We start from the raw sequence: 119,302 nt of genomic DNA on the forward strand, positions 1-119,302 counted from the left end.
CCATACTTCTAAGCTCATGTCTTGTCATCTTTGGAGGGTCGCTCGTGACACTTTCCGGTTTTTTTTTTTTTCGATCTAGTACACTTAGACTATTAAGTAAATCTGTACGACTATACATTTTTCTGTTGTTATCTTTTATTTTAACTGCTTACATACAATGAATAATAATTAAAAATTATTAAATTAACAAATTATTGAATTAACAATTATTGTTATTGATCAATTTCTTAAATTATTCGTTAAACCTCTGTGTAGAGTTGTCTTGTATTAATTAACAAATTCGACGCTGAAGATCATTAATTTTAACTCGTCGTATTTGCTTCTTTCTTTTGAATCCTTTGTTACATCTGTTGAAGCAAATTTAAAATGTTCACAAAGAGCCGAAAAATTATTTATGACAGCACTTATAGTAGCCTTCACCACTAGAATTTGAATAATGAATGCATGTACATATTTTAAGTGTAGTTTCCACCGACGGAAATGTAGAACATATATTTTATTTTATTAATGCTCCTAATAAGTGTGAAAATAATTGTTTTGACTTTCTGGCATACATGAAACCATTTGTTTAAATTGTACTGATTCTACAATAAATTAAATTCCTAATTAATTTTCATATATACCTTTTCATATATACCAATTTATATATATAACATCTAAGCTCAGTTTGATCTATCTTCTAAATTAAAAAAAAAAAAAAATCAAGTTTTTCATTTAATTCATTGTACGTTTTTTTTTTTTTTTTGCTATTATTTTAATTACTAATTGAAGCATCAATGATACAAAAAATGTTTTAACTTTCATGTTTTCTTTTTCTGAAAACGCTATCTTCCGAAACTCCTTCATCGAAAAATACAGTTTTTTTTTTCGTCCTCTTGACTCATTGGGAAACAAATCCATTTTACAAATACTTATAGCTTCATTTAATATAGTTTTAAAGCTATTATTTAATTCACAAATATATAATTCAAGTTCGAGTTATAGGTATAATTTTACCATAGATAATAAATCTATATTAATTGATTGCAAACTTTTGTTGGTCATGTTCAATCTCAGTCTTACTTATCATTATCATAAATGTTTAAAAATAAACGGCTAACAATGACAATAATAACAATATATTACCTATTTAGAAATAAAACAAAACATTCTAATATTACTCATATCAGTTAGAAAATATTTAGTCATAATCGGTAATAATATGCAAATAAGGAGAAAGGTTTTTTTTTTTTTATCACCTGCTGTGGTCTTGCTAATCTATTTGATACCAACTGTATTATATTATGCATAGACATATAATAATAATAATAATAATATTTTATATATATATGTAAAAATATCTAATAATAGATAGGTATATATTAAATGTCTGTAATATTTTGTATGATTCTGAAACAGACCTCATAATACGAATAGATTATTTAATAAATCCATTTTTAACTTTGTAATTCGTAATATTACCAATTATAAATATTTAGAATATAATAAGTATTTATAATTAATGATAATATACATTAGTCAGTAGTCAGTACAGACAGTGGTTGATAAAATTATAACGGATTTTATAGGGATTTTCGATGAGAAAGGCTAGATTTATTTTATCATCGTTCATCACGGTGTCATTTTTTTATTATTTATAAAATTATAATAATTGGTTTTCGGGACCATAGGTGGTAGCATATTAAAGTCTAGAACGTTTTGGCTCTACATTTTTAAAAATTTGTGCATTTGCAAATAAATATGGGACACGCGATTGTACTAAATAGTTTAACAATTTGAATTGTTAAAAGACATTAAAATTAGTATCTTAATAACAATAACAGTGTTGAAGTTTATTATTTTACATTATTAGTTATTGTATAGTTATCTAATATGTCATAATAACTATATAATAATTTAAAAAATATTCCTATTATTGCGAGTATTTTTAATAAAAAATAAATATTTTTTCAAGTCTAAAATAAAAAAAATAGGTCTCACAATTTTGAAAAATCTGTTATATTCTCTCAGCCACCAAAGTCTGAACATGCTTATGATAGGAATTTACAATCATCAATGTTAAACACATTTAGTTTTTAAAAGTACTGACTATTCTTATTTAACATCTGAACACTACTGGGTATTCAGGTATGTAAGTAATTTTTTTACTTACCATTTGAAATTTCTTAATTGTAACTATGATAATAGCCGACTAATAATTTTCAATTATAAGATCATATTATTACACTCTAGTCTGTTTGTTATTATTATTGTTTATTTGTTTGTAATTAAACCATACAAAGTATGGCGATACACAATACAATATATACAATCAATTAATGTGCTGTTATTATTTTTCAATAAAACTATAGGTAAAATTCTATTATTTGAAAATAATTATAAATAATATTTGAACACTTAACAGTATGTCTTAATGATTATTGTACATAAATAATAAAAAAATAAATATTTATTCATGATTAATAATTGGTAATCATTTTTATATTATCATTCATTATAGATGAATTAAAAATAAATTTTTTAATTAAATATTCATGTATATATATTATACCTCAAGTTGCAGTGAAAACTGTTTGTGACATATTATTTGAAAAAGTAAATTTCTTAATGAAACCAAGAACTAAAATTATATTATGTTTCTGTTGTTAAGTTTTAGTTCATATAAAAATTCAAAAAAATATAATTGGTGGTGGGGGGATAGTAACTTATTTCAATTGTGGGACAAATCAATTAACATTTTATCATAATATATTAATTAAAAGATTTTTCTCAATATTATTATACATAGTAGGATCAAAAAGTACCCAGAATTTTATTTCATTTTTTTATATATATAATTTAAACTTAAATTAACTAAATCTCCTTTTTATATTTGGAAATAGACACACTTTAACAAATTTGCAACTGCTCGAAACATCTTTGACATCCCTTTATTGGTATGATTCTGAGATTAGCCATCACATTAGTTTTAATGACTTCAATCATCGCAAAATGTTCACCTTTGAGTCCGAGTTTTAATTTAGAAAATAGTCAGATGTTACATAGTACATATCTGGTGAATACTTAAATAATTTTGAGAATTTTGTTATCAGTGCACTTTCGTGGTGCAAAAATCACTCATTTTTCCATTTCTCCGAATCAATTTTTTTAAACGTTTTAAACTTCAATAAAAAAATTAGTCAATTTGGAACAAACTCCTAGTGAATTACTCCTTCTCCAGCAGTTTAAAACAAAATTTAATGTTGAATTTGCGAATGTTCAAATTGCGCCATTTTAACAAAAAGCGTAAAATATTTTTCGTAAGGAATTGATAACGGTTTACATGAATCTAATGTAGTTTTAACAATTATACCTATAAATAGGATATACCGAGTATTTTTAATTCCAATAATCATTTTTATGATAAGTAAAATAGTTTCTTTTCTATAAATAAATTCTGGGAATATTTTGATCGTACTATGTATATTGACATTTACAATTCAACCTTACTGTAATTTAAATAACTAAGTCTTTAACAATTTTCACTGTATATATTGCACATCTGATATTAATAATTAACTAAAACAAATCAAACATTCTATAAAATTAAACAATTTAAAATATAAAGGTATAAAGCAAAATACATGGCAAAATAAACTTTTCCTAAGAGATTAAATTAATATGATATTTTTCAAGAACAAAATTAGGATAGTAAAATATATAAAATTACAGATAAATCTCAATAAAAAAAAAATATTAAGACTAGACCTTATTAGGTTTGAATACCATAGCATATTGTAATTCGTTATGTGCTACAGAATTCAGAGACTCATTATTTGAGCGACTCTCTTCTATAGAGTTTTTTTTATTAATTGTACCATACCCATAATGTGAATCATCTGCTTTCCGGGCAGGCATCATTACAGTATCCGCTTTTATATAGGGTTTATGTTTAGTGGTTAATGCAATGGGGTGAATTTGTCTGTATCCAGGAGCTGTTTTAGATATGAAACCAAAATGTTGAAGACGATCATAATTTTCAGTACCATCATCAGGTATCACATTATTACTAGCGTAAGGCATTTCACAATGATTTGAATTATCCAAACCCATTGTCCTCCAGGCATCATTTCTTACTTGGACATCTTCATATGCTGCATCAGGCGATTCCATTTCTTTGGTTTCACAGTAAGGTTCATTTATTAATGGAGTAGGCAACTTTTTGGATAAAATTGTTTTTGGTTTTGGTTTTAATGGTGGAGGTGGAGGAGACTTTGACGGAGGTAATGATAATAATGGTAGAGGCATAAGAGGTTTAGATGAACAAGTAAAACTGTTCAAGTCACTGTCTAAAATTAATGGAGTGGTACTAGTAGGCGATGGTGGCAAAGGGCTTCGAGAGCGAGCCATCATAGATAATGCTGCTTGAAATTGATTATCACCACACATAATAGATGACACACCACCTTCGCCATTTAATAATTTTTTCATGCTTTTCATTTTTGATGAAATGCATCGAAATATCTCTTGTTGGTTTGAATGTTCCAAATGAAATACTCCTTCACCACTAGCACATTTTCGACCAGCTTCAAATGTAAATCTACCTGCCCTATAACCATATTTTCGTATGAAACGATATGGCCATGTTAATAGAAGTGTATCGTTTTCATCAGATTCTCGTAACTGTAGAGCAACAGGAGTAATCACTAAAGTATATGATTGTTCTTTTAAACCACAACGTTCACTGGCATCAGATGATATTAATTTCACACTAAAAACACCAGCTGTTAAAAAAAAAAAAATCAAATATTTCTAATTGGTTTCATATTGTATAAATCATGTTATATCATTGATGGTTAAAATATTAAAATTATTATACAAATGTATTATACATTAATGATTTGGTTAGTTAAAACTAATTAAGAGTAATCTAAGAGAAAAATGTATTAACTTACCATCTCCAGATGAACAATATAAATCATTGTCTTCTTCAATTGTTTGCCTTGAAACATTATCTTTAAAAGCTACAGTTTGCAAAGCACATATCCAGTCAGTCATTTCATGTTCAGAGTTTGCAGAAAAATGATGAACTCCAGTTTTGGTCCAAACCTGTCAATAATAATCGATATATAAAAGTTAATTTATGGTAAAATAATTAATTTAATATTTTAAATAAATAGGAAGTTAATGATAGGTTTAAATAAAATTTATTTTTAAATAAATTTTTTATTTAAAATAATTTGATAAAAGCAGACTTGAGTGAAATACTTTTTAAGAATATTTTAAATAAGAACTCAAATACTTATGAAAAATAATATTCAAAACCATTATTAAGAATACTATAGAAATATTCTAAATACTATTCAAATATTTTTTTTCAAGATGTACCTACATGCTACATGTATATTTTATTGACATAATCATTTTATTGTCATTGCTGGATAAGCTAATCTGGTTCTTGAGCCATTTCTACAAAATTGGAAAATAACTATACTTTCCCACCAAAAATATTAGAAAACATAATAATATAATAACTAAAAAATATTATGTATTAGTAGCTTCTTATAAATGAGTAAAAAAAAAAAAAAAAAAATGAAATTATTAATAAAAAATTGATTAAAAATTATTCAGAATATTTTTAAAAAATATATATAAACAGTATTTTAAATACTACATAAGTCTAGAAAACATTTTACATCACTTCAATAATATTTTTTCAACATAACATTAATAATGTACAACATTAACGATATAAATAAACATATTTTAAATGAATATTATTAAATTTTAAAATATGTTTATTCTAATCTTAATATACCTCAATAATGCAAATTAATTAGGTAATTAATTAAACACAAAACTATATATTATAGTAGCAAATTAAAAATGTTTTAAATTAATTATTTTTTAACTGACACTCATTAATATTTTTATATCAAAAACATATAAAGTATTTATATATATATATATATATATATATATATGAGCTTTATCACATTTGAGATGCCAGAAATTGTAGGGTTAAGCAGACATTTTAAAGATTTCACCTTTTCAATTTTTTTTTGTTACGTCAGCTCTACATTTTCTTTTAAGTACTTAGTCAAAATTGTTAAAGCAACAACTGTAAAGAGATTATCAAAAGCAAATGTGACAATATTAATATAGCATTTTAAAAATAATGATTACAGTTGTAGTCTATATAAAGACATCAGAATATTAAACATATTAAGATCATTCGAATATACACTTAGTTTTCCAGTTAAATATCAATAAAAGTATTAATGTATTTTATAAAAAACTAAATAAAGATGAAATATATTTTTTCCTGATAAATAATGTATTGATTATAAATTAAAATTAATTGTATAAGATCAGGAATTATCTTTATTGCTTTATATATCATTTTACAATTTACATAAAATGAAATGGAGTTATTTTTCTTATTTCTTTAAAGTTTAAATTATAGTTTTATTATTATTTTGTTTTAATAAGTATGCATTTTTCAGATTATAGAAAGTAGATAAATAAGGTTATTTAAGACATAAAAATGTTATTACAAAATAATCACAATAAAAATTGATTACAAAGTAATAATAAATTCTCCTTTAGAATAAAATATAATTTTCATTGTGTTCAATAAAAATATATAAAGCCATTTAAATAGTCAATAAAAGATTAATGTAAAGTATTTATGAAAACAACAAATTTGTCATAGTAAATTTCTTAATTAATCAAAATTATTTAAAAATATTTTTTTTTGTAAAATGAAAAGCTAGCAGTCCAAAAAAAATCAAACAAAATATTTATAATATTATAATCTAATACATGATTTATTTATAATTTATAATATTTTGTTCTAATACTATTTTTATTACATAAATAATAATGCAGTGTAATGTTAAATAAAATTGTATTGAAAGTATTCATTAAATTCAATAATGATATCAAGTACCTATGTATTGATCCATTTAATTTAACTAATATATGTATAATAAATTCTGTGTTATATATACATAAAAATCTTAGTATTTTTTTAATCCTACTAAGTTTAAAATTATTTTTATGTACACTCATTAATTTTTATTACATTTATACCAATTATACATAATTTTTTTAATTTTACCATTTTTTTTTTTTTTGCTTTATTTTGAGGTCTGCATTTAATTTTTAATTTTGTATTCTTAATGCATAATGATTTTACTTTTAACTGAGTAATCTATACCAAATATTAATAATAGTATAATATACTAGGTTATAAAATATTATATAAATTGTAAAATAATGTTTTTATTTAAACTTAATTTTTTTTTGTTATTAAGTACATTTTTATTGGTAAAAAATACAATCACTTACTGCAAACACATTAGGTTGATGTTTTTGTGCATCTTGAGTAATTTTTACACAACTTTCCAATGGTATAATAGAAACAATAGTTGATAACTTTTGTTCTTCAATTCCATCAAATACTTCTAAACGGTCTATACCATGTTTACTCCATTTGTATAGTCTACAATAACGTTTCTGCCAAGATTTCTGAAAAATGATTTTGAAATCTAATTGCCTATGATACACATTGGTTATTTCAAATGCTTTTTTATTATTCCATACATGAATTGGTTTTCATATTGTTGCAAAAAAATAAATAAATTGTTTTACAAGTATATTGAATAAATGTATGAATGTCATACTAGTAGATGATAACTAAATTAAATCACACTATATAAAGTTGTTAAAACGCGATTTTTGTTAACTGTTATCTTATTGATATTCAGATTTATATTTTATTTACTAATCCCAAATAATTTTTTTTTATTAAAATTCATAAATCTCTTATTACAATTTATTATTTCTATAATAACTATTGATAATGAATATAGAACATTTATAAACTGGAATTCAAGACAGGGATTCACAGGAATAACAATCTTAACAGTAAAAGTGAAAGCGATCAGCAATAGACTGTAGGTATAACGGATAATGAAACAGATAAAAACAATTGTACGAGGCGAAAGGATTTCTTAACTGATACGTCTACTTGTTATTGATAAACATATACGTTGAACGTCGCACAGAAGTTTTAATTAGTTACCTTTAACTGCGATAGTACTCCATGAGGTGGAAACCATAGGTACCCTTCTTTGTACGGCTCGTCGGATCTCTCCATCAGCTTGGATCGATGTCGACGGGCACCAGCAGCAGCGTACCTAAGAGAGGACTGAGTCCGAGTTGTCGTGATGTCCTTTATTGCGCGATCGTTGTCTCACTGGTAGTCATCGCCGACCTACGTGCGATGAACTGTGTCTACCACGTCGGACTACGAGGGAAAAGCCGTCGACGAGACGATTGCGGAAGGCATTCCGCGCCCTCGAGCGGTGAAGAAGGGTGGTCGGGAAAAATCGTAGGCCGGCAACGAGGCGAGAAACTGTGCGCGAGGAGCGGTGAAAAAGAGTGCACGATTAATAATAATTGTGATTAATGACGTCGACGCGCGGAGCCAACCAGTTGTTGTTGCCGATTGTCGTCGGGCCGCTGCTGGCAACCTTATCAAAACCATGTGCCGCCGCCCCGAGGCCGTCGTGCACGTTCACGAACGCACGTACGCGCCAACACTGCTGGTGGGTACCCGGATAGGCGGGCACGCGCCGGCGACGGACGACGAACTCGGCGGTACGGGGCGGCGGGCGAGTGGCGGTGCGCGTGCAACGTTCGCGCTCGACAAACCGTCGGCCGTCTCGTCCGACTGCGGCCGACACTCGCCGCCGCCGACGTTGATCGACGGGATTCGAGCCGGTTGCGAGACGGTTGCGGTGCCGGGCGGCGGCGGAGGGGTGTTCAGGTGCAACTCGTTCGTCCGTCGTCGCTCCGCCGCCGGACCGCGTTCGTTTTCACGAACAAAAAAACCGCTCGCCGCGGCGGGGCGAATCCGTAATACAATTACGTCGTAATGGTTTCACCGAAAACGTGTCGCGTTTAAATGTCGGTTGAGCCGCGCGTCCCGGTTTTTTTTATTTTTTTTTTTTTGCTAAAACGAACCGGACTTACATCGTGCGAGCGCGTAACGCTGCTCGTCGACGTTCTATCGCGTTGCGTAAGGCTGGCGCGCGTCCTACGGACATACCGTTCTCGACCGAAGCATTATTGTGTTCCGTATCCGTTTCGATTCGCGCGGACAGCTGTCGGTCTGATGACCAATGGCGCGACTGGGATATTGGGGCTCCGACGGTTAGGTTATTCTAGGGCCCTATAACCATAGGCGCAAATAGGGTTTTTAGCACCCCTGTGTTCAAACGTAACACTCCTGTTTTTTTTTTCCAGATCTATATAACCCATAGTAATTACAGTTAAATACCATTTTATTTTATTTTCAGCAATTTCAGTACCCCCATTATTTGGGCTCTAGTTGCGTGCATGTCTATAACCACAGAATACTATAAGAAATATATATTATTTTTTTGTTTCATATATTCTGTGCTATAATTATCTAAGTATGCATAGTATTTTTTTTTCCAAAACAGACCATTTACAATTTACTTATCATTAAACGTGCCACTCAATACGTTAACGTTAAAAATACGCAACAAGTTTAACATCCCGGTTGTTGAGGCACCGCTGATAATCTGCGTGACGCCGTTGACCCGCACTCCGTTCAAGATGCAGTCTCCGCACGCGTGCCGTTCAGGGGCGGATTTTGAGAGGGGTGGCTTTGGAATGTCGACTGACCCGTGTTAAATATTTGTTGACAAAGTCGGCCTCTTGTAGACTTCTTATGTTTTTTAGAAGCGCGTCGACTGTACGAGGTTGAAGTTAATACTAGACTAGGGCAAATACCCCATTTGCCATCCCTGGCGCGGTTCCGGGGGGAGGGCAAGGAAGCCACGGAACGTGTATTGTGGCATCATTACCAGTAAGCTTCGCTACTGCGGAAAAAAGTATAATAATTTAATACGATAATTCCATACGTATGCCTGCTCAAAAAAAATAAATTGAAATACATAGTAGGTAATGTTTAAAGAACTTAACCCAAACTTAATAAAACTAAAAAGAAAATTACTAACCTTACTAGTTGTTAGTCAATGTAGACAGTGACAAATACGTACATTGCATATAAGGTGTATACTGTCTATATTATAAGATAGTGTCTATCCTCTATCATAATTTAATATTTATACTATTTATAGTTATTCTATTCTGTTTATATTTATTCTAAATAATAGTCGATATCACTATCACTTTAATTTTAGAGCTATGGGTAATAACCGCTCGGGGATCATCTATAATTAGACACAGCGTCAATTAAATTAACCCATGGTGTACATTACCTACCATTTTTGCTTATCGTTGTACCTAAATATAATTTCTCCGACATTTTTTCCACTTATTCAAATTAACCAAGAAAATAAATTTCATGTAATATTGTAATATTATAATAAGTATTGTATATTCAATGTTGTATTTTAGTGACCATTAAGCGTCCACCCGGACTTTTGGCGACTTAAATTAAATTGGACGCATAAACTTTAACCACTGTATGTGTATGGGATCGTGATCCTGTGGATATTCACCAATTATTGACCACCAGGCCTTTTGGATACTACCTTTTGGATGAATACGAGGGAAGATTTAGGTGTTAGGATCTCCTTGTTCCCCCTTGCGAACCGTATTTTCCAAAACTATTTCAACTTACAATTGATGGTATTATAATCAATCGCGGAATGCCCTCATTATCATATTATATTGTAATCGTATATGCAGCATATTTAATGTATACGCAATACACAAATATTGTAGCCACGGTATATATTATATTACATTTTGTATAATATCAATATTAGTATAAATGTTATAAACCATATCCTTTTCCATATTGACGGGAATAATATCGATTCGGTGTATAATATCATATTACACAAATCACAAGTGAGGACAAATTTGCGTAGTAATTATTTGTTTGTATTTGACTATAATGACTTGTAATTTTCATAATTTAAAACGCCCTATTTATGCTTTTACAATACTTACATCGTTCCATCATACAGTAAAATACTAATAATGTTCCTATAGTTGATGTTATATATATTGTGCTGCTGGCAATGTGCAATTTATTCGTGTGCAATCTAATCAATTTAGACGTAAAACACGAATGTTTATCGTAATACAAATAATGAAAAGACCAGCGGACGCGACCATATGTCATCCGACGGTGCCGGTCGCGCGACCAAAAGTGAAGTGAGGAAAACGTTTGAAGCGTGCGGACGCGTGTGGAAACAAATTGTTGGTTGGTTAAACTAAAATTACAATTACTTTGCACAAAAAATTACACTTATTTACGGCGTAACTGGACGATTAGTTGCATTTACCAAAATCGGTGAAATCAACTTTCAACCGGACAACCCTTTAATGTGTAATGCAGCGTATAATGTCAACATTTCTAGTTGAACGCACTATACCGAACGACAGTTTTTGATTCCTTTCGTACGCGTTTACGCACGCATGTGAACAGTATGGTACCGCGAGTGTAATTTTGGTATACATGTATAAGTTATAACTATATAACTGTTGTTATGCAGTTGTTGCGTAACAGTACGGATACGACATTATTTTTAAGTAGGACGTAACGGAATAAATTATATACATATCTAATAAACTATATCGCAACAGCTGGCATATAGGAGGATATCCGTCTCTTCGGTTCCCCGCGACCTACAATAACCATTTTTCATAACGCTCGGCTTATGTCTGCAGCTAATTTCGTACTGCGACTTCATTTTTTTTTTTTTTTTAGTTTAATTTCATATTTTTTCTAATTTTTCTGGCGCCATTGTGATGTATAGAATGGTCTACACACTCGTGCAAATATATATATATATATACACGTTTAAGTTTACAAGTAAAACTATTAAATACATGCGTATGTAGTATGGGTACATATTTGCATTGTGTATTTCATATGAATAATTAATGACCTGTCTATTAGTAGTGTACTGGAGCGGTATCTATGGTATTGTTATCTGGTCAATAGATCGTGGTCTTCAACCAGTACAAATAATATACCTTGTCGAGCATGAATATTACCCGACGCGTCGCTTTAAAAAAAAGTTAAAATTGCTCGATCAATTGTCTCCGGAATAAGGGCGGGGACCCGCATTATTGAGTTAAACTTTTTTTTTTGCTAAAAAGCGAAAGTTTGTATTCATTTTTTGAATGCTTGAACTTAATTTAAGTCAAATGAAGAGCATTATTTTAGATAGTGTAATGTTTTTTTTAATAAGTATATTGCTTAATTTCAGTTTTCGTTTCAGTTTATGTGTTATGTACCCAAATCGGCTATAGATATTTATATTTATACGGTGCTGGATCAAAGGAGGTAGGGGAAAAAGAATATGCTTGCCCCAGGCGCTATTGGTATAAAAGTGCTCTTAAGCTTATGAAAAATAAAAAAAGGAAATTTAAAAGTGTGCAGCAGTTTTTCCGGTTTTCACAATTTTTTATTTGATTAGATAATATTGATTTGAATTCATTTATATTGATTTACGGTTTATAATTATAATAAACTTTACTCAACTTTCCAAGACTAGAAGGTTGTCTTATATTGTATTACTTATAACTAGTGTTCGGGACTTATAGCAGTTAAAAACACAATAATAAGCACTAAAATATGCATAAAAAATTTAAAAAGATACATTTCATTTATTTATTATTAATAATTAGTACAACATTAAAAATTAAAAAAAAACAAATAATCGTTAAGCTGTTTCTTGAAATAGGTAACTTCCCTGTTTTTAAATTTTATTCGTCAATTACATAATGATAGGAAAAATTAAAATTATAATTTCCATTTACCTCAATAAATAAACAATTTTATATTTATGTATCCTATCTTTGTTGCAACACTGAATAATTACATTTTTTTAAAGTTTTCAAATATAAATGCTTTTCGATTGCAAAATAAGCACTTTGCTGTAAAATCTATAAAATATATATCATAGCATCATAGCATCCAGAAATGAATCTATTTTGCACTCTGCTATATTTTACAATAAATAAGAAAATTATACAAATGCTATACGTCCCGAATCCTGCTTAAAACTAATTATTAATAAATACCAAAAAAAAATGTTTGCTATCTAATCATATGTGCACTATTAGGTTCATTATTTTAAAATATTTTGGTATGTGGAAAAAGTTGTGCAGTATTAAAATGCGCAAATTTTAAACATTGCATGTATATTATTTTATATTATATAGATAGTGACGAATAATGAATATTTTTTATATTTATGAATTTTTTTTTAGTTTACCTTTGTTAATATATTTATGAGTTGAAACCGAAATCATAATTGAATATCTGGATTTTTTTTTTTTTTAGTTATTAATTCATAGTTTTTTACGATCTTTTTGAGCGTTCAACAATTTAATGTTTACCGTCGAAGTTTCGTATCATATAATTATACTAATAAAATCATTAATATATACACATTATTTATTATTAGCTAATTAAATTATTCAATTGGGACAAACACGGCCTAGTCTTTAATTATGCATGTCACACATCACACATGGTACATAGAGCGGCAATTTTTAATTTTATACTACAAACACAAGCTTATTAATTAATTAATATATTGATTAAACAACCAATAATGATTATTTGTTCTTTGTCGCTTTAGAGTATAGATAATGGTCTAATATTATAATTATTGCGCAGTAATAATTATACGTTTATAGATAACTAGCTGAATTACCCGTCACTGCCGAGTTACAGTAAAAAAAAAAAAAAAAATAAGATTGTTGAATAATTTTATATAATACGTATATATAAAGATGGACATAATTCTCGATAGCTTGTAAAGTATTTTTCCATCCAAATCTAACTACAAATCATTCACTTATCTTTTATCTTTTATGTATTATCTCAAACTGTTATAGAAAAATTAATGTTATCATTGAATGTAAATAAAAATAATAAGTATTTAAAAAATATTCAACAATAAAAAGATGAAAAAATAAAATAAAAAATTAATAAATGGTTAATACTCATAAATTAATTTATAAATAAATAAAAAGTTTATTAAAAAGTTTATGTATAGAAATAAATAAATAAAAACTTAGTCTGGAGTATTATTATATTTTTAAAGTATGACCAGTTTCGAATTAAAATATCATCATCAGATATAAACAAAGTTAATAAAATTGCGACTAAATATAAAAATAAAAAATCGCAAGTATATACTTATATACTATATAATTAATTTTTTCATACTCAGTGGCAATTTAATAAACTTTGTTTATATTTGATGATGAATTTTTAATTCGAAAAAACCGGTCGTAATTTACAAGTATAATAATGCTCTAGGCTAAGTTTTTATTTATTTCTGTTTATAAACTATTTGTTTATTTATTTATATGTTAAAAAATATTCAACCAAAATTTTTTTCGATGCGTTTGATTCATTGGTATAAATTATTTGAATTAAGTATATACCAACTAGTAAAGTAAATACTATAGTAGGAAAACGCATGTGTTATACATATCTATAAGTGTATATATATTATTGCGCTTATTATTTGCTTTAGTTTTCTCAACACATTCTTATCACTCGAGGTCAAATTTTTATGATTTTACATATTTGTTTCTAGTGTATGCTATTAAATAAGAGTAAGATATCTTAACGATTCATGAAATACAAAATCCAGAAAAATGTTATTTTTTTTTAATTACACGGTCAATTGCCCTTTCGTATACATACTCTATTTGTACAGTATTTAATAATACAAGTTTTGAACTTATTTATATACTGATATATATTATGGATTTGATTTTGTATAAAAAAGTATATTTTAGGGGTTAGGAAATATTCAATACGTTAAAGAATATTTGACAATATTTTATAAATATTTTTATATTGCTGCCAACCGGCACTGACTGTTGGCTGTAAAGAAAAAAAATAGTCTTAGTAAATATTTTTTTCGAAGAAAATATTTAATAATTATACTATCTATTATTTTTCTGCACGTCCATGTACGTATTACATACATCGACATTTTGATAATATTGATCAATAAATACAGTATTCAGAATAAAAGTTATATTTAAATTTTATATTTACAACGAAAAATGCATGTTTAAGCTATTTCATTAATATAAAGTTATTTTGAGTTACAACATATAATACCTACATTTTCAAGGATCTTAGTACATTTGCTAAATTCTATTTTAGAAGCATCCAAAATTATCTATTCAAAGTACAAATCGTATGTATACACAATAGTGTAACAGAAAATAAATAATGCAAAAATACATTATTTAAATCTACACGATATGTTTTATAAAAGTAACGTTACTAATTGCCAAAAAAAAAAAAATTAAAAAAAAAAAAACAATAAATAAATAATTATACAGTGTGCATTGTATTTAGATTCTGCTTGGGTCCCATTTTGAATCTAAAATACTCGCGGTGAGTTTTAACAGTATAAAAATATTACTAAAGTATAATGTTATTTCAATCAAACGTTATAATTTTAGAAGGCAGTATATATATATTAATTTTTTTTTTAAACCCTAGTTTATGTTAGCAATACATTTAAAAATATAATAAATACTTAGGAATAGACAATAGGCAATACTAGCTACAGTAAAATATCAGTACAATTTATCAATATATAAAAATAAAATGTTCAACGAATCAAAAATATAGATAAATAACCATTAATTACAAATTAATTATAAACTTAATGAAGTATGGTGGTATGCGTTAATAAACAAGCGATAATATAGTCACAGATAAAGTCTTTAATTAATAAATTAACTATGATAAATATGGCTATAAAAACGAATATACATTTTTAAGTAGGCCGAAATGATTAAGTTAAATAATGTTTATCTTTACAAACATAAAAAAAAAATTGAATCTTATGAAATTGATGTTAAATTGTTATACAATATTATATTGTTGATTTTTTTAGAATTTAATTTATTAATTAATTAATATAAATAATCTGAATATACTTCTTAATATTTTACTGATCATTCTGTACTTGTAATTACTATTTATTTTTCAGTTCTACATAACTGCATAAAAGGACACTAATGTTATAATTATTCTATTCTTTAAAATTGAACACATTTTGGATCCTAAAAGAAATGATGAATACTCGTATTTACTGTAATTTGTGTATCGTTTTATTAACTAAATAACTTTTTTTAATTATTATGTTTTAAAAATCGAGGACATTTAACCAATCTAAGGATTGAAAAAAAAAATGTTTTAAAATACTTAACTTTGGAATTTTACTTTCTATGTTTGACGTACATATATCAAAAGATATTTTTCATTATATGTTCCACTTGACTTGATATTGTGATTTAAACTAAATAAAAATGATTTTCATTTTTTGATTCATTAAAAGAAAATGCTATTTGGTTAATTTTTCTTATTTAACATAAGTAAATTTTAGATATCTAGATATCATTGGTTATATCTTACTATTTACATTATTATATTTATAATCAATATAGATATTCATACCATCAATACTTGTTTTCATAATGTTATCGACGTAGTATGAATACCTAATGTTGAAGATATAGAAACATTTAATCTCGATTATTATTTGTGCATATATATGAAATATAAAATAAAATAAAATATATATAAAATTTGCATATTTTATAAAATATTGAAATAATTTCGCACCCATGACAACGTTGCTTGATGTAAAAAAATAAAAGATAATTTTCGACGAGTAAAAAATATGTTTAACATGTTTAATTAAATTCGAAAGACATTATTTTTCAGTAGGAAAACAAATGAAAATACAGCAAACTTAATTTTATAAAAGAGTATAATTAGTACCTATGTTAGAAGAGTTTATGAAAGAGTTTAATTACCTAGTACGGTGAAGATGATAAGTTTATAAAATACTCATATTATTATAATATATAATCCAGTATGTTAGTATACAGTTGTACAGTATACAGAACACGAATTACTAGTAAGTGAAGAAATATTGGCGTTATCGAAAATTCGAAATAAATTAACAATAGAAAATACATTTGAAGGGAGTGGACCTAAAATGTAATTTGATAAATTCAAGCTATCGTAAAATTCGACTGTATATATTTATAATACATTTGAATTTGATTAAACTAAAAATATTTGTCAATCTTTTTTATTTCTTGCTCTTGAAATGAAATTATCACTCGTGTTATGTGTAGTGTATAGATAAAATAGCCATTAATGCATTTATTATACGTTGTCGACGTGAGCACAATTGTTCGAGTGTTGTCAAAGCCTAAAGGATTGCAGGTAACCAGATATGACAGGTCGAACTTGATTATTATTTAACTTACAGTAGTATCTTATACATCGTGTTCAAAATATAGAACGCATTAAAATACGACCAAGGAATAATTATCTATGACAGTGGCGCCTGAATAATCATTACTTTACGAGTATACTTAAGTGCCGTTTATTCCTGAACTCATTTTGGTTTATTTATGTGCTTTTACTGCTTGTATGTACACTTTTAGTTTCCAAAATCATTTTTTAGTCCGGCATAAGATTAAGTTCAGTAAATTTCGCACGAAACAGACTATTTTCTATTGTTATTGTTATTTTCGAGAAAACCGTAATAGTACAATTTGGTGAACAAGTATAAAAAAACAATAATCAGCGCATTTTTAAATATATATTTATATATATTGATGATTACATAGTAATAAAATGTAGAAGAATTTTGTTTTATCGGTTTTTTTTTAATAAAATAATTATTGCGTTCAATTACAAATGCATAATTCTCCAAATATAATAATTACACATGCATCACCATCCGTCACTATTTTACATTTCAAAACTATATTTTCCGTCGTTGTGAGCGTTGTTTAAATAGTTTTTCAATTTTGAACACATTATTATTGAAATAATATAAACTTATAAATTTTATTAACACGTTAAGAAACTAAGGAGTAAATGGCGTTTATATTTCTTTGTAGTTTTATATTCATAATTTATTTCTATTCTCAAATTAAATGTTAATTAAACAATTTATCACGATTATTTGTAGATACTTATACGCATTTATAATGTTAAGCTGAGCTCTACGGAGCTCAAAATTAGCCAACCTAAATGGTCTGCATTCATTAGTTTTTTGATAATTTGAAAGTTTATAAAATATAAGACGAGAAAATATGTTATTTTGATTATTTTCACTATCATTCAATGTATAACCTATCACCTAATGTAATGTAAGAGTACACAGAACTAACAATTTTACTCTTGAAGGGTTTGTAATGTGTCCTTAGTATTCGCGCACTTATGCGTTACTCTTGTTTGTGTTGTTTATTCGTAATATTCATAATATTCATAAATACGTGTTAATGTAATAAGTGTAAAAAGATAAGTACTGAGGTTTTACACTACAATATCGTTTGAACGCGTTATCCATTAAAACTATTTTATTTCTAGTTACGTGTTTGTACACTGTTTATATTCAGTCATTTGGTATCGATAAGAAATTAATGAGTCAATAATCTAGTAACTAATTTTTAAATGGTATATTGTTCATTAAATCACGTTATTATTAAAATTATATAACAAAAGCTAATAAAAGAGTACAATAGTATAGTAGTAAGTAGGTATAATGTAGAATTTCCGTTCGCATATTCGCTATAATGTATAAGAATTTAGTAGTTTACGAAAAAGCGGGTTTTTTCAATATTTATAGTATATTTTTTGTATTTTTTTTCCATTGCGATGTATACCTATTCCACACCCGAGCAGTGTTTCGTGGCTCAGTACGAAGAAACTTTAATATCCGTTTCGATATCCTGGTGAAAATCTTATATACTGCAGTTAGCACGGGCTACTCGTTGGTGTTTTATTGCTGAATTTTATCGGTTTCATTACTCGGTGTTACAATATTATCGAGTTCGTAGGTTTAAACGTTTCTAGTAATTAAGTCACGGAAATAATTGGTCCAGGGCTAGGATTTTATGCGTTACAAAATGTTGAAATACTCGAATACACATTAGAATCCTTGACTTGAACGATCCTGGAGCAGGGCTCACGGTACAAATGTCGACAATAAGAATTACGCCAAGGGTATTAATATTTAAAAAACAGTCGGAGATTATAAGGGTATAATTTAATATTAAGCGTCGTGTCGTTGGTAATCTAGACACGGGATTATAGTACAGAAATGGAATTATCGACGAACGGCGGTTTTTGAACAAATATTGAAACGCGATACAGAGCATTATATTGTTACGACGCATTAATTAATGTGTTTGAACAGCACTCGAATGGATTCTGATAAAAAAAAAGTCGAAGTAATGTTCGAGAACGTATAGTGCAAATTCCTCTCGTCATCACGTTCTGAAATCGATTGCAACGAACCCAATAGACGTTGCGCAACAATATTGCTACTACTGATCGATGCGTATGGTACGAAACGGATTGTCGCGCGATGTCCCGTCAACTCGTAACAGTACGATTGTGTATCCCGGGAAATCATATTGATGGTGTACGGAAAAACGGAGACTTGTCAACGCAAACGAAAAAAAAAAAGATCACCGGCAGCGCAGAGGCGTATTTAGACTTACTTCTAGGGAGAGGGGGAGCGACTCAATTTTTTTCTTTAATTCAGGTACAAAATTTACAAGTAAAATTTTTGATAATATTAAAATCAAGTGAATCCTTAATATTTGTAATTTTAATTTGAATCTAATGCCAGATCCACTTCGAATCGACTTTTGTGTAGTTCTTTTTTATTATCTGTCTGTGTTTTGAAAGTTATGTTTGTGTTTTATTTGATTTTTCACTAAGTATGAATCCAACAAAAAGCCCAATTCAGTATTCACAGCCACGCGCAATTTGATTTCGTTATAAAATGATCTAAATTAAAAATATTTGAAATGTGTATCTCACATATAATCAATTCCTTAAATACGGATTCAGGGGGAGGAGGGCGATCACCCCTTCGCTCACCCCCTAAAATACGCCCATGCGGCAGCGACTACATATCATCCAAGGTTTATAGATTATAATATTATAATCTACAAACCTTGTGGATCATCTCGTCGTCGCGTATTGTTCCGCGATAGTACAGCGCCGTGATCAAGATAGCGGGTTGCCATGACGTGTACGTTCAGCGCTATCTCGGCGACGGCGGGCGAACGATACGGGTCGCGGTCCATCGACGTCGACGCGCAGACCACACGGCGGCGGTTGCCGATCGTACGTGTGACGTCGCGGTCTCAGTGATTATCAGTCTTCACGTGCCGCCACGCCGAGGACGGCAACCCGCCGACCGCTGCCGCCGCTCTATCAAAACGATTTGTTTTCGTTCAATTTCTCCACTTTCTCTCCTGTAGCGCTAGTTCGGTTTTTAATTTTTTTTTTTATTATCTTTTATCTCATTAGCTCGCCGATGCAATTCGTCAATTCGTCTGTTATTCCAACGCGACCATCTCATTAAGCCCGTCGTGCGATTTCTGTCATGTCATCCGTCCGCTCTCCGTTGGCTATCGATCGTTGACTGGCCGGCACCCCATCACCCTTTACTATACCGTTTGTTTTCCCGCACTCGGTAACCACTATGTCACCGTGTCGCTGAACCCTCCGGCCGGCGGTTCCAAGCGAACGGACACGCACGCGTACGTACGAACGCAGTCACTCTTACTCCACATATCGACGACGGTCGCATCGTTACCGCTCGCACCATGTCTTATCAGCTGTACCGCAACACCACCCTGGGTAACACCCTCCAGGAGAGCATCGACGAAATGATTCAGGTAACGTACCCGGAACACCGATATCATCATGCGTCACCTGTCCCTAACTCTAGCCACGATGACCAACGTCCTTCGGTACCAGTTGATACTGACCGATTTAATTTTTTTTTCGTCCCATTGCAGTATGGTCAGATAACACCGGCCCTGGGCATGAAAATCCTACTGCAGTTTGACAAGGCTGTGAACAACTCTTTGGCCAATCGTGTAAAGTCCAAAATCACGTTTAAGGTATAAACTATATTATTGTCTAGTCCATGTCTTGTATGGGTATTAAAATATTAGATATGGTGTCTATTTGGGCAGCATTCAGGGTTCATGGTGTTTTACGTGAGTGTCTATGCGTTGATAAAATATCAGTTTAATACAGTTTAGTATGCGTTATTCGTGCATAATATTACTACAGTTAAAGTTATTGATAGATTTGAATGAAAAGTAATTAATGATTTATATTTTATCAAAAATTAAACATTTAAATTGTTTTTTTTAAGTATATTTTCTTTACCTAAGTCTATTAGCAATTATTATGCATCATCTTTACTGGTTTGAATTACATAGAAATAAAAAATTATTCTTTGAAAGCAATATTATTATCACAGTTCACTATTAATATCAATAAAAAGCAAGCATTATTTTCTATTTATTTTTCTTGTTAAAAAATACTTATGTACTCAGTCATTTGCATGTTATTTTGGCAAACTTAAAGGTTTTGTTGAATAAGATTAACAATTGACTGTTTTTAATTCATACATTAAATAAGGGTTATCAAAGAAATTATGACTAACTAGAATACTAATATTGATAGGCACGTAGCCAGGGAGCTGTTACAGGTGTAGTAACATTCCTCCTCCTTTATGCGTGTTATACTTATAAAGGTAAAAATTTATCATAAACTGTGATGAAAACATATTTATCATAATGAAATACATACATAACAATAATGTAAAGCAAGGATCCGGCTTTTTATTCCACCGTATTGTATATACCAAAGCCGTGGTTTGGTGTCATCATGTGCAATTTAAAATGGGTACATAAGACAAATATGTACATTAGAAATTTTAATAAAATATTTAAATACTATTGTGTTTGTATGCTTGTAGAATAACACATACGGAAAGTTATTATTTTGTAGTGTATAATTTTGAATAACACTCCCCTTTTGAAATACCTAGCTACGCACCTGAATCTTGATACTAGTAACTATTATGACTGAAATCCGCAAATAAAATGTTAGTTGTACTTAAGGATTTTAAATATAAATGTATTCATAGATCATTTTCTGGTTTGAGTTAAGCATTTTTAAGATTTTAAATTAGATTTTATTACATTAGTATTTTTTTTTTTTTATTAAGTAATTTTGCCTAAGTTCTAGCAAAAATGTTTTAATAAAACCATGAAAATTTAGCATAAAAATGGTATTTATACATTTCTTAAATTGTATTCATTATTTTTTAGGCAGGGAAAATGGATACTTATAGATTTTGTGATAATGTCTGGACCTTTATGTTAAGTGATGTTGAATTTAAAGAAACACAGGAAATGGCCAAAGTTGAGAAGCTTAAAATTGTTGCATGTGATGGAAAAAGTAATTATTTTACTGAAGGTAGTATTTTACAATACTAATAAAATTGTTTAATTTTTTTTAGGTGTCACTGAAGAGAATTCAAAGAAAAATTAAAGTTTTGACTGTATCTGAGTTACTATTATTATTAATTTATATGCTCATAGTATATAATTGATGTACTTATCAAACATTGTACTTATTTTTGTATATTGTTCACAATATCAAAATGAATTTAAGTAGCCAAAAGGCTACAAAACCTTTTGTATACATACTTGTAAATGGCATTTAGTATTTAAAAAACATTTTGAGGTTATTAGATTAAATTTACCAATTTTTACTAGCTTATTAAAATTAATTAATCTTTAGTTCTTATACAACAATAAATATTTTTAAACAAAACTATATTAATATTTTAATTTATCAATTTGTCAAATTCGATAATGTAATTTAAATTATTTGATGACAGTAAATATTAGGGATGAGCCGATACCACTTTTTACCAATATAAAACAGATACTCGATATTATAATTACAAGTAAAAACTAAGTTGATTTTTAATATATTACATAAAAAATCAACTTTTTCAGCAAAACCATAAACCAATACTAAAATTAATCTGATACCACAAACCGATACCCGATATTATAATCACAAATAGTTTTTACGGTATCTGTTCAAATATCAAGTTTAGGTTTTTGAAAATAAACCGATACCGATATTTCCGATACTACCAATATCGGCCGATACCAAGTATCGGTTCTAGGATTGGCTCACCCCTAGTAAATATTGAATCCAGTTATATATTTTACAGACACAGTGGCGGATCCAGGATTTTCCTTGGGAGGGGGGGTTGAAAAATGTTTTCCCTTACAATACTTTTTTTTAAAAAATAAGATAGAGTATATAAATATAATATTATATACTATAGATTACTAGAGACTAGCAAATTATTAGCAAACAGAATAGAAATAACAAATACTTGGAAAATTATATGACTGAGTACATTAATGAGAAGATTACAAGAATTTAATATTTAAAGAAAGTTAGATTCAAATTTGCAAATCAGTGATTTTGAATTGTATTTATTACATTTTATAATTTGTATTTTGTACACCTAAGTGATAACTAATTGGCTTTTAAATCAACAATTTAAAATTTTAAATGTTTTATCATTTTTTTTTTAACACTCATAAAAGCACATTGTTAACCAAGCTTACTTTAAAGTTTACAGCCTGTAAAATTGAGAAGGAAAATGTGCGTAATTAAACGAGTACCAATTCAGCTATACCTAATAAAATACCTTTTTCAGATGGGAACCAATTTGGCACATGGGATTGGAGCTCGGTAACCAATTCGGTACCAGCCTCTCTCTCCCCCCCCCCCTATGGATCTGCCACTGTACAGACATATAAGCAATCGTCTGTCATAAACCTTAAATTGCCTTAGATGGCAAAATAATATTAATAGCAGCTGTTGAAAAAAATAAAATTATATCTACATAGTAGAAAAAATACCGTAGTGTAATAAATATTATTTACCATTCTTACAAAATTAAATTGGTCAGATGATATTCTAATAACCAGAGCTGAGAACTTATAGTACTTAAGAATCTCAAAATATGTATGCACTTAAATGCATTTAAAAATATACTCTAAAAAATGTAATGTATAATATATGATATTTTAATTATATTATGCAAATAAAAAATAATGTTTTAACTAACTAATAAAAACTTAATAAATTAAACGTATTTGTCTTCTTCATATCCTTCACCAACATCTTAAAATAATAAAAATGTATTTTGTAAATAATTTTAGCGTATGATTAGGTACTAATATGTAACTAAATGTTTTATCATCTTAACTATTGCATTGGATGACAAGATATTTCTTTAAATTTTAAAACTGAAAATTGTGTTTGTCCTCTGCTAATAATGTATACATATTAATTATATAATTTATACATTATTATGTTATATAGTTAAAAAATAAATGTAATTCATTAAACAAAAACTAAAATAATCGTCATAAAAAAAAAAAAATATAAGTATTGATATAAATTTGTCAGTAATTAAATACTCTTCCTAGCTTTTTCATTCGCAGTCTTCTATAATATTTTCATAATCTTAACTTGATAGTAGTTCATGTTCAATACTCATTAAAGATAAGGAGTTTAACCGTTTCTGGCTCATGGTCATTCAAAGCTCTTTAATTAAATTTAACTTAGAAAATGAACGTTCCCCACTACAGTTGGTAATCATCATTGATAAAAAAATTCGGAAAGAAATTATTATGTTTGGAAATGTTTCTTCTGGTCTATTTGATTTTAAACATTTGTATGTAGTAGAAATACTAAATTCAGAAATATCAAGTTCCGATAGATACGCTTTTAAGTGTATACATTCATTCTAATATCAATTCATTTTTATTAATATCTATATGATAAAATTCCGCAAATGTTTTACAATGGACTTGTATTTCTTTTGTATTTAATTTTTTTAAATTAGAGAAAAATCCAAACAGATTATTTATTGATTAGTATGATTTACCACTAATTTTTAACCTAGTTAGTTATTAATGTGTCTATTATTGGAAATTAAGTTTCTATTTTGAATTTTTCACTACTTGAAAACTGAATACTTTCGTTAGTCTGTTCACCGGGGAACGTTAAATATATACTCCCCTTCTTAGTTCGTTGATGTAAACCTTTATAGTCAGAATCTGGAAATTTTTCTCTAGCGACAGCTTAATACTTCACACAATACTTCTAGGTAAAACAAATCGAAATAACGATAACACAGTGCATGTCAAAATTATATACGTGTGTACTAGAAATAAATCAAATTGTGTTATTTAGTATTTTGATACAAAGCTAATTTTAATATTTTTTCGTTCGAGTCTACGAGATAAATATTAAAAACATTTTAAGAAAAACAAAATGTAAAATTATGATATATTGTAAATAATGTAATGTATGTGAATTTGAGGCCCTTAAAATTTCGGGGGCCCGGGCCCTACGAGCCCATGCCTTAAAACGGCACTGGTCACCGTTCACTGCAATACGATTGTTGATAATTCACCACGACTACATATCGTTATAACATCGATTATGGAATACATTTATTCTATAATCAATGGTTATATTCATATCGATCGACGGAACGTACGGCGCGTGTATCGTAATAACACGACTGATGGGCCAAGGGTTCGTCGATATTCTAAACGTTCCGATATCAATGTAGATTGTCGTGTTGAACCCAGTGGCGTATTTGAAGGAGGTCGACGGGGGAAATCGCCCCCCCTCCGAAATTTTTTATATAAGTAATCGGTAGCCCCCCTCTAGAAGTAAGTGTAAATACGCCCCTGACCGCCGCGCCAGTATATAATAGAAAAACCACGTTTTATTTGTTGTAATTGTAGTAGGCCGTACTATTTATAACATAATTATAATTATATTATAATTTGTTATTTGCTATTTCTAAAATAGTTTCTAAAACATATAAACCGAAATTAAGAAAAAGGAGAAATTATTTAGAAAAAAAACCACAAATACAATGTGTATGCTGAATTTATTAGTGCTCTTATAAACATTTACGATCCACTAAAAAATGCGTTATCTCATAAATTACAGATAGAATTAGTTTGTTCTGCGTGCCATAATAAGAAAATACAAATAACTCAAAACTATATTGTTCAACTTAACGTACCTAATGAAAATGAAACGGTAACTTTAATACAACGTTAGATTATTTATCCAAAGAAGTTTTAATAGAAGGCGTTAATTGCAGTGCCTGTAATACCATTACATATCATACGTAGATAACAAATATAGTAAATACTAATGAATATTTGTACTTTCAAATACAACTTTGGAATAATGTCAGTACCAAAATATCAAACCTAACCATTAATGCATTACCCATTACAATAATTGAAGTTGATGGTAAATCGTATGGTTTAAAATCTGTCATCTGTCATCATGATCTATGAATGAAGCCCATTATACAAGCATAAGTTCACATCAAAATAAATGGCTACGATGTAATGACAATGCAATACATTTTGAACGATGGTCTCGAGGGGGTAAAAATGTATATAATATATACAATTATAATATTATTATAATAATGAAAAAAAAAATTGAATATGATTTAAAAAAAAAAACATATACAGTATATATAAAATATATATTAAATAAACAAACATCATAATAAAATAAATTAATAAAAACATAAAAAATTTTATTACATGTCAGTACATAAAAATATGTTAAAAAAAACTACTGATATCCCAACAAAAACACTTCGTCGAACTCCGTGTAAAAAATTGCTAAGTAAAAAAAACTAGTCATCTATAAGACTTCAGCATTATAAAGATGTGATATCATGAATAAATTCTAAGTAAATTAAATTTTCAGTAAATTTATTCTATCTCAATCATTTATTTACTTGGCGAGAATTTATTTATTTCGACAAATAAACATGTCTGTTTATAACTGGACTATTTAACAAATTTCCATGACAAATGTTACTAAATTTATTTTATAAAAAGTCTTAATTATTAATTTATAAAGAAAATAAATTCTCGCAAAGTAAATAAATGATTGAGATAGAATAAATTTATTGAAAATTTAATTTACTTAGCATTTATTCATGATATCACATCTTTATAATACTGAAGTCTTATAGATGACTAGTTTTTTTTTTACTTAGTAATTTTTTACACGGAGTTCGACGAAGTGTTTTTGTTGGGATAATAATATTCCCAAGTATTTAGGTTACTTCACAAAAAACTATTCTAAATATTTTTCGAATACTTTTTTTTAGTAAATTTACTTCTAAGTGCTTTAATAAATTGGAACTAGTCCTTGTGTCTGCTGTTAATACTTTAAACGAAGCACAATATTTACACCGAACATTAAATTGTTGATAACTTTCAAAATCTTCTTTTAATCCAATGATTTTAAAAATATTGTCATATTTTGACCAAGGTAAGCGATAGGTTTTACCAATAGTGTTCGTAGATTGACCGTCGTCCATTTCATTCAAATCAAATTAATTAAAAAAAAAAAAAATTAAGATGTAATGTCGAATAATACGGCGGTTCAGTGCGGAAAGTTGCATACGTACACACGACTATACTATCGCAAAAAATATTAAGGCACACCAGAGAAATTATAAACACGAAACATTTTATATGCAATCGGTTTCAGAAACTAGTTTCACGTTGATCTGTATATTGAAGAAACTTAAACAATGAAACTATAGAATAAATGAAATATGATTAGTTTTCAAAATATCGTCTGACGAGGACGACGTGATTTTGCTTTGGTGGTAGGCACGTCAAAAAAAAATTTCAAAAAAACGTCGTTATTGGGTACATCCGATAAATGTATCTGATACATGTTCTAGTATTAGTGTTGTTGCAAATTAATTACATAGCGATCCAGATAAATTTAAAACATTTTACCGCATGAGCAAAAGTAATTTTGATGATTTAGTACATATAGTTGGGCCAAAAATTGATTAGTTTAAAAAATATGTTTCTATCAACTTACTTTAATTCAATACGTGAAAAAATTCGAAAAAAATATTGTTTTTTAAACTAGCGCTAGTATTCTAAGTATTAATACATTAATAATAAATATTAATATTAATATAAAAATATTGAATAGTAAATAGTAAATAAGTTTATAAATCAAATTATATGATACAAATTATATAGAGCATAATTTATTCACTCAGTAAAAACTAAAAACGTGCATGACTGTGTGAAAACGTTCATGAAACTGAAACAATGAAACCAGAATAACAAATTTCGTGTTATCAGTTTCGTAAACTATAAATAAAAATAGTTGCATGAAACTCGGTGTGTTTTTCCCTATGCAAATATATCGGCTGGTTTCATGCAATTATAGTTTTGTGTTTCATGTTACAAGTTTCGTGTTTATAATTTCTCTGGTGTGCGGCCCGCCTAATATATATAAATATAATAGGCGTACAGGCATCCATTAATTTATTATTCATTAGTTATTATCGGGAAATCCCTAAGTCATAACAATATCTTATCGTCTTCCCTGGCTCGTTGCTACGAAATTATTTATAATACAAAACAAAATAATATATTTATATACAGTCGACACTCAATAATTCAAACATTCAGTAATTCGAAATTAAACGTTGGGAAAACTTACAATTAACACGTGACATTTCGAAGTATAATCCGTTCAACACTCGGCAATTCCATGTATATTCAGCAAATTTATTTTATCTTTATTCTTATAATCTTTTTGTTAATAATTTACTGTACAATCGTGTAGAAATTTAGCGTAGATATTATTTTCGATAATTATAGAATTAATATTGTAAGAACTTTATTGTTTTATTTCTTCATCGTCACTAATCGTAATTATCTCTTCGATAGCCGTCAGCCGAATGTAATTTTATTTTAGTTTCGTTTGGTCAGTTGTATAGTTCTTGTGATGAGTGGGTCAAATTAAAAAATACTTTTGAAAAAAACAATCTAAATTCAATGAACCATAACAGATTTCTTCAAAAAATAATAATTTTTTATAATAATAATTTAATTTACATAGTATATTATAAAGGTAGTTAAAATTAACATTTAAAAAATAATAAATAACTAATACTACCTAATTTGCTGAAATAATTAATAATTATGTACAATAATAAAAAACAAAATTTTTCTCTCAGTTATTTGAATTTTTTTTTCCATTCGTTTTTTCGAATTTTCAGTACTTGAAATTTTTCAACAGTCCCGTCAACTTCGAATTATGGAGAGTCGACTGTATTACAATAAAATATTTTGTACAGAAATATACATTTATTTATATAAAAGCAATTTCTATGACGGAAAAAGAAAGAAATTATTTTTTAAAATGTGATTGGACGTTAAAAAAGTATTCAAAATACAGTATTGAATACTATAAAAAAGAGTATTTAAAAAATATTCGGAATACTAAGGGCGTATCCAAGGTGGAGGTTTTTGGGTTCGGCCTCCCCCATTGAAATTTCTACATACTCAACGATTTAATAGTAAATAGTATAATAATAGTATATAATGTATTTTAATTTCCCATTATCAGATAAAATAAAAATGTTGAACCCCCCCATAAAAATTTCCTAGGTACGCTCACGGACTGCAGACAATGACGCGTACAAACTTCAGCTACTATCTCTTCGCTGGCGATTTGCTTGTTTACAAACGATTCCGATAAGAATGTGATAATAGCGTTTTTATCACGTTTTAACAACAAAACAAAACGTAAAATACTTAACGTTTTCCGAAAAATTCAAACGCTCCAAGATTTTACAGTTCGACTCAGAAGTAAAAGCTATTGGTATTATGTCGGAAAAAGGTGAGCGAAACGACGGAATTGCTTTACAATAAATTACAGTCGTAGAGGACGTGTTAAGGGTTAGGTACGCTTTCGGTGATTGTGTAAAACCAAGCTGAACAATTGTTGCTACTCATAATCGAGTAGAATTTTAGCATATAATAATACGTTCCGTCACCGTGTTCTCTTCTACTCTTCAGCGTGTACTGCGAAACTGTTTGTAATTTTAACTGTACTCATTGTTATTTTCAGAGGTTAAGAAAAAGAAGATTTTATCACAAAAAGACTATTTGAAAAAATATCTGTCTGGCGGAAAGAAAAAAAAGGAGAAGACAAAAATTGTAAAAAGGTATCTCTACCAATATATTGAAATAACAACATTGTCTATAGCAATGTTGTAAAGAAATACTTTTAAAATTATATTTAAATACAGATACAAATACATCCATTCAGAATGTATTTAAAATACATTTCAAATACTTTCAGGAAAAAGTATTTAAGAACAAATACAAATTCCTATTATATATTTAAATAGTTTCTAAATACTTTTTTATCTTTCTTTTCTACTAGTCGGTAAGCCAAATTAATTTTGTAATAACTAATTTTAAAATACTATCATGTTACATTCAACTAAGTATTTTTAAAAGTTTTTTGTACCACTTTCTTAAATATATTATACTGAAAAATGAAAATAAATAAAACTTGTTTTATAATTACTATCCATAGTAATTCTTTAATATAAAGTAATAAAATAATTGTTGATGAAGATATACAGAGCATTTAAAACAAATCATTCTCAAAAATGTTTGTTGCACTTTAGTAACATAGTTTTTTTCAAAGTGTTCATCATTCATTTTCCTCTTTCTCTTGATAAAATAGCTCCCCCAACGCTAAATATTCAACTGGAGCACTAGACGGCAGTGGAGTACTTTCTTCAATATGGAAGTCAAATGAAGAGTTTCAGCTATAGGGGTTCTCAACATTAATGAGTGAAAAAATATAAAATAGTATAATAATTTAAAAAAAAAAAAATATGATGACTGACAACTGAAGTTTCAAAAGTATTTGTATAAAAGTATTTGATTTTCAAATACATTTACTCAAATACTTTACAAGACTGGTCTATAGTTATTTGATTTTCATTCAGTAGATATTGTTGCATTTTAAAATTTTATGGTTTATAAATTTTACAGAGTACAAATCATCGATGACAATATTGATTGTGTTGAAAATAACACCTTTGATATTGGTATGGATGGAATTAATCCAGCTGATGAATTTGCTCCTCAAATAGTTGGTGTTGTTGATGAAAGACCTAAAGATGTTAAAACTTTGGATATGTACAAAAATAAAAACCGATGGAAAAGAGTTGGTAATGATAGTGATCTTGAAGAGGAGGATATTACTAGTATCAATGTTGATCAAGTTAAACAATATGTTGAACAAATTAATAAATCTACTTTGAATGATTTATTAAAAGAGGTAACAATCATTGTCTTAATTACAGTATATAGCATTTGGAATATTTTTCTTTCCATGTTTTAAACACTTAGCTCCATTAAAGACAAATTTAAATTCAAGTCACTGCAAAACTTCACAGAAATTTAAAAATTAGTATTATAACATTTTATGTGCTTAAAACTTATAAATGTATAACAGTACACAATTTTATCTTATTCAACTATTTTCTTTGTAAATTATATTGAATTTTTATAAATTAAATATAGTTGTATATTTGAGACTTCATCAACTCAATAACTCAAATGCTTTGTAATTTCTGTTTAAAGAATGAATATATTTTTTTTATGTTATTAACATTTGAATAAAGTACATTCCACTTAATGTAGGCATGTTGGGATCACCTCTGTTTGCCCACATTAAACGGTTGCTTATGATTACCAAAATTAGTTCAAAATACAAAAATTTAGAATATCAAAAAAAAAAAATTTTTTATTTTAAACGCGTTCACACAATTTAAAAAAAAAAATTAAATTACTACACTGTCTAATATCACCAATAGGTGATTTCTTAATTAAAAAAAAAAAAAATCATATTGTTATTTTATAATATTATATATGCTTATTATACTACATTGTATATATTATGTATACCTAATTATAAAATATAAAATTAAAAAATAAAAATTACTACATAAATAACACTAAATTAAATTACTATTTGGGCGTGGAAGGTGTACAAAATATAATTGTTCGTTTTCTAAGCTGCTTAGTGTGAATAAGTTTTTGATTGCCAGTTTGATTAATTTTAAGTTTAAGTTTTGTTTTGAAATTTAAAGGTTATAAAGTGCCTGGAGGAAGAGACTTCACTTAAATAAAATCGTAATTTTTTTTCTTTTAGGAAGAGATTTTTTTGAGGCATAATGTCACTTTGAAATTTATGTTAAAACTGAAATGATTGTTATCGAGTTATAGAAGAGCTTGTGTTGTCTATTGCTTTATTATATCACTTCTCTTTTATCTAGTTAACAAAATCCCATCAAGGTTTAAATGGTTATGCTTTTTATTACTTTTGATTAACACAATCTCATAGATACAACAATACTCAATTATACTAGTCATTTTTAAATACATATGTGTTTATGATTAAATAAATATTGCCCATATAAACCGAACTAACTGCCCATATTATGCGGAATTTTTTAATCTTGTTAGTATACATTGGATTTGAGACCAGACTATTTTGGCCATATTACACAGATGCCCATATTCACCGGTATTTACATTAAAAGTAACCCACTGTAATAAATTTGTATTAAATATATAATAATTAAAGTTACATTTCTACTTTATCTAATTAAATAAAAATACAATTTTAATTTTTATAATTATCATTTTAAACATGAAATATTAATATTGGTGTCATTTGTTTTATAGACCAAAGAAGAATTATTGGAAAATGGTATACCTATAAGACGTGACCGAAAAACAGGTAAAAAGCGAGATCTCAAACAAGAAAAAAAAGACAAAGAAGAAGAGGAAGAAGTACTAAGAAAACATAAAGAAAAATATGCTGTATGGGGAAAAGGGTATGCATACATAATTGCTAGTATTATATCATATTAGTAAACATAATAGATATTTATTATTTGTTAAATTTTTATTTGTAACAGTTACACATTAATTTGTTTGTAGTTGAGTCAATAACTTTGTTGTGGTTATAACTAAAATAAAAGATAATTATCAATTTATGTTTTAAATTTAATGAATTCATTATTTGAGTTTTAAAATAATGTTAGCTAGACGCTGATTTAAGTGAAGCAAATTATCATTCTCTGTTATACAAAGTATACAATTTTGTTTGATTTTTTTAGAATAAAACAGGTTAAAGATGCTCAAGATCAGTATGAGTCAGATTTACATGAAATGCAAAAACCATTAGCTAGATATGCTGATGATCAAGATTTAGAAAATTTGTTGAAATCTAAAATAAGAGATGGTGATCCAATGCTTGAGTATATTACAAAAAATAAAAGTGAAGGTAGTGAGTCTCCTGATGGTGTAAGACATGGTGAGTTTGTATTTTATTTTTATTCTTAAACTTATATTTTGAAAAAATGAACTTCATGTAATATTTTAATCAAATCAATTTTTCTTTTGATTTAAATTTATGAAATTGTTATTTTTAAATTATTTTGTTTTGATCACTAAGTATTTGCAATTCTCATTAAATTAATTCACTAATTTATGCATTGTCATATAATATTATATTATATAATCTAGTAAATGGTAAAAGTAGATTAAATATAAAATTCTTTAATTTTGTTAGTTTTTATAAATTTAATTTCAAATTTAATAAGATTTTTTTTTTTACTTTTTAGAAGTTAGAGAGTTTCGAGGATTTTGTCCACCAAATAGATTTGGTATTCGCCCTGGATCAAGATGGGATGGAGTGAATAGATCAAATGGTTATGAAGAAAAATGGCTTTTGCAGCAAAATTCTCAAAAAGCTCTGGAGGACGAAGCATACAAGTGGAGCTGTTCTGATATGTGAATATTTCTGTTCAAAATTTAAAATAACCAATTAAAGCAAATAAACATTTATTATTATACTTTTATTTCATTAAAAAAATGTATAACTTTGTAAATATAGATATATTGTGATGAATTGCACAAATAATAAAAATAAGTAAAAGTATTTTTGCAGTAAATAGTTTTTAATTATTAATCCTAAACCACAAAATTATTATTCATAAAATCAATAATTGAACTATGGCTTGATTATAAAAAAATACTATGTGTACCAAGGATATAGAAATTTTCCAATATATTTGAATACAATTTCACTATTCTATACATGGAGGATTCATTTACCTAATTTTGAAAACTGTTTGAAATTTCCTGATTTTTCAGATAAATACTTGAAATATTCATTGATTATTATGAAAATTGATGATTATAATTTACATTTGAGTAAATAAAAATAATAATTTGTTTTGATACTTCTAAGGTAATTAATTAATCGTCAGACTGACAATGTTAAATACACATTTTTTTAATTTAAATAAAACAACAAAATTAAAATTAAAATTAGTAAACAATCAGATGAAATACAAATTAAATGGACATAATATAAAATAATAGTAGAGTAAACTTAATTTTATATTCAATGTTAAAATAGGAAATAATAAGTAATTACAATAAGTTACAATAAATTACAATATAGTTATAATAACTTACAATAAGTTCTTTCCATTTTGACTTTTATAATAGTTATATTCCATAATATACAAACCATAATATTTCATGTAGGTAGTAGCTTTTTTGAGATGATGGAAGAATAGTTCCACCAAATAGACAAAGCAGGCTCAATAGAAAATTATGGCAATAAAATAATATTAAAATATTTAATATTCTGATTTTAAAACGGTAAATCTTTTTCATATTCTAATCTCAATAACTGGGCAAGAGATTTTATTTCAGTATCACTATTTGCATCTTCATCGTCACTATCGATTTTATACCATTCTGGTAAAGCATCATCATTTTTTTTTTCAGAAGATAATAAAGATTCATATTTTTCATAAGACCATCGTTTGTTTTTTTGTCCACGATTATTAAAATAATTGTGTTCCCTTAACACATTCCAACTTGATTCCATACTCATTGCATTTTTAATAACAGTTTCTGGTTTTTTTTTCCTCTGAGTCTCAGAAATTGGAGTATCAATTTGTAGTTGGGATTTATGGGATCCAACCTCGGTTTTGTTAACATTCTTTTGAACATCAAGATTTTTCTTTTCAACATCATTGCAATGAAAATCATTATGAAGCTGACTAATTACAATATTGGGAACACTATTTTTAATTTTGTCAGCAATTTTTTCAAAGACATTTTTAGGGATAGCAATAAATTTCCTTCGATTTTTATAACCCTTGTTACCATGCTTCGCAAATGATGAAGGACATTTATCAATTTTATTTGAATCAGACATGTTTAATTTTCTTTTGTTTTTGTTAACAGCAAGGGTTTGGGTAGAGCAAGGGGGATTCTTTGTAGTTGTAATTTTTTTTTTATTTTTATTTACTTCATGTTCCTGTACATTTTTAGTTGAAGGGCATACTTGCTTATTGCCATCATTCAATTCAGTATTCAATACAGGAATAGCATGTGGTTGAAGTCTATTTTGAAGATCATTCAAAAACATATTTTTCTCAAAATGTTCACCACAAACCCTGTAATGTTTATTTAAAACAACATCGAGTGGAATTGATAGACCACAGCTCTCAATCCATTTTGCACATTTGATTGGATCTTGTACAGGAAATGAAAAATAACTTATACTACGATTTTCTGACATTTTGTTCTTACACGTTTTTAAAACACATTTAACACCATATCGAACACGAGTATAATTGTTCCGATTCATCATGACGTGATGGTCTACGGTATGCTTAATAAATTCTGTAGAGGTAATTTACGGTTTTGCAAATTTAATCGCCACTATAAAAAAAAATTGAATTAAATTAAAAAAAAAAAATTAGTAAAAATATAGTACCTACATTCTACTTAGATAATATCGTTGGTGCACAAGAACTGTGATACAACTCAAAAAAGTAAATTTTCTAGTACAGCGGTTTAAAGATTTCTTGTTTCTTGTATAACACATCACAAGCTTGGGTTGTTTAAATAAGTTTTTTTTTTTTTTGTTTACCTTGCATCGCAATAATATAAAGTTTATTTTAATAGCAAAAAAAAGAATAAGAAATTAAACTAGATCTGTGCTTAGAGTAATTACTTTATGGATTTGAGCCACTATTCATGATTACAGATAAGCGATTATGCGATAAGAATAAGATAACGACACTACAGTAATCTAGCGGCGATTTTTGAAAATAATAAAAATGTCATCTTGCATAGAAAAATATTGGTAATTTGCCATGCATTTTCATACAAATCTTGAAAATTTCAATTTTTGAGTTATGTCACTATTTAAGTGCATCGACGATATGTCAAAATTAAAATTAAAAAAATTGAATTCTTATAAAAAAAAAAAAACCTGTTATCAATGATAACATTTTGTTTATTACATAAATAAATAAATACATTTTTTTGTTTATAACAATTTATTAGTTGGATCATAGTCTATAATACTTATATTCTATTTAACCCAGTATTAATTTGATCCATCACTCGATTGCTGGGAGCTCTTGGATACTTCCAACATTGAGCACCCATAATCAATACAGAAAATTAGAAAAATAATTATATGCACTTAAATAAATAGCTTTCATGCAATTAAAAAAAGAAAAAATATTTCACTCAAGTTGTATGATTTTATCTGATACAATTAATAGACAGTTGTTATTTTATGTTGTAAAACAAAATTAAGTTTTAAAAAATTACTGTACCAGAAGCCCGATCATGAGTTGGTTAGGCACTAGTGATGAGTAGGGCCCAGGCCTTTAAATGAACTTAAAACCATACAAATATGCTTTAAAAAAAATAACAAAAAATGTCCTTAAAAAATGCATTTTACCACAAAAATTATATTAAAAATTAAAAAATTATATAATTTTTTTTTTATTTTGGGCATAAATTAATACACTATTTAATACATTAAAATCACAAACACACGTAATACGAGTAACATCTGTGATATAATGCAGACTGACGGATTATTTGTTATTTTATCGAATACTGGTAACGTTCCATAGTCAATAATACATTAAGATAAGATAAAAAGTGAATCAAAAAATAAAGATTGACAATGTGTATAGAAAAACCTGATAAACCTACTTAAATATCAAGAAAATAATTTGTCTTTTGATTTTATTTTGAATAGGCTAAATTTGTTTAGTATACTGAAAAAATATGCATTAAAAACCAACAAAATAATTCAATAATACTAAAAATGGTCTAAAAATAAAAAAAATGTCGAAAAATGCAAAAAAAATGCAAAATAAAATTTATAGTTTTGAAACAAATTATGTTCTTAGGAAACATTGGGTATGATCAACCAAAAAAATATGCACTTTGCATTGAAATCCGGGCCCTAGTGATGAGATAAAATAGCAATAGCAGTGATTTTTCACAAGTGATTTTAAAGTAACAATCACAGTCTGCTACTCCAGTCTGAAAATAAAAGTGACTGCTACTTTTGTTTCTATTATAAATTATTAGTTGGTAACATTTTAAATATAATACATATTTTCTGTTATTGCTACTTATTTTAACTGCTACTGCTACTATATCGGTTATCAGTATCGACCCAGCTCTAGATATTATCATTGATTATAAAATAGATTTTTTCTCACCCCAAATTATACACAATAAGTACATTAAGACTATTATTATTAAAAAAGTAGCACCCACAATAAAAAAATTCTATATCTATATAACTGCTTATAGTAATTTTATTAGTTTAATTTATGCGTCATATGGTAGCATTCACAATTTTTCAGTAGGAGTTACTTGAAACAACAATATCTGAAAAGTAAGTTATTTAGAATAACAATACCTGACAAGTAGCAGTTATTTAAAATAACAATATCTGACAAGTAGCAGTTATTTAATATAGTGATTCTAAAATAAAAATTATTGATAAATAGCAGTCACTGATACTTTCACTGTTATTTTTTCAGTAGCTGTAGCATCTGCTACTGTTACCATAGATCATATGAATATATTATATATTATATTCATATAATCTGTGGTGCTACTGAAAAAAAAATTACAGTTTACCATAACTATCAGATATTGATTTGACTGTTTTTGGACATAGAATAATAGCTGTTTATATAGAAAAAAATTAACTGTACCTATTTACGTGTTGGTCCACTTTTAATTTTGTTTCTAAGTAATTGAAGTTTGTTGATACCGATTACGTTTTATATATTAATACGAATAATTTATTGTACATTTGTTTTCGTGTTAATATTCTTTACGGTTACCCCGACACTGAAACGATTTTTTTCTTTTTTATTCAACCGGACGACGCTTGAACTGTAAGTGAGGTAAGTGTTTGATGAAATGCAGTAACATTGACGTAAAATGATTTAATTGAATCTACGAACGTCTTCGTCCATCGATTATCCGCATCAAACCATCTCAACAATTCGGACACACGAACGTCGATTTCGTGTTTTCTTGTATCATTAATTTCACTCGTCTTATCAGTTGCTCTTATATCAGAGCGGCGATTTATCAAACAGTTGTCGGCGAACTACAACGTACGGTAAAAACTGTCGTCGAGATTTCTGAAGTCTACTATTTTATCGTTTCATTTTACGTTCAAGTCGTTCAGCGTGCACTATGTTCATTACAAGAGTGAAAAATGACAATGAGAATAAAGTGCGTTTGAAATGTAAAACGTACGCAGAACTGCAGGAGTTGTTAGTGCGGCAAAACAAACTTCTTAACAACAAGTATGTATTTTCTAATTTCTTATGAGAAGTGTTGGTCGCTGAAATTTAACTATCCATTTGACGTTGACAGTGTGATATTAACATTAACCAACTTTTATTTAGTCGATTCGTTGAAGCATTGCCTGACAAAGGTGAAAAGTTAAAAAGTTTCCAGTCTCAAATAAAAGAAGAGCTGAACAAACGTGTAAATGCTGAACAGTTGTGTGAAGACATGGTGGCCTTGAATATTGGAATAAATCAGTTGGATACTCTTGAATGGACTGGTAAACATGTTCCAAGTGAGACGTCGAATTACAGTCAGCCTGATGTCAATGATGAAGATAAAGATATACTGAAAATGTTTGTTTCACATTCAGGAGTCAATCAGGATAAAATTATTATCAAGTATACATTTTAACCTTTTTACCTTTTTTTACAAGTTTCTAATTTGATTTTTTATAGAGAGAAACCTGAAGAACCATTAATCAAACCGTCAGATTTAATTGAAGTGAAATCACCCGCTAAAGATATACAAGAATACAATTTTAATGAATTCCTTGAGCGCAATGTAGAACGTTATGCTAATAATTTATGTAATCGTATTGACAAATATAGTTTTCCTACAAGTAGAATGTTAAGCTATAAAGAGTCTTTTATGTTGGAATTTATGCATGAAAATAAATTGAAGGTATATTTTGTAATAATTAAATCAGTTTTGTATTTTGTTTAAATATATTTGTAAATTTTAAGGAATTAAACAAAGCACGAACAAATTTAAAATTCAACACGAGTAGTTATCGAGATACAAAAGTATATGACGAAGATGGTGTTGATGATGATGATGATGATATTCTAAGTGATGATGAAAAATACATTTAATGTTATGAGGTTCCTGGTTGTAAATAGAACATGTGAATAATTAGAAATATTATTGAATATTTTTAAATTTAAATAAACTATATTGTTTTCTGTAATTTAAGAATGAAATTTTTTTATACTACTAATTAGGTTAAAAATGTAATTTTGTACATAAGTGGAAAGCTTTACATTTAAATATAGATACAAAATAAAGACTAAATATCCTTAAGTTCAGTGAATTTCAACATTTATGCTAAGGTGGCCCAAAAATGTCCATTGTGTTGTGTAGATAATCTTCAAAAAAAAAAAAAAAATCTAGTACACTTTACACTTAAATGCAAGCCTGGGCATTAACGTGTTAATAAGTTAAAAGTTAAGTTGATTTAACTTAGTAACTTAAAATTATTTTATTACTGATAAATTAACTTAACTCATTACCTTACAAATTAACTTAAAATTAATTTATTATTTCTTCGTTTAATCCAGTTAAGTTAATTTTGATTTTTAAGACCAGAAAAATATTTTTGTAAAATACCGCATTCAATAACAAATTCATGAAATTTAGAATAATATAAAAATAAAAATTTCGCAGAATTTTTAGATGAGACCATAATATTTATCTCAGTATTAACTATTAATTGAGGTCCCACTGGTCTCGGGAAAAGTACTCAACCATCTTCAGAAAAAAATTAGAGTAAAATTAGCCATACCACCCATGAATTACATTATCATTGTCATGAAAAATGGCTATAATTCTATATTATAAAAATGGATACATATTATTATTGACTAAATAATTCTTAATAATAATTGTACTCTATTATTATTAGAATTATTCCATAATCTATGATATTATTAAATATTATTGAATAAGAAAAGAAATGTAATAGCTGATCAACATTTTGAGATGACTTTTATTGAGATTCAATTGGTATTTTGATTAACCTGTCTATTGTATTGTTTTATTTATTTAGATTTTATTAAAATTAAATAATATTATATATTTATTTTAATGTTTTGTATTAACTGTATAGATTTATTGCTGTATAGTTTTATAGTTACACTTTCAGCTGCAGTAATTATTTTTAGTTTTCATACTTTTATTGATCATTAAAAAGAATGTTTTTGGAAATTATATTTATCATATGTGATTTGTATGAAAAATGAATAAAAACAAACAATACATAAATTACCATAAATTTGACTTATAAGTGTCTAAAATCAATCCCAATAAAGAAATGTATATTTTTCTACTATAATTCGAGTCTAATAAGATTTTTTTGTGTTTTCATTATCGTTAATGTTAAATAAGAACTGTTGTAAATTGTTACTATATATATATATATATCTTATATCAGTGCTTAATTTAAATATTTACTTATTAATTTAAGTTAAGTTAAGGATATTTTTTAACTTAATTTTTAATTTAATTGAAAATAAACTCAAATAACTTAATTTAACTGAGTTAAAAAATATTATTAACTTGCTCAGCCTTGCTTAAATGTAATAAGACTAACCATTTTATTATAAGGAATTTTATCATATATTTTAATATAATACAGTAAAACTTAATTCTGGTTAATATAATTATATTTTGATAACTAAGTTATTTTTCTTGTCAACAGTTTATGAACAACTATGTATCAAAAATATTTTGCCACCCGATGTTGGCAACTCATAGATTGGGCAACGCTGCTCTATTTAGTTAAAATGTAGGCAATATATATTTAAACATTATTACTTTAAAAAATCTGAAACGAGTCAATTTAAACATTTAAATCTAAAGATTGTATTATTGTTTATTGTTAAGCTATCTTTATAAAACATACTATTTTTTTAAAATTGATTTTTAAAAAAATAATTGTTTCAATTTAAACACAAATTTTGTAACCAAAAACAAAGTATGAGACATGACAACTCGTGAATTCAATCAACAGGCATAATACGTTGACAAGCAATATAATATATTTTGGTGTGCTCAACAGCAAGGTATAATATGCCCCTTTTTCTAATAAATAAAGAAATATAAGTCATAATAAATATATTTCTATATTTAATATTAATTGATTATTTATAATTATAATTGATTTATTTGTCAATAACAACAAAATTTATAGGATAATTTTACAAAATACTACAGATGATACCTCCCCAATAAGTTATGTTTTGTGACAGGGGATAGTAAGTATAAAATTATTCATATCATAAATAAGTTATTAAAATAAAAACAGAAAACAAAATTTAAAAATTATGAACAAACAATACGAGTAAATTTATAATTTTTTAAAATAAAATATGTTAAACATATAAACAAAAAAGATAAAAAACATGTAAAAATAAAGTGAAAGTAAAGATTAGAAATAAAATTTCAAATTAATTTATTAATTAATCGTAAGTTTATTTTGTTATAATATTTGACTAGATACTAGGTACCTAATATCTATATATTCAGTTTAAATGGTATTTTTACAGCACAATTTTTTAATGATTATAATAAATATTAATAAGTAAAATTGACTGCGACATAAATAACCCATATGGGTGGTACAAAATAATACGAATAAAACAACAGCGAAAAGAAAAAATTTTAATGCGATGTAGCTACGAATACATGATTATGTACATTTACAAAAGTTTGAACCTTTTGATCTGGCCTGTAGTACCTGTTATCCTAGAATTCATCTTACTCGCGTTAATATACTCCAAAATTCCAGTACCATTTAGTTCGATCCAAGTACCGGATGGCCTTTTGTGACTTGGAATACGTATAGAATAATGTTACGACTGCTTTATGCGAACACTAACATTTCTCCGATTTTCAGTCAAATCGACTCGTATGTCGAGCAAGGGCACCCATAGGAAAATTCTCAAGGGGGGGGGACAACATTTTAATTTATCAATCTATTCATAAATAGGAATGACCCACGATATAGGAAGAGGTTTACAATTTTACATTATACTATTACATTGTATATGTCAAACTGGAAGACTATAAAATAATAATTATTTAACCAATTTACAATAAAAGTAATTTATTGAAATTTTTATTTAATTAATTATATAAATTGGACACTTAAAACATTAGTTATATTTATTAAAATATTAATTTACAAATATATTATAAATATTATGGTTGTGTATACACACACATATACATACCGTATTTCTGGAAATACACAATATTTTAAGAATTGATAATTGTCCATAGAATAAAAATGAAAAAGCGTATTGTTATTTATAGCTGATAACCTGATTTTTCAAATTCAATAAATATTTTTTTATCATATTAAACAATTTTCCAAGATTTTTTACATTTTTCCAGAGGGAGGGACATGTTCCTCCCTTGCCCCCCCCATATGGGCGCCTTGATGTCGAGTATATTATTGTACGACGGGGTATATAGCTGACGATGTCAACGGTTAATTATAACGCGTATATAGACAGTGCCGTATTTAGACATTTTTCGCTCCAAAAAAAAAAATTGGCACCCTTCTGAGAGGCCTGCCGACGGAAAATATAGGAGATAGATCCTCATGAACCTTTTAGATGTTCTAAGATCAATGCTATTTTTTTGTAGTAGGTGTTACATAGGCATGCCACCGTACGCCACACGCGATACCATAATACACCGTATTATTATAAATAACTTATGTTTATTGACATTATCATAACAAATTTGGGAACTAATATTAGGTATATTAATAATATTCTGGATCGCTGATAGCTATATTGCTATAAATACATTAATAATATATATTAATAAATTAAATACATTAAAATTAATTTATGATACTGTTATTAAAAACAAAAAAATAATAATTTCAAAATAATTTTAATGTTTAATAATTCACAAGTGAGCAAATTTCCCACCACAACATTTTGGCACCCGGGCAGTTGTAACCAGTGCCCCCTTTTTAAATACCGCCCTGCGTACAACAACAGTTGACAAATTACCATTTTAGCGCTAGTAACTTATATTCCGAACAATATCGAGTACGTCATGCACGGTATCTCCGCCTGTTGTCCGGACCATCATTACTCAACGCTGTGGTCCAATAATCAGGTGTATACGTTTAATTCACTATATTTAAGTAATAAACATCATTGTGTTTCTCATTTGATTTTACTAGATTGACAAGCCCTCGGAGTCCCGCAATAGGGTGCTGTAAATATTTACCAGGGAACTTTGGAGTATCTAGTTCAAAGATAGTCTAGATCAGTGCTTCTCCAACTTTTTTGTTCACGAAAAAATTTGCGGAGTCTCGAAAATCAGGAATTTATATTCAAAACAACAATAATTAACAATATTTCGTAATAAGAAAAACACAGCCAAAAATTTAATTTTTTTTTTTTTAGTAGTTCGGATTTTGTCATTTGTTGTAAAAACTGTGGTCATTTTACGTTGTACTGATAAATTTAATTTAAAATTTTATTTTGTGAAAATACCGGACAAGTATTGAAGTCAGAATAACCAAATTTTATCAGAAGTCCGAGTTGTAAATTAAATGGGTGTCACTAAAACATACAACCCGTTGCGTAATTTAAGTAATCATACCAGTGTCATTCCTCGATAACTAAGAAATACAATAATATTTAAATCTAATAAATTTAGATATGCCCACTGAGAGGCAAATGTAATTTCCTACACGAGAGTAGCAGGTACAAAAAATACATACGTTAGTTCCCATACGATAGAAAAAGGTACGTATGTTAGTTCTTGCACGGCGGAAAAAAGTACATATGAATATATACACTGTGTGTAGTTATAACTAGTGAGCGGATCTTTAGGTTTTTACACATTTTTATTGGCTTTATGCAGATTTACTAGGGTGAAAAATGTGGACGATTTATCCATCATAGAGTTCGTAGGAAAACATTTATTTTGTATATTTTAGCATATTTTGGACATGAGAGAATATTTAGCCTATTTTTCATATTTTTGAATATTATTATATATATTATTATTTTGAATATTATTTCAATTATTATTCATAAAAAAGCATATTTTATTAATTTCTCGAGTTGTGATTTTTTTAGGAAAAAAAAATTTGATTATTATATTTATATTCCTATGTATGGAACTGTTATCCATTTTTCCATTTAAATAATTTATCTTTTGCCAAGGAATGGTGCATACAAGTTGTTTTTATTTAACTATTTTGTTTTTTATATATAATTTTGTTATATTTATTCTCCTATGTATAAACTGTATTAAATTTTTATATCTATTTAAATAATTTAACAAAAAATTAACAAGTTTAAGGAACATTTAGAGATTATTTTAGGGTTTTTTTTAAAACCTATTAGCATCATATTTTAAGCTTTTAAGAACTTAAAAATCCGCTTTTTAGTTATAACTAATTATAAGGTTATCAAATTAAAATCAAGTTCTATATCATTTTTATCCGTAATGAAAAGTCGTAAATATTTTGTATGTCAAACAATATAGATACCTAATAAGATATTTTATCTTTCGCTCTACGTCGAGCCAGGATACTATTATCAGCTTATATAGCTTGTCGTATTTTTTCCCGTAATTTCGTATACGTTTTGCTTTAAATTATATTAATTTGAATGTATATTAGTTAGCCAATATACATTATATATTGATATATAATCTATATATTATATAAAAATCGTTTTGATGAAATTTCTACGCGCTATTACTTAACCTTACATGCGCTATATATGCGATTTTAATCATCATATTATATTTATTTGTGAAAATGCGCGTTACGATTTTTATTATACTTTTTAATCAACATATATTTATTTTTGAAAATTAAAATACATTTATTGTGTAAATTTATTTTATACATATGTACCTTTTTCCGCCGTGTAGGAACTAACATACGTATCTGATTTTTACCATATAGAAACTTACAAATTTCCGTGTAGGGCAGGGGTCTTCAACCTTTTTATGCAGAGGGCCACATATTATTTTTTTTTAAATCTTGCGGGTTGCATTCGTTGTAAAAACATGTATTATATATAAAAATTCCGTTTTATTCTTACAATTTTTAAAATTAGGTAGGTACATTTAAAATTACAAATTAGTAAATTTAATAATTTAAAAAAATTGCTATTGGATCATTTTTCTTGAAAAATGTGTTTTTCATCCGAGATTTTACGTTTTTTACTCACCGACATATTGTATAAATATTACGAAGAAAAAGTATGAAATTGAAATTTTTACACATAAAGGAGAATATTGTGCTCGTTCCACAATCGATTACGAACCAACAGACAATAATAATTATATATTGGTAGGTAATTAAATTTATATTATTACATATTTCTGATAGCGATAGCTTAACTGTTATAATTTTATTGAACTAGAAAATGTAAATGCTAAATTTAAAATGTGATTGCGGGCCGCATATCTTGACAAGACGGGCCGGGGGTTGAAGACCCCTGGTGTAGGGACTTATGTATGTTATTGTTTACCTGCTATTCTCGTGTAGGAGCTTTACGACTGCCCTACACGGAGCCCCTACACTTCTCTCAGTTTGATAACCGTTGGTATAGATAGTCCAGCTATACCGTAGAGAATTCTGGCTGTAGCCCAGAGGCCCGGGGCCTGACCAAGTTCACTACGTCTCGGTCATGGTGTCGAGCTACTTATGGATCATCAACATGAATCGTGCTGATGACCTACCCAAATTATTATAGCGTATGTTGTATAACGAGTCTACAACAAAGTGAAAACACAACAATATTGATCTAAAACGTAGACAAATAACATTTTCAAGAAAGACCCATAGGCTATAAATAATTATTTTCATTTAGTCCGTGGAATAACCATGACATTATCTCTTTGGTGTACACATTTTAAAAGAAGACACTGGATGTCAGCGGCCAAGTTTAATACCTCGTGCGAGAATGATCTGGATTAATTGTTTGTCCCCCCCCCAGGGGGGCAGGGGCTTGATTTCTCTCCGCTGCCCTTCGAATGGGTATCGAACCGTCACGTTAAGAATGCGGTTATTCACGTCGAAGTAAATACAAACATTTACATCGGTATATACGTGTGTTACAATATTAATTTCGAACACAGCCGGTGCGCAGTCCGCGGACGTATGCACTATTTCCACGGCGGTTTGTTGAACATCCATTCTTCGTGGTTTTCGATGACGTGGCTGCTCGAAATCGGCTCGACGGCGGGCACGGTGACCACAGCGCCGTTGCGCGTGTGCGTGATCCTGTTCTTGACGAACTCGCGTCTCAACACGTGTGCCTTGTTAATCTTGAACCGGCAGCTCGAGGAACTGCCGCGGAACGGAACGGCGGCACGCGCCTCCGGCCACGTCCCGCCACCGACCGGATCGCGCGTCGCCGGCACCTGGTAAGGAGTGTGGCCGGCGGCCGCGACGTCCGGACCGCGCGTCGACGGCACCAGGTAAGGAGCGTGGTTGGCGGCCGCTACACTGGCCGCCCGGCAGTTGCTTCTGATCAAACGTCCGCGTTCGTTCGTCACGCACCGGAACTCTCTCAACTGCGCGTTCGTTGTGATTCACAACAACAACAATAATAAAAATACGAATTATTCCGTTCTTTACACCGTTCTTACGTTTGTCTTATGAAAACCGACGGCCCCGCCGGGTTCACGTGAACACCCAAACAGTCGTCGGTCTACGTGCCCAACGGGGCGAGTAGTGGGCGCGGTGACAAGATTGTTTGCAAGGGGCGGATATGCGGTTTATTTGGTACCCTATTAGAGCCCTGTATGAACCGGGCTGGTACAGCCGTGGCTTGAGCCGGGCAGGGCAGCATTTTTATCATGAGTGTATCGGGTCAGAGTGGGCTTTGATTTTTAAATTAATTTTATAGATGAACTCGGTTTTCGAAGACTAAAATAGTGTTGAACTTCAATGGCATTTTATATCAGGATACGGGATCAGATGCAATCATTCGTCTGGCGCATACAGTTCATCGCGATCGACATGCGTCGAAATGACTGATTTGAGATTCGATCATTAAACGAAAGGACAACATTGTTTCGATATTCGAAAACTGGCGGCGAAAAACGGTCGCATGGTGGAGGTCGATCGACATAGGCGCAATTAGGGGAGGGGGTGGAGGGGCTAAGCCCCCTTAAAAACATTCAAAGCCCCCCAAAAAATATACAGAACTTTATATTATTATATTGATAAATAAAAAATATATGTGATTACTACTGAAAAAACGAATAAAATACATTTTTGTTATTCTTTTTTTAGTAACAATATTATAATCATGGTCTTAAATAATATGTCTTTTATTTCTAGAGTCTAGACCGTGTTTATTATAGCGCACCTCAGAATATAATTATGTTTTGAAAAATATGATAAAAGGAGTTCCTAACTATTTAACCATCAAAGAAAAAATATCTAAAGATACGTTTCCAAATCTTTTTAAAATTATTTAATTGGCTATCACTCTTCCGGTCAGTTCGGCTACTTGCGAACGGTCATTTTCTGCAATAAGAAGAATTAATAATTATCTCAGGTCTACAATGTCACAGGAACGGTTTTCGAAATTTGCAATACTTAATAATGAGAGAGATATTATTGTTGACACCGAAATTATTTTAAATACATTTGCTAAAAAAAAAAATAGAAAAATAAGAATATAAATGTAAAAAACTATATTAAATGTGTTATCTATACTTAAAAGCGAATTATTGTTTTATTATTTATTTTTAAATTTTACTTACTTTTCAATAAACACATTTTTTATAGAGGGTAAAAGGTGGAAAAAAAGCTTCTGAGAGGCAGTGATTGAAAAATTTATGTGAGGGATTAAAGCCCTCCCAATTTTTTTACTCTAATTGCGCCTATGTTGATCGACGTATATTTATTTTGGAAATGGAATTTCTTTTAACTCGTGTTAACTGTACCCACGATCCGTGGTGAAGTGGCGAGTAACGAGTGGCGAGGCACACGGCCCAGTGACGAGTATTTATCTACGTACACGAGTCTTGGGAACTGATTGGCTTGATTATAATACGCGATGTACCTGCCTCTACTGTAGAAAAATGTCGACGTGCTAAAATCGAGTTCAACACTTTTATATTTATAAATGCGGGGGAAAAAAACAATTTCTTCAAAAAATGGGTTTTATTCATAGCCTACCATGATTTTCGATGATAATTTTTTGTACAATTATTCGCGCAAAGTGCATCGACCCAGTGCGCTGATCATACACAGCCGAGTCTCGGCGATAACGCGTACAATTACACTCCAGGCCCATTTTAATTTTATGTCATTTTATTTAAATACAATCAACTCGAATATTTTTTCTTGATTTCGACTCTAGTAATTGGAATTCGACTGAATTAAACCGTATACATTGTTAATCGGTGGCACCGAACTCTAAACGTTTCGGTGGAGCGAAAACTAAGGTTATAATAATATATAAGTTAACTCTAACTATACCTAACTTAAAAACTTTAAATGATCCTCTAGGTACTACACACTTTCTGGATACCCATTCCATGTATGGTATACCATATACCCTTATGTAAAAGATAAAGCTGCCTACTCCACTTGATGCATTTATCGGTTTGGCGCTATCGGAGTGGTATGGTACCGTTGTAAAGTTCTACATTTTTACTTGCAGATAAATGTATTATTATCAGTACATACTATCAAATGTGTTTTAAGAAAACTTAATTTAGAAACATGTACCTGTTCGCTGCTCACGTCAAGTGCTTCGGTAAATACAATCCACTGTGATATACCAAAGTCGCCGTTGAGTTTTATTGCTTTGCCCAAATACGTGAAATATTCTCCTGGTTGGTTGCCAACCAACCGACTCAACGGAATGGCTGGTATTTCTACACTTTTTCGATATGCTTGTATTTTTTTCAAATTCAACGTTATGCAGTCAATGCCAAAGTGGTGTTGTTCATTCGGTGTTATCTGTCAAACATTTTATAAATTACACGCGTACTAAAAATTAGCGACTATCTGAGCACTTGCATTTTTTTATGTTAATAGTGATACTAATTACTATTTCTATCTCATTATGTTTTGTAAAAATCAAGTTATCATAAATTAAATTCTGTATGCTAATTCAGTTTAGCACGTCGAAAAATTGTAGCAGCATATTATCCAATCATATACAAAACATTTGATGGTAAATATAATGTTATTCAACGGTTCTAAATATCTATACCTATAGCATACATAGGTTTTGCAAGCTATATTCAAACAGGGGTGCCTGGAGAGGGGGGTCAGTTGGGGCTTTGACTCCTCTGATATTTTCCATATCAGTTACAACATTTTTTACAAATTGTATTCAGTGTATAAATTAATAATTAACAATAACGTTTTTACTATTTTTTAACACTTTACGTCATTTAAAGTCATGGATTAGAAATAGGATGGGAAACGAACGACTGAGTAGTCGGTATTCGGCAATTGCGCTGAATTTGGGACACTACCTATGCAGTATACATTTATTGAGCCGGTATAAAAAAAAGAGTATATTTAAATGTATACATCTATTGCGTTGGTATAACAACCTATACAGTACAAGAAAAAATCATAATGGCTAAAAAACAAAAATTAAAATTAAAATCAAACTTATCATTCTATATACTTGATATTTACACTAATAGTATATAATAATATATATATATATATGTATTTACATTAATTCTACACATTTTGAAAAGTTCTTTGTCTAATATTAAAATTAGTTTTGTCTATTTTACTGTTTATTTTTTTTGTCATAAATTTAGAGTTTGGTCTATTTGTGATAATAAAGAGAACACGTATTATGATTGTTGCGTTACATTATTTTTAAAACTTCATAAAAAACAAGAATATTTGGATGGGGTGAATAAAAATATTTCCGAAACGCCGAGTGTCATTTGTTGTTCTTTCACCTGATATGTTACACGATGACCAAAGATACGGGGGAAAAGTTGCATTTTCATCAATATATGTATCCATGAGGTAATCGCAAAATGTATTAACTTGAATATCGATCGGCGCAATAGATGTATACCTATAAATTATACCCTTTTTATATCGGTGCAATAGATGTATACCTTTTTTTCTATCCCATGATTTTTCCTTCTTTACCTGTGATTTTCAGCGCAATTGATATAAAGCCTAAGTAGTATGGGGTTAATTAATATTCACCGCCGAAGGTATGATGATAAAAATATTTTTAATATGATGATTCAATCAATTTATTTACTTCTAACAAAAGGAGATTGTTATTACATTATTAATAAAATAATTATATATGATGAAAATTTGATTAAATAAAATTGTTTTTTGTTTAAACTTTATTATGTTTCTTCTTATAAATATTTGAACTGATAATGTAATTTTATATTAAATTAATTTAAATTTTTAAAACATAATTAATGATAGTATTTTTAGTTAATACAAAATACGAGCATATGAAAGTTGTAGTGGTAAATCTTCCCGTAGTTAATATTTACTTACAATTTGTTTTGCCCCCTCCTGGGCTACATTTCTGCGGGCGTCCCTGTATCCACAGCAAAACCGAATACAATAAAAAAAAAATTTTTCGAAATTATTAAATATATGTAAAGGTACCTTTACATAATGCAATAAAATACAAGCTCATGGTTTTGCACATGTAAACAGTATTTTTAGCTACTTAAAAAATTAATTAATTCTATGTTTAATTGGTTTTTCCACAAACCATTATTATATTGCTATATTATTCGTTGAGTTATAAATCATATATTAAATCATAGTTTGTTGAACGTGTGTAAGATAGTAATTATATGATATTATATCATTGTACAATAATAGTGAATAGAATCAATTTGCAATTCACGTAATTTCCATGTTTTCATATAAAACCATAAAAACATTATTTATTTTATATACGTAATCCATTAGTTGCTTTATATATTATTTGAAAGGTAAATTAATTTATAATATTTATATTATTTAGTTCAACCGTACATTCCAGGTAGTACGTATCTAACCCACAAAGATAATCAGCTACTTTACCGAATATCTCCACTGTAAATTTATTAGTATCTTTGCAGTCTTTGCTGTAATTACTTATGTCTGTGTTTTAATGCACGAGTATATGAAGATTTTTAAAAATCATACATTTTCTTATTTATTCGTCACGTCATAGCATTCGAAAAACGATTATGACTGTATTACCATAGGAATTATATTGTGTATTTATTATGCGAATAAACTATGTAGAATTGTAACTAGAATTTATTGTCTAGTAAAATAATATTAGTAATTAGTAGTTATATAATTTGAGCCTGAATTTTAATAAGTTTTGCGTAATTATTTGGAACTTCATAGATGGTGCACTCCTATAGTTTAAAATGTATTTCAACAATAGATAGGTACGATTCCGCAGAACTAATTTTTATTTTGTAATTTTTTGGTTTTTATGTAAATTTTGTGTTTAAAGACATTTAAAAATAATAATTTTGTTTCAATTTAGATAAAAATCATGAGTAGGTATATAATTTGTAATTTTTATGTTACTGTTATGAAAAATAATCAATACAAGATTTTAAAACGATTTTCTAGATTAAAGCCAATTTTGAAATTTAAACTTAATTCAAATTACAGATATTTACAAACTGCAATTATTAATTTAAAAATCAATTAATAATTTTATTAACTTTTTTAAGTATAAAGGTCATTAACAAATAAAATTTTTTAAAGCATCAACATCCGAGCCCTACTTTATAATAGTAAATATTTGATAATTGTATACAAATATGTTATAATTAACTAATTATAACTAACCTCATGATTGTCTCACTTAAAGATAAAAAATAAAAATAATTCGGGTTTACCGAAGGTAAAACTTTTAAAAGTTAAAAAGTTTAAAAGTTTTCAATAAAAAATGATTGACTTAAAATGCTTTGATGTTTCGATAATATAGGTCAGTTTTGTATTTTTAATTCTTTCCCGATAAGGATCTTACGGTTAAAATACTGTTTTGGTATCTATAACAATTGTATCTAATTTCCTATTTAAAAAAACACACACATATATATATATATATTTCGTATGACAGAGTAAAGCAACATGTAAATATCAACAGAAACATATACTATACTAAAAAAAAAAAAATAATAATAATAATATTAATATGAGAAATGGTAACTTTTATAGCTGAGATATATTTGTAAAAATAGGCTATAAATTAATGTCCAGATTTCGTATCCAATCAACAACATCCTTGTTAGCTTTATGGATATTATTTAAAGTGCCTTTGAATTAATGGATTGGGCTATATGGTAGATTGTTTGCTTATTATTCCCACAGTCGCATGAAGAAGTAGTACCTATGTAATTTCCATTTGAACATCTTGTGATTACATCTTCCATGGCCGGTTCTAATATGATTTAGGGTCACCCAAATTTGTCTTGGTAGATCGAAGCCTGGTTGTTAAGAAGTTGGATTGGTAACAATGTTTTGTACATCAGGGTTTTCCGCCATCCAATCCTTAAGCCATTTGGTATTTCCCCCGGTATTTTTCAGTAATAGCATTTCTGCGGTTTTCCAGGGTGGTTTGCGTGACTTAAATCGCAGTCTATCCATATTTAATCTTACATCTGCGTGTATCGGAAGGCTCAAAGGTACAAAGGGGTATAAAGGGGTACCTCAAAGGGGTACAAAGGTAAATCGCTTCCACATAGTGTACTCCGGGCAACGGGCAACGGCTAAAGATTTATCAAAACCGACTGCTGTCTTTATGATTTCACAGCAAGTATGAGTAACAACACCAATATTAATACTAACAGCAATTTATTACATGAAAAAGTGTAAAAGAACTACCAGAAAAATATTTATAGACAAAAAAAATGTAACACTAATGCGGCGATATAATTTCCATCAATATCTATGAATAGCAAATATTTGGTATGCACTAACTAATCGATTTTAAAATATTATTATTTTCGTTTGAATAAAATTAAAACGATGGATTATGTAAATTGTATTATCACTTTTATAACTTACGTTGAAAACATATGCTAATGTCACATAACCATTTTGTTGCGATTCGGCTTCAAAAATTGTCTTGCATGATCTTTTAAAGAATATCAAATGCATTTCCATTGCATGACTATAAAATAAAAATATATTTAATGAGGTATCTGTTATAAGCAATTCCGTCCTAGCAATTTTCCACGAAAATTTTTACATGGGCCTCCAAGAATCTAGTTTCGCCATTGTGTACGACCGGTTTCGAATTTAAAAGTTATTATCAGGTATTTACAAAGTCAATGAAATCGCGACTTAATTATTTTGTTAAATTATATATTATGCACCTAACTTTGTTCAAATTTCAGTAATTATTGCTTTGAATTATGCAAACACTATGTAAATGGTTATATTTATATTAATTTTGTCCAATTATTACCAAATTAACAATATATTACCGTGATGACTATAATACTGCGCATGATAAAAATGGGTTTTATCTCAGTAGACATTTATCATTTACACGAATAATGTATTTTTTCAGCATAAATACGGATATTTCAATATCTTCCGTCGAAAAGTCATAGGTATTTTATGGTTAAATCGTAATATTTTAATACAACCACCGTTGCTTACCATTTGCCGTTGATGGTGTGTTCGCTTCCTAAGTTGTTGTTTTCCGTCCAGTGAAAGTGCAAATGAGAAAAACAGTACCTGTCGATCAAACTGGAACCTGAGATGGACGGTCGTTTATCAGATGACCAAATTCCATTCATCGTTACTATAGACACAATATTATTATTTCGCTAACATTTAACTACCATAATATTTCACAGATTAAACGAAACATTTATATTATAATCTGTGATATTATATTATAGTGAACACATTTATTTTTGGTTCGTTGTATTGTCATCGGTACACGCAACACGTTTAAAGTGTCACTGATGATAGGCGTGAACTGGGGGGATTGCTTCCCCCCCTAAAAAATTAGGAGGGGCAGTGACCCTTCTGGAATTTAACATACCTTGTTTTAAAATATGTACAAAACAGCTGGTTATAGCTATTACTATAACATTTTTTTTTAAATCTTAGATTTTCGCTTATCTAACATAATGTTAGAAAATGAATAATTTTATACAATAATATGAAGGTAGTAAAGCGGCATTTAACCTCGGTTTAGATGTTAGATATGTAATTATATTTTTGCCCTCCCCCCTAATAAATTTTCAAGTTACGCCTATGTCACTGATCACATTTTAAGATAATATAATAAATATTATTTCACTCGAATGATATTGTATTGAAAAATTATATTGAGGTGTACAGAGATACAGTTTATTTTAATAAGGCGTTTCGCAGTTGAAGTACACAATTCGAAAAAAATCGACCTTTATCGACATTTATTCTATCTATCACATCAAAATTATGTTTTTTTTTTACTGGACTGTTTTAATTTCATACAGTTATACGTCTTAGAAAGATAAATATTGTACTGTTATTTTACTGATAAACCTATTTCGACAAGGCCGCCAATGTGGACTATGTACATAATACAAACACGTACGAGAAATAGGTATAATTTTATTGGCACTACCTACGTAATTATGTAGGGATATAGTTTATGAGGGCGAAAGGTATATAGTTTATTATATATATATATATATATATATATATATATATCATTAGATAGTTGGTGCGTTTTAATTTTCAAGGGAATACGGGACGGGCATAGTCGCGCAAAGAAGACTTTTAAATCGTTTTATTAGCGATTTTTCGTACGTCGATATGTACGCGCGGATAACATTAGACATTCGTACCCGTCCGACCGTTGTTGTACAACGTCGTTTTCACGGGCAACGCGTCAAAGTCGTGGAACTCGAGCGACGGTAACGTTATGACACACATGTGATCGGTGTTGACGGCCAGCGGTGACGACGGTATGACGTCCAAGTCGGTATTGCCCATGTCGTCCCACACCAATCGTAACGATTCGTCTGCAAAATAAAAAACCGTAAGCACCAGGGCCGGTAGGGTTAGAGCGGGGCAAAACGGGGCAGTTCGAAGTTTTTTTCTGTATGATGTGCAGCGATATCGTATCATATTTGATCAACATTATCGTTATTCATATTACACGAAAAAGGGCAAGCAAAAATGGGCAGTTCCAAAAATGAGTTAGGTCTGATATTAAGCAGTGCCGTTCCTAGGTTCTGCAAGGCCCTGGGCATTATTAGAATTCGAGGTCCTACAATATTGTATCGAAATTCATAAGTACACCAGAATAGCAGTCCTCGATTCATATATTTATAATCTATTTATACATGGTATGTTGTATGTTGTAACTATATATATATATATATATATATATATATTATTGTATAAACGTGAGGCCCTTGGAGGCACGAGGCCCTGGGCAAGTGCCCCGTTTGCCCTGCCCTCGGGACGGCATTGATATTAAGTACCTATTGTAGTTGTTGTTTTATCAAGTAACTTATTGTTATTAGATTATCTACAGTCATACAGGTAAAATATCGGCGGTCATCAAAACCGTACATATTTATTCTATTGTTAAAAAGGGAAATTTGAAAGGTCGGTAATTAAAAACCGCATACATTTAGTTAACAGTTCCTTTCTCTCTGCACTCTTTGCATGTACAGTTCACGTTGCCGGTTTCATATGAGTTCCACAAAAAATCTTTTTTTTTATATTGGGATTTACTTGGAGTGATGTTACATAGCAAATCGGGGGATATTTTCGTTTTTAACTGTCCGAGCGAATGAGTGACCCCGCTCGGTCTTGAGGTGCACTCATGTTATTTTAAATAAATGTATACGTAATTGATATATATATAAATTTGTGCGGTATTGAACGGTTTAATTTGGCGAAAATATGTGAGATTAAGATATAAAAGTGTGCGGTTATGAACGACGCCCTAAAATATAATCACTGTAGAAATATTATATCCACGTGGAACGAAATGTAATTTTTGATTTCTTAAAATTACATACCTTCATTATTAACGTGTCGCACGTCATTCATGGTTTTAATCTATCAACTATGCGTATTCAGAAGACCACGATTATCCAATTGGTTAGAACTATGAATATAGTAAATTAAAAAAGTTAATCATTTATATTTTACATTACTATGGCATCCATTATTCAACATAAAATTCGTCATGATAAAAAAAAATCTTTGTTATTAGTGACAACTCACCTACCTGTATTTTTAGTCAGCTAATAAAATAATAAATTCATTGATTAATGTACCAAGACACATGGGTATCCCCAGGGGGGAAAGACAGGGCACTTACTCCTCCTTAGAATTTTAAATTTGTTTTCCAAGGCATTATCTGTAACGTGCCAATTTAGTAAACATAGATTACTTTAATAAAACATATTTATATCTATATCTATACTTCTATACTACTACTCGTATGTAAAACGAAGTCGCTTTTTTTTGTTCCGCGCCCGCAGGGGGGGGAGGCAAAAGAGGCCATTCCTCCTACTGGGAATTTTTGTTTTAAAACTATTGTTAATTTAATACCACGCATATTAATTATAATTGAAGACCGGATTTATATTCTCTTAAAATACCTTAAATATGATGCTAATATTCTCTAAAAAAAACCTTCAAATATTCTTATTATATTCCCTTAAAAATTTTAAAATATGTAAAAATATTCGAAATTATTCAAAAATAATCAACATCAATATAAGGTTTAATATGCATTTTTAAATTTTTTTTTTTTTATAACATTCTTTTAATAATGAGGTATATACGTAATTGCGTATTATAATAGAACACTATTGTACTTCAGTAAGAGTAGGAATATAATAAAAATATTACAGTATAGTCTATAGCAGGGGTCACCAACGTTTTCAAACAAGTGAGCTTCATTTAACATTTAAGTCCCTAGCGATTGACATCCAGGAAAATGTAGGTCTTTAATCTTTAAATCTAATATTCCCATTATCCAATTAATCTGATTATATTACGCGATCGACTGATTGAATTAAATTTTACAACGATCGACTGATTGGCGATCCCTGGTCTACAGTATTAAAATTTAAAAACAATATTCCTTTGGTATATTTTAATTAAATGTTGTATTAACACTATTGTCACAATATTAAAAATAACGAATAATCATATATATTAAAATATAATAAAACAAAAAAAAAAATTGGTTAACAAAAGGTAATCCTTAAATAATAATAATTTAATACAAGATATAAAATAACAATATAGGTATGTATATATATATATATATATATGTAAAAAAAAACAAAATTTATTTGGTGCGTACAATGGTAAATATTTACTTTTTGAAGAATAAAAAAGGAACTTGAAATACTATTTAAATTTTATTATATGAATTAACAATAATATATTTTACATATTATCTGTACTAATGTTAGTTCTTCTATCTAAAATTTGTTATAGAGACTAAATGAACGTTCAATATCAACAGATATTAGAGGTGCAAACTTCATGTCAACAACTACATTAGGTGTAAAATATTCTGGGAGATCTTCATTGTTTCCACATAAAATGTTCCCAACTTTTGCTAACATTTGGTAACCTTTATTTTTTTTAACTTAATTGAGACACTTTAGTATTTTTATTATGTTACCCGTTTCACCAGGTATATTGGTTAGTTTGCAGATAACAGTTTGTATAATCTCCAACTATGAAAAAAAAAATCAAATATTCTAAAATATGCTAAATGGGCTAAATATTCTCTAACCTATGATATATTCTAAAATATGCAAAAAAAATTAGATATTAGAATATGCAAAAAATCATTCTACAAACTTAGAATAGAATGAATCGTCCATATTTTTTACTCTCATACAACTGCATAGACCAAGTAACGATATGTAAAAACATATAAATGCGGTCTTTAATTATAACATAATTTTATTGAGAACCATTTATGAACTTTAGTAAAATTTATTATATTATTAGATAATTTAAAATGTATAATCTTGAACATATTTATTAGTTTACAATGTTTACATATGATTGCATATCGCTTAAAACTATAAATTCTCCCGAGTACCGATTTCTATGGTATTTGATTTTGTTCTCATCTATTTTTAGGAACACGTTTTATTTATTTATTTATTTTTTATTCTATGCACTCCTTGTACATTTTCGAAAATCTCACGCCTCTCCCTTAAAAATTACCTTATTATAAAATATAAATCAACTTATTAATATTTTTTTTTACATTTTTATACAAATATTACAATTAAAAAATGCAATAAGTAATTTGGGATTGTTTTTTTTTTTACCAAGTCCATAATCCGTGGGAATGTTTTTGACAATGCATATTATTTTTTCAGATCCGATTTCGTTTGATTTTTATTTATAAAAGTGGAAAAATAAGATTTAATAAGATAAGTAAATACAGTTGAAATTAATGCATATCGAGGTTTTTTTTTTATTATTTTAGGATACAAGGTAATCTAACTTGTGAAGAGATCAATCATTATAAAATATTCGTAAAATTGTTATCGAGGCGATCCCCTGAAATTTTTTTTTTTTCAATTTTATTGGCTGTAGAATGGTGTAATAATTTTAACGACAAAACTCTTATTGTTTTATCATCACTATAACCCCCCTCACCCCCCGTAAAGTATCTAAATTCACCTCTTTAGAGGAAGAAATTCTCACCGGTTCGGAACCACTGGTAAAACTAAGATAAATTAATAAAAATCAACTTAAGTCCTGCTATTTATTTTTCAGTACATCATTACTAGTGCTGGGATTTAATGCTCTAGAAAATAGCAAAAATGCTTTAAGAATTATACAATATACACTATAAAAATGTATTTATTATAGTTTATAAACGATTTTATAAAAATCATGTTACCAAACATATTTAATTATATTTATCTATACATAAATAAATGGAGCCAAAAATGTATAACATTTCATCAATTGAGAACGGTTGGGCCGATTTGGCTCAAATTTTTTTAATTGTTTGTAATTGCCAAGAGAAGGTTTTTACGAAAAAAAATGTTGGAAAAGTGCTATTGTTTAATAAATCGTAGTTTAATTTAATAATTTTTGATCAGGTCGACAACTGCGCAATTAAAAATTAATTATTAAATGAAACTATTTAAAAACTATTAATTTTATTTTTGGTATTAAATGACGGGTATTGCATTAATATTAAACAACAAGATCCCGTGACAGGTGCCAAAACAAACAAGAATGTTAGTTCGAAGGATTATTATGCATATCGGTTGATGATTAGACGCGATCAGGACAACGTTATTCTACGATGTCGTGAGCTTTGTCAAAAATTCATGGTCGTCATGTATGTAAAGATAGAGAGCGAACGATTTCGATACTTACTATCCAATCAAAAAAAGCTGCGTGCGGAAGATTCTCAAAACAATTGTTAGATATCGGTGATGGGAAAGTTACTACAGATAAAAGTCATACAAATCTTTTGATAAAATATACATTGCTATTGAAGCTGTAAATTATCTAATAGTTTTTAAACTAGGCAAGCCACCGCATAATTTACAACTGAAGGTTGGGTCTCTGGTTATTTAGCTTCGTAATTTAAACCCACCACGGTTGTGCAACGACACGCGATTAGTCATTAAAAAATTAATGAAAAATGTTATCGAAGCCATAATTTTAAATGGCAAATTTCGAGGTGAAAATATATTATTACCGCGAATCCCTATTATACCCACAGATGTGTCAATACATTTTAAACACCTTCAATTTCCAATTAGATTGGCATTTGCAATGACATCAATAAGTCTCAAGGCCAAACGATGTCTGTCTGTGGCTTAGATTTAAGCGCATCATGTTTTTCACACGGACAATTATACGTGGCGTGCTCTCGAACCATTTAATTTGTTTGTATTGGCGAAAGATGTGATAACAAAAAATATTGTACACGCTGTTACATTAAGGGAATGATATTGTTTTTTACTAATATTTTCATAATTAGCGATATATATATATATATATATAATTTTAGAGGATTAATTTTAATAAATTATTAAAACAATAAATGTTTGATGTTTTTTCATTTTTATACTCCATACTTCTTCCACTTATATGCCACATCCTTACACATTTATATTAAATTAGTTATTTTTTTCTAGCAAAATATTCTCTAGAAATAATTTATATGACAAAACAACGTTTGTCGGGTCAGCTAGTTATACATGAAAATAATAAAATGCAGTGGCGTAGCCAGGAACTTTTTATGGAGGGAGGTTCAGCATATTTATATATATATTTAATCTTATCACTATCATTTTGACTAATATTTGTATTGATCTCGGTATTTTTAAGTCTGGTTGACATTAGTTTTTTTGATTCAGGTAAAAAAAAAAATTAATTTTCTAGTCTGCTTATTTGTTAGAGAATTTGGCTATAATAATAAATAATAATAATAATAACAATTTAGGAACTAGGAACTAATATAGGAACATAAATATTAGATATTAGAATATTAAAATATCCAATCACTTAGGTATACTAAAAATTAAATTTTAAAAATATCTTACCATAATGGAATGTTTAGACGTCATAGAATGATGTCAAAATAAAATAAACCAAACATAATGGAATACAAATGTTAACTATAAGCGAATAAACGAGTAGTAATTAAAACAGTGAGACACCAACGGGCAATGACCAGCGGCGGATCTAGAATATTTTGACAGGAGGAGGGGCACAATAATCATTCTTGTAAAATTTATTTTTAAATTATAACGATCGGAAAAAAAGTGACAACATCGGCAGTCCGACGCATGGTGATATGCTGGGAGTTCCGGAGTCCGACAATAGAAAAATACGATATTAAAAGTAACTAGTAAAGACCGTAGAGTTATACATATTAAGATATTTACTAATGTCAAGTTCAAATTATTTAAATTGTAGTGTACATAAAAAAAAATTATTCAAATAAAACATTTATGAAAGCTATAAAAATATAAAAATTTTCCCCGTAATTATTTTTAGATCCCACTTGACAGGAGGGGCACGTGCCCCCCCCCCTGGATCCGCCACTGGCAACGACTATTAACTAATAACTATTAGTTTTACACAATAAAGTGCTTGTGATAAATGATCAGCGAGCCGCGAATGCAATAGGAATACCCAAAATAAACTTTAAATACAGACAATGATATCACTTTTATATCAGTTATGGGGCCCAGACGACCGATTTAGAATAAACCGTTGTAGAAAACCTAAATAATTTGTTCCCAAGCAAAAATTATCAAAGTAGTAATAAAGTATTTAAATATGATCATAATATTATAACGTTTGTGTGTGTGTGTGTGTGCATCGTGTGTATATGTTTATAGTGTTTATACAAACTATTAATATGATTTCCAAGTCAAAATTATAAAATATATAAATGTTAAAGAAAAAACCGTGTTTCATGTAAAAGTTAATTTACCATCTCAGGTTCATGGGGGGGTTCGGACCCCCAAGCCCTCCCTAATGGATATGCCACTGATTAAATAGGTAGCTATAAGTTTAATATTTACATTTTATTTATTTAAATTTTATCGTTGTTAGCAACGATGTTCTCTTGCAAATGGAAAAATTTCTTTCGGCTATTTTAATTATATTCTACTTTTAATAAAATATGTACATGGGCCGATATGCTCGTATTTATTAGTTTACTAATCAAGTAGATTACATACTAAAAGTGCAAGTTTTAAGTGAACAAATACTGAAACGCGTGATCAAATATCCTAATATTTAAGAATTAATCGATAAGTTCTGAAAAATTATTTAAAAACTTGAAAAATGCCATAAAAACAGCAAAATATGCCCTAAAAATGCATATAAAGTTTAATTTGTTATAAAATGTAAAATAAAAACTACATTAAATCACTTGAAACAAATTTTCTGCTTACAGACCTACGTATTGGGACATTAGAAAAAAAAAAGATAAATTTGCATCAAAATCCCAACCTTAATCATTATATTGTAAATTGACTGTTTCCATTTAAAGGGTAGAAGACAACTTCTTAGTATCATAACTAAACTCAGTTTGAAAAATATTTATTTCTTCAGATAAAACGTAGACAGGAAATTGTATTTTACATTTTTTATCAAATGTATCACAAGTAAAAAATTGTTAAAAAAAAACTTCTTTGAAATTTGTTTCAAATAAAATAATTTTTTTGTTTATACAAAAATTTGAATATCGCTAATAATAAGCATAAAATAAAAATCAAGCACTATTTATACAATAATAATAATAATAATAATAATTCATTTAGTAAAAATAATACAAATAATGATAAAAAACTAACTTCAATACTTAAAATATTAAGGAATTTTAATTGATATATATATATATGATATTAAATATAAATTATAAATAATATAATATATCAAATAAATATTAAACATGGATATTATCTATGGCTACTTAGCACTTATTTTTTTTTAAGCAAATACAATTTAGTGGTTAATGTAACTGCTGAATCCATAACAAATTAAAGCCTCAAATTTTATGTTAATAACATATAAAATAAAATTTTAGATCAATGTTCCTTAATTTATGAATAGTAGTTTGACTTAGCTTTTTTTTTAATCTTTAAAAAATATAGTCAATGTTAGAACTCCCTAACCCTAATACTAAGTATAAAATAAAAATTAAGCACTGTTTATATAATAATAATAATAATAATAATAATTAATTTAAAAAAAAAACAATACAAATAATGATAAAAAACTAATTTTAATAGTTAAAACATAATGGCATTTCAGTTGATATAAATTCTAATATATTGATCGATACAAATAACTTTATTTTAGTAATATTAAAGTCTCCATTAGGCCAGAGGTCTGGCAATATATATGTCTTTCCTACCATTTATAATTTCGCCATCTTGAAACAATTTTAAACCACGTTCATTGACCAGATGTAGAAGGCTTACATAGGCAACACCAACAGAGAGGTCTTGCCTATCTTCTGTAATTTTTTGTAATAATGTTGAAAATAGTAACCGGCTACTCCATTCATTATCTGACTCAATTTTCTATGTATATATAAAAAATAAATAAATAATTGTTATAGAAATAATACACTAAATATTATATAAATACTTACAATACATTCTGTATTAATAATGTCAAACATTTTCTTTTTTAGATCTGCTATATCTATAGTGGTTTCTCTTTTAAAGTCTTGTAAATTAAAATTATCTTCAGACTAAGGAAATAAAACTAGTTAAAGTTGTTCTCAAAATTATTAATCACTTATGTTTTATAAATATTTTATATTCCTTATAGTAATTTTAACAATAATACTCCTACATGAATACTCAAAAATAATATTTTTTTAACCAAATAAGTGATATGACACGTACAGTTATATATATACAGGGGCGGATCTAGGTGGGGGGAGGTTCAGAGGGTCAGTTGACCCATCGGATTTACTTGAAAAATGAATGCCATGTATATTCAAAATTTAGAATGTATAATTCATAATTTATATTTTAAATTATATCGTTTTAGTAGAAAGTAAATCATATTTTATTCCGAACGTTTGTTGCGCTGATAAAATTAGATTATATTTATTAATCGTAAATAAGTCATTATAGGTGGTACCACTAATTCTAAAATGTTATATAAATATACTTATAAACTTTTATGAGCATATTGTGTTTTTTATTTTACAAGGTATTAATTTCTAATTCAGTTTCATCCCTAATAAATGGCCTCTTGAAATGGCTTAACCCACAGTTCCCCTACTCTGGATCCACCCCTGTATATATATATATATGTTAATTGTTTGAAAATATTTTTATTTTATAATAACAATCGAAAAAAAAATAATGATCATATTAAATAATTGAATAAAACAGAGTCCAATATTTTTAAGATTTAAATACTTTAGGTGAGTCGTCCTGTCACTCGCAAATTGACAAATCGAATCCGGACCAATTTCATTTTTTTTGTACCCCCTTTCCATTTGTTGTAAAATTGAAATTTAGTTCCGGGTGCTGTAACAATGTCCTGGCACTCGGATGAATTAAAAGTCGATCGATCGTATCCGGACCAATTTTATTTTTTGTATACCTTTTACTTGATTGTATCCCTTTCCATTTGTCTTAAAGGACATTGAATCTGCCCATATGAACAATTCCAAATAATAAATATTTATATTATATAAAATAATAATAAATATAGGCCTATATAAACCTTCTGCTCAAGTCAGTTGTTTCACAAAAGTAATGAGTAATGACTACTCGTATAGTAGCTCTTCTATAGGAATTATTTTGTACCTATATTAATTAATATTATGTTATACTATACTATTATTATGGATGTATAAAGAGATAATGTATATCGGAACCATGTAAGTAGTAGGTACATATAATATTTCGTGCTGTTTATCAGTGATTGTTTTTAGAAACTGTTCAGTACTGAACAGTGGCGTAGACATGATTTCTGAAAGGGGGGGGGATCAAAAAAAGAAAACGACATAACTAAATGGGATGGAAAAATTGAAAAAATCTCCCATCCTCTCAATTTTTTTTTACTATTTTATAATTTTTTAAAAAATTTTAGATAGTAAAATATTTAACAATAGGAACAATCTGACGTCTGACGGCACTGCTATTTTTGTAAATGCGGGTACAATTATGAACTATGTTTCTCCACGAATCCATGATAGGTTCAATAAATTATCAATTATCCCGTGAATTTCTTTTTTTTTTTTTAAATTTCAAATAAATAAATAGAATGTACTATGTATACGCGGTGAACTAAATCCGTAACGATAATGATCTCATTCTCTTTTCTCATAACAACGATAGTATCCGATAATATTTTAAAGCCCAGGTTACATACATATTGTTATATACATAGTATTGTCTTTATAAATTATAAGATAAGCTATAATAAAGTATAATCATAGTCGTCATTGGCATTTCGACTAAAATACCAAATAAACATTACTTTGCTATAAATAAACGAAAATAAAATTATAATGGTTTTCAGTGTTGACTAAATTGTCAAAATTCAATAGCTCGATAGATTTTTATCACAAAATATTTTTTTATAGTGCATACTATATAATATAATGAAAAACAAAAAATAATTAAATAATAAAAAGATAATGGGGGGGGGGATTTGACCCCCACGTCACCCCCTTGTATACGCCACTGGTACTGAACATAAAAACACTGTTTAATGTGTGTGAATGGAGATACACCAACTGGTTTGCATCGTTGTAAATCGTATGTAAAAACGCATTACACATTTTTGGTTGCTCATTACCAGCAGATCAGACAGAAGAAGGTTATGGAGAATCTTCAGTGGTTAAAGTAGGGGGATGGAATCATCCTTCTTATTTAAGGTAAGATTATGCATCCTCTTTAATTTAAATAGCAAAAAGTCCGGGTGGATACTTAATGGCATTGGTCGCTAAAATACAATATTGAATATAAAATACTCATAGGCATACACACGGGGCGAGCCGAGGCTTGACCGGAATTTTTTTGGAGGCATAGTAAAATTTAAACTAACCATAGTAAAATGTCTAAATATATTTTCGTGGAAATCAATTAATTGTATTTATATAATTTGATTTTAAAGAATTTAAAATTTTACTTTTAACTTCAAAAATATATGTCTAGAAATTAGCAATATAATACTTGATTCTATGTATAAATATAAATATTACATTTTAATTTACAACAGAATTTACTATGTTGAAGTGTTAGAAAAAAATTAGGGGTATTGTCTAAGTATTGGGGCACTAATTGTATTTAGGCTCGACCGGAAGTTGAAGTCTGCGCACACCTATGACAATACTTATTATAATATTAAAATATTACATGAAATTTATTTTCTTGATTAATTTAAACAAGTGGAAAAAATTTTGAAGAAATAATATGTAGATATAACAATAAGCAAAAATGGTAGATAATGTATACCATGTGTTAATTTAGTTGACGCTGTGTCTAATCAGGCCCGGATTAAGGGGGGGGGCAGAGGGGTCGCATCTCCAGGGACCACAATGTTATGGGGCTTTCCAGACAAAAATTAAGAATTCTAAAAATCATTATCACAAAATATTAAATTATAAAAAAAATTAATAAAATGAAATCCTATAATATTAAATAATTAAGTTTGTTTTTGTGGTATGTACAGTATTTCACTATTACCACAAAATAAAGAAATTATAGATATTACAGTGTCTATTTCTATTCTCGATGGTTAAGTTTGATTAGCGATAAGATATATCAATAGTTTTGTTATTAATTTATTATGAATTCGAGTTATTGTATATAATCTATTTTGTTGAGCCTTGTAGCCCGTGTGGGAAATGCCACTATAGTGATTACTCTGTCTGACAGAATAATGCATGATAACTAATAATAATACTTATTGTGTTATTATTTTAAATCGTGATAATTTGTACGTGTTACGAGTGATGTATTTTTGTTGTATATTTGTCAGTTGTTTTATCAAACGACAAGAGTAGGTACGCATATCTCATAGATATTAGACACATCAACATTTAACTATCTGTACGGGTTACACAAACTATTTTATTTTAAATTTTTAATTTGTATTATTTCACAATAAATGAAAAAAAAAATACATGAGTGGATATCAAAAAAGGAAACTAAAAGAAAAAAAAAGGAATTGACTGCTGCATTGCCAAAGATTACTGGATATTTTAATAGTAATAATTGTGATTTATTACCAAGTAATAATTTAAATTTTTAAGCAATATCTATAATATAATATTAATATCAAGTATTAATGTATAATATAGTACAGTGTTATAGTACATTATAAGTCCATTTTTTTTACATATATATAACTGAACTATTTATAGTTTAAATAACTTTCAGTTTATAATAAAATTGATTCAACTGTTACAAATGAAGCAGAATTACAAGTAACTGAAAAATGTGATCCTACTCCTGAAAGTGTTGAATTGAATGATTATAATGTAAATTCATCCTCATATATTGATCCATATTACTGGCCAAGTAAAGTTCATAATAAATTCCTACAATTTTGTATAAAGGACCAGAAATCTTCCAAAATAAAAATAATAATTTTAACCAATTTACCCGTTGTGATTGTAAATTATAATGTAACTTCATTATACAAATAATACCTAGTTAAATACAGAAAATACATTTAATTTACAGATAAAAATCACACAAGACATCTAACCAATGGAATATTTGTAAGAACACTGTCTAATGGTGAAAAATGTCAACGGCAATGAATGTTATATTCTCCCAGTCAAGGAAGTATTTTTTGTTTCATGTGCAAATTATTAGGAAGTTGTCGATCAAAAGACAATCCATTTGTCTGCAGTGGATTTGATAAGTGGAAAAAAAGTGAAAGAGTTACTCAACACGAAAATAGTTTAGATCACAGAAATGCCACTACAAAATGGTTAGTAAATTCAACTATTTTAATTAATAAAGAAATGCGTAGACAAATCTCTGAGGAAACTGAATATTGGCAAGAACTATTAAAGCGTGTAATTTCTGTAATCAAGTTTCTTGCGTCAAGAGGCTTATATTTATATTAGAGGCGATAAAGAAGTTTTCGGTGGAAATAATAATGATAATTATTTGGGTATTTTAGAACTTATTTCAGAACATGATCCTTTTTTAAGAAATCATATTGAAATGCATGGTAACTAAGGTAGTGGACATCCATCATACCTTTCAAAAACTATTTGCAACAAACTAATTACTTAAATTAATACAGATCTCACTAATCTTATTATAACACAAATAAAAAAAGCCAAGTATTATTCAATCATAATGGACTCCACACCTGATTTATCCAAAACTGATCAAATGACCATAGTTCTAAGATATTGTACACCAACTAGTGTCAACGAACGACTAGTTAAGTTATGTCCATTTGATAACCATAAAGGTCAGTCATTATATTTTATATTAGAAAAATACTTAAAGAGTGTTGGACTAAATATTGAAGACTATAGGGCCAGTCTTACAACAATGCTGCTAATATGAGCGGCAAGTATGAAGGTTTACAAAGTTCTGTGAAAAATAAAAGTAATTTAGCTGTCTATATTCCATGTACTGCCCACTCATTAAATTTAATTGGTATGCATAGTGTAGATTGTTGCATTGAAGCTAAGAGTTTTTTTGGATTTGTTCAAATGTTATACAATTTTTTTTAATGGTTCTAAACATCGTTGAAAATATTAACAGAAAAATTAGAAAAAAATAGTAAAAATCAACTAAGTGTATTAATGTTGTTAGGTAATACACAATGGTCTAGTCACTTTGATGCTTATAATGTTTTGATAAAAAATTATAATACCATTATAATGTATTGGAATTCATTTGTGATAGTAATATTGAAAATGGTGATACTAGAAGAGATGTAAAAATTTTATTAAAATCTATATTAAAAAAAGAAATTGGATATTTGGCTATTTTATGGAATGATATATTAGAACGGACCAATAAAACATCTGTTGAACTTCAAAGTAAAATTATTGATCCATTAAAATCATTTAATCTACTTATATCTTTGAAAAATTATGTGGGTAGTCTAAGAAATTGTATAACACTTATGAAAATCAAACTACAAAACTAAGTTTAAAACTAAAAAAACATTTTAAAAATAAAGATAATGAAAGACAAATTAAAAGAAAGTGTACAAGTGGATCTCAAAATTCAACTCAATTAAAAGGTATTGAAAAATTTAGAGTAAAAACACATATTATGATTTTAGATAAGTTTGTAACATAATTAGATAAAAGAATAATCGTATATAACTATGTATCTTAGCATTTTTTATTTATCACTAAGTTAAATATCCAGCCAGATAATGATATTAACTTAAGCTTGGATAATTTCATTTTTATATATAAAGATGACATAGAATTTACATACAATAGAACCTTCTATAAAAAATGAGTTGGTTCAATTTAGAGAGTATTGGAATCTCAGTAAACCACTATTTGATGCTTAAAATGTGCATAAAATATTAGAATGGTTTGAAGAAATAAAAATAAAAGATATATTTCCTAATATTTTAATTGCAATTTGATTATACTTAACAATTCCTGTTGCACATTTTTCTGCTGAATGGGCATTTTCAAAGTTAGCATGTATAAAAAATAAGTTTAGAACTAGTCAGACTCAAGAATTCTTAAAATCATTTATAATATTATCTTCTGAACATGATTTGTTATCATCAATTGATTTTCAAGACACTATACAGACTTGCTCATGAAAAATCAAGAAAAAAAATGTTTTAAATAAGAGTACTTAATAATTATTTTGGTTAAATATAAAAATAACTTATGGATATTTCAAATACCTATTATGTGTAATAATTACAATTATTATTTTTAAATGTTTTTCATCTATAATATCTATACAATTTAAAAATATTTTAAGTTATTTATTGTGCTATATTTTTGGTGCCTTAATGGGTCCATTTTAACTATTAGCCCCAGGGCCCATTATTCTATAAATCCTGGCCTGTGTCTAATTATAGATAATCCCCGAGTGGTTATTACACATAGCTCTAAAATTAAATTGATAGTGATATCAACTATTATTTAGAAAAAATAAAAACAGAATAGAATGTGCAATGTACATATTTGTTACCTACTGTCTACGTTGACCAACATCTAGCAAGGTTAGTAATTGTTTATTTTTAGTTTTGTTAAGTTTAAGATAAGTTTTTTAAACATTATCTATTTCAATTTATTTTTACTGAGTAGACATATATATAGAATTATTTTTCTTTGGGGGAAATTTGTTTTTACACCCTATGAAAATAAAGTTTTTATGAACATATATGTGTAACAGAAGAGGCTTAGATCTCATGGATTTCCTAAAAAAGGTTGGTAAGATTTAAAATTAGGTAGGGGAACGCTCTTCAATTTTTGATGAATATAGTCCTCCCACTTTAATCACTGAGAAGCTCGAATTTGCTTGAAATGTAACGGCATGCATAAATCAGTTGTTTTGGAAAATAAATCTACAGAAAACTGGAATGGTCATTGAACACCAAAGGTTTCACAGTTGAAATAATGTTCAACTAAATCATACCTCAACAAACAGCCAAAATTTGAGCATATTATTTTAAATAAAAAAGGACTTTTTAAACCAATTACACACATAAAAATTAATGTTGAGTAATACTTGTGCAGCTGACTCAATTTTATCGATTTTAGCATGCTTGGCTGCTGATAGCAAAGGCTATATAAAAATATTGATTTGTGCTTTAACTCAGAGAAGTTATTTGAAGAATTTCCATCTTATTTTTGGGTAAATAAGTGTAAAATTTGTCTTTGTGGTTATTTTATAGTTTTAAACTATTTTATTAGTATTTAACTATTTTATATTTTAAACTAGTTCAACAATTGTATCTTTGAATGCATTTGACGGAAATATTAATTTAGAAAAAGAAATTTTTAATTTTTATTCATCGACATCTGAAGTTAGTACTATTCCTAAATATGGCAAAAAACAGAGATATTGTGGTAAAACCAATCAGTCATATATTTATTGAATTAGCATCTGTTCCCCTAAGTAAATAAATGTTAAATATTTTGTTTTAAAATATATGCTATTAAATATTTTAATATAATAGGACTTTTAATTTTTTTTTCTAAGCTAAAAAAAAGATGCAAATAACTATACTATACTACAAGAAATTCACTAACATTATGTCATAAAATATTAAACATTATTTATATATATTAAATATACTATATATACATAAACCGGGCTAATAGGGGAAGGAGAAAATACCCCCTTATCCTCCCATTGGATACGGCACTAAGTTATTACGTTTACTTAAAAAGCACCAACAATGTATTCATTCAGGAAGCAGGGTGTCAAGACAACGCCTGCGTCATAACAGCACCCGGAACTAAAATTCAATTTTACAACAAATGGAAAGGGATACAACATTTTTTAAGAAGGATTCAAATAGATACAAATCCAGTACGAAAAAATAAAACTGTCCAGATTCAGTAGATCGACTTACAGGTGACAGGACAACTCATCTAAATACTTTTCTAGCAAACTCTAGTGATATATTATTATTAAATGATAATTATTAGTATTATGTCTAGTTTACAATTTATTATAAACCAGGCATTAAAATTAGTAGTTAGTGATAATTTCTTACTTTACCCGAAGTATTAAATAAATTAGCTTAAAAAAGTAGCAATATTATTTTACTGAACTTTAATCGTTATAATATATATAAAATTACCTCGTCAAGATTTGGGTCAGGTAAATTGTCATTTTCATTATGTTCAACATGATTAATATCATCATTTAAAGCTTCAAGTACTTGAGTGTTTGTTTCATCAGAATAATCAATATCCTAAAAACAAATAAAATATAACAGAATTAGAATTCATAATACTTACACAAACTTTTAGTTTTTTCTATATAAATATGAATTGTTTGATCAAAAGTAAGTGTTAATTAATTTAAATTTCAAGACATTCTTCATGGATATAGTTATTTTATATTTTTGTGAAATCTTTATCAAATAATGTTCATGGTTGGAAGACAGATTTTCCATTTTTTTTAAACATATTATATCCCTTTATTGCATATAGTTGCATTCGTGCAACCGAATATAAAATCATTTAAAAATAATTGGATTTTTAAATTAAGTGATAATAAATCGCACCATTATATTCTATGGGTATTTTACTATAATTTAGTTGATGCCAATTCTATTATAAGTAAATTTAAGATTTACAAGTATGGTTTAAATATCATTAGTCAGACGTATAAATTATGATTATGAGGCCATATTTTTATCTTATCAATTTCGTTGTATATTATACTTTGGTTAGTAACATATGTTTACTTTGGTACAGTATTGTCGTTTCGGCTATTTTTACAAATTACGACGTCAAATTGATCGAAAAACTAATGGTTGCATTGGTGCAACTATATGCGTTCGGAGTTCTTATCACTTACTGTGGTTATCAGAGTTGGTCGTTGCATTGACATTGTTAAAAAAAAACACAGTTAAAAAATTTCATATCAACTAACAAATTGTATTGAATTTAATTTTTTTGTTTTTATTACTGTTCTGTTTCTAAATATTATAACAAAAACCATAAAGGAAACATTTTTTTTTTTTAAATTTTATAACTACAAAGAAAATTTTTCAACGCATATGAATTATCATGTTCATAGGAAAAAAGTAGTTCTTTTTATTTTTTTGTAGTACACATAATAAGTATTACATTAAATAAGTATAAGTGAATAAACTATGGAGAAGGAAATCTATATTGTTTTATGTTCAAGTTTTTGATACAGTATAAAACTTTTGAGTTTATGTTATTGTTATATTTCTAAAAAAAAAAAAAGTTAACTTTCATATTATTTGTTTTTTGTAATATAAACTAGTGTAGATTGAAGATAAATTTAAGATAATACATTTATTGATTAATTTAATCTTGCACTTTGGCTATACATATGCTTAATTTTCTACTCTAGTTTGAAACATACTACAACGGTATATAAGTGTACGCCAGATGCATATAGTTGCATTCATGCAACCAGACTTAAGTTTGAGCTTTTGAAGAAAAAAAGAAGTATGATTTTTTTAAATAATTTTTCCTTATTCTTAGAAGTATAATGTATAGAAAAAAATTAATTTGGTAAAAATAAAAAAAATCATGCAATTAAGGGATATATTTCTATAAAAATATATATTAGGTTGCCACTCAAATATATAGACTAAAAAAAAAATTATTTTTCCAACATCTTACTTCATCATATTGATTGATTTATATGTTATTAAATAGTTGTGGTCAGTACTTGATTTGGCAAAATTAAAGAAGGGGGACTCTGTTTGCTTAAAAAAAAATTGTGTCCCAAAAACTTGTTAAGCGTTATAATTAAACGTATTAATAGTAGGGGGACGCTAAAATTTCTAAAAATTAGAAGGGGTACTCCGTCCTCTTGTGTCCCCCCTCAAGTCGAGCACTGGTTGTGGTAAAAATATCATTTAGATAATCACATATTTCGAGGTCGTACACACCTATCAAAGTTTTATACTTATATGATTTTCTGTTAGGAACCTACTTTTTAAGATAAAACTGATTATCTATATTTTTATTATTAAACTTGATTATTATTCACCCATGAATTTGATATTAATTATTAAATTATCAATACTCGTGTTATTCTACTAGTATTTGTATGCCATTGAGTTAAATTCGGTATTCTTTTGTGAAGACAATCAATTATTCACTTATTCATACATGCAAATTGCAATTGTATTGACTTAAATTATTGATATGTACATTTTACACTGTAATTGATTTAAATAAATATTTCAATATAATACATTAGTATAGTACATGATATAATGTCTTATAAAAATTCGAAAAATCATGGTACTTATTTGATTGGCACCACAAGTGAAACTTTAACTGGATCTAAACTGCCATCAAATAGATAAATACTTGGCCATTTTTTACATTTGCATTTAAAAAATAACTTTTCGATGCAAAAAAGTGCTCATATAACTACAAATTAATGGTAGATTTTTGGAATAAAGCGAGAATTTCTACTAAACAAAATTATAATATAATAAATCAGATCAAAAAATTACATTTGAAATGGATTGGTATTAAAAAAAAAATAAGACCAGACAAATAGAGAGAAAGGTTATGCAAACGAACCATTTTGTAAATAATTTAGATGATTTGTTTGATGTTGCCTATGCCAATGTTATGAGTTTAAATTAGTTACAAGAAGACAAAGAATGTTTGAAAGCACAAAGAGAGAAGGGTAGATGAGGATCGACGGGTGCACTCAATAAAAAATAGTTAATTACAGAAAAAAAAATGTATAGTAATGAACTTAAAAATAATAAGAAAAAAATAAAATAAAATGAACTTTTAAAAATCGAAAAACATACAGTATTGTGTATTAGTAATAGTAGCAGTAGTGAGAAAAGCACAAGTGATAGTGAAGAAGAAATAAAATATATTTTACCAAAATGTCCTAGAAAACGTCCGAGGAATATAATTAATCGAGCTGTTGCATCAGTACTAGATCGTATTAAAGTTAGTGATCGTAATGCCACATATATATTAGCAGCAACAGCTGAAATAATTGGTTTAAATACTTCTGAAATCGCTTTAAATAAAGAAAGAATTCGTCTAATGAGACGAACACATAGTGAAAATATATCTTAAGAAATCAGATAAGATTTTCAACCTGAAGTTGCATTTCCAGTTTATTGGAACTGTAAAATATTACCAGAATTAATGTCTAAAGAATCAGCCGATCGTTTGCTCCACACTCTCGCCGAGGTGCCACGAGGCAACACGAGCACGAGAGTGAAGTCGGTTCACTTGTATCGCTTCGTGGGCGCTCTGTTTGGTCTCAGTATTTTCGTCGTAAGTCAAAAGAACAAGAGACACGAGGCGAGGCGTACCAACTTTACTCTCGCCTAAGTTCGCGAGTCCTCAGTTAACAAAACAAAAATAAATCAAAACATTTTGTGCAAAAAATGGCTGATTGGACGAACGAAATTTTGATTAAATTTATGGTTATACCAATCGGAAGATGTTTTATGGAATCCAAAACATCGTAACCACAAAAATAAAGCAAAAATGAATGACGCATGGTGCAGATTTAGTAAGATTTTTAATATATCCATAGAAGATTTGAAAAACAAAAAAAATTTAATTATGGCTACATTTCGGGGCCATTTGAGAAGGAAAAAAGCTCTTATTGGGTTGTTTAATTTTTTTTCAGTGGCTTAAATGTAGAAAATTATAATAACTTTATGCATTCAATGCAGCCGCAGCTGTTATTTCAACCACGTCCATTTTGTACAACCACTAGAAACAACTAAGTGAGTCACGAGTTGTCGATTACACGACAATGTGGAGCTAGGCATTAAATAGTACTTAAAATCCATTTTTTTTTTATTGTGACATAAACAAATAATATATAGCTATAAAAAAATGAATAGATAATTCATGTTATTTCAAAAATTATTTATGATTTTTGAAGTAAGAATTTTTTAAGTGCATAATTTTAGATATTTAAGACATATAAATGAATATTTTTGAACTTTTTAAGACGAATCTTGGTTATAATAATGTTATGGTTACCAACTTTATTGTTTAATAACTTTATTATTTTTATTTATTGTCGAGTGTAGTCAGATGCAAGTAGGTTTGAATATATTGTAGATCTTGGTTATAATTATGCTTAGGGAATTATGGCTCTAAAAAATACACAAATATGCATGCAAATATGCTTCTAAAATCATTAAAATATGCATTATAATATGCATTTATATGCATTAAAAAATAAAAAAATAACCACATAGTACACAATATAGAACGTGTTCATCGGATTAAATATATTTTTAAATTCCGAAACAAAACTTTGTAGTCGGCTACTCGTAGACTGTTGTACTATTGGCATTATACAATGTTATAAAATATACGCGTACGACCGTTTTACGTATGATTCGACGTTACGTGGTTGCGAGACGCAAAAACAACGTCGGATAATAATTGACTGAACTGAACACTAAACAAATAATCTATTATTCTATATCGACTATTATTTTTATTGACATCGGATCGATATGGGTTTATATTATTATTCATATTTACACAAAAATGATAACGAGATATGAGAGGTAATTTGCAGATAGCATATTATTGGAAGCATAAAGTCCTCTTAGTACATTTTTTTTTTCGATCGGTTGAAATATGTATATATAGTTGTATGTATTTATAGTTTTTAATTTTAAATTTGAAAAATTTGTCAAAATAAGCATAAAAATTTTAAAATATGCACATTCAAATTTTAGATCTGATATCATAGCCCTAAGAAATTAATTTATTCCGCACTCTGCTATATTTAATTATAATTAAAAAAAGTATGCAAATGCTTTAAGTCCCTAAGCCTAGTTATAATCATACAGTGGAAGTTATAAATTAAATAATTTTCAATTTTACGTATTATTTGTACTCAGGGCACACCGAATGCAATAAGTAATAACGTAAATTTGACCAAAACTGGATTAATTGCATTGACGTCAACGGCACTGCTGCTTTTGTAAATATAAGTATAATTATAAACTATGTATCTCCACGAATCCATGGTAGGTGCAATAAATTATCAATAATCCCGTGAATTTTTTTTTTTTAGATTTCAGATAAATAAATAGTATGTACTATGTATACGTGGTTAACTAAATCCGTAGCAACAATGATCTCATTCTCATTTCTCATAACAACGATAGTATCCGATAATACTTTAAATACGGACACTCAGTGGAAGCTCATTATCCCATTAAGTCGAGCTTACATACATACTGTTATATACATAGTATTGTCTCTATAAATAATAAGATAAGCTATAATAAAGTATAATCATAGTCGTCATTGACCATTTTGACCAAAACACCAAATAAACATTACTTTGCTATAAATAAACGAAAATAAAATTATAATGTTTTTCAGTATTAACAAAATTGTTAAAATTCAATAGCTCGATAGATTCATAATATCGCAAAATATTTTATTATAGTGCACACTACATAATATACGTATAGTATATAGTATAGGAAAAACAAAAAATAATTAAATAATAAAAATATAATGGGGGGGATCTGACTCCACGTCCCCTCTTGTATATGCCACAGAAACAGGCAGAGAAGAAGTTATCAGACTTAGTGACAAATCAAACCATACATTTATTTGAAACATTGAATATTGAAACAAACTTTTTACGGACCGATCCAAACACATGGGAACCTAATAAAGAATTTTTAAGTGAAAAGAAAACAGTGAAATCTTTAAAAGTTGTGAATGACATAGCTGAGCAAGGAGTGTCTTTAATTTCATCTTTTAATCTTTGAATTAAGTTCTGACCAACCAAGAGGAGCAAAAACAGTTTTTATTGCAAGTTGTTGAAAAACATTGTCCTAACCCAAACAAAAATATATTTCAAAATCACTGAATGCCTAATATTTTTAAGATGCATTGAGCGACCAGTAAAACTTCGAAATTCCTAAAACTTCATCAAAATAGTTTTTATGGTAAATAGAAATAATATATATGTTATATGAATAGAAATTATATGCATTAGTATATACAATATAAAAGGTTTATCATGATCTTCAATCTAGGGCCATTATACATGATAAATCATTACAACAGGTGTCATTATAAATGGTTTCTACTATAAATAAAAATGAATACAATATATACATTTTATATTAACAATGATTTTTAAGGCATTATTTTCTACTTGGATTGGTGTATGGTTGTGCTTAGGTTTTTAGATTTTTGAATTATTATTATATATTTTGAACAAAATTACTCAAGTTAGCACTTTATCTTTCTTATGGCAATTACAATACAATCAAGCTTTATTTTCTCAATGTTTATAATGCCGATAAACATATATTACACTTTTATTTAATTGTATGATTTTGGTTATCAATAAAGTATATTAGTAATAATTAAAAGACTAGGTATAAGAGTTTATCACGACCACATCAAATAATTTATTTGATGATTATTAACAATTTTATGAGTATTATATTTCATTATCAATTATGTATATGCATAAAATAAAAAATAAAGATTTATAGAATTATTAAATATTTAGATTAAATATTATTCTTGAATGATGAAATACAAATTGTATTAATTGAAAATAATATAATTGGGAAAATTAGACTGGAAAAACTGTCTTAGAAATTATGTTATAATTAGAGTCTGAATTTATATGCATTTGCATATTTGTACTAAGTGTATGCACGTAAATGGAGGTTTAAAATGTCCATGATTTATATCATATAGAATTTAAACACAAAATTTTATATTGCCTATTTTGCATATTTTGAGGGTTATTGTATATTTGTTCAAAAAACGATGCTTATTTAATGGGTTTTTAATAAATTAACTATTTTAATTTACAGTAAATTTTGTAATTACTTCGAATAGAGCAAAAACAGACATGATAGGTATTGAGTTTCAAAAATATTACTTTAAAAGATTTGTATTTTTTTTAACTTTTTTTTTTTATTTGTATTCTCGTTTTTAAGTTTCCTATAAGTTTTAGATTGACTTAAATGATTTTTAATATAGGGCAGTGGATATTATCATTTTTTTCGTTTTTGAGAACATATTTATAATTTTATTCTTCTATATATATAAAAATCGATGTACATTTTGAATAAATTTTATAGCTCAAGATCCACTGAACCGATTTCGATAAAAATGTTAGGGCATATTAAGATTGATATTTAGATGGTTTCTGTGAAGTTTGTACGCTGTGCGATATGTGGTTCCGGAGTTATGGCCTCTTAAGTGTACAATATTAATCACGCACGCACGCACAATATTCAAAAATTATTGTTTTGCCATGGAGATATATATACTATGTGGTTATTTTTTATTATTTGTTTCCGTGGCACGCGCGTCTATGGTAATATTTATTGGATTGAGATTAAATGAGATTGATTTTTATTCAATTTTATAGTATTATATTCGTTTGTTGTTAAGGGATCGAAAAAAGAAAGAAGGTAAATAATAAACATCTGATTTAAGAATTGCATTTAGAGAAAGCAATAACTGCGCACGGGCGAATTCTATATATGGGCTACAAAGTGCACGGGTTCAGCTAGTTTGGTATAAAAATGTAGTTTTTTTTTTAAAAAAAAACACATTTTATAAAGTGTAACATTATGCATGTAATTGCATATTTGCTTCATATTTAACACTTTTTAAATGCATATAAATCAGGGCTCTAGTTATAATCAATAGAAATATTTGATAATCATATTGTATTTTTACCACATGGTTTTGCGTAGGCAGAGGTGAATTTATTTCTTTGTTTAAGTTTTCTTCTTTTTTAGAAACATCCAACCATTCTGGTACGATTTCCAGATACTCCAAGAAAGTAAACCTAAAATTTAAACAGTAAATATTAATAATGTAATGTACGTTTTTTTTATGAATACTCAATATTTTTGTATATAAATGAGATTAATACTTTTAATTAAGATTCTACTATTTTTTTTTTTTTTTTTAATTACAATAAGACATGAAACAATAAAAAATCAAAAATCTTAAATTATAGATTTCTATCACAAAAATAAAAATGATAAAAATCTAAAGAAAAATATTTAATTTACGAATTATAATTTGTATACATTAATGATTAATCACTATTATGACAGCATTTAAATAACATCAATGGTATTCACTTATATAATATTTATATTAATTATATTTATTTTTGTAGTGACATAGAATATTGAATATAGTTTAATTTAGCATATAAAAGTTCAAATTATATTAAAAAAAAATGGACTAATCTTTAAAAATTTGATAATTGTTATTCAATTATCTTGATTCTTTTCTAACATTTAGAAATTTAAAACAAATTTTAATTTCTTATATGTAGAGCCTATCTTACTCGTATATACTCATATTATTTTAGTTTAACATATAAACATTTTTATTATTTTTTTACCAAATTGTCATTCAATAGTTTCAATGTAGTTTAAATGTGATGTTATCTTTAACATTAAAGTAAACTGATCTTTAATAATACTTTAAGGAAGAACATTATTTGTGTTTTTTTGGTCAGTTTTTTTTTACAATATTTTAATTTTGACGCGAGTTTAGTTTTTTTTTTAATTGTAATATTTTACACACTCATAATTCGTTTAAAAATATAAATATTGGAAAAACCGACCAAAAAAATATAGATTATGTTCTTCTTATGTAGTTTGACTATATGCCGGTTTACTTTAATATTAAGCTAACATCACTACATTTGAACTACTGAATGCAAATTTGCTATATTGTACGCTTGTCAGACAGAGACAGCACATGCGGATGTAACGTCTTCATATTATTTCAATATACTTACTTATATATCTTTTCAGCAGATACTGATTTGGGTTCAGATAAACTGGTGAAAGGATTCCAATTTAGAATTGTACGAGGTGACATAATTTCTTTAGATTTAAACATATTTTGAAGCCTTAATTTTAATTGTTTCTTTGATAACCATTCTATTTTAATTTGTTTTTCACCATCTTTATTGCGCAATTTATTTGGTTTATGTTTTTGTAGCATATTGTCATCATCAGTGTCAGAATTACTACCAAGATTTGGATCAAGCATCAATGTTTGAGCTATTTCTATAATTAAAATTACATATCAATTATATTTTAAAAATTAATATTTATAGAAAAAAAGTTAAAATAACAATATGAACTCTATTCCATTAAAGAGTAATAAATTGGAAGTGATTCATAGGATCTAATGTTGTGGCATTTTTTCAGATAATGACACTACTTTATGAAAGCCATGGCATTTGATTTTTATATTAAGAATAAATTATATCTTTTATACTGTTGTTAGGCCTGAAAATTGAGGATAGTCAAGATAATTAATGTTATTACTGCTAACAATAATATATCTGGACAAGAAAAAAAATACCTGACCGTACAAATGTTTGCTCCTGCATGGAATAGAGTATAAATACTACTAATATTTCTTATTACTTTTAGATTTTAAAGCTTTCGCCATTGCTTGAGTTTTCCATGCCCTTGGACCGTTCCATTGGACAAGAAGATTTGGATTAAAAAAACTATAATCCCGCCTTACATAGTCAACACATGTTAAAAGACCTCCAATACCATCTTCTTTTTTAATTGAAAAAGAACCTGAAATATAATAGGTATGTTATATATAAAACAATTTTTAAATATTTATTGTATTATTTAAAGTATATTCATAAAATATGGGAAGTATTAATAAATTATAAGAATATTTACTGAATTTAACATCTTCTGAATCATTAACTACTTCATGACTTATAGAAGTTGGAAAGGATAGATTACTAGGATCAAAGTGATCTATCAAGTTTTCTATGTTCTCTGGATTATTAGCTTCCAAAAGTTGATCTTTATCAGCTAAAAAATTAGAGAACTTTGGACACAAAACGGCTTCAGACCAAAATTTATCTGAGATATAAGCTATAAATAAAATAAATTCAAATTATTACATCATATTTTTAATTATGAACAATTTACATATTATGATCATCTTGTATTATTTTAAATTAATAATTTAGTAAATAGTCAAAAAACACTGTCTATTAGTTATTTATTAACACAAATCTAACAAGATCAAAAAACTTCACATTTGTTAATTAATTTACATATTACTGTATAAAACTATAAATATTTTTGTGGCGAGTAATAAAACAAATATATTTCATTAAGTTAGGATCTTGAGGATTTATGCTGTATTGCAAGCATTATGTATAATACTGAAGTGAGTGTACTTTAATATTATGTAGGTAATGTATATTTATTTACGTTACTCATAATTGACATGTTATAAATTATGAAGGTAAGACAACTAAAATTAATAATTATAAATTACATTTATAGAGTCAGATGTATTTCTGGGACTATTTTATTTTCTTTTTAGTAATTTTGGTAATTTAAATTAACTTAAATATTAAATTAAATTAATTTGATCAAGTTATAGTAATTGTATAATAAAACTTTGGATAACAAATGAGCCAAATGCAATAAACTAAATTCATTTTAATTCTACTCTAACAATTGTTACATCATTTATTAGCCTTCACACATAATATGTATATTTTTTGAGTAGACACTACGTTCCAACTAGGATATATATTATATATCACTATTGTAAGTGTAACAGCTAATGCCAATTATGTTAAAAACGGAAGTTCGGCTACAAATACCATCCAATGTAACCAAACTCAGTATTATACTCTAGACAACCATAGCCAGTAAGCTATATTTTTGTATCAAGCTTAAATAACACCTAAATCAATCTACATTTATTTGTAATATTATGATCCTTAACTTAATGCTCCCAAGCTACAGTTAAATATATTCAAAAGAACCAGAAAACCTACACTGAATATCACATATTTAACTGGTCACCCCCAACCATATTTCACTATGTTTACAATTTGTTAAACCATATAAATTGAAATAAAAAAATAAATATAAACTATTTTGCATAAAAAAAATAAAAGGAATGGAAGAAAAGTATGATACAGAAATACAGAAGAATATAATTTTTTTCCTTTATTTTAATTTTTATAAATAATAATCCTTACGTATTTGAAAAGTAATAATTTCTTCGTCATCTTCTTTTTTTATATCATTAATATTCAGTTCATCATTAATAGTAGTATCGTTGAATAAAGATGAAATATGATTTACTGGCCGGCCAAATTCAAATAATTTTTTAAAACTAAAGTTAAAAAAGTTGTACTTTATAGCTGGATTAACAATACAGTCCATATTAGATAATCTTCCACTTAATTTATCAGCTGTCGTTAACATTAATCTTAGTGCCTGTAATCCAAATAGTAAAATAATATTATACTTATTTATATTTAAAACAATCTTGATGGATTTTTACTTTTGATTTTGGATTTCGGAGTAATTCATCTTCATTTTGTTCTTCAACATTTTCTTTCAATTTGCTCATTTTTAAGGACTTAAATCCTTCAACTAGCCTATTAGTATTTTCACTCAAATGATCAACACGAAAACCATAAACTTTTGCACTGGCTTCAAGATAATCAGCAATTTCTTGGAACTGATATAAAAATAATTTAAATTAGTAAAAAAAATTTTGTTTAAAAAATAAAATAAAATAAATTGTTTTTTACTGTTTTAACATTAGTATCTTTAGATAATTTTTGTTTCTCCAACCAGGATTGGAAATATCCAATCATATCAATGTCAAATGCATTGTTTGTATTTATTTTCTAAAAAAAAAAAAATGTAATGCATTATCACAACATAATATTTAAACACTTTAACATTATTTTAAGCCTACACTAACACTATAAAAAAAAAAATTTGAAATGAAGACTGATATTTTTTCAACAGGCAAGTTCAACCATAAACAATATGCATTAAGGAAATTATAAAATATAGTTTATATTATTATATAATGTACCATTATTAATACAGTGAATTTCCAAGTAAAAAATTATTTTAAGATCTTACTCTAAATAAATTTATTACAAAATACTATTTAAATCATGTTTGTATTATTTTTGTTTTAAGGATTAAAGGTATAAATTCAATCAATTTGGAGTAACAAATATGTTGATTTACTTGAGATTAAAAGTTATTGGATAATAAATTGTTTATATGTGATTATTGTAATAACAGATCATAATGCTTACATTTTCCAAACATAAATTCCGGAATAATCTCAACTTATTACTTATTTCGTCCTTTGATAAATTGTTATATCTATCATCATCGTTACCATTTTCGTGATGTACATTGTCATCAAACAAACCCTGAACAATTTTAAACAATTAAGGTATCATTATTTTAACAAACAAAAGTAAATTACAAACATACCGATGTTACTTCGATTTCTTCGTTTGCCATTTTTTATTCGATTGGTAATCACTTGGACAACACAAAATAGTATTTGTATTTTTAAGCATTGACAAGTATTGACATACCCGCCAACACAAACAATAATATCAATACGGCAGGACGATGACCGTTCGCTCTAGTAAACTGAAAATAATCCGCAAACGTGTAAAAAAGAAATGAAACGCAACACTTTTCGCAAACCCAGAAGAATAAATTTTACATTTTGTCGATTTGATGATCCAATCGGTCGATGTTATGTTTAAAATTTATTAACTGAAAAAAATCATTTCCGTTGGAGTTGAAGTTTTGTAGGTTAGGTTTAATAGTAACGTTTGGTTTGATATATTTTGTTCGTTATCAATTTTCGTCTGATCTGCACTACCGATATAAACGGTATTCTATTAACGAGAGTATCATTTTATACTTGAAAATCAAAAAAAACTTTGTAAGTTCTAATATTATTAGTTAAATTCATAAGTATGTAAAACTGTTTGTGGGTTAATCCATGGACTTTCTCTGCTATCTTTACGTTTGTAAAATATCAGGTCTTACGTGAAGAACACGATATTGTGATTTGTGGTGAATAGTGTCTGTGAATATTTTTGTTATTACATTGGAATTGTACTGTTATGGATCTGATGAAATTGTACACACTATAGAATAAAAAATCCTGGTTGGTAAAGTGTAGGATTTTGATGTTGTTTTTTTTATCATATGTTTACGTTTCATTACAATATGATCGATGTGTCACATTGTCATATTTTGAAGTACTGCAGAGAATGCAGTATGTCTGTTTTGATCAATAGTTGTGCCTAGTTATTTTATTTATTTATAGTAAATAATTTTTTTTCGACCCATAATTGTCATCTGCCCATACATTTTAGAATGTTAGAAAAAAAAATTCAACAACATCACGAATAATAATGTTAATTAGTAAATATTACATTAAAGCTATTTATTGTTTGTTTTATGTTGTATATATAGTATAATTTTTTATAGTTAATCTCTCAAATACGTATGTATATAAAGATACACAATGCACAAGTTTATTACAAAAAGTATATTAAAACAAAGGTAAATCATACTTTAATCTTACTCTTATTGATTTTGCTTGTAACCATGAACAAGCACTAACCATGTATTTATTGCGTGTCGTCAGTTCAACTGTCGTGGTGTTGTATAGCGTGGAGAATGCTTTAAATAATAACTTAACTTTACATTTAATAATTGTATATATATGTATAATAATATTCTAAGTTAAAGCATTACTTGTGAAATAGTTTTAAGTCCAATTGAATACGTTTAATTTATTAAGTAAATTAGTATAAAGGTACTTGTTACGATCGGACTAAAACATATCTGACTATTAGTTTGTTCTAGACTATCTTATATACTCCGTTTTTCTGTATGAGACTGTGGTCCTCTAAAGAGATTAATACACTTGTCCTGAACATGGTTCGAGTTACATATTCGACCTTAATATATTAAAGACATTTCACATTTAATATTCTAGTCCACTAAAATACATGCGCTTCTAGATTGATTACCTATTGTATATGTAACTAATTTATATTTGTGTAATATTTAGCTAATGCTCATAATTATTTAATCATTGCAACTATTCTATTGGTGTCTATATGTGATGATTATAGTAAGAGTTATTGTAATCCTTTTTGTAGACTCCCGTGTAATGGTAATGGTAAGGGCGTACTTTTATGTAAGTCCATAACTCATTTTTTATCAACTACTATATTTTACATTCATAAAATATTATGCCCACAGATTTTTATCATTAACCATATTCTTAATTTATTTTTTGCTAATACAAATATATATCTAATATAGTTATACAATTTGAAGTCTCAGCTCATATGCATTGTTGACCTATTTAATAAAAAAAAATAGTAACTGTACAAATTTTACATAATTACAACAGTTGGATTTGTTAATATAATCTAATAATATTAGTTTATATTTAATCTATTTTATGGTTTAACTACCATATATTATGATAAAATCTGTTTTTTAGTCACACTTTGAATAAAATGAAAATCTGTTATACCTTATTATATTATTAATGATTCCTGCAGAAATAGAATTAACTCAAAAATGATAAATTATAACTTATAAATTAATAATCTTTAAGTTTACAGATAAAATGTAGAAAATATTTAAATATATTAGTTAAAGAAGTAAATTAACAGAGTTTCTTTGGGATTTGGAAGATTTGGGAATAATTTGACCATATTTAATTTTTATAGTTAAGTAGGTATAATAATTAATTGTTTTTTCAACATTAATTGTTATTTTGGATGCTGTTGTAGTTTTATGTTTTTATTATTCTGGTGTATAAATTAAAATTATTAATTATAATTAGAGCGCGGATTTCTATGCAATCACATATTTTTTTTCCTTTCAATATTTTTGGATTTTTGTCAGTTATCTCTACGAATCATCATAATTTGAAGCTAATGGTGAAATTTTTTTTTTCATATTTCTGCATATTTAGAGGTTATTGCATATTTTTGCATATTTTGGCAAAATTCAAAATTTATCGCATATTGAAGTGAAAATTTAAAAAAAAATGTATAAAATAATATTTTGTCAAGTAGAAAAATTAAAAATAAATTTCATAGTCACTAAATAATAATTTATATATATATATATATATATATTTAGTTATAAAATAAATAATCGATTACGACGTAAACTTAATCGCTCTTGCTGTGTCAGTCGATTATCGACATACCACTTGCTTCAAATATGCCCCAATAACTTCGGTTGACATCGAGGATACGTTTTCAGTCTTTAAAAATATGTTAACCGATAAACGACACAGCTTCACAGAAGATAAACTTGAAATGCATATGATTATTTATTTTAATAATAAATAAAATTTTAAAAATAAATTAAGTTCAGAAAATTCCCTAATTTTTTTTGTATTAAGTATTTAAGTAATTAATTTTTATAAGTTGAATTATAAATTTTAAATAAATAAAAAATTCTTGCATATTTTTTGCATATTTTCATAATTTTGACTGCATATTTTTTACATATTTTCATGATTTTGACTGCATATTTTTTGCATATTTTCATGATTTTTACTGCATATTATATGGCATATTTCGATACTTTTAAGTGCATACAAATCCGCGCTCTAATTATAATTATATTTTTACTCAATTAATTATACTGTCACATCAGTAAATTATGTTCAATAATGTAATTAAAAATATAAAATATATATTCATTTACTTAGTAAATGCTAATTGATTAATAAATAGTAAAAACTTTTTAGTATATTACTTATAATTACTGCTATACAATTCAATAAAATTATAAAAGTAAAATAATTAATATTCTAATTACGATTAATATTAAAATTATATATTAAAGTCATTACATGTAGTTATTGTACAAAAAATAATTTTTTCTAGGTATATTATTTTATATCATTAAATCTTAATTCAATATGTAAGCGAAAATTTGGTTGAATTTTTAGGGGTGCTAGAATAAGATTAATCAAAAGTTAAGTGATCCAATAAATTTTAAGTGGACTAAGCCCTCTAAATTCTCTCAAGTGTCTGCTTATAAACCAATATGTCCTTTCATAATTATAAATTGAAACATCAATCTTGTTTTTTTAAATCAATTTAGAATTGTTAGAATTATTAATATATTATCCATGAGGTAATTACATTTCTGTAGAGTTACATTAGTAGATATTTTCTCTCACATTGTAAACTAGATGTATAAAACTCTTATTATTATCAAATTTACTTATTGTATTGTTTTTAAATATTGGTTGTAAATCAATTTTTTTTTTAATAAAAGGTGGTTTTATTTATTTTCTTTTTATTTGCTTAAAGACCTAGATTTCGTAATACATAATTTCAAATAATATGTTACCTATTTTTGAATACTAAATAACATAAGAAAAAAAAGGAAAAGTATATTAAGAATTATTTAATTATGAATCATACGTCATAAATTATGGAAATAACGAAGCTTTCTAAGAAATTAAATTTTTTTGTTAATAATTCATATACCATCCAGACGCCTTTGGTTGGAAATAATATTTAGATATACTCACCCATCTTCCAATATAATTATAAATCTTTTAATTGGAGAAGAAATGTAATACTGTAGTGCGTATTCTATAAATTATAATCATATTACATTCAATACCTACTACAATAATTATAATATTTCATATACTTGGAATTTAGTTTGTCAGCTAGCTAGGTACCTACTTTAAAAAGTATGTTAATGTATACTAGGTACATGTTTGTTTTTTACCACCTACCTGATGGGGATATTTCTGACATCAGTGTCAGTAATTCATATATGACTTGAGATGATTACATTTCTAGACTCATTCTATTCAAAGTTTTGCACGTTGGAATGATGAATAGAAAACGAATAATAAAAGCGAGTGAGATTTGAAAAATAGATCAATTTGAAAATGCGAATCGTAAGCGCTATGTATAGTTCATCAACGGTAAAATTGTTCGAATGATTCAACAGAAAATAGTATAAATATTAACAACGGATTTTTTCTTCTTAACTGTATACCTACCTATTAATTGATAGAAATATTTAAACAATACGACTGTCAACAACTGCATGTTACAGTTGTTGATATACTTCATTGTATAAAATATTATATAGATTTTATATTGGTACCACACAGCTGCTCTGTATGAATAACCTGACGATTGATGTGTAATTGCTTACTTTCTATCTACAATAACAAAAGATCTATTCATATTATTCAAATTTATTAGATTATAACAGTTGTGAAAATAACGGGAACTGTTAAAAATATACATTATATTTCTTTTTGTCTTTTAAATTTTGAGATGATATCTAATAACACTTTTATTATTTACATATTTTATCCTGCATAAATCAACGAATTCTAAGCTCTTAGGTTAAAAAATGGCTATATTAATATCAGAGTAGAAATTTATATTTTATCCATTTATGGCAATGGCAATATTATTAATATTAATATTTTGATTTGAAATCTCCTTGTTTTCTGTATATTTGTTGTTTTGAAAATTATTAATTTAAAAATGTTGAATAAAATACTATGTTTTAATGGTATTTCATATTCTGTAAATGTTATTATATTCTAATAATATTATATTTTATCAATATTATTAAAAATTTTTTTTCTATAGAAGTAAATTATAAAAAAATAAAATAAATGTATTACACGGATTTTGATTTTTATACAACCTGTTTAGGTTAGCATCTTATAGACTGTACTTATGTATCTCGTAGTCTGATTTTAATCAATCAAAATTTACAGATAAAAAATTAGTATTATTTCAGATACTTAGGTCACAGTGGTGGTTATCGTATTATGGTGTACAAGAGCACATGAACTATAAAAAAAAAAAAAATATTTAAAAAAATTATTAATTTCTTATAGTAAATTATAATGAGTTATTATGCAAATAGTCTGTTATTAACAAAAATATTTATTAATGAAAAACATTTTTGCAGATTTTCGTGTTCGTCGTTACGTGAATCGCGTTGATCGTGGAAACAAGATTATTTTACCGTGTTGAAGAGCTACAGAGCTTTAAAAAATTAAATGTTGATGAGTACGTTATGTGTACCTATATACATAACAAAACTAATATATTTTTACCCGCCTTCTCAAGTATTTTACAAATTATTTGTGCATCACCTAATGTGAACCTCACGAGTCGCTACTGCTATACTGGTTGTATCTATACAGTAATTTATTGTATACATTTACCAGTTATCTATGTAATTTTTAAATTGTGAAACGATATAATTCCTCTCGGGTTTTTTTTTAAAAATAAGAGAGAAAAACATACTCAATAAATTCTGTAAGTAGTAGTATCCAGTAATATGTACTATGGTTAATTCAATCTAAGGAACGACTTTCGAAGGAGAGCCATCCAAATAAGGGAGGATTGGCCTATTGGGAAATCGGGAATCTTCCCGATAGATCGGTCCTTGTTTGGGCCGCTCTATATTATTATATAATTACAAAAAAAAATTTTTATTTTATAAAATAAATAAAAATCATTAAAAAAATAAATATATATTTAAAGCTGCATTAAGATCAAAATTCAAGTTCAAGTTGGAACTGATTAATCATGTGATTTACCCAAAATTATTATAGCTATAACTATAGTAAAGTTATTGTAAATATTACTAATTTAGGGGTGAAACTGAACAAATTTGAAATTTATGCAAAATTTTTTTTGGGAGGGAGGAGGGGTAAAATAGTTTAATTTGCGGTTCATGGGCCGGTTTGTTTCATATTTCCTGGGCCGAAAATAATTGCCAATCCGCCCCTGCATCCAAAACACTACAGCAAACACTTATTCCACCAAACGCCGAGATTCGGTTAACATTTCTACCTTATTCGACTGCGGAAGACGAATAGTGCTGAAAGTTCGGACCATTGAAGGATTCAGAGCTTGGCCGTATGTACGCCTACGTAAATGTGAACAACGCTCCAACGGATCCCAATCCCGACATAGCTCCATCATTCGTTTTGTATTTTACGCGCACATTAGCTTATTGTCAGAACAGTGCTGTGGTGACGAAATCAGAAAAAAAAAAATCTGAGTTGGGCGTAAGCATAAGACTACAAGGCATCACTCCATCATACGACTGGATTAAAAGCCTGATTATATTTATCATTCGCTCGATACGAAAAATATTTTTAAATAAATAAAACACATCAATTGATTGGATAACTATTAACCGTGTTCGCTTATGATGAACAGTAACTCACTGACTTGACCACTATACCACCCGGCCAACATAAAAAACATCACGAGGCAGGGAATCTGTCCTACTCGAATACACGGTTCGCCGCCTCTGCAGAGTGCAATGTACACAATCTATTCGCCGTCAATTAGTGTTTACTTTTTTAATGAAGATCCATGTATGCGCCCGTAAAGGAACAGTGATTGTCGATACGGCCGTGTCATTCCTGCTGTATTCGTACAATTAACTTTTATGGATCGTTCGGACGCGTGTGTTTCTTTTAGATCGTGTATTGTGAAAAATCACGAAAACCACTGTCACAGTGATGATATTACATTTTTATGGTACAAGTGCGGATTTAAGATGTCCAATTGGGGGGGGGGGAATCAATTATCGATGTTGATAATCAGGGTTTATTATTTTAAAATTTGTTCGCATCAGGATAATGATGACTGAGACCAAGTTTACCTAGTAATTATTTATTTAAGGAGACCTAAATTATAATATTATAAAATATTACGTGATATAACTATTATTTTTCATTTTATTTCAGTTCCTGTAGTGCACTTAAATAAATAATATACTAACATTTTTGTGGTAATAAATAAACAACAATTTTTTTTTAAAAATGTTTGGGTAATTCAATATATTCTTTTAATGCTTTTACTTATTATAATATTTTTTTTTGAGATTTGAAGGGGAATTTCTCCCACGGCACTCCCTTTGTATCCACATCTGGGATGGTACAGTAATACAGGTACAGGTACGTAGGTATGTTTGCGAGGGACTTGTCGTTCGTTTGAGTTTGAAACAGCACTCAGAGTGCAGGATGTCGTCAAGGTGTATAGGACGGTAGTATAATAGTAATTATAACATTTCTCTCGAAAACGAATTATTCAATAAACACGGTCGAGTATAATGTAATGTGTATTATTAGGTACCTCGTGTTCTTAGAACAATATAATAATTGTAACGCGCAATGCATCACGTGTTTTGATATTTGCATAAAATGTATAGATATTCAAAAGATCTATGTGTGCGCGTGTGTTAGATGCATTAATTACGTCTGTATTAATAATCATATGACAACGTTGTTGCGGTTTGAGTACCTTCTGCGTTATGTATACTTATAGTATATGCAAAATGTGTACCAGCTGTAATTTTTTGTACAGCTCGGACGGGGATAACGAATTTCATTGCGGTGCAGAAAATTTGATTTTGAAAACGTATTCTATGTATTTTTGTGGGGGATTCAATACAAATCGTTATAAAAATATAAATAAAAATAAATAAATAAATAAATATTGCCTTATAGAAGACAACGACAATCTACATATTATACACGCGATTCGAATAATAATAATAATAATAATAAATAAATAAAATAAAAAACGAAAAAACTGTAATGGCCTCTGTATTCATCCGTTCGTGGACTCCGTCGTCATCATCATCATCATCATCATCGGCGTCTTCTGGCCGAGTAAGACGACTGCGCGCCTTGACCGCCGTACGCGCTTTGACCACCGTACGAACCGTGACCGCCGTACGAGCCGAACGACTCGGTGGGCGTCGTGTGCCACGGGGTCTCGATGATCTTGTACGACGGCGGATGGCTGTCCTTGCTCTTCTTCAGGGTCATGATCAACTGGGCGACCTGTATAAGCACGCTGATCAGCGCCAGCCCAACGCCTTTGAACGCCAACACGTGCCCGATGGCCGCCATCAGCGTGCTGATCACCATTTTTACGTAGTTCAGTCCCATGTGCATGGCCTCGTACTTGTTCTTATGGCCGCCACCACCACCCTTCTTGGCCCTGGCTGCTGAGGAAAAAAAACGGTTTCGTTGAATCAATACGCTACGGGTATGATAAATAGTGCGGGAACACCGGAGTGCAAAGCCTTAAGTGTATTCTCGATTATCTGCAGAACAGGGTGACATGGCGTTCATGAATAAGCGGATAATCCTCTAAATTTAAATTGAAACCAAAATCGAACAAATCTATTGCGAAAAAAAAAATGAAATATTGTAATTTTACATGATATTTTAGAAATATTAAATAAGAGTACCTTTTCTTTTTGTTTAAAAATGCATATTATATTTATATTATATATTTTTTAACTATCATTTAACAAGTTTTTGCATTTTTGTTTGAAAATATTTCTTTTTAACTTGCAATTAAAATTTTTTCAACAACTAACCTAACCATAGTGTTATGTATATGAATTATGTATGGAAAGGTTTTCTTTTTGTATGTATATAAGACCGCGGATAATCAAGTGTACACAGTATAATGTTTAGTATACTAGGCCAAGCATCTATTTCATTAAGATCCCTCCTTATCCTTACCAGGTCAGTGGTAAAACTAGGATCTCGAGTTTCCGATGAAAATCAGGTATCTTATCGATACTGATTAACAACGCGCTATTGAATTTTTATTTTTTACCAATATAATGACGATGTACTCGATGGTTACGTTGTACAATAATACTAATAAATAACGGGCAACAGGGGCCCTAAAACACCACTGACCTCCTGTGAAACATTTTAATGTTTAATGTTTCGTGAGACAAAACGATCGAATAGAATAAATTGTACCGAATTTCAACCATAACCTCTCCACTACGCCAATTATTACGTGGCAACGGCAGCGGCGAAACTTACTAACGTATTTAGGATTTTTTCCATAGGAACAGGGAAAGGATCGATTTTCGCTAGTATACGTTTTATCGACTCAAAAATCTTTTATTCCTTCACCTCTTCTCATCCTTGTCTTTGTACAATCTTATTATATATTAAGATATAATCTTACATTTTTGCAAATTAAACATTTTGTGTTTCGTTATATTTATTAATGTGTTATTATTATAATTTTTTTTTTTTTTTTTTGTAAAAACAATCGGATTTTCTGAAAGCCTAGGTTATACGAAGAAATATTTGTAGAACGCATCGCCTCTCAAATACGACTCATTCGCGACTTGTTTTCGACATTATTTGACGCGTATACTTATACATAAGTAATATTGAAGTTCACGGTTTTGCGTGTATTTTAGGTCACGACCCACGGAGGATAACACTCATAACATTATTATGCTTATCCTGTACGTACGTCACTATCGCGTGGTATGCGCTGCAGCAAAAGCCGGTCATCCAATAAAATATTAACATCAACCGTATAAATTACGCGTGTGCTGCAAACCCGTCAAGTATATGGAAAACCGTGCAAAACAAAATAGTTACACGTAATATTACGCAGGATTTGGCTTGAGTGAAATATAATAAAAATAATGAACTGCACTCCGTGTACCTGATGGGGCGTGGAAAGATATGTAATTATAGGAGAGAAGGAGATCTTGAAGTTTGACGTAGTTCCATAGAAGTTATAATAATAATAAGGTTGTTTTATTTTAATGTATCAGGAGAAAAATAAGGTGTGATCAAATTTGGAATTTGTCGTAGCAGTAATTATAATAAGTACGTCTTGTCTTTCACGTCGTGGTGCGATACTGATCCGATACGTTTTCCTATACTGTACGAAGAAATATACATATTGATACTACTGAAAACGCGAGTAATAAAACAAATAGTTCAAACTTTATAAAATCCGTAGAGGTTATACGGCGTTTGGACGAATAATATCTGAAATATATCGAAGATGTAAGCACGCAATCAAATGTGTAATTATTGAATGATGTTACATTTTTAAATCCAAGAACTATAATTAGCCTACTTACAGGAATGCTTTTATCATTTTATAAAACCTTAAACAATAAGAATGCATGGGTGGGAAGGTTTGAAAATCAACACATTTACCGTGATGAATTACGTTATATGTCGACAAATCAAATTGGTAAACGAAAAACATTACGAGTGATGTGTGAACCGTGAGATATTGTCGGCCAATACATGACGCGTACACGTGTTGTAAAACTATAGAGGTGTATCTGTCTAGTTGATACGTGAACGGATGACACATATTATTTACATATTGTGTATGAATAATACATGCAAATCGGGTGAAATTAATATTTAATTATAGATTATTTTTTTAACGAATGGTGCGTGTTGCACAAGTGATAAAATCATCGGCTGCGACATTTATTAAACATGAGAGAGATTCGACGATACATTTTACGGCTTTCGGCGTACGCATACATTCGTCGGAGGGCGTAAAAACGCAATAGGTGTTTAATTTTGAATGTTAAAACGTTACGAAAAATCTACGTGTTAAGTCAGTAGGTTAAGTTTGTATGCATTAGCGCTTGTAATGAGTGCACACATTATAAGCGTTCAGAATTTAAATTAAATGAGTCCAGTAGTTTTATTACCGGTGAACACGTCGGTAGACTCAGCGGCAACTAGATCTTCGGGTGATGTGACACGATCAGTGATTGAGCCTGTTTCGGCGGACAACTCAGACGCTGATCTGATGTTTCTTTGACCGGGAACACCATAACACGAGCAAACGGCTACGGCCATCAAAATCACAATTGATATCTTGTTCATTGTAAATTTGTTTCTGTTGACTATTTAAAAATCTAAAAAAAAAAAAAAATGCGTTTGATTCAATACTTAAAAAATAAGTGGTTATATCATTAGCTTGATTAATTATGAATAGAGAATAGTAAAATTATAATTGTATTAAAAAATTAAAATAATGAAAACATGTTTGTTTTCACACATAAAGTCTTGAATACCGATTTAAGAATGTTTGTTTAATAATCTCAATTTATATCCACCAAGACAAACGATTGATCAAAATCGAAGTAATAATAATAGCGTATTTACGCCTATATAGGGAATTGAGTTTACAGAGTTTATACAACAATTATAATATTAGTTATAAGTAATAATGAATAATGATAATATTGATACTTTGGTAAAAATAATACTTGAAGATAGTTTTAATTTATAATGATTAATAATTAATAAATTATTTATTTCTTCTTCATTGTATAAATTCTATAAAAAAAAGTTAATTAAGATCTTGAATAATACGTAGGAACCAACCAACCTATTTTATCCAAGATTTCAGGACAAATAATATAATCATGTAATATTTTATAAATAAAAGAGATATCAATAAGTTTTCTTTTGGAAGACAAGGTATGTAAACCTAATTTTAACACTAGTTCATCAGTAGTACACAAATTTATTTGACAAATATCTTAAGAAGTGGGATTGTATTTTATTTAAATTATTTATGTGTCCAGATTGCAATGAGTTCCATAGTATGGACCCATACTTAATATTTGAACGAACTAGTAAACAATATAAAGTTCTTAAACATTGAATATTATTAAAATCCCAAAATTGTCTCCTAATAAACCCTAACATGCGCATTGCTTTATTGTGTATACATGATATGTGATCAGAGAATGTAAGATCAGTTGACAGTATAATACCTAGGTCTTATATAGAATAAACTATATTGATTTGTTGGCTGTCTGAAAAATAATTATATAAAAATGGTTTTTTTTTTTTTTTAAGCGACCTGCGTTCATAGCAAACCAGTTCCTTATATATATATGATCCGTATATTGTTATAAATTATAGAACTAGTTATACTGTATACATGTATTTTCCGTTCAAAAGAGGTTATAAGAAATTATTCCTGTCTTAGACTACTTTTAATTGGAATGCGTGTGTTTGAAACAGTTTTATCCAAAACTGATTCTGACTTCCGGAGTATGGAATACATCATCTGAATATGGCAAGATAAATTCATGCAGCGCGTTTATCCACCAAGTTCTGATACATTTCTCTAGATTATTTTTCCTTTCTTTTTACGAATCAGATTGTTTTACCAGCGTAGAATTGTTTATTTAAACAAAATAAAATTACAATTATAATTGTTTCAGGTTGTGTCTCGGGCACGTCAACTGCACGTATGTATATCGTCGTCGTTCGAATTAAAATCGCGCGGTCCGATGAGAAAATAAATTGGTTTTTTTGGATTGACTGTATGTGTGTACTATATTATGCACTGCATTTTGTGTACGACAAATGGATTTATTTGTCCGTCTAAAATAATACACAAACCCAGTGAAGATCAGAACTTTTCCTCCGTTGAACCGCACGTAATATTTTTACACCGCTCGCCGCAAAAACTTTTTTATCGTTCAATATTAACTATGTAAAATAAGTTTTAAGTCCGATGTCCTATATAAGTGATTCGTAATACCCGTAATGGTTAACTGTTTCTAAAGAGTGTGCGCTTGATCAATAGTTCTGCATTAGTTGTGTACAACTGGTAATTTGTAAAACACGAGATTGAAATACACCCCCTTCAAGCCGCTACCGTTCGAAATTTTGTATTCCATCGGCCATGAACCGTCGGTACAAGCAAGTCGTGCGTTGCTCTAGGGTGGTATGGAGATTTAAAGAAATCGAAGCGGCAAAATTAGATAAATATCGACAACAGACGACAATAATTACTGTTATGCGTGTTAACCGTTATCGTATTTAGATCCACTATAGCAGCTAGCCGTGACTGCGAAAGATTGCAGCGCATTATGATTCCGATTAGTAATGTTGTTTTGTAAAGAGCGGTAATACGATTTTCTGATGACGGGCTTGCTAATTGGTTCCGATACCGAAATCGACCGCGACCCCTTCAGTGCACAGATTTACGGTTTCTGAAGATCGGCGTTTCCGTCGAGTGTCGGACCGCCAAGCTCATGTGAGTGGAACGAGTCCAACGAAATTCTTTCGCGCGATCGCGTGGACAAAACGGCGCAACGTAACAATCACACACGCGGCCGAACCGGAGACCGCATCAGCAGATTCGTGACACGAAAGACGAAACTCTCACCGATCGCGGACGTTAATAATAATAATAATAAATAAGTCGTTTAATATGCGTGTGCGCGTCAACAAACGGATTTCTAATAATATACATTTCCATTGTGTCGGTAATTATTTCCATGTGATCGACGCGCGCACGCGGGCTGACGACAATAACGGGTTGAACGTTGTCATTCCGGTCGCGTTCCACTCGGAAATCTATTCGTCAATATAATATATTCGCCGCTATCACGTAACCCGGTATAATATAAGTATTGGAAACTTCGGTTGCCACAATCTTATTGTGTCCGGCAAACGGCTTCGACCGCCGTTCGTCCATCATGCGGTAGTTACTACGGGTAAACAGTAACGGTGTACGAAAAAAAAATGTAATTCGTACCGTCTAGGTCAAACGTTTTAAATTCGTCTGTAACTGTTCATTTCGGTACTCCATTTCATTTCCCCGAAAACCCCGTTTCGATGCAAAATCGTGCGACTGAAATATTTAGTGGTACCTATAAGCGTGAACTGTATTATAAAATAATATCAAAAAACGCCCCCTAGAAAAAATTCTAAAAACCCCCACTGAATCGATCATACTGTTTACGATTCGCCAGGTTAACGAGGACGAAGAGTATTGCGAAGACGCGACGAGGCGTCCGGCACGCATAATGTAGGTACGGTATAGTTTCACACGACGGTGATCACAATGCACACACGTGCTGACACAATTGCCGTTATTATAATGCATTATTATAACAGGGATCGGCAAGTAATGTCAATTGAAGTCCGGAAGATTAAAGTAATGAATGCCGAGAAATGCCGAGAAACGAGTGCCGGAGAAAATAATTATTTTGTTTCGGGACAACTGTAATCCGAGTCAAAATAAAATTATTATGCTAATACAAATAAAATATTCCATTTTTTCATTAATAATAAATTATTCCAACGAATGCATTTAAATAAGATATGTTGACGGTCCAGTTATCTGCATTCCGTGGTCCACCAGTTTCCGACCACTGCATTATTGTACACAAGCCGTAGACCGACTTGAATTCATTGACTGTTCAGATAAACCGACACCGATTTTCAATCGATTAAGACGGAGTTATTTAACTAAAATATAAATGTAATTGCCTTATAAATAAACCTTCCACGTATAAAATCGCATAAGACTATATCGTAAGTTTTTGATTGGGTACAAAATCTTGAATGGATAAATCGACTGTTCTGAATTATTACAAAAAATCGACCTTAAAGTACTCTCCTTCAATTTTACGAGCAGATGTACTAAATCCTTGTTTTACTTTATCTCAGATAAAATAAAATTATTTCACTTATAGTCTGTTGTGTCGTTTACTAATAATGTATGATTAAATAAACAATTTCGTTAAACCGCCACGTAAAAACATATATTTACAATTTAAATAATGAGTGTATATTTTTATTTAATACTTATTAATTTCTTATAAATATTATAGTACTTAGGGGATTTGTTATTTATTGACTTTTTTATAATAATAAATAAATAATTATTATTATTCGTGCCGTTCTATGATCGCACGAGAGCACCTACGAAATGCCAAGTTATCCGATGATTATATATAATAGTATACTATTTAACGAGCGTGATCGAGTGTTTCAGTCGCGTCAAATCCGTTTTAACTGCGTATAAATGTAGGTTTGCTCCCGTGAACGTAACATGTGTCACGGTGGGCATGGTGTTAACATTGAACTTGAAATCATTCGATATACAGGAGCGAATATAAAATCCCACACAAGTTATAGCAGGTAAAAATTACCCTTGGGTAAGTCTACATAAGTTCCTATAAAAAAAAAAAGAAATATATACTTGTATTTAGTTTCTACACGAATGAAAATTATAATAAATACAAATTGTTTTCCAGCTTTATTCAAATTTAGGACTGACAACGTAGTTGGTGTGATTCAAATTTGTTTATTTTATTTTAAGTAAAAAATCTTATCTAAATTGTAATTAACATAATACATATTTAATATGATAATAATTATGATTATAAAAATAATAATATAAATTCAATTTGCGTGGCTCAATACGAAAGGTTTAACTTTTAACATAATCATACCGTATTATTTGTCTTAAGTTGCATTCTAATATTTTATTGTTTATATAATTTTGTTTATTTCACGTATTTTTTGAGGTCTATTGGTGCCTGATGTTCTCATTTTAATATACTCCTATACATCTGTTTAAAACATTTCTAATACTTCTATTATTTTGAATATATTAGGATAATGATGATAATCATTTGAGTTGAATTTGAAGTCAAAAATGTTGATAAGCATTTGTAGTAAGACTTCTATAAGAACTAGCACTGGCTTAAATACTGGGAAGGAAGTACTATTTTCATTTATGTACTTTATCACTAAATAATCGCAAAGTTCGTTTATTTTATTATTATCTAGTTTTTCAACCATGAAACGTGAATTTTTGTTCATGTAAGAGCTTACGCTTAACTATTTAATTACTTTATAATTAGTTATACTTATTAACTTCTATTTCTACAACATGTCATCAAAATTACTCTTTTCTTACGAAGAAGATTAGTTGACTAGATTTAAAACATATGCAAATTTGTCAAAACAAAGTCTCAACAATTCTCTGAATTTTCTCTGGTCACGGAACAAATGTTTCTCAATTAAAACACTAAAAAAACCTTTAGATTTTTTAGATTGAAACATATCATGGAAATTTTGACTTTTTTTAAACATATATTTGATAAGTAATTCTTCGTCATCTGTTTCTTCTAAAAGAAGAAGTTTAATAAGTGTCTTATTTTTCTACAGTTTAAGTGACATGATATCTACGTCCTATTCTGCACCTTAAATAATATTTTATTTTATATGAAGAATATGAGCAGCGATATGTTTTGCGGCTAAGTTTTATAATCTGAAGAAATTTCGTGATCGGTCGCACGTTGGTCACACGACCAAAGAAATAGCACCTTTACGTTAATGAAAATATTGTCAATGCAGTGGCGATTGGATGTAATAATATTTTACCTGTATGTATCATAATATAATATAATATACGGAATGTGTGATTATAATTATTACTGTAATTGTTGTTACGCTCTTGGAAGTACCGGCGATTAAAGTGAAATGATTTGCGGTTTAGCGGTTGAAACGATCGCTAGGATCTGAGTGAAAGAACATATTTAACTAATTACGTACATGGGTCTATGATGTATTCTTTGTTTAGTGAATTTATAAATTATTTCTCGCACGTAGGAGAAAATAAGTGGGTTAGAAAAAAGATCTCCAACACCGGTCAATGTAAAAATAAAAAAAACATATTTACTATTTATATTTTACAAATAAATTTATATATCCAGGATTAAGCATTTATTAATTATATATTTATAACATTTGTTTATTATTTATATTTATATATTTATTCATTTATCATTTAACCAAAACCTAGAGGTTTTGCTATTTGTTGAATGATTTATGTGTAGGTACTATAATATTTTAAACGAATAAAAGTGTCAAAACGAACAGCCGTTCGTAGGACCCATAAGTTTGATCTCGAAGGTACACGAAATGACCGAGTTTCGTTATTATTAGCAAGATTAATGTCCTCGTATAGGTTGTAAGTGGCCAACTAGAGTAGTATAGATAAATCGTGTTTGTTTTTTGCCGTTCAAGTTTTAATAGACCGAAAAATATACTTTCTGGCGTAATATCATGCGATTTTTATACGTTTACTCGGTATCAAAATATTGCGATCAAAACTGTCAAGTGAAATATGAACTATAGTCTCGAGTAATTAAATACACGAACAGTGTGACATATATGTATGACTATATATACGGTATATAACTATAGGGCTGTCATTTTACGATTCATATTATACGGATTACATTTAAAAGATAACCGAATCGGAAAAATATCATTGTTGAGCGTGAAATATAGTCGTTTTTAGTTATCCGATTATTCAAACGCTTCGCTCGAACGAAATAATAATACACTATTGATATCTATAACTACTACACGACTGAAAAATTGGTTGGACATAATTGACTTTCGATTTTTGGATATTTTTTCTAGTAAGACCGCGTGTTTGTTATGGTTAGTAAATATATTTATTATATGTGTCAGAAGTATTAATTATGTGGCGTATAGTATTTTTTTTTTTATAAAAAATATTTAGAGGAATCATTAATTTACAACTCAACATATTATTATGCCACTGACACGGACCGAACAATCGTACCATATTTATATTGTATTTTTTTGCGTTTACTTGTTCGTTATTATTTGTATTTTCACGAAATAGTGAAATATTATTATACAACTTTTATTCGATTCTTGGTGTTTTTAAATATGTTTTGTACATTTGGTAGTCAATATATTATTGAAGCGAATTAATTTTGTTTATGAAAAGAATGAAACTTCAAGTTTTAGCTAAAAAATAGTTTACTTTGACCTGAGCAAAAGATCACTTTCTTATTTTTCATAGTTTCTGATAATTTTTTTTAAATGGTCATTTTATGACGATATGAAATCTTGTCTGTGTAATTTAGTTGGAAAAATATTTAATCCATTAAGAATTAGACTTTATCTATTCGTCAGTGCAAAATGTTACAAATTTCAGAAAATATAAAGTCATAAAAAATGTTATTTTTGTCCGAAATACTATAAGTAATAGTCATAGTTATGGGACGGTTACAAGTTTATAGTTAATAACAAATAGGAACAATTTATTTCAAGTATTAAACTTAAGCAGTGTTAAAATTAAATCACAATTTATAATTGGAAGTTTGTACATTTTTCTGAGAAATGGTAATAGGTAGTTAAAAGTTGTTGGAATAAAAATTAATTGAAACTTTAACGAGATTATAATATTAACATAAGAATTAAACATACGAACACATTATATGAGTATGAGTTAACATTTGCATATGGAAATTATTATATGTAAGACTAACTGAAAATTATTTATTTTTTTAGAAAATCATTTATGTTTAAAAATATATTCGCACATTTAAGTACTTTATCGTTCGTTTATTACAGTACAACATCGATCGAAAAGTAATAAAATGGTAATTTTACAAACTTTAAACTATTGCGTACGGTCCCATTTTTTCGGTTACAGTACTAGCAACCGTCGAGTGCAATGAAGAGACAATACATAAACGGTGGAAATAAAGAAATCACTACTCGCAAACAAACCCTACGTTTAATTATAATGACATCCCATTCTGTTCCAATTGGTCTAGAATAATATCTATATAAGAAAATTGGTAAGCAGTACAAAAGATTCGACGGGTCTTTGCCCGGTGAATTGTATTTATTTACGATAGATAACGGAAACTAACTAATTTTGTTTTTTTTGTGCATTAATTTCATCTGATAATTTTGTTCAACTATGAAAACCAATTGCTCGTGACACCTGTTAGGCCGTGAACTATATTTTACCACGAATAATAAGAAATAAATTAATATAACACGTTTTAACCATTTTTACCTTAAGCATAACTTTATGTACAACAATAACACGAACTCTAATTATCTTCTTCTTTTTTTTCATACGAAACTCATCTGTTTTCAAAAGCGATTACTGCAGTACCATAATAATTATTCTAAATAATCTGAAAATGTGTATCAGGCAACGTAGAAAATTAAAGCCGAAAAGCGTCGTACAGTATACGTGTGCGTGTTTGTGGAATGTGCTTGAAAAAAATTAGCAGTAACGCGTACGATACGTGATAAAAGAAAAAACGTTTGCGGTAAACGTCGCGCCGGATAGTATTTGATATTTTACAACAGCATTAAGTTTTTGTCTTACGAAGCCTTCCTTAAACCAAAATGAACTTTTAGACTTCTAGGGAAGGCTGTTTTATAACCACGGCGAACCGTTTTACCGTTTTTAAAAACGGCAAGTTTTGCGACGGATGTTATGCTTGTGTCCAGCGCAGTAGGTGCACAACCTGGCGGTAGCCAACAATTTACCACCAAATGAATAAGTTATGCGCGCTGTTTTACGTAACTTTATACTTGTATACGTTTTGTTTTACGTTTCGAGCCGAAGAAACACCACGGTTGCCCAACACCAACGGGTTTGACTTGAAACGCGAAATGTTTGAAACGCGCCACGGAGTTCACCACCGGGCGGCGGATCGGAAAATGTTGGATGATCCAGCGCGGTGCGCAACACTCTCTTGTAAAATTACCTGATCCTGTGGGCTGCTGCGGCGTCCGGGATACGGCGGTTGGACCCCGCGGTACAGGGACGGCTGATGGGCGGTAGTAGCGGCGACGGCTGAAACGTACGGCGGACTGTTCGGGCACTGGCAGCACGGGCGGCGGCGGCGGTCGGGGCGAACGCGTTCGGTCGAATGTTCGTCCGTCCGGTCCGGCGCCGGGTATTTAATCGGTTCCCACCAGGCGGATTTGGGACGGCGGCCGCGCGCGAAAGCAGCCCGCCGCGGTGGAAAGCGAGAACGGCCGCGCACCGGTTCGCGCCAATCGCTACCGGTTTGTGTCTCGCCGAACACGTCAACGGCGAAACGGTTTTTTTTTTTTTTTTTGTTAAGATTTTTTCCTCCCGTTTCCGTCCGCTTGCGGATTCCACCGGCCAGCGGACACGGCACGTCGTCACCGTCCGAGGTCGCTGCTATCGATTTTTCGTGACGTTGTCGCGCGGCCACTCTTGGCGTGGTCAAAGCGTTCCCCCCCCCCCCCCCCCCCGCCACCGGTACACTACTGATCGTGAATCGTGATCGGAGCCCAGCGCTTCGCATTTGAACCGAATCCCGGGGCCCGCGATAAGTGTCGAGTGAGAACAGTCGGTTTAGGAAATCGTTCTGATTTTGCCCAGAGCACAGCGTTTCTTAAACTTTTTTATCCGTGGAACCTTTTTCGATGTTCACATTCTTCGTGGAACCCCTTACTTTTTTTTTTTTTAGATTTTTTCTGGATTATTCGTAAATAAATTATAATCATATTGCGCTTAATTTTAAATATACGTTAAAATAACTATAAAAATAACAATAATTGTATGCGTATATAATAATTCTTCAATAATAATTACTTTAATTAGACTATTCCATATGGCTTATACATTGTTATTTAATATACTAAGATTTTTTCTTTCTGTAGTGCGAATATATTTTCACCATTAATAATCTTTAGTTGGACATTTTAAAGTAATTTTCTTAAAAAATGTTAAAAAATAATGTAAGCTCCCAGGATTCCGTGAAACACAGTTTAAGAAACGCTGGCCTAGAGCCTAGTAAAAGCTTACGGCCGGCACATTGTTCATGACGAATCTAAAAGACGCACATGTCGAAATACGTTACCGAAAATACGAAACTCACATAAAATCTAGTTGATAAAATATTAATTTTATTTGGTATTAGATGAAAGGGCAAACGCAAACCTATGTATGTTACAATTTAAGTATTGAATTCCGTTGTTTTTTATGAAATAACTAGGTAGTTCATGAATTACCTACGAATGTTTGAAATCATACATGAAAATTATACTTTAAATATTTATTTATTTTTTTTTTACTTATTTCTAGTCATTCTATACAATTTTAGTTTGATATACTAACATGTTAAAGTATAAAATGCATTAAAACATTTTATTTATTTTTAATTTAGTTAATTATTTATTTGTACATGCAAAGTTATATTGTAGGAACAGTGAACGCTTGTGACTGTAAGAATATTAGTAAACTTTAAAACTTAACAATTATATCGACAATCAAAATAATAATAAATGTAAAACGATAATTTTATCTAACACGATAAACGTACACGAACACTTTAGTCACCGACAACAAGAACATCAGTTTTATCAAATTTATTGCTATGATGGACAGTAAAATAACGATATTGTACATGTATGAATCTATCTGACACATAAACGAAGTGATAAAAGAATGTATAAAATAACTAGTTAAAGTATAAATTATATACATCACCTACACGTTTTAGTTACTTTATAAATTATCTAGTTATTTCATAAACTATCTGATTCAATACTTTAACTGTACTATATATATACAGGGCCGGCTTTAGATACGTTCGAAGCACAGGGTGCCAAAATCAGAAGGGCGCGTGAGAGGCGTCGGAATTAGAATTAAATTTTCATCAACCGTTGGCGACACAAATCATCTACTACGGATAAAAAAAGAAAAATGTTACGATATGATTCAATATAAATTTGATTACTATTATAATTATCATTATTTATTATTCTATCGACATCCAAGGATAGGCCGCTCTTGTAGGTACAATTACAGTTTTATAAACTATCATTATATTATTTTAAATAAAACGTATGGATAGATATTTAATATTATACTTTATTAATGAAAAAAGTATGTTTGTTTGAATCACTGTTCCTTCATTGTTTCCTATAATAGTTTCAAAACATACGGTCAAAAAAGCACTCTCCTATTCATTTAAATGTTATAAATTATTAAAACGTATGTACACTGCATATTTCATAGAGCGGATGTAATACCGCCGGCGCAGGATATGCACGCACATAATATTATGGTCGTTTTAACGCCATTATTCCGGCAAATAACATTTCATAAAATATCTGCATGTTTAGAATACAGACATTATTTAGCATGTAGGTACGATCAGTCGGGACTAATGGCATAGAGCGTTATTTTCTTCTACGAACTGTATTCCGCGAGTACTGTATGTCTGTTTCGGATATCGACGACGATAAGACGATCATTTCGGAGGTTTTCAAATTTTTATTATGTATTCAAAACGATTTCATGAACTTTTACCATCGTAAAGTGGTGTCATTCGTTTGAAAAACATCCGCGGGCCTAACCTGACCGATTGTACAGCCAAATTGTACCGTTTTTCCAACTCGTGCGGCAATTATACACCAACAATTGATACGATTAATTTTTACAAAATAATTACTATTTTTTTTCCACTACTGTACACGTTCAAGATACTGTGAAATAAATATCGTTTGGCTGACCGTTTACGAATGTATACAGTATAGTAGTGGTGCATTAAAATCATAAACCCAAAAACAACGATCGGAATCAATATTACAAAACTACGCATGTCTGGGTATAATAATAATTTTTTCTTACTTTTTCAAACCAATAAAAAAATGTATTTCTAATAATATGATTTCTTTTCTTTTTTTTTTTTTTTTTTTTTAGCGAATTCTTGCGTTTCCATTTTTTATGGGGAATTCGATTCCAATTTTAGTGGCGATATTTCGTGTGGCAACAACCGGTAGATCGGTCTGGACCTGATCCGGTGTACGCACGGTGGTCAGCAGCGACACGGGCAGTCGGTACATTATGAACACGAAACGCGTTACATCGGCAGTGCGCGTTACGTTCAGTAGATAATTTTATTGTAATATTATACGTAGCGTACCTGTCTAGTTTTCGTTGTCGGAGAGAGCAATAATAAATAAACAAGACGTACGCCAACAGTTCGGGCGGAACTAAATAATTTATATATTATATTCGCATGATTCACGCGACACACGCGGGCTGTTTAGAAATTCCATGACCCGTCAAAACAAAATATAAAAAACAAATTGTAATTAGTTGTAATTTTACGTGATATTAAATGAAATCATTATTTTGTGCGGTTATGGGATATCTGATTTATTATTTTGATTCCATTATAATAATGCAAGTATGCACGTGTATCGTTAAAATACAATTCAATCGAACTCGAAAGTCTATTAAAGGTTTGTACGGTCGCTTAAACGCTTTGTACTGAGGTATTTATCGAGTTGTTAATTAGTGAATTAACTCGTGGTAAATTACATTGATTTATGCACTTGTAAACATCAGCTAATTTAGTGGTTTTGTAAACGCGCGCTTAATGAATTTTTTTTTTATGGTTATCGAACAAAGTAAATATAAGTTTTATCCTTATCAGTGCTGTGAATTAGAAATTTTACTTCATGTCCGTAAACAAATATATAACATATTATGATATAATATATAATAGCATTATCTTCGGTATCTTATAAAAATATAAAATAGTACAACTATATCAACTATACCAATTGTATCAGTTTTCATAGCATTTAAATAAATAATTGCAATTCTATATCGTAAACTCAAATCGCCAGTTATATCATTAATTTTATGATATTATGTGTTCCTATTCGGCTGTTTATCTGGAAACATAAATGATAATAAAATGAAAAATTCTAATAGAAAGCAAACTTCTATGTCATCGAAAAATAATAAATTGTATAGTTGGTTTCTATTGTTGTCACAGGTAGATGACACTGGAACACTGAAGCACCAAATACCTCTTTTGATGACGATATTCTCAAATTAGTCAATTTATATATTTATTATTTATATTTACTGCATACAAATTGTACGTATTACAAAAAAAAAAAAAAACTGTATAAAAAATGTTTTGTACTTCAAATAACATTAAAAATAAGAACACGACATAGTAAACATTAGTTTTTGAGATACAATTAATTGTTTTTAATTTTACATGATAAATTAGTAATAATAGTATATTCAAATTTCTGGAAATATATGTCAATACATAAATCTAAAATAAATTTTTCGAATTCAAGGATGTTTAGATTTTCATGGATAGTTCATTAGAAATCGGAAAATAAATTCCGTTACACAAGTCAATTTAAGTTTTTTTAAACAATTCGAATAGGTAGGTACTATTCTCGGAACGTAAAATGTATATATTCATAAAAATTGAAAAATTAAATCCTATTAGTGTAGCTATTTACAATACATTAAAATTTAAGTAAAAAATATTCACATCGTCGGCATTTAAAAAATTTGCAATTTTTCCTAAAAATGAAGCATTTAAGTGAATTTTCAAAAAATATGTGTGTACTACCTATGAATACCTATTTGTAATATTTTTACAATTCAAAACCACATATGATTTTCCATTACCTTTAACGTCTAGCCAGTGGCGCAACCAGGGGGGTGGACTCCGGGTCTGGACCCCCCCTTGGTACGTATAATAGTATATTAATATCATATTCTAGATATATATATTATAATTTTTTATTATTTGTATATTAGTTTATTTTGTCAGACCCCCCCCCCCCCCATGAAAAATTCCTGATTGCGCTACTGCGTCTAGCGCCGCTATTAAATACGTCTAGCGATTAAACAAATACTTATTTATTAGCAATTCACTTCATTAGTACTGTACAAAGAAAATGATAAGAGAGCATCAAATACGAACCCTCACTTCGTGTTCCGTAATATCAACACTTACATTAAAATCAATGGTCCTCAACTGGAATTCAATATTGACACTTCAAGCGCCTTCTGGTGATCGGCATGTAATGAAACGACCACAACGTTGACGTAATTTTTCTACAGTTTCCCACGGACCCGTGTAAATCTTCGTATTTTTTTTTTCAACTGTGAAAAGTATCGTATCACGATGAATAGCGTCTCGTTTTTTCTCTCGCTTTTATCACATTACGGGGGGAATGATGTTTTTGCATATTTCGTGCACTCACGGTTTAACGGCACAACCTCTCAGCCGCACAAGCGACTGTACGACAAGGACTTCCGATGTACGCATTTACATTTCAGTAGATGACACCATACTTTAATACCGGTAAAATATACTGATCTCGTTTTATTGTTTTAAAATATGTTTCGCGTAAACGTACATTTCCTAAATCAACATTTTTCAATCTTAAGTTCGCTGCTCATAAACCAATGACCAGGAAAACAAATTTATATTTACCAGGATTAAATTATGCAGTACCTAATGCGTTAAGTATATAATAAACTTGCTAATAATTAAATGATTATAAATATTAATGGGAACTAGATTTTTTATTTATTTTTTTTTTTTTTTGTGGAGGGTCGTCTAACGCAGGAAATTTGTGGTTTGGCACAACAAAAAGGTCAGAAAATATTGTTTTAGATATTCAGACTACCCTATCGATGCATTTCGTTCATGTGAGGTATTTTTTCGATTCAACAAGACTCGTCGGGTCCTTTATAGCGTACGTTTATTGATTACATGCGTCAACTTTCAATAAACCGTTTTGTTGCCTTCATATGTGTTGTCCACACGACAATTATTTTATTACTATACTCAGACCCGGATTAAGCAGGGATAGGGAATTGGATTCACCGCATACATCGAAAATGTGAGTCCCTTTCAATGTGTGCGGTTTCTGCAATATAATTATAAAATATATCAATACATGAATAAATATATATATATAAATGTATTTGTATATATTAAGTTATTTTTAGCGGAGTTAGTAAGAGTCTTGAAATGTAATCTATTTTTACAAAAAATACGTTAGTATAACTATAAAAAATGAAATAATAAAATTTAAAAAATATTTACTTTTACTTCTATAATGACACAAAATATTATAATATGTTAGATTATTGGAAGATTTTCAACAAGAAAAAAAATATTATTTTCTTTTCCTAATTTGTATACTACAATTAAAATATATATATACATTTTTCAGCTGAAAGAGCTTCCTTTAAACTAAATTGTATAAGAAACAAGTGTAGAACAAACAGCTCACAGGAAAAAATATAAATAATTTAATGGTTTTGCATTCTGTTAGTGCTGTTTTGGACGCAATCAATACCTATGAAATAATCGTAGAGTTTGCTTCCCAAAAAAATAAGAACAAGTTAATTGTTTAAAAGAAAAATGTTTAAAATGTTGTAAAAAATATATTTATTTTTATCAATAATTCGATTACGTTCGTGGATCCCTAACACTTTTTGGCCTCCGGTCCAAAATCCATCTCAATCCGGACATGTACGTACAAATATTATTGTTTTTTCGTAACGGTTTTGCAAAACGATCGCGTTCACCGTACACACGGAACACGACCGATTTGTTTCCCCATCGATTTCTAACGTTACCCGGGATAATATCGGTAGTTATGGGATGTAGGTAGGCGCTGTTTGTGTACACCAACGGTTTAATTACGATCCTATTATTATAACATCGCGCCAATGTCCAGCGGGATGATTAATGATAATTTTTCGGCCGTCCAGGAGAAATCAATGTTCACCGTAAACGGAGCACACATAGTTAACAGGCTTGGCCTCTCCCCGGCTGTTTCGCTTAATTACACAGTTTTTTGTACCCGATGCTATTTGCCGCCGCGTCGTTGTGGGATACGCCTATGTGGAATCCAACACGCCTGCACCACACGGTCCTTTATTCGACGCACGGAATGATCTTTTATGTTTCTCGTGTGCGACAACTACTAATGGCGTTATTTATTAGAAAAAGGATATATCTATTATTATAATAATTACAGAGAACTTTGATAACAGTGCCGGTATTATTGTCCGCTAACATCGGGTTTTCGGAGACGAATAGTGACAGTCATATCTTATGAACATTCCTTCGTTCAATTTTTCGTACGAAATGTTTTCGCGGATTACGTGCGAACGTGTATTATTTTTTCAGTCAATTTCGGTAACACCGAAAACGTAGTAAACCCGATTTGGATTCATAGTCCGCGACACTATTCTCAGTGTGGGTCGATTGTGGCTACGACACTGTTCGCTTGGTTACGACACGTACACTGATCTAGAAATGTATAGTATATACATATATTGTTCAATAACGATTTAAGGTTTTAAAATATTAGTGGTCCGAATTAAAATCTAATGTTTTTGAGCATAACATATATTCTGTACATACATTATTTCAACACGTTTATTATCTATATGTATACCAAGTTCTATTTAAAATGATTATATGAAATAACTGAGTGTTGGAAAATCATTATTCTACAGATTTGTTATATCACTGTTAAGGAATAATGTTTCAGTCTTCTAAAACGGATTAAATATCTTAATACACTTTGATTGACGTACTAAAAAAAATTCAATATTGATTTTCATCTTAGCCAATTGATTTTTATGGTCGTCAGAATTTTCTTGCAGTAATGTAGTATTTAATATTATTCGGTATAGAATTCGATTTTAAGCAACCCGGAATACAGAAATCGTTAATAAATTTGCATTTTCGATAAGCAAAAATTAATAAATAAGTAATATGTTGGAATTGTTTTGCGTTTAATTTATTAGTTAAACAACTAATTTACCTTGCTTTTTATGTTATTCATGTTATACCGGTAACAGTAACAATAATCTAGATCTATAGATGCATGATATTGTATCAAATTCAATGCGCATACATAATAACACGGTTATTTTATGTTTTCCAAAATTTTTTCGTGGAATTTATCTACGGAATTTGAACGACTTTTAATAGTTGTATATTTAATATACGCGAGTGCTCATATTTACTTATTGAAGACAGTCCTTGTTTTATTTTTTTACTCGGCAAATATATTTTAGATAATAACGATAATTTTAAATATACTGTTATGAACACCTGGATACAAAAAGTTTAGCATAGTAGTATTATTATTTGTATATTTATATATTATTATGTGATTGTATGTTATCGTATTTCTTATAAACCATCGTCGGTTTAAAAGAATGTGCTGACAAACTCCTTTGACCGGACGATAAGGCATGAGTGTTAACGAGTCAGTCCTCTGATACACATAGATCATTATAAAGTCTTAAGACAATATTTAAATCATCATCATTTCTCTTTTTCTTTGTACCAAATACAATAACTCTTAATAAAGTAACTTTAATAATTGTTGTGAATTGAAATATATTATTTATTTTTCGTATACCTAAATGTGTACGTAACAATATTCTATTAAAATAATTATTGTAACACGAATCGGGCTGTTAAAAGGTGTGTTCGTAGAAAATGATGTAATTTCTCAGTTGTTGTCAATAATATAATATCTAACCATGTTGAGAATATTTATACATTTTAAGTAGGTATTTTACGGTGTTTAAAATAATGATTTATTATTATTATGATATGCTATTTGTGAATTTCACTTGTACCATGTGCTGTATTGTTAAAAATATTATCCATGTTCAAAAAATAAACTCAAACTTCGAGTGTATTGCTATAGTACATCGACAGAGCTTAAACAATTTTCATGTCACTACAGTACGAACATTGTAAGCAGTTCATCTTAAAATTATTTTAAATTATAAGTTGTGTTAAGTGTAAGCACTATAATGTTTATTTAAGTCTAATAAAAGTTTAATAATTTTAAATTCTTTATAAACACTATACGATTATTTTTATATAATATACGGTACTCGGTGCAAAAAGATAATATTAGGTGAAGTGTTTGAAATATAGCTCTGTAAATAAGATGATAATGTTCTAGGTTGTAATCGATAGAAACATTCCCACGTTCTGTTTCAGTTACTATATTAGCAATGTATAGTTTTGGTTTCGACGCTTTTAGACATTATCGCCTCTCAAAACTCAATATATTTTGATGTTCTTTCATATTGTCGGCGGACATTGATGATTACAAGACACTTGTCTGAGTTCTCACATAGCAATTATTCAGCACTCTATAGTCTATAACGCTTTCATTACTATTATAACAAAACGTTGCAATTTATGTGTGACGTGTGGAGTGTTAGTGAAAGAGTGGGGTTTTTTTTTAACACAGTATACGAGTATTAAATCAAATCAAATTGTTTGTGATTTTGATTTAATTAAGACAGCAGTAAGATTGATAGGCATTGTTTTCTATCGAAAACGATCGATTCTTTTCTTTTCCGTCGACATTAATTAATTATGCCGAACATGCTTATTCGTACAATAAATAAAAGTTATACTTATATTTTAACCATTTTTATTCCGAACGGAGTAGCTTTTAATCAGGGACAGATTCACAGTTAGAAAACTGCAGTTTAAACTATTTTTAAGAGGCCACTTATTAAGGCTTAAACTGGAGTATAAATGTACACCTTGTAACAAAAAAAAAAAAAACAAACACAATAAAATCATAAAATATATATTTTTAAATTGATTCATAATTCTCATTGAAAGTATTTACATTTATATTATTTTTTTGGAGTCTTATATGGGGTCCGACTTAGAGATGTTTTACTGTAATATACAATTAAATTAGTGGCGTAATTTGGGGGATGGTAACTGGGGCATTTGTCCTAGTTTAGGATTAACTTCGACTTATATTCAGCATACTTACAAAATATAAGAAGTCTTCAAGAGGCTAATTTTGTCAAAAAATATTAATTGTGGGTCAACTAATCATTTGAACCCCCCCCCCCCCCCCATAAATTCACCCCGGATTTAAATACGAAATGGGGCTTAAATTTTAGTTGATTATGAATTATGTTTTTGGGTAGAAAATCATAATCATAAATGACTAGAGATTTATTAGTTGGTGTGATTATTGACCATTGGGTAAATTGTGATATTTGCTTCGAAATGCTTGTTGTAGGAATATTATGATAAAGGTTATCATTTTATTTTTCTAATAACAAACCGTAAAAAATTGTTATTAAATTATATGGACTTAAAACAAAAACGCGTAGAACTTTTTTTAATATTTATGTTATATAATTAATTTTTTTTTTTTAATAATTTTATTTACAATAATTAATTAAATTTAATTGATCTAACTATTATTAATTTAGTTTAGAAATGTTTTAATAGATTTAATAATAATTGATACGCTTAGTTTTAAATTCTACATATAATAATTTATTTAATATTTAATAATTTAATTTATTGTTTTATAGGCAAATATTGTCATTAAAACTAAAAGTTACGTATTGTTCTGTGTCCAAAATATTATTCAGTGTTGCTCAAAAAATAAGGTTAACGTATGTTAAGTACAACATTTTCAGATTACACAGACCAACATTTTAATCTTAATCTTAATCTCAAAGTTTTAATCTTAATTTATTAACCTACGACTGTTCAAGTTTTAATTGTATTGTTACTGCAACAGTTATAGTATTCAGAAATTTCTTTTTAATAGGTAATGACTATCACAATAAAAAATCTGTAAGTCACTGAGACCACGAATGTTTATCGTTTTGAATCCTAGGATAGCATACCAATGTCGGGTGTGCAAAGGGTTAAGTCATACTTTTTTCAGCCTTTAACAGGTTATTTGGACAGAATATTTTTCAAATGTATTATTTCTGCAATATATGAGTAATTGATATCTAAAAATATTAATGAATTATCGTATTAAAAAAACGAAACTGGGTGAAGGTCAATCCGTCATTAAAAACGTTCGGGTCTATCCTTCTAAGAGAAACTACTGTGTCCAATTTCCCGTACTTTATAATGTACTTCATTTTTGGTGCTGGCTTGCCACCGGCTGGAGAAGAATGCTCTAGGAAAAAAAACATTTTTCCAGAACAACTGCATTCCCCGCTCAGTCCAGATTAACACCTAAGTTAATTAATACTTAAACATTTTTCATATAACATTTCAAATTCGTATTGGTTTTTTTTTTTTTTTTTTAATAAATAATGGCATTTTTTTGTTTTCAAACTATACTTATATCAATATAATCTTTTCGAATTATCGAGTGATGATTTATTGCTCAAGTTTAAGTAAAGTAGTGGAGAGCTGTAAAGTAGTATGAACATTGTAGTCCAGTGTCCGGTACATTGTAATAAGTGAATGAATGACTACTTACTTTTTTTTTCGTTTTAAGACGAGTATTTGAAAACCAGTAATACTGCACACTTTATGCTGTCTTTTTTTAAATGATTATCTTGTTTTTTATAATTTATTTTCATTTATTTTTGTGTATAATTGGCGTGCTAGTTTTAAATATATATTAGTTCCTAAGAGTACATAATAAATGTCAGATATTATTATTTTGATATAATAAAATAAAACTGTAAATTTCACTTTCCTATCCATAGGTATCAACTGGTTAAGTATATGGGCGCAGTTGCCTCGCTAAGAAATTTTTGTTAGAGTTCCTTAGAGAAATTATTATAATGCATGAAATATATTTTTTTGATAGATGACATTTTTAATATTAATTTTCTTTTTCAAGTACAATTTATAGTATAAAATATATGAAGACTTAATATAAATAATAATCTTAGAAGTTTATTTGTCAATTATCTAAAAATTTCACTACTTTAACATTTATATATCAGGGCAAAGGCTAAATAGCATAACACGTTTGATAAAAAAAATCTGAACTGCTGAATTTTAACAATGTTATTATAGTAAAATATGTTATACTGTGTAACTCTCAAAAATAAAAATAAAGGTGTGTTCTCTTTTTAAAAAGTTTTTAATAAAGTAATTGCCATTAATTAGAGGTAGTGGAGAACTTGTGTTAAGAGCTCTAAAACATAAAAGATAAAATAATAAAAAAAAACCACTGTCGACCTAATTTAAATTAAACAAAGGATGTTTCCGCTAACATTTTTGACTTTTTTTAGGGTCGAAGACTGTAAATAATGAAATGTTTACCAAGAAAGCATGATATGTGGGTGTTTAACGAAGTAAAACCACCTCTACGCCTACCAACTCATTATGATTGTGAACTGTGATCAATTTTTGTACTCCTAAAAATCTACGTTCAGCATCTACCACATGTATCTACAACATAATAAATAATAATTTTTTCTTTAATCGTGAAGAGCTTAATGAAGATGTTTTTTTCTCATCAAGATTGATATATCGTCGTATCTATGAAGTGAAATAGCTTAAGCTATTATAATTAGATTGGTTTTGGCATACATTTTACCAAACAGTAAATAATTTTAATAGTTCAAAACCAATTATTTCTGTATAGATTACATACGTATGTTTGATCAATACAGTTCATTTAATAGCGTAGAAAAATGCAGATATAGTATATAATATATTTATATTACATTTACAAACATAAGTATTAGTCAACAACTAATTATCATACTATGCGAACATATTATTTAGTACATTAAAATCGAGGATTTAATTTCTTGTGAATCAATATTCTTACTTTAAAAATTTATATTTTCAATTAGTTATGAATATTAAAATTAAATATTTATGTAAATAAATTGTTGTACTTATCTGGAGTAAAGGTCAACCGTGATCAATCGAATGTATTTTCGTCAATTTAGTATTTGCTCGTCACTGGTTAATAATTATTAATAACGAAAAAAAAATTTATATCTGAAATTTATAAATTATTTATTCATAATAATACATACTTGTATTAAAATTACAGCACGAGTAGGGTACAGTTAAATTCTGCTCGACTAAACTGCAGATACTTTTAAATTACTCACTACTTGTTCGGTATTTGGTATACAAATATCAAAATTTCCAGAAAAACATTGTGCAGAAGAATATAAAATTCATAATACGTAAGTGTTTCATTTTGCCAAAAATAGGAATCTCAAATAGTGTACACAATAAATAATAAAAATTAATAATTGTAAAAATGTGAAAAAATGAATTTTTAGCTTTATAATTATAGTATTGTCCTTTAAATTATATTTTATAAAACTGTTTACATTGACCGGAAAAATAATTGCCTAAAGTAACAAACTTATTGTCTATATGTTATAACACTAAATTGCAAATTACTTGATGCTGTGGTCGAATGTGAAAAATAAATAAAACTTGTTAATCTCCAATAAATGTATTTTATCAGTATTGCAAAATATATTACTCCAGATAACTTTTATGATAGTTTTTCTTATTATGCGTATATTTGACATTACCTAAAATGGTATAACTCAATTATCAACGTATTAATACGTAAGTATAGCTATAAATTATAAATTATATAAAAAACGTGATCATAATGTATACAATCACCATTGTGGTATCATAGATAGTATTTCCTACGTATATGCTATGATAAAAAATGGTGTCTAATAGTTATTGAAGGTACAGTCATGAGATTGGATTTAATAACACTACAAAATTAATAAATACGTATTACATTAATAATTAATAAAACTCTATTTTCTGCAAACTTGTAATTATTTTAATTTATTTATCTTCCGGTACGTCCTTGTCATTCTAGTAAAATGGCATTAAATACGTATTTATGTTTCTAATATTATATTATCCTTATAGTCTCACATGATCAATAATTTATCATGAAACTATGAATATCTCAATTAATTATTTATTTTATGTCCGTTCAATTGTTGTCGTTTAATTTAAATTTGAGTTTTACTAATATTTAAACATTTTATTCAAAAATAAAAACAAAGTAGAGATTTAATAATTTTTCACAATCAATATGATGATCAAAAATAAAATAATTAAAAAATATAAATCATGAAACGTTTTATGTAGACATTTCGTAACTCACAAATTATCACTGTGTGTAAGTTTATTGAAATCGATTTTTTTTTTTTTTTGTAAAATGAGTTGCTGTTTTTTATAATTTTGAAAAAAAAAAAAAGAAACACTGAAAATAAATAAATAATACTGATGAATAATTCAAAGCTATGGAATCATTAGTGGGTATATAATAAAATAAAACTGATGAATACAAATATTAGAAAATAAAACATATTTCAGAATTATTTAGATACTTGAAAACCCGTTATATTTTCTACATTTTATAAAATTTTTAAATGTATATGTAAAATAACTATTTCTGAGTCACATATATTATATGTTAAGCAAAATATTCAACTATATACAGTGTCCCAGAACGATTCGACAGTTGGAATAACTTTCGTTTTGTTTATTATTTTTAATTTTTTTTTTTTTTTTTTTAATAAATAATTAGGTCTCGCGTTACAAAAAAATGGTGTTAAAAGATTTTTTTGATATTTAGAACTCAAATTTGAAAATTTGAAATTCTAAAGTTTGAAAAAAAATTTTAAATAGCCGTTTTATAAATAGTATTTTTAAAAAATGTATGGTTTTAAAATAACTTGTTCAAGTTTAACTATTGATTTATTATGAATTTTTTAAATTTTTTAAATTTATGTGAATAAATGTGAATTTGATAATTACAATTATTGTACATTCTATCAAGTCAAATTGGTGATTATGATTAATTTTTCCATGAAATTATGTACGTGATTTAAAATATTCTGTGCATTTGAAATTTTATCCAATCATAAACAAAATATGCTATCAGTATCACTATTATTAAAATAGGTAAATAAGAAGATAATTATTCAATTAATATTTAAAAATATTTCATTTATTATTCATAATTTTAATAAAAAGTATAGTATACATTTTTTATTGGTTTCCTTCGATAACAATCGTGTAGAGGTTATAATAATATAATCAGTCTTGTAAAAAATATTTTTGAAAAAGTATTAAGATTCTAATACTAGTATTCGAATAAAAAAGTATTAAAATACTTTAAAATACTATTGTAAAAATGTATTTGACGAATACTCACAAAGTATTTGAATATAAATACAAGTATTTTTTTTAATTTTTTGCTATATAATATATATGTATATTGTACACCAGTATAGGTGTCTATTATGTTACTACTTTCCATGGATCTTAACAATTATTATAACATGTCTGACTATTTAGAGATAAATATATGTTCACATATTTCATTCTGCATTCACATATATTTCAACTAATATTGATTAAATTTTAATGAAAAAAATAAAATAAAAAGTGGTATTAATTTACTATAAATGGAATACTATGGAATTATTTTAAAATTATTAGAATTTCAGTTTTCTTCAAAAATTCCAATACAGAAATTATATAAAATGTAATGTGGTATTTAGTGTGGTAACATTGTTATTACCTACTTTTACTATACAAAAACATAATATTAGTTTTCAATGGAATCAATTTTTTTTGAAAAATAATAAATTAAGATTAATAAAACGGAATTGACTTTATGGTATTTTAATACAATTATTTAAATTTTGGTAAAAATACAATTAAAAAGTATTCAAAATACTTAAAAATACATAAAAAAATTTTTATTTAGAATACCATGTAAATACTTGTATTCGAATACTTTACAAGACTGAATATAATAATAATAATAATAATAATAATAATAATAATAATAATAATAAT

The 119,302-nt window shown here is 28.4% G+C and overlaps 8 protein-coding genes across 10 annotated transcripts; 3 read left to right on the plus strand and 5 right to left on the minus strand.

Annotated features, from left to right (window-relative positions):
• Positions 1 to 2,802: 2,802 nt before the first annotated feature.
• LOC112690231 (docking protein 2) lies at positions 2,803 to 8,710 on the minus strand. Its single transcript, XM_025564196.1, has 4 exons — positions 8,069 to 8,710; positions 7,333 to 7,512; positions 4,935 to 5,088; positions 2,803 to 4,763 (listed from the first exon to the last, which is right to left on the minus strand). The coding sequence occupies exons 1-4, from the start codon at positions 8,141 to 8,143 to the stop codon at positions 3,742 to 3,744; spliced, it is 1,431 nt and encodes a 476-aa protein (XP_025419981.1). The 5' UTR covers positions 8,144 to 8,710; the 3' UTR covers positions 2,803 to 3,741.
• An 11,360-nt stretch (positions 8,711 to 20,070) lies between these two features.
• LOC112690269 (transcription initiation factor IIA subunit 2) lies at positions 20,071 to 22,674 on the plus strand. The gene is made up of 4 exons (XM_025564243.1): positions 20,071 to 20,769; positions 20,893 to 20,997; positions 22,222 to 22,351; positions 22,413 to 22,674. The coding sequence occupies exons 1-4, from the start codon at positions 20,698 to 20,700 to the stop codon at positions 22,442 to 22,444; spliced, it is 339 nt and encodes a 112-aa protein (XP_025420028.1). The 5' UTR covers positions 20,071 to 20,697; the 3' UTR covers positions 22,445 to 22,674.
• Positions 22,675 to 29,570: 6,896 nt separating this feature from the next.
• On the plus strand, positions 29,571 to 33,777 carry LOC112690251 (BUD13 homolog). The gene is made up of 6 exons (XM_025564226.1): positions 29,571 to 29,707; positions 29,939 to 30,035; positions 30,880 to 31,168; positions 32,581 to 32,732; positions 33,018 to 33,214; positions 33,525 to 33,777. The coding sequence occupies exons 1-6, from the start codon at positions 29,695 to 29,697 to the stop codon at positions 33,695 to 33,697; spliced, it is 921 nt and encodes a 306-aa protein (XP_025420011.1). The 5' UTR covers positions 29,571 to 29,694; the 3' UTR covers positions 33,698 to 33,777.
• A 597-nt stretch (positions 33,778 to 34,374) lies between these two features.
• LOC112690237 lies at positions 34,375 to 38,295 on the minus strand. Of its 2 annotated transcripts, none has more exons than XM_025564209.1 (2): positions 37,965 to 38,295; positions 34,375 to 35,646 (listed from the first exon to the last, which is right to left on the minus strand). In XM_025564209.1, the coding sequence occupies exon 2, from the start codon at positions 35,573 to 35,575 to the stop codon at positions 34,565 to 34,567; it is 1,011 nt and encodes a 336-aa protein (XP_025419994.1). In that variant the 5' UTR covers positions 35,576 to 35,646; positions 37,965 to 38,295; the 3' UTR covers positions 34,375 to 34,564. The 2 variants fall into 2 exon arrangements, with proteins under 2 accessions (XP_025419994.1, XP_025420002.1); XM_025564217.1 differs by lacking the exon at positions 37,965 to 38,295 and adding an exon at positions 35,706 to 36,082.
• A 61-nt stretch (positions 38,296 to 38,356) lies between these two features.
• Positions 38,357 to 39,509, plus strand: LOC112690262. Its single transcript, XM_025564233.1, has 4 exons — positions 38,357 to 38,570; positions 38,673 to 38,954; positions 39,012 to 39,237; positions 39,300 to 39,509. Exons 1-4 carry the CDS (start codon positions 38,458 to 38,460, stop codon positions 39,426 to 39,428), a joined length of 750 nt encoding a protein of 249 aa, XP_025420018.1. The 5' UTR covers positions 38,357 to 38,457; the 3' UTR covers positions 39,429 to 39,509.
• Positions 39,510 to 46,491: 6,982 nt separating this feature from the next.
• LOC112690144 (carbonic anhydrase 2-like) lies at positions 46,492 to 59,754 on the minus strand. The gene is made up of 6 exons (XM_025564087.1): positions 59,717 to 59,754; positions 55,168 to 55,344; positions 53,984 to 54,128; positions 53,384 to 53,489; positions 49,076 to 49,309; positions 46,492 to 46,902 (listed from the first exon to the last, which is right to left on the minus strand). The coding sequence occupies exons 2-6, from the start codon at positions 55,313 to 55,315 to the stop codon at positions 46,492 to 46,494; spliced, it is 1,044 nt and encodes a 347-aa protein (XP_025419872.1). The 5' UTR covers positions 55,316 to 55,344; positions 59,717 to 59,754.
• Positions 59,755 to 63,103: 3,349 nt separating this feature from the next.
• LOC112689981 (condensin complex subunit 2-like) lies at positions 63,104 to 84,125 on the minus strand. Its single transcript, XM_025563874.1, has 13 exons — positions 84,051 to 84,125; positions 83,810 to 83,974; positions 83,626 to 83,745; positions 83,101 to 83,199; positions 82,848 to 83,027; positions 82,540 to 82,780; positions 81,209 to 81,409; positions 80,936 to 81,097; positions 80,296 to 80,569; positions 79,212 to 79,323; positions 71,612 to 71,725; positions 63,465 to 63,566; positions 63,104 to 63,393 (listed from the first exon to the last, which is right to left on the minus strand). Exons 2-13 carry the CDS (start codon positions 83,837 to 83,839, stop codon positions 63,187 to 63,189), a joined length of 1,842 nt encoding a protein of 613 aa, XP_025419659.1. The 5' UTR covers positions 83,840 to 83,974; positions 84,051 to 84,125; the 3' UTR covers positions 63,104 to 63,186.
• Positions 84,126 to 91,506: 7,381 nt separating this feature from the next.
• Positions 91,507 to 103,779, minus strand: LOC112690045. Of its 2 annotated transcripts, none has more exons than XM_025563952.1 (3): positions 103,592 to 103,779; positions 94,919 to 95,128; positions 91,507 to 92,410 (listed from the first exon to the last, which is right to left on the minus strand). In XM_025563952.1, the coding sequence occupies exons 2-3, from the start codon at positions 95,094 to 95,096 to the stop codon at positions 92,052 to 92,054; spliced, it is 537 nt and encodes a 178-aa protein (XP_025419737.1). In that variant the 5' UTR covers positions 95,097 to 95,128; positions 103,592 to 103,779; the 3' UTR covers positions 91,507 to 92,051. The 2 variants fall into 2 exon arrangements, with proteins under 2 accessions (XP_025419737.1, XP_025419728.1); XM_025563943.1 differs by having other exon boundaries at positions 91,507 to 92,413.
• Between the last annotated feature and the right edge of the window lie 15,523 nt (positions 103,780 to 119,302).

The sequence above is a fragment of the Sipha flava genome, unplaced genomic scaffold (genome assembly GCF_003268045.1).
Source record: "Sipha flava isolate LNK unplaced genomic scaffold, YSA_version1 113_pilon_pilon, whole genome shotgun sequence".
NCBI classification, from domain to species: domain Eukaryota; kingdom Metazoa; phylum Arthropoda; class Insecta; order Hemiptera; family Aphididae; genus Sipha; species Sipha flava.

Excerpts from the sequence above, each read along its gene's own strand:
- LOC112690231 (XM_025564196.1), bottom strand. The coding sequence starts at position 8,143 with ATGGAGAGATCCGACGAGCCGTACAAAGAAGGGTACCTATGGTTTCCA. Across the intron at positions 7,513-8,068 it reads GAGTACTATCGCAGTTAAAG|AAATCTTGGCAGAAACGTTA; the intron begins GTAACTAATTAA and ends ATCATTTTTCAG. Across the intron at positions 4,764-4,934 it reads ATATTGTTCATCTGGAGATG|CTGGTGTTTTTAGTGTGAAA; the intron begins GTAAGTTAATAC and ends TTTTTTTAACAG.
- LOC112690269 (XM_025564243.1), top strand. The coding sequence starts at position 20,698 with ATGTCTTATCAGCTGTACCGCAACACCACCCTGGGTAACACCCTCCAG. Across the intron at positions 20,998-22,221 it reads AGTCCAAAATCACGTTTAAG|GCAGGGAAAATGGATACTTA; the intron begins GTATAAACTATA and ends ATTATTTTTTAG. Across the intron at positions 22,352-22,412 it reads TGTTGCATGTGATGGAAAAA|GTGTCACTGAAGAGAATTCA; the intron begins GTAATTATTTTA and ends AATTTTTTTTAG.
- LOC112690251 (XM_025564226.1), top strand. Across the intron at positions 31,169-32,580 it reads TGAATGATTTATTAAAAGAG|ACCAAAGAAGAATTATTGGA; the intron begins GTAACAATCATT and ends TTTGTTTTATAG. Across the intron at positions 33,215-33,524 it reads TCCTGATGGTGTAAGACATG|AAGTTAGAGAGTTTCGAGGA; the intron begins GTGAGTTTGTAT and ends TTTACTTTTTAG.
- LOC112690237 (XM_025564209.1), bottom strand. The coding sequence starts at position 35,575 with ATGATGAATCGGAACAATTATACTCGTGTTCGATATGGTGTTAAATGT.
- LOC112690262 (XM_025564233.1), top strand. The coding sequence starts at position 38,458 with ATGTTCATTACAAGAGTGAAAAATGACAATGAGAATAAAGTGCGTTTG. Across the intron at positions 38,571-38,672 it reads AACAAACTTCTTAACAACAA|TCGATTCGTTGAAGCATTGC; the intron begins GTATGTATTTTC and ends ACTTTTATTTAG. Across the intron at positions 38,955-39,011 it reads CAGGATAAAATTATTATCAA|AGAGAAACCTGAAGAACCAT; the intron begins GTATACATTTTA and ends GATTTTTTATAG.
- LOC112690144 (XM_025564087.1), bottom strand. The coding sequence starts at position 55,315 with ATGGGCAATACCGACTTGGACGTCATACCGTCGTCACCGCTGGCCGTC. Across the intron at positions 54,129-55,167 it reads GTACAACAACGGTCGGACGG|TAACGATGAATGGAATTTGG; the intron begins GTACGAATGTCT and ends TTGTGTCTATAG. Across the intron at positions 53,490-53,983 it reads CACACCATCAACGGCAAATG|TCATGCAATGGAAATGCATT; the intron begins GTAAGCAACGGT and ends TTTATTTTATAG.
- LOC112689981 (XM_025563874.1), bottom strand. The coding sequence starts at position 83,839 with ATGGCAAACGAAGAAATCGAAGTAACATCG. Across the intron at positions 83,200-83,625 it reads GGAATTTATGTTTGGAAAAT|AAAATAAATACAAACAATGC; the intron begins GTAAGCATTATG and ends TTTTTTTTTTAG. Across the intron at positions 63,394-63,464 it reads TTATTAATACAGAATGTATT|AAAATTGAGTCAGATAATGA; the intron begins GTAAGTATTTAT and ends ATATATACATAG.
- LOC112690045 (XM_025563943.1), bottom strand. The coding sequence starts at position 95,096 with ATGAACAAGATATCAATTGTGATTTTGATGGCCGTAGCCGTTTGCTCG. Across the intron at positions 92,414-94,918 it reads GTCTACCGACGTGTTCACCG|CAGCCAGGGCCAAGAAGGGT; the intron begins GTAATAAAACTA and ends TTTTTTCCTCAG.